Source organism: Lethenteron reissneri, chromosome 4 (genome assembly GCF_015708825.2).
Source record: "Lethenteron reissneri isolate LAM-NWPU_2019-01 chromosome 4, ASM1570882v1, whole genome shotgun sequence".
NCBI classification, from domain to species: Eukaryota; Metazoa; Chordata; class Hyperoartia; order Petromyzontiformes; family Petromyzontidae; genus Lethenteron; species Lethenteron reissneri.
Window position 1 is genome coordinate 5,838,829 of NC_083782.1, and position 141,606 is coordinate 5,980,434.

The 141,606-nt window shown below is 51.1% G+C and overlaps 5 protein-coding genes across 7 annotated transcripts; 4 read left to right on the forward strand and 1 right to left on the reverse strand.

Annotated features, from left to right (window-relative positions):
• Positions 1 to 4,807: 4,807 nt before the first annotated feature.
• LOC133349699 (uncharacterized) lies at positions 4,808 to 18,511 on the forward strand. Its single transcript, XM_061563374.1, has 2 exons — positions 4,808 to 4,865; positions 14,797 to 18,511. Exon 2 carries the CDS (start codon positions 14,807 to 14,809, stop codon positions 16,166 to 16,168), a length of 1,362 nt encoding a protein of 453 aa, XP_061419358.1. The 5' UTR covers positions 4,808 to 4,865; positions 14,797 to 14,806; the 3' UTR covers positions 16,169 to 18,511.
• Positions 18,512 to 30,458: 11,947 nt separating this feature from the next.
• LOC133349761 (AP-1 complex subunit mu-1) lies at positions 30,459 to 66,385 on the forward strand. The gene is made up of 12 exons (XM_061563482.1): positions 30,459 to 31,058; positions 41,496 to 41,652; positions 44,228 to 44,295; positions 46,899 to 47,029; positions 48,894 to 49,041; positions 49,488 to 49,614; positions 52,263 to 52,405; positions 54,169 to 54,240; positions 55,269 to 55,427; positions 57,296 to 57,421; positions 58,469 to 58,544; positions 60,506 to 66,385. The coding sequence occupies exons 1-12, from the start codon at positions 31,017 to 31,019 to the stop codon at positions 60,526 to 60,528; spliced, it is 1,272 nt and encodes a 423-aa protein (XP_061419466.1). The 5' UTR covers positions 30,459 to 31,016; the 3' UTR covers positions 60,529 to 66,385.
• Positions 66,386 to 79,697: 13,312 nt separating this feature from the next.
• On the forward strand, positions 79,698 to 108,647 carry LOC133349478 (serine/threonine-protein kinase PLK3-like). Its single transcript, XM_061562967.1, is given in 17 exon segments — positions 79,698 to 79,929; positions 84,514 to 84,728; positions 86,350 to 86,457; positions 88,925 to 89,041; positions 91,199 to 91,328; positions 92,640 to 92,727; positions 93,760 to 93,855; positions 94,798 to 94,996; positions 96,849 to 97,014; positions 97,547 to 97,617; positions 101,685 to 101,839; positions 101,841 to 102,109; positions 103,300 to 103,383; positions 103,683 to 103,866; positions 104,259 to 104,394; positions 104,759 to 104,875; positions 106,777 to 108,647. Coding segments are annotated over 16 exon segments (2,199 nt in total). The 5' UTR covers positions 79,698 to 79,929; positions 84,514 to 84,632; the 3' UTR covers positions 106,960 to 108,647.
• Positions 108,648 to 113,535: 4,888 nt separating this feature from the next.
• Positions 113,536 to 121,667, reverse strand: DYNLT4 (dynein light chain Tctex-type 4). Of its 3 annotated transcripts, none has more exons than XM_061563722.1 (2): positions 121,554 to 121,667; positions 113,536 to 114,365 (listed from the first exon to the last, which is right to left on the reverse strand). In XM_061563722.1, exon 2 carries the CDS (start codon positions 114,253 to 114,255, stop codon positions 113,536 to 113,538), a length of 720 nt encoding a protein of 239 aa, XP_061419706.1. In that variant the 5' UTR covers positions 114,256 to 114,365; positions 121,554 to 121,667. The 3 variants fall into 3 exon arrangements, with proteins under 3 accessions (XP_061419706.1, XP_061419724.1, XP_061419715.1); XM_061563740.1 differs by lacking the exon at positions 121,554 to 121,667 and adding an exon at positions 116,277 to 116,366; XM_061563731.1 differs by lacking the exon at positions 121,554 to 121,667 and adding an exon at positions 116,056 to 116,089.
• Positions 121,668 to 133,896: 12,229 nt separating this feature from the next.
• LOC133350699 (zinc-regulated GTPase metalloprotein activator 1-like) lies at positions 133,897 to 141,287 on the forward strand. The gene is made up of 4 exons (XM_061565346.1): positions 133,897 to 133,924; positions 138,837 to 139,016; positions 139,793 to 139,879; positions 141,283 to 141,287. Exons 1-4 carry the CDS (start codon positions 133,900 to 133,902, stop codon positions 141,285 to 141,287), a joined length of 297 nt encoding a protein of 98 aa, XP_061421330.1. The 5' UTR covers positions 133,897 to 133,899.
• Positions 141,288 to 141,606: the final 319 nt, after the last annotated feature.

The following is a 141,606-nucleotide window of genomic DNA, read 5'->3' on the forward strand; positions in this document are numbered from 1 at the left end:
CTAGAATGAGCCAAGCATGTCGGTGTGTAACGCGCGTGACGTCACTCCCCATGAACAAGGTGGAGCGGAAACAAAAAATTTGTTGACGCAAATAACCTTTTATTTCCCCTTTCTTTATGCAAAGCGAAGCTAATAAAGACATCAACGCAGCAACTAATATCACGAGCAAAATACAGTAAAGGCTGTGTGTGTGTGTCCCGCGCGTGACGTCACTCGACATGCCTCCCCTCCCTCATTATTATTCACGTGTGCCTGCCGGCTATGACACGTTTTTTTCGCTAATTCGCTTTCGATTTCACGTATCTTTATACAAAGTTTAGGCAATAAATAATTATTCTACGCCGCTTCGCAGTGCATTTGCTGCCTTGTGTCTTCGCCACCTCAAACAAAAAGGAACGTCTACCTTTACACTTCCTACTTAGGCTACATTAAACATTTCCCTGTGACTTTGGGGCCGTCCATAAATGACGTCACGCGATTTTGGACGATTTTGGACCCCCCCCCCTCGTCACACGGCGTCACAAAAAGTCAGACCCCCCCTCAAATATGACGTCACAAAGCTCTGCCCCCTCCCCCTCCAAATAAAACATGCTTCAAATCGCGTTAAACTATTGTCATTGTAGTGCGTATTTAATGTGCCGCTGCACTCTGATGTTGTAGGAGAAAACATTTATTAACAAGTCTATTTAATTAAGTAGAACGTGTTGTCTATCTATATATATATAAAATCGTTCATGTCTGTCTGTCTGTGTGTGTGTGTGTGGACTTTGGCCCATACGCACTTTCATTGGACGGCGGTTGCCCCTGGCAACGGCTAGCCACGCCTTCGCCGCTTTCATTGGACCTGGCAACGGCTAGCCACGCCTTCGCCAAGGGCTGCAGTTTCATTGGACGGCGGTTGCCCCTGCCAACGGCTAGCCACGCCTTCGCCACTTTCATAAGCTCCGTATTTAATTAAATAATAGCCATTACACAGTATTGTTGGAGCGCTAGGGGGGGGGGAAGGAACGCCACCCGTACCCTGCCTCTTCCAAGCCGACAATTTTAGGCGAGGCCGCAGGCTTTGCACGCTACTAGGCCTCGACACCCACCACGCCACTCTGAGGTAAATTCATCAAAGTTTTTCCTACTCTTCACTACACCCCTACCACAATGTGTGCTATTAATATTACTTTTAAACCCAACGCGCCAACAATCGATTACTTTAATGTTCACTGTACAAATACTCATTAAGCTGGGTGAGCGTACTGCCAGTCTATCATGTACACTGTAGCCTGCTTATTAAGCTCGGTGAGCGTACTGCCACTCTATCATGTACACTCTAGCCTGCTTATGAAGCTGAGTGCGTGTACTGGCAGTCTATAATGTGGACTCTTGCCTGGTTATTATAATCGATTCTTTATATGTTCTTTGTACAAACAGTCATTAAGCTGCTTGAGCGACCCCAGTTCGATTCCAACTCACGCCCACCACCGCTGACGATTATTTGAAACGGACCTGGCCCTCCCCTAGGTCCACTCAGCCTCAAAAGCGTAACTGCTGTCGTGTGTGAACATCGTCACTGGGGAGACAAAGGCGGCGGGGCATCGTGGATTCAAGTCCCGGGCGAAGCCGGGTCATGTGTATGTGTGTTTGTGTTTATGTGTATGTCTGTGTGTCTCTATGTATGTGTGTATGTATGTGTATGTATGTGTTTGTGTGTATGTGTGTCTGTATGTATGTGGGTTTTTTTTATGTCTTTATGTGTATGTCTGCGTGTCTCTATGTATGTGTGTATGTACCTGTGTGCATGTGTTTGTGTGTATGTATGTGTGTGTCTATGTATGTGTGTGTCTATGTATGTGTGTATGTGTGTGTATGTATGTGTGTTATGTGTCTGTCTGTGTCTGCATGTATGTGTGTGTGTATTGTGTATGTGTTTGTGTGCATGTATGTGTGTGTTTGTGTGTATGTGTATGTCTGTGTGTATGTGTTTGTGTGTATGTGTGTGTATGTATGTGTGTGTATGTGTTTGTATGTGTTTGTGTGTTTACGCTCGCATTACACAAATGTGTTGCTGGTCTAAGGCGTTCCTCGCACAGCATTGCCGCTTTATTATTTCAGTCGTTTACTGCCTTACGCACCCTGAAAGTCGTGTGTGTCTGCAGCAAGCGCGTGTATGTGTACCTATGGACGCGCGCGCGTGTGTTGTGTAGGGGGAACGGTAGTGTAGTGCTTAGCGTGCTGTCTGTGTCTGTGTGTGTGTGTGTCTGTCTGTGTCTGTCTGTGTGTGTCTGCGTGTGTCTGTGTGTGTGTCTGTGTGTGTGCGTGTGTGGTGTGTGGGGAGCGGTAGTGTAGTGCTTAGCGTGCTGTCTGTGTGTCTGTGTGTGTGTGTGTCTGTCTGTGTCTGTCTGTGTGTGTCTGCGTGTGTCTGTGTGTGTGTCTGTGCGTGTGTGGTGTGTGAGGAGCGGTGGGTGTAGTGCTTAACGCTACGCTGCGCTACCAACCCGGCGAACCCAGTTCCATTCCCGCTCACGGCCACCACCGGTGACGATTATTTGAACCTCCCCTAGGTCCACTCAACCTCAAACGAGTAACTGGTGTGGCGTATTAACATCGGCACTTGGGAGACAAAGGCGGCTGGGCGTGGTAGATCCAAGTCCCGGGCGAAGCCGGGTCATGTGTATGTGTTTATGTGTATGTATGTGTGTCTGTATGCATGTGTGTATGTATGTGTGTGTATGTGTTTGTGTGTATGTCTGTGTGTGTATGTATGTCGGTTTTGCCGCCGTGGTGGATCCAAGTCCCGGGCGAAGCCGGGTCATGTGTATGTGTTTATGTGTATGTCTGTGTGTCTGTATGCATGTGTGTATGTATGTGTGTGTATGTGTTTGTGTGTATGTCTGTGTGTGTATGTATGTCGGTTTTGCCGCCGTGGTGGATCCAAGTCCCGGGCGAAGCCGGGTCATGTGTATGTGTGTATGTGTTTATGTGTATGTCTGTGTGTCTGTATGCATGTGTGTATGTATGTGTGTGCATGTGTTTGTGTGTATGTATGTGTGTGTGTATGTATGTGGGTTTTTTTGTATGTGTTTATGTGTATGTCTGCGTGCCTGTATGTATGTGTGTATGTACGTCTGTGGATGTGTTTGTGTGTATGTATGTGTGTGTCTATGTATGTGTGTGTATGTGTTTCTGTGTTTGTATGTGTGTGTATGTATGTGTGTTATGTGTCTGTCTGTGTGTCTGCATGTATGTGTGTGTGTATTGTGTATGTGTTTGTGTGTGTTTATTATTTCAGTCGTTTACTGCCGTATGCACCCTGAAAGTCGTGTGTGTCTGCAGCAATGGACGCGCGCGCGTGTGTTGTGTAGGGGGAACGGTAGTGTAGTGCTTAGCGTGCTGCCTGTGTCTGTGTGTGTGTGTCTGTGTGTGTGTGTCTGTGTGTGTGTCTGTGTGTGTGTCTGTGTGTGTGCGTGTGTGGTGTGTGGGGAGCGGTAGTGTAGTGGTTAGCGTGCTGTCTGTGTGTGTGTTTCTGTCTGTGTGTGTCTGCGTGTGTCTGTGTGTGTGTCTGTGTGTGTGTCTGTGCGTGTGTGGTGTGTGAGGAGCGGTGGGTGTAGTGCTTAACGCTACGCTGCGCTACCAACCCGGCAAACCCAGTTCGATTCCCGCTCACGGCCACCACCGGTGACGATTATTTGAACCTCCCCTAGGTCGACTCTGCCTCAAACGAGTAACTTAACTACTGTAGCGTATTAACATCGCCACTGGGGAGACAAAGGCGGCCGGCCGTGGTAGATACAAGTCCCGGGCGAAGCCGGGTAGTACAGCTAGTATTTATTTAAAGTTGCGCATTTTGATGTGACGTCACATTTCTCAACTCCCCCCCCCCCCCTCGTCACACATCGTCACAAATGTCTGACCCCCCCCCCCCCCAGGTGCGTGACGTCATTTATGGACGGCCCCTTTGCAGACATATCGAATTCCAATTGTTTTCAACCCCAGCGAGCGAAAGCGGAAGAAATACGAAGCATCAGAGCGGTTAATTAATTTCCATAGTTAAACACAGTGCCACTGTGACATAACGTCACGTGGTTTCGGGCACAGTTCATGCAGTGCAGCGCTCAAATACTCCTCGATATTTACTAACAAAACGCAAATGTACATCTTTAATATTGCAGCGTACGCCCTAGGACGGACAAACAGAGCTAGTGTAGGGCTGTTACAGAGGGGCTGTTGGTGTAGGGCTGTATGCATAGGATCTAACGGATAACAAACACAGTGTGCGGGGGCTCCGTCAGTACACGGGGTGGTGCCCGCAACGACGTCCGCACCGGGCGGCGTGGGGGGGTTGTGATCTTCTGGGGGGGTATAAAAGGGGATGAGCCAGAGAGCTCGGGGTTCAGTCTTAGAGTAAATATGGGAAGACGGAAGACCGACCAGCTAGGCCCTGGACTCCCCTGGGACGCCGCCCTTATCAGGGCCGCGCAGGACCGAGCCAGTGGCGTGGTCCCGTGAACCAGAGTTAGTACTCTGGGACTCCGGGTACCGTAGCCCGACTGACCAGTGTCGGGCCAGATAGCCTCCCCGTTAGTGGAGGACTAGGGATAGGTCAGGGGTAGCTAATAGAATATTCCCAGCTATCCGGGTGAGGGGGCCGATACACCCCTCTAGTATTGTACGACCATTGTATAAATAAATACGTGTGCCTTACAACGGTGTCCAAGCGTCCTCAACGGTACTTCACTAGTAAAAAAATAATAATAAGAAAAAAAACCACCAGTTGCTACATTTCGTTGCGTGCGACTGCCTGCCATGCGACTAAAAGCGCCGCTGTCGAGCAACACGTGCCCGGGTTGCCCTGAGCAACGGCGCAGGTGCGACAGGTGAGAGCCCTTTGTGAGCACGTGGGCGTGGCAGTCGCCATGGCAACGCATTCACCACGCCGGGGAGGGGGGGAGAGGGGGGGTACGGTGGATGGGGGGGTACGAGGGGGGGGGGTACGAGGAGGGGGGGTACGAGGGGGGGGTACGAGGGGGGGGTACGAGGGGGGGGGGTACGAGGGGGGGGGTACGAGGGGGGGTACGAGGGGGGGGGGGTACGAGGGGGGTACGAGGTGGGGGGTACGAGGTGGGGGGTACGAGGTGGGGGGTACGAGGTGGGGGGTACGAGGTGGGGGGTACGAGGTGGGGGGGGATACGAGGTGGGGGGGGGGGATACGAGGTGGGGGGGGGATACGAGGTGGGGGAGGGGATACGAGGTGGGGGAGGGGATACGAGGTGGGGGGGGGGGATACGAGGTGGGGGGGGATACGAGGTGGGGGTGGGGATACGAGGTGGGGGGGGGGGATACGAGGTGGGGGGGGATACGAGGTGGGGGGGGGATACGAGGTGGGGGGGGATACGAGGTGGGGGGGGGGATACGAGGTGGGGGAGGGGATACGAGGTGGGGGAGGGGATACGAGGTGGGGGGGGGATACGAGGTGGGGGGGGATACGAGGTGGGGTGGGGATACGAGGTGGGGGGGATACGAGGTGGGGGGGGGGGGATACGAGGTGGGGGGGTGCGAGGGTGGGGGAATATGAGGGGGGGGCGAATACGAGGCGGGGGGGGGATACGAGGGGGGGGGGGGTACGAGGGGGGGTTTACGAGGGGGGGAGCGACTATACAGTGAGAAGTAAAAAAACTAAAAATAAAAAAATAACTTAATCAGGCTGCAGGGAGATTTAAAAAATCCGGGCTGGATCGACCAAAAGTCCGGAGCCTGGAACGCTAGGGGAACCGTCTGTGTGGATGTTTAGAATAGCGGAGCGGGGGGGGGGGGGTCCTAGTTCGAAGCAAAGTTCGCCGGTGTTTGCGCTGCACGAGTGATGGCTCAAGCGAGACCCACATTGTTGATGATGAGACCCTTGGCTGTCAAAACCCGGTGCACAGTTTTGCTTGTGCCGCTCACATGCTCGTGAAATGATTCGCTCCCAAAAAAATCAGTGGGCCCGATGGGGTTGTGTAAAAGAATGTTTTACTAAATAATTGAAAGTGCAGCGAGACGGATACATCAAAGCGATGCATTGTCCGCTTAGATATTGTGTTATGTAATTTGTCCTCGTCGTATATGAATGAACCAGGTGAGAGAAAGCCCCAGGTGAGTTCCATGTTCCACACACTCCATGCGTGTGAGTCGGGGCAGCTCACGCTCACACCTTCCCCTTACCTGCTCCACCCACCAACACGATCACAATCACCGCTAGCATCAACCCCGCATCCAAAGCCTCCTCCTACTCCGACTGCATTGGAGACAGGGGCCGGCTCGCTCCACTGCCTACATCAGAGACCTTCCACCAACTATCTCGACCAAACGTCTTCGGCATCTGTCGGCGTTCTGGTAAATAGAATTTAAATTCGTGTGTTTTTTTTTTAGTTTTGCCTCCGTTTGGACCTGCGTTGGGTGTATGTATGTATATTTTCTGTGTGTGCGTTACAAGTTGATTTTACGTAACCCGCCTCGATCTTAAAACGATTAATAACCTGTATTAATATTTACTTATCCAAGATAGACACGCTAAGTTCTTCTTGGTTTTTTCGGTAAAGTCACGTAGAAGGGAAGTAATAAAATAATAAAAATAAAATATAATAAAATAATATAATAAAATAATTTCTTATTTTATTACTTCCCTTCTACGTGACTTTACCGAAAAAACCAAGAAGATGAATCCCTGCAGTCACGAAAGCTTTAAATCGAAATTTTACACGCTAAGTTGTCAGACTCTTATTTTTCATAACGATCTTAAATTAGCTGTTCATTTGTTTAATTAAAGATGTTTTCACCCGATGGATGATGATGATGATGATGATAATAATGAGTTGTGTTTATTATGCAAATGCACGATTGAAACCGGGGCACCCGGGCCAATAAATTCCCCGCGTCTTGTGCGATTTTAGACGAATCGTGGCCGCCGGTCTCCCGTGTTCGTTACTGCCACCTCTTATAGATGTTTATACCCTATCATCATCATTATTATCATTAGTAATTGTTCTTTCTCCCAACGTCCTCTTTCGCCGCTGCAATTTTATGTTTTTTTGTGTTACGTGGAAAATCCCCGTTGAGGTCGTGAGTTTTTACAGGAGGTCGTGGATTCGATCACGACCCTTGACGCCTGCTGCTGTATATTTGGAGTTTGCGTGTCTCTCTCATCATCATCACGGTGGCTTGCAGATGTTAACTACCTCGCCTGGTGTACAGGAGGTCGTGGATTCGATCCCGACCCTGACGCCTGCTGTATATTTTGTATATTTGGATTTTGCGTGTCTCTCTCATTATCACGGTGGCTATGAGATGTTAACTACCTCGCCTGGTATACAGGAGGTCGTGGGTTCGATCCCAACCCTGACGCCTGCTGCTGTATATTTGGAGTTTGCGTGTCGCTCTCGCCCCGTGGTCACGTGAAATGTTTTTCCCTCCCGGTCCTCCGGTTTTCCCCGGCACATTTAGAAACATGGCATTGCGATGATTTTGCTGCTATAAATGTCCAAATGATGGGACCACTTTGTTGAGCGGCTATCATTTGTGGCCAGGTCGCTTCTGAAAAAGAAGTGAATGCCTCAGCGGGGTTTTGCCTGATAGGATGTGGTCGGTTTAGTTGTATTTGTATGCGTCTGGGTCATGTGTTTACCTCTCTTGTGCTTTCCACTACCATCGTGTTTGTTGTACTGTTTGTTGTGACGTTCTCACCCCGCGCCCCTTCTGGACATCCGCGAACACGAGCTTAATAGCGCATCGGATTCCTCCAGTATAAATAAAGATTCTGATTCTGCTTCTGCTATGGTGGCAGCCACGGAGCCCAGCCAGCAGCCAGCCGGCCAGCCAGGAGGGAGGGAAACGCCGAGGCTATTAGCTTCTTGTTAATAGGAGTGCGATCGATGATTGACGATTTCACTGACGGCTACTCATTAAGTGAGCGTGTTTGACACTAACAATGGTGGGGGGAGGGAGGGAGGGAGGGGCTCTGCGTCGAGACAGGTAGAGATTGGCATGAAATGAAATATCGGTGACAGGTCGAAATTACATTTGGGATATTCATTTAGTAAATATTTGGTGTGTGTTGGGAGGGGTTGGGGTACCACGTTTAAGGTCACGGCTATCATCACTCCCGATTATTATGATGACGTGGGTCTGCTCCCCGCGCTGACCAGAGTGGTGAAGTATGGTCAGTGCCGGGTGGAGAAGGCCCTTCATCAAGGAATGGATTCGCAAAGGGCTGTCTGTGCATTGAGGTGCGCCTGGTGGGGCACAATGTGGGTAAACTGCACAAATCTGGCTGTCGGCCTGATGAAGCTAGTTGTAATTACTGACGAAACGTCGTACTCAGATTGTAAATGTTGTGGCTTGGCTCTCCAACACACCGGTGTGGCTGTACTAGTGACGACTTGGCCATGTTCTGTTTACGTGACAAACCTTTACTAACTGGCTGTGTCGGGTGGTGGCGGGTTTAACGACACAGTTATATCTGCCCAGTTGGTTGGCGCTCTCACAAGGCGCGGGTGACACGTGCACACACAAGACAAAGATCCCCCGTGTAGCCTTTAACAGACTGTAGGGGCAAGTGCTGTTAGCGAGCACCTCTGAAGGCCGGCACGGCACACGAGGGGGTGGGTGGCCAACACCATTCACGGCCGCCTTTGTCTCCCCAGTGGCGACGTTTACACACCGCACCTGATGGTAACACGATGTAACACTATTTTTGTTCCTGGGTAGTAAGTGTTATTTTTAAATTGCTTATGCCTAAACAGTATAGAAAATGGTTATTATTTCCCACAAACGTTGCTTTTGTGACCAGGACTTTATGTGAAGGAATGACACAAATGCACACCACGTTTTCTCATTGAAAATAGTTACATTTAAAAATATCACTGTCCTGGTCACAAAAGCAAAGTTTGTGGGGAATAATAGCCACTTTCTGTACTTTTGAGGCATAAGAAATTAGGAGATAACACGTATAACATTTTTTTTGTTCCACATTGTAATTATTGGTGAAATTATCTGCTTATAGCGTGCATTATCAATGATAGTACTCCTGTTGCTGATTGAATTCCTGCTGCTGTTGCTGATGATGCTCATGCTACTGCTCATGATGCTGCTGCTGATGAATTGTTGATGATGTTTTGAAGATGATAGATACTATATTCTTGGTTCTTTCGGTAAAGGCACGTAGAAGGGAAGTAATAAAATAATATAAATATAATACAATTACAATTCTCACGACGTTTCGACTGCAACACAAGCAATCATCATCAGGTGTGAAATTCACAGCAAGAAAAAAAAATTATTTACCGAAAGAACCAAGAATATGAATCCCTGCAGTCACGAAAGCTTTACATCAAAATGATAAATACTGCTGATGACGATGATTCTACTGTTGACGATATTGCTACTGCTGCTGATGATGATTCTGAATATTCTTCTGCTCATGATGCGACTGCTCTTGACACTGATGCTACTGCTGATGCTGCTGCTGATGTTACTAATAATGATGCTGATTATCATTATGCTGATGCTGCTGCGCTAGTGATGATGACACTGATGATTCTGCTACTAATGTTGCTGCTGCCACTGCTGCTGATTATGATGCGGATGCTGCTGCTGCCGCTGCTGCTGATGCTGCTGATGATGCTGCTGCCACTGCCGATGCTACTGCCACTACTGCTAATTATGATGATGATGCTGATGATGCTGCTGCCAATGTTACTACGACTGCTGCTGATTATGATGATGCTACTAATGATTATGGTACTGATGATAATGCTGCCGCCGATGCTACTGCCACTGATTATGATGATGCTGCTGATGATAATGCTGATGCTGATGATTTTCATGCTGCTGCTGATGCTGCTGCCAATGCTACTGCCACTGTTGCTAATTATGATGATGCAGCTGATTATGATGATGCTACTGATGATGATGATGATGATGCTGATGATGATGTGGCTGCCACTGCTACTGCTGCTGATTATGATGATGCTACTGATGATGATGATGATGCTGCCGCTGCTACTGTCACTGCTGTTGATTATGATGATGCTGCTGATTATGATGATGCTGCTGCTGATGATGCTGCTGCTGATGATGCTGCTGTTGCTGATGATACTGCTGCTAATGCTGATGCTACTGCTGATGATGCTGCTGATGCTGCTGCTCATGCTGCTGCTGCTGATGCTGCTGCTGCTGATGATGCTGCTGCTGCTGATGATGATGCTGCTGATGTTGCTGCTGCTGATGATGCTACAGATGCTGATGCTGCTGCTGCTGATGATGCTGCTGCTGCTGATGATGCTGCTGTTGATGCTGCTGATGATGCTGCTGCTGATGCTGCTGCTGATGATGATGCTACTGCTCCTGATGCTGCTGCTGGTGCTCATGATGGTGCTGATGATGCTGCTGCTGATGATGCTACTGATGCTGCTGCTGATGCTATTGATGCTGCTGCTGATGATGCTACTGATGCTGATGATGCTGCTGCTGCTGATGATGCTGCTGCTGATGCTGCTGATGATGCTGCTGCTGATGCTGCTGCTGATGATGATGCTACTGATGCTGATGCTGCTGATGCTACTGATACTGATGCTGCTGCTGCTGATGCTACTGATGCTGATGATGATGCTGCTGCTGCTGATGATGCTGCTGCTGATGATGCTGCTGCTGCTGATGATGCTGCTGCTGATGCTGCTGCTGATGATGCTGCTGATGCTGCTACTGCTGATGATCATGCTGCTGCTGCTGCTGCTGCTGCTGATGATGATGATGATGCTGCTGCTGCTGATGATGCTGCTGCTGATGCTGCTGCTGCTGATGCTGCTGCTGATGATGCTGGAGGGAAGTGTCTCCATCCGCTATTTCACAAAAGGAAGTTCCGGCTGTAACTCTCTCCTACTGTGTGTACACAAACCAGAACGTTTACAATGTCGTTTGCAACGTCGATTGGCACATTACTGTCGACTCAAATCTTCCTCTACTTGTTTGTTTAAAAAAAGAAAAGGAAATATATGTTTTATTCAAATCTCAGTCTTACGTGAGTCTGTGTACTCTATGCACATATCCGTGTCTCTATGTGAGTCTATGGATCTCTTTGTAAGTCTACGTATGTATATGGGTCTTTATGTAAGTCTATGTGTCTCTGGGAGTATGTATATGTACGTCTATGGGTCTGTGTGTGTCTATGGGTCTCTGTGCGAGTCTATGGGTCCCTATGTGAGTCTGGGTCTCTGAGTATATGGGTCTCTATGCGAGTCTATGGGTCTCTGTATGATTCTATGGGTATCTGCAAGTCTATGGGTCTCCAAGCGAGTCTATGGGTCTCTATGCGAGTCTATGGGTCTCTATGCGAGTCTATGGGTCTCTATGCGAGTCTGTGGGTCTCTATGCGAGTCTATGGGTCTCTATGCGAGTCTGTGGGTCTCTATGCGAGTCTGTGGGTCTCCATGCGAGTCTATGGGTGTCTATGCGAGTCTATGGGTGTCTATGCGAGTCTATGGGTCTACGTGCGAGTCTATGGGTCTCTATGCGAGTCTATGGGTCTCTATGCGAGTCTATGGGTCTCTATGCGAGTCTATGGGTCTCTATGTGAGTCTATGGGTCTCTATGCGAGTCTATGGGTCTCTATGCAAGTCTATGGGTCTCTATGCGAGTCTATGGGTCTCCATGCAAGCCTATGGGTCTCTATGCGAGTCTATGGGTCTCTATACGAGTCTGTGGGTCTCTATGCGAGTCTATGGGTGTCTATGCGAGTCTATGGGTCTACGTGCGAGTCTATGGGTCTCTATGCGAGTCTATGGGTCTACGTGCGAGTCTATGGGTCTCCATACAAGTCTATGGGTCTCTATGCGAGTCTATGGGTCTACGTGCGAATCTATGGGTCTCTATGCGAGTCTATGGGTCTACGTGCGAGTCTATGGGTCTCCATGCAAGTCTATGGGTCTCTATGCGAGTCTGTGGGTCCCCGTGAAAGACAGATGACGGGGCCGAGGTGCATCGACTCCGCTGGGCTCGAGGAGCGGTTCGAGCACTCGCGCGGCGGACAAAAAAAACTTGGAACCGATTTAATCCCTTGGGGGGGGGTTTGGTTCCTCGACGGGACCGGGCCATCGTGAATAAGCTAACCACTCGCACCCCCCCCCCCTCTCCCGGCACCTCCGTATCTGCCACGGCCACGGCACGCGTTCTCTCGCGTCGAGAGACACGCGCAAGAGAAGAGGAGAGGAGGAAGTCATCTTGCGGCTGCGCGTGCGGCCGTTTCGATGAGGACACAAAAGACACAAGATCCACCCCTCGCCCCCCATTAGGACACCCACCCACAATGTAACACATCCAGACAAAGATCCCCCGTGTAGCCTTTTTACAGTTGGGGCAAGTTGCTGTCACACCTATGAAGGCCGGCACGGCACACGAGGGGGGGGGGGGTGGCCTGCACTGCGCTCGGCCGCCTTTGTCTCCCCACTGCTGATGTTTACACACCGCAACAGGCATGTACTCATCTGAGGCTGAGTCGACCTAGACCAGGGGTCGGCAACCTACGGCTCCGGAGCCGCATGCGGCTCTTTACGGGCTGCTTCTTGACGATATGCACGTATGTACTCAGATGCATTGCGGCTCTTGAAATACTGAATTTTGTACCGAATTGGAAAGAAATGGCTCTTCTTGTTATTTTGGTTGCCGACCCCTGACCTAGGGGAAGCCCAGGATCGAGTCGAGTAATGGTCACCGGTGTTGGGTGGCCGTGGGTGGGAGTCGAACTCGGGTGAACCGGGTTCGTAGCGCAGGGCACGAACCACCGCTGCCCACAGAGCCACACTCCCATGCACTCTCTAGCAAAGTTCCGCGTTGATTCCCAATGTGCTGTATCATCATCATCATCAATATATATGAAAGGCAAATTTGTGAATATGTGTGTCTGTTCAAAATGTTTAGCGTACTTCCCGACATGCAAAAAACTTGAAATTTGCCATGTGGGTACAGTACTTTCCAGACTGTACACCATGCAACAATTATAAAAATTGACTTTTGTATTTTTTGGGGGGGGGAGGGGGGCACAATAATGCATATATCTTAATTCTAGATTTGAAGCTTTCGTGAGTGCAATGATTCATCTTCTTAGGTATTTTCGGTAAAGTCACGTAGGTAAAACATTAAAATTATTTTAAAATTAAAATTATTTTATTTTACTTTTATTAATTTTAATGTTTTACCTACGTGACTTTACCAAAAATACCTAAGAAGATGCATATATTTTGCATGGCAAGTGAGCTGTGATGTCACAGCTGTCAAGTGACCCGTGTGCAGAAGCGTCGCGCAGTGTGCCTGCTGACGTCACGCACCCCCCCCCCCCAACTCTCCGCGAGTAAAGCGCCATACAAATGTGTTGCAGGTCTAAGGCGTTCTTCGCGCAGCATTGCCGCTTTATTATTTCAGTCGTTTACTGCCGTACGCACCCTGAAAGTTGTGTGTGTCTGCAGCAAGCGCGTGTGTGTGTACCTATGGACGCGCGCACGTGTGTGTGAGTGTGGGGGGAGCGGTGGTGTAGTGGTTAGTGCGCTGTCTGTGTGTTTGTATCTTGTCTGTGTGTGTGTCTGTGTGTGTGTCTGTGTCTGTCTGTGTGTGTGTCTGTGTGTGTGGGGGGGAGCGGTAGTGTAGTGGTTAGTGCACTTTCTGTGTGTTTGTCTTGTCTGTGTGTGTGTCTGCGTGTGTGTGTCTGTGTGTGTGGGGAGCGGTGGTGTAGTGGTTAGCGCGCTGCGCTACGAACCTGGCGACCCGAGTTCGTTCCCGCTCACGGCCACCACCGGTGACGATTATTTGAAGTTTTGAACCGCTCCTGGGCCTCCCCTAGGTCGACTCAGCCCCAAACGAGTAACTGGTGTGGTGTGTGAACATCGTCACTGGGGAGTCAAAGTTGAATCCAAGTCCCGGGCGAAGCCGGGTAGTAAAGCTAGTGCAGTATATACATAGACTGTTGTACGGTACGCACGCTGAGACAAAGATCCCCCGTGTAGCCTTCACGGACTGTAGGGGAAAGTGCCGTTAGCGAGCACCTATGAAAGGTTGGAACGGCACACGATGGGATGGGTGGCCAACACCACGCCCGGCCGCCTTTGTCTCCCCAGTGGCCATGTTTACTACACACCGCACCAGGTACTCATTTGAGGCTGAGTCGACCTAGAGGAGGCCCAGGAACGGTTCAGGTAATCGTCACCGGTGTTGGCCGTGAGCGGGTATCGAACTCGGGTCGTCGGGTTTCCGTAGCACAGCGTAGCGCTAAGGGGCTGTCCATAAATGACGTCACGCAATTTTTGACGTCACAGGGCGTCATAAAAATCAGACCCCCCCTCAAATATGACGTCACAAAGCTCTGCCCCCCCCCCCCCAAAATAAAACATGCTTCAAATCGCTTTAAACTATTGTCATTGTAGTGCGTATTTAATGTGCCGCTGCACTCTGATGTTGTAGGGGAAAACATTTATGAAAAAGTCTATTTAATTAAGTAGAACGTGTTGTCTATACTTATTTAAAGTTGCGCATTTTGATGTGACGTCACATTTCTCACCCCACCCCCCCCTCGTCACACATCGTCACAAATGTCTGACCCCACCCCCTCCCCCCAGGTGCGTTACGTCATTTATGGACGGCCCCTAACCGCTACACCACCACCACAAAGATAAATATAAAGATTCCCCATATAGCCTTAACAGACTGTAGGGGCAAGTGCTGTTAGCGAGCACCTCAATCACTCACACACACTTACTCACTCACGCTCCCTTTCCTCCCATCTCTCAGAGTCGAGACCATGTCCCACAACGGCACCCCCCTCCTCCTCCTGCTGCTGCTGCTGCGTCTCTGCGTCTCCTCGTCCTTCTCTCCGCCCAAGACCACCGCCAACAAATCTCCTCCGCGGTGCCGCACGTGCAAGCCCACTGCCTGGAACGCCACCGACCCCGGCTCCTGCTGCCTCAACGTCTCTGGCTCGGGCTGCGCGCGCTCCCTCGAGCAACTCAGGGCGACCTTCAACTTCACGTCGCTCCAAGTCTTCGACCTGTCCCACTGCGGCCTGCGCGTCGTGGACATCCCCGCAGTTCCGGCCCTGCGCACCGTCTACCTCGTCGGGAACGCCTTGACCACGTTGCCCGAGCCGTTCCTCGGCGAGGCTCGTGACCTCGACGAGGTCTACCTGGGCGAGAACGAGTTGACGCACCTGCCGCGGTCCATCGCCCACAGGGGGCTGACCGCTCTGGACGCGAGGGGCAACCCCATCGCGTGCGACTGCGACTTGTACGAGGCGGTGAAAAGGATGGCAGAGGTGCAGTATTCGTCGTCGTCGTCGTCCGGGCCACAGATCTTCGTCGACTGCGCGATTCCGGAGAGTTTGTCGGGACAGTCCTTGACCAATGTGTCACGCGAACACATCTGCAAGGAGTCACACACGGCGGTGTACGCGTGCGTAGGGACCGTCGCGGTGGCTCTGATAATCGCCACGCTCTACCTGGGATGCAAGCGCCACCTCGACCCCGTCATCTCCTCCTGCTGCTCCTCCTCCTCCTGTCGCCGCTGCTGCCCCAGCCACAAGTCGGGCCTCAACTCTCGAATCCGCGGCTCTGATGCCCAGCACGACAGCTACATCTACAGGCCGAGCCCTCGGCGAGAGAGAGAATTCGGCGGAGGAGGTGACCGGGCGAATGCCGGCACGTGTGACCCGAGCCCCTACGAGAATTGGCCCCTCGCAAAGGCGTCGTCGTCCTCGTCGGCCTCGTTGTCCGCAGAAGCATCGGCGGCGACAGCAGCGGCGGCGGCGTCAGGCCCGGGTGGGTCGAGGTCAGACCTCTCGGCCGCGGTGTCGGCGGGGTTCGATCGGCGTGCCGGGTTGCTGCTGCAGCTGGGCACGGAACGCCCCGAGTCTGAGTATCAGAACCTTCCCACGCCGAACAGATCCAAGGAGCATGCGCCGACGATGATGGAGGAGACGGATGTGCACGTGGAAGGTGAAGATGAGCAGGAGGAGCAGGAGCACGAGGAGGAGGTGTCCATATACGTGAATCTACCCGCGCCTGATCATTACTACAGCCTGGTGCCACCCGTGCACGTGTCGGATGATGATGGTGGCGGTGGTGTTGGTGGTGGTGGCAGTGCCGGCGAGCAGGAGGTGAGGAGATAGGGCAAGTTGAGGAAGCCGTGATGGGAGAGCCAAGGACGGTGGTCGCTTCTCCAGATGAATTGAAGATCGGCGGTGCCTGGTGATGAAGAGATTGTTGGGGTACGTGACGGTGGTGATGGTGGTGGTGGACGTCTTTTTCAAAAACATGACCGGGATGGAGCGGTTTTTTTTCGTTTGTATCGATTTATTTTTTTATTGTTAAACTTGTTTACCCAGGAAAGTTTGACATAGCCTCGTGACATTTATTTTATTTTCAGGAGGGTTCTGATCGCTCCCGCGTGTATAATACAATTAACTTCTATTTTTATCAAACTTATCAAATTTGTCACCGTGACGCCGGCACGCAGTGGCCTACTCTTGCCAGTGACGCCACGCGATCTTCAAACGACCACTGTGCTGCAGACGGCCGCGTATTTTGACGGTCAATACACCCGGCGTATTAATCGGGGCCGCGGTTTTTATTTGAACCGCGAAGACTCTCCAACAACGAGCCGCGAACGCACTCCCGCTGGGCCGTGTCACTGCCCATCGATAGTTCTGGATTGTTGTCATCATCATCATCATCGTCAGCATCATTAGCAATAGCAGCGTCGTCATAATCAGCAGCGTCGTCATAATCAGCATCAGCTTACAATCATCACCACCACCATCAATGATCATTCGCATTATCAGCAAGAGCAGCAGAAATCACCGCCACTATCGACGAATCATCAAAATGAGGGTATTAAAGCCACTTCACATCCAGTTCCGGATTATGCTAGTCGCAAAAGTAGCTACATATGCTACGGGCCCCGCACTTTCAAGGGCCCCACGCTAAATGATTTCAAGCTATCAATTCCTGTTCAGTGATTCTGCACTTGCTCTATTACTATAGTACTATACTGCCTTCAACTTTTATGAACGACTGGGTGTTTAAGGTTAGCTATTTGTCGTATTTAACACGTAGGCTTTCGCGACCAATATTAATCGTAAAGGTTTTTAAGTTAGATCGCGTTATTTATAAATGTGTCGTAACCCTCCACCACCCGACACGGCCAGTGAGTAAAAAATGTGTCACTTTGACAAAAGACAAAATAGTTCACTACTTTAGCCCAGTAAGATTTGGTACAGTACACAAAATTCAAAAACTAGTATCTTGCACTAAAGACGAATTACCTGAATTAATAACAGAAAGTGTATATCGGATTAATTGTTTATATGGCAGATGCTGTATTGGACAGACGGGACGTAACATCAGCGTAAGACTAAAAGAACACCAAAGAAATATTAAATTATCTCAAACACAACTGTCGGCAGTGGCAGAACATGCTTGCCAACAAGGACACTCAATTGATTTTGATAACGTTGAAGTGTTGTGTAAAACTAATTATTACTGGCCAAGACTAATTAGAGAATCCATTGAAATTGAGAGAAATACAAATAACTTTAATCGCTCTGACAGCTACAGGCTTAGTGCGGCCTGGAAGCGTATTATTAAATAATACATATTACAATTCCTTATAGGGGAAACACATACTAATTAACCGATTACAAACATAGTATATAATTACAATAACCATCTCCCCCCTTCCGCCCCCTTCTGATCTCTGCGCCTGCTTGGGTATAATGATTGGGTTAAGTTGTTGAATAATACACATTACAACTAATTACTAATCTACAACTGATTGCTAATCATAACAATTGACTGATTACTAATCTATTATATAATTACAATACCCCCCCCTCCGCCTCAAATCACTGCGCCTGAATGGGTTTCATTATTCTGGCTAATTGCCCGATGATGCTGGTTGATATAATGACCAGCGAAACGTCGTACTACTCAAAAATTGTAAATGTTGTGGATTCACTCTTCAACACACCGGTGGGCTAAAGCAGTGAACTATTTGTCTTTTGTCCACGTGACACATTTTTTACTGATTGGCCGTGTCGGGTGGTGGAGGATTGCGACACATTTATAAATAACGCGATTTAACCCAAAAACCTTTATTATGATTTGTCGTATTATCTGTCTGTATAGCAAATAAAAAAAAGACAATTACTTTACTGTGCAAGTAAAACATTTTGTGTTCTAATATTTACGTGTTTTATTTTTTATTTAGGGCCCCTTTAAAACATATGCTACAGGCCTCGCACTAGCTTAATCCGGCACTGCTCCCATCGTCATCATCATCATCGGCTCCAACTCATGATAATGATTAATCAGCTGCACCCAATCATCATCAGCAACTGGTAGCCATTAATCAGCAGCAATGAACAATCAATTATCATCAGCCCCGCCATCGAACCATCATCATCCGCATCACTGTCATCGGGAAATTATCATCATTACCAACAGCCAGTCATCATCATTCTAGATTAGAAGCTTTCGTGACTGCAAGGATTCATATTCTTAGGTTTTTTCGGTAAAGTCACGTAGGTAAAAATTTTAAATTAATAAAAGTTAAATAAAAATAAAATAAAAATCACGACGTTTCGGAGGCAACACAAGCTTCCGTCTTCAGGTGGAACAGTCACAGCCCGATAGCTGTATCACGTGAGAGGAGTTTGTGTTGCGTCCGAAACGTCGTGATTTTTATTTTATTTTTATTTTATTAATTTACATTTTTTACCTACGTGACTTTACCGAAAAAACCTAAGAATAGTCATCATCATCCCTCCGTCGACTCTAAATTGGTTACAAATCGAGGCCTATCCGGACGTTGTGTGGCGAGTGTTCTCACCAGGAGTTGGTGAAACGCTCCCGAAATCTCCCGTCAAAAATAAAAGCGTTAGAGGCGCGGTCTTGAAATCGATCACATGCTCACTGCTCGGGGAGGGTCTCCCACTCGTGGGAGCCTCTGGAGAGAGGCTATTCTTGGCCTACTCTTCCACTCTGGACATATGTCAGGGAAGAACTGTAGTCATTCCACACATCACTAATGAGGAATGTATTCTTTGGTTCTTTCGGTAAAGTCACGTATAAAGATAAAATATTAAATTAAATTAAATACTAGCATACAACGTTTCGATGGCAACACAAGCAATCATCATCAGGTATAAATTAAATGGAAACACAAATCTAGTATACTTAGAAATGTAATGTAATACAACAGAGAGTCGGATAACATAACAGTCAACACCCTATCTGGTTGATTACGTTCTTCCTGAGAATGCTAAATTTGAGAGAGAGATTAAACACAGAACCAGAAACATAGACAGACATATAAGCAGACAGATATCACAGAGATACATATGTATGTTTCTAGTTCTGTGTTTAATCTCTCTCTCAAATTTAGCATTCTCAGGAAGAACGTAATCAACCAGACATTACATTTCTAAGTATACTAGATTTGTGTTTCTATTTAATTTATACCTGAGGATGATTGCTTGTGTTGCAATCGAAACGTCGTATGCTAGTATTTAATTTATTATTTTATCTTTATACGTGACTTTACCGAAAGAACCAAAGAATCATTCCTGCAGTCACGAAAGCTCAAATTTAAGTTTGAATGAGGAATGTGTTTAAAGAAATCCGAGTTTTCCTTCAACTCTACTGGCTCCCCATTCACGACACCGCTGTCTTTTCAAATATGACCGCTAGTTCGTGGGTCCCTTCATGCTCTTGCCACACCTCATATCGCCTCTGTCATCTCCTTCCATGCCCCCTCTCGTCTTGCAATCTCCTCTCTCTCTCTCTGTCCCTCCTCACCGTGCCCAGTCCCCGTGTTTGATCCCTATCCCTCCTTGCACCCCTCCACTGGAATCAACTTCCCCTGTGCATTACGCAGTCCTCCTCCTTAACCTCTTTCCGTTCCTCTCTTAAAGCCTCGCCACGTCCCCATTCCCTTCCTCTTCCCTCCCTTATCCTCTCCACTCCTTCCTGCCCCCCCCCCCCTCATAGCCAGTTCGTGATCCCAAAGTACCCCCCTCTCTCGCTGCTGTCACTCATTCCTCGATCCTTGTTACGCCCCTGGCACCTGCGCCGTTCCATTCCGCGTCACCGTATCGTGAGGCGCGTCGCGAAGCCTTGAGTGGAGGCGCCTTGAGTAGAGGCGATTGCACTGCTGCCCCAAGAGGGACTGTGGTCATCTCAAAGCCGCCCCACTTCCACTGCTCCCCCCCCAACTCACCCCTCCCTACCCCCCGCCCACCCCCACAACCTCCACCTAAAGCAGCCCAACCCACCCACCCCCCCCCCCCTGTGCACAAGGGGGAGTGGTGCGGTGCTGGGCCAACACGAGAGAGGCGAGGGCCTTCAAAAGGGAAAGGTGCCGAAACGTAAGAGGCCGCGGGTGGTGGAGGGTTGGGGTGGAGGATTAGCACAGCGGAGGGTCTTCTCTTGTCTTCAGCCGTCCTCGATCAGAGGGGTTGAACCGCAACCACGGCCAATCCTTCGCCACTGACTCATATCCCCTACCTATCCTCTCGTTGTCTGTTCCCGCGTGAGCCTCGTCCACCACGCTTTGACGTTATCCATCCGCGGAATCCCTCTGTGGTCTTCCTCGCGCACTTGAGCCGGGCATTGTGCCCTTACAATCTCCCTTTTACAAACAAAAGGCCGGACGGCTTAATGGGAGAGAGGCCCCAAAGAGGACGTGGCCAACAGAGGTTTTGGCCTTCCCTACAGAGGTGTGGACCTTCCCTACAGAGGTGTGGACCTTCCCTACAGAGGTGTAGACCTTCCCTACAGAGGTGTGGCGCTTCCCTACAGAGGTTTGGACCTTCATTACAGAAGTTTGGAGCTTCCCTACAGAGGTGTGGACCTTCCCTTTGACTTCAAGTGATACAAGCATAGAATCGGACACCTGTGGCAGGCAGCAGCGTGACTTCAGTGCTGTAGACGTGGCTGCAGGTCAACTTAGTAGTTTACAGTACATTGTATATGTAATGGGTTCAACTGAGTCGTAGACGTAGACTTGGAGGCATCACACACGGGGTAACTTTCCCCTTAACAGAATAACAACCTATGGTGGTGACCACCAGGTTAACTACACTAGTAACTACACGAGTCACAACGTAACTTGTGTAGTTAACCGGGTGGTGGCCACCAGTCTAGCTACACTAGTCACTACGTAACTGGTGTAGTTAACCGGGTGGTGACCACCAGTCTAGCTACACTAGTCACAACGTAACTGGTGTAGCTAACCGGGTGGTGACCACCAGTCTAGCTACACTAGTCACTACGTAACTGGTGTAGTTAACCGGGTGGTGACCACCAGTTTAGCTACACTAGTCACTACATAACTGGTGTAGTTAACCGGGTGGTGACCACCAGTTTAGCTACACTAGTCACAATGTAACGGCTACTACGGACCGGGACCAACAGCTTTGGCCCGGGTCCACGTGTTGGAGACTCGTTGAACGGAGAACGAAGATGAAGGTTTCTTACAGGATGAACAACAACCGGGACCCGGCTGATATTCTCTGCGGCGTGGCCGGCTCTGCCCTTGGCCACGACCACCTTCCAGAACCCTCGGGAAGGATCTGGGTCCCAATCACGTGACCACCTCTAGCCCCCGCTTGGGGCCCCTTTGTAGACTTAACTGGTCACGTGTCCTCCCGGGTCAACCAGAGCGCCATGGCCTCGAGTTACCCCCATCCTTCTGCCTGCACCCACACACCCTGTCCTGTAGGGTCGGCACTGCACGCCAAGCGTGGTGCCATCCAGCGCTATCAATCAGCGCTCACCGGGCCCCTCTCGAGCCGGCACTGCACCCAGCATGTTGACATCCAGCGATGTCACTACATAAATAAGAGTAAAACAATAACCTGTCTGTTATATTAGAGTAATACCGAATAATGGTTAAATACGGCTCTGTCACTCCACTGCTGGATGAAGGCCTTCCCCCACGTCATGTCCGTAACGGACACGTTGTTTGACTATACTTCACCACTTTGATCGGTGCAGATTGTTGATGAATGGATCGGTGTTGCACAGGATCGGTTCAGTTCAGATATCACTTTCCACTGGTTGTTGTTGTTGTTGTTGGCCGTGAGCCGGGAATTAAACTCGGGTAGCTTGAGCTGCCAACAGTTTCCCGAGCTCTGCGGTCCTCTGTATATTCAGTTATTTGCCAAATAATGAGTGCCTACATTTAGCAGGAAATTGAAACTACAAATTATTTAAACACATTTTTTATTTTACCAGGTAAGACCCACTGAGCTATATGGATCTTTTGCAGAAGTGACCTGGTCACAAGTGACAGCTCAGCGAGGTGGCTTGCCATCACGTGGAAATGTAAAGCAGCCAAATTACTCTAAACGCGTGTTCATAAATGTGGAGGGAAAAACCGGAGGACCCGGATAAAAATACACGCGACCACGGGCAGAGAGAGAGACACCGCAAACTCACCAAATATACAGCAGCAGGCGTCAAGGGTCGGGATCGAACCCACGACCTCCTGTATACCAGGCGAGGTAGTTAACATCTCGTGGCGCCCTACGGTGGCGAGATAAACACGCGTGCGAGGGGGAACACTCTATCTCATACAGACGGTGGAGTCCACATTTGTTCTTTGGTTCTTTCGGTTAAGTCACGTCTAAAGATAAAATAATAAAATAAATAATAGCATATTACGACGTTTCGATTGCAACACAAGCAATCATCATCAGGCATAAAAGAAATAGCAACACAAATCTAACTAGAAAACTATAGACAGACATACAAGCAGACAGACATCACAATGACACACAGAGAGAGGACACATATCGGCACAAAAGAGTGTGTGTCCTTGTGATGTCTGTCTGCTTGTATGTCTTGTCTATAGTTTTCTAGTTAGATTTTTGTTGCTATTTCTTTGATGCCTGATGATGATTGCTTGTGTTGCAATCGAAACGTCGTAATATGCTATTATTTAATTTATTATTTTATCTTTAGACGTGACTTAACCGAAAGAACCAAGAATAATTCCTGCAGTCACGAAAGCTCCAAAATTAAGATTGTCCACATTTGTGTTGTACCGCCCTCTTCTGGCGAGCCAGGGTTATGACACCTCGACACCCACGGGAAGAAGGGAGTTCACAACGTGTGTGCGGTCATCCACCAACCAACCCTCGCTGCCTCCAAAGTGCCCTGTTACAAGTCCTCGTGCTAAGCCTGCAGCTCGCTAACCGCTGCGCCACCACTCCCAATCCGCTCTGATTAAGCACGGTTGGCTACGTACGGTGCGAAAGAAGTCCAACGTTAACAGTTACAATGCGCGGAGTTATTAATAATAGGTTTCGTGATTGCGTCATATTTATCCACAATAGTTCAATAAATGTGTTTGGCATTATCTGCGTGACATCTCGTCCGGTCACATTTATTTACAGAGTAATCGTCCAAGGAGGCAATGCCGCCGTGGTGTAAGGCTGGTGACCACGTGGCGACATGCAACCCAGGGTCAATGGGTTCACACTACAGTCCAGTCGATGATCGACGGCAGGTCACGTGTGATGGTGGGGTAAAGTGTGGGTACTCTCACCTCCTCCTAAGGCGGCTGGCGAGCGTGGAAGAGTAGGCCAATACAGTCCGTTCGCCTATAGCGTGTGCTTTTATGAAGCGAATTGGACATTTTTCGATTTAAAGCTTTCGTGACTGCAGGGATTCATCTTCTTGGTTCTTTCGGTAAAGTCACGTAGAAGGGAAATAATAAAATAATAAAAATAAAACATAATAAAATAATTCTCACGACGTTTCGGCCACAACGCAAGCAGCCGTCCTCAGGTGAAGAATGACCCATTCAGACGCTGTCTTTCCGACAGACCTGTTCTTCACCTGAGGACGGCTGCTTGCGTTGTGACCGAAACGTCGTGAGAATTATTTTATTTTATTATGTTTTATTTTTATTATTTTATTATTTCCCTTCTACGTGACTTACCGAAAGAACCAAGATGATGCGATGAACGTACTAGGGAACGCATTCTTCGTTCATAACGTGGATGCGATTTGGACATAACGCGATTGAGTGAGCAGAAACTACGTCACAGCGCGAGTATGAATCAGCGGTTGTACGGCTGCCTCGGTGTAGCATCATCGCGCGAGGCAATTGGGATGCTGTTGGATGCTTCTAGATGCTACCCACGAGCCTCGGTCTTTGCTCAGCCTGCGTCACGCATCTCACGGTGTTCTCGCGGACTGTGCCTTACCCCAATATTATCTACTAGGGGTTTGTACGGGGTTGCCTGGGTCGCCCCTCACAACCACTGATGGCCTACGGCCAGGAAAGTCACGAAAGAAGTTGCACACGAACGACGCATTCACGCAAGCACCCGATGCTCCGTTTTGAAGTTTTAAAATGAAACATCTTTGAATTGTTTTATACTCAATGGGAACCTCATTTGCCAGTAAAAATATGATAATTGGTTTTTTACCTTTCTATCTGGCAACAAAACTGACACCTTTTTACAAGGAGTCATGTTTGCATAGACCGCAATACCTGCAGTCGTAATGCAAACAAAAAACATAACTCTGATAATTTGCACTGTCCTTGAAGTTGATTGGTCCACACCCGAGACAGCTTTCCTCAGAGCAGGGGTCGGCAACCTACGGCTCCGGAGCAGCATGCGGCTCTTTACGGGCTGCTTCTTGACGATATGTACGTATGTACAGTATGTACTCAGATGCATTGCGGCTCTTGAAATACTGAATTTTGTACCGAATTGGAAAGAAATGGCTCTTCTTGTTATTTTGGTTGCCGACCCCTGCCTTAGAGCCTAGTCTCACATGGGTTGGACCAGATGACGCCAAAAGGCGCACAACTCAAAGACAATGCACCATCAGAGTATGAGAGCTTGGTGTAAATGCTTATCCTGCAGAATCCTATAGATTTATACAGAGACCCGTCGACTCACACACAGACCCGGACTCACACAGGGACCCATAGACGACTCACATAGACTTAAAGACTCGCACAGAGACCCATAGACGACTCAAATAGATACCCATAGACGACTCATGCAGACCCACAGACGACTCAAACAGATGACCATAGACGACTCACACATAGACCCATAGTCTCACACATTGACTCACACATAGACGCATATATTCACACACAGACCCATATACTCAACGACCCATGGACTCATACATAGACCCATAGACTCACACATAGACCCATAGTCTCACACAGAGACCCATAACTCACTTAACGACCCATGGACTTACACATAGACCCATAGACTCGCACATAGACGCATAGACTCACACACAGACCCATAGACTCAACGACCCATAGTCTCACACATTGACTCACACATAGACTCACACACAGACCCATAGACTCAACGACCCATGGACTCACACATAGACCCATAGACTCACACATAGACTCACACATAGACCCATAGACTAACACATAGAGATATTCTTAGGTTTTTTCGGTAAAGTCACGTAGGTAAAAAAAATTCAAATTAATAAAAGTAAAATAAAAATAAAATAAAAATCACGACGTTTCGGAGGCAACACAAGCTTCCGTCTTCAGGTGGAACCGTCACAGCACGATATAATTTTTTTTTTTTACCTACGTGACTTTACCGAAAAAACCTAAGAATATGAATCCTTGCAGTCACGAAAGCTTCAAATCTAGACTCCCACATAGAGACTCACAGATCTGCCCTATCCGATCTTTGGGTATTTCCTTCCCCATCGGCCACCGAACTCGTGGAGACCACCAATCACTGCCTGTCTCGCAGACCGGCGCGGCACCACGCTGTGCGAGCCACGACCCCACCCCCTCCCCCACAATCATTGACAAGGTGATCACCACTCGATAATTAATCGATAACAACACCGATCGCCTTCGCACAAAGTGGAACTGGAAGCGGGACCCATCCCGAGAACGTTACGTTTGTGGGCAGTGCAGCAGAATTCAACGGCTGTGCGTTCGCCGCTAGTTGTTGCTGAGGTTGGCGGTTCGAACCGAGCGGCCGCCCTGGCTAATACTACCGGTGTTAATAACCTGTACATAATGCATCGCTGTCAACCCACACGGTTTACCCCGTATTCTTGTACAGGGGAAATTGAGTTTTCAGGTCCATATACGGCGTACAGCCGCTTCAATACGGGCACATTTATTTGTCTATCTGTTTGTGTTTTTCCCTTGTCATGGGACTTTGTAGGATGCACGTTGAGATTTATAAAGGCCACGGGGTGACCAATGAGGTCTGAATTGTTCTGTAACAAGGTAGGCACTGATAAGGGGTTGACAGGTTTGCTAATGGCAATAGAGTACCCCACTCCTGCACGCACCGCCTGTGGACGTTAAAGATCCTGTGGCGTAATGCGCAAGAGCCGCTCATTGTGTGCCGGCGTCAGGGTCCAAATTGGGAACATTTACACCGCAACATAATACCCAACGGCGCTCACGCACTGCACTCACCGCATCCTACTGGCAGACTAAAGCCCCTCTACGTACGGTGCGAACGAAGTCCAACGTACATACAGGCCACTGATTTGCACGTGAGACTCACGCTTGCTCCGTCTCAAGTCATCACCCTCGTTTACTACAAAAACACTTTCCTGCGGAGGGAGCTGGTAGGAACGTTGGGTTGCTCGGTCAATGGCCAGGGTCAACGGCGGCGTGGTGTATTCCGCAAATATGGCCGACTGTGAGGGCGGGCACAAGCCGGCGTGAGTAGGTTAAACGTTGAGTTTTATAAGGGCACCACGGGGTGACCAGCCCCTCCCCTCCCCACCCAGCCCCACCCCCCACCCAGCCCCACCCTCCCCACCCAGCCCCACCCGCCCCACCCTACCCACCCAGCCCCACCCTCCCCACCCAGCCCCACCCGTCCCACCCCCCACCCAGCTCCTCCCACCCCCTACCCAGCCCCTCCCCACCCTCCTCTCCCCACCCAGTCCCTCCCTCCCCACCCAGCCCTTCCCTGCACGACGGACGGACGGACACAATAATCCCCTGTGGGCTGGTGTAACCAGGAGGTTCCTACCAGTATTAACTTGAAACGTGACTCGTGTCTTCACTTAGGGGTCGTCCATAAATGACGTCACGCACCTATAGGGGAGGGGGGGTCAGACATTTGTGACGATGTGTGACGAGGGGGGGAGGGTTTGAGAAATGTGACGTCACATCAAAATGCGCAACTTTAAATAAATATAGACAACACGTTCTACTTAATTAAATATACTTTTTAAATAAATGTTTTCTCCTACAACATCAGAGTGCAGCGCCACATTAAATACGCACTACAATGACAATAGTTTAAAGCGATTTGAAGCATGTTTAATTTTTTTTGGTGTAGGGTGGGGCAGAGCTTTGTGACGTCATATTTGAGGGGGGGGGGTAAACTTTTTGTGACGCCGTGTGACAAAAGGGGGGGGGGGTCAAAAATCGTCCAAAATCGCGTGACGTCATTTATGAACGGCCCCAAAGCCTGCACTGACCAGCGCGGCGGTCAAATAGGGGAGGCTCTCATCCAGCGGAGCATTGAGACGAAGAACTGCACAGTGTACAATGGCCACACGGTATCCCACACGCGGCATCGAGGCAGGTCTCGCGGCTTCCCATCGCAATGCGAAACTCCACGTGTCGCTAGAACCCTAAGAATCGTTACATATTCTTGGTTCTTTCGGTAAAGTCACGTAGAATGGAAATAATAAAATAATAACAATAAAAAATAGAATTATTTTATTCGTTTTATTGTTTTATTTTTATTATTTTATTATTTCCATTCTACGTGACTTTACCGAAAGAACCAAGAAGATGAATCCCTGCAGTCACGAAAGCTTTCAATCGAAATTGAATCGTTACATGTTGTCAAGCCCGCTTGCTTATGCGCGGTGGGAAATATAAACCCACCTGACCGCCCCACGCTCTGTTAACGCGGGCGCCTACCCGCGGCTGCGTTTAGATTTCATAGACCGCTTAGGTAAGGTTGAGGCCCGCGTTCAATTGGCTCTGCCGGTGTCACGTGGTGCGGTGTCCGGTTTAATTTTGCACGAATCACGGCAATTAAACGTTTTCAGAATGTTAAAGTTTAACATTTATTATTGTGATTTACAAAAAAAGGTGAGCTCAATCGCTTTAAAATTACCGTATGTGTGAGGAGTTTGAAAGAATTGATTTTCTTTCGCGAAGGAAATTACCTCAGATTGTAATTAATTACCTCGGATTAACGGTGATTGAGTAATGCGGGCGAATTTTTAAGTATAATTTACGCGAAGTGTTAAAAATGCGTAACTTTGCGTAGTGCGAGCGATCATAATCATAATATTGTGTTTTTTCGGGCAAAGAGTTCATCTTACCACTGACAATAATGTTTTTATGTCGTGTTCGGATCATAAGACGCACCGCAATTCGCGTAAACTTCTCGCGTTTAATATGATTGTGTACACAAACATTTGTGTTGTTTAACTTTAGCACTTATATAATAACAATTATAATAAAGTTGGGGAAAATCTGCCCGTGCGTTTATCGATTACGTGGTGGCGGGAGAACTTTCATCCAGCAGTGGATAACGACTCGCAGTGGTGAAGTTTTGTACTGGTAGCAACCTCCTGGTGACACCAGCCCACAGGGGATTATTGTGTCCGTCCGTCGTGCAGGGTGGGGCTGGGTGGGGAGGGTGGGGAGGGGCTGGGTGGGAAGGGTGGGACTGGGTGGGGGGTGGGAGGGGTGGGGCTGGGTGGGGAGGGGCTGGGTGGGGTTGGGTGGGGAGGGGCTGGGTGGGGTGTGGGAGGGGCTGGGTGGGGAGAGTGGGGCTGGGTGGGGGTGTGGAAGGGGTGGGGCTGGGTGGGGAGGGGCTGGTCAGGGGGAGAAATGTGACGTCACATCAAAATGCGCAACTTTAAATAAATATAGACAACACGTTCTACTTAATTAAATAGACGTTTTAATAAATGTTTTCTCCTACAACATCAGAGTGCAGCGCCACATTGAATACGCACTACAATGACAATAGTTTAAAGCAATTTGAAGCATGTTTTATTTTCAAAATGGAAATATGGTTTTGGCGGGGGGGGGGCAGAGCTTTGTGACGTCATATTTGAGGGGGGCTCTGACTTTTTGTGACGCCGTGTGACGAGGGGGGGGGGGGTCAAAAATCGTCCAAAATTCGCGTGACGTCATTTATGGACGGCCCCTTACATTGGCTATAGCTCCTGTAATGGGCTTTGTAATTGCAATGGTTTAGTTCTGAGTTGTGCTGAACATTAAACTTGTGTCATTGTTTTTGCAATTGTATTGTGATAGCCCATTAACACAATTATGTTTACAATAATTGCGTTTAGTTTTATTGCGTTGCAATTGTGTTATAACTTTAATCAGTATCATTTTGTGTATCAGAATTTTGTTTATGGGATAACTGTGTCTCTATAACTGTCATAGATATACTCTGTCGTAAATGTTCTTTATGGGATTATAATTGTGTTGTTACCATAACTGTAATGAACATAATTATTCGCATCATTGTGTTGACATTTTTGTATTCTAATTCTGTTGTCACTGTGATAAACATAATTATGTATCATAATTGTGTTTATTTTTTACTTAAAACTTTCGTGATTCTAGGAATTCATATTTTTTTCGGTAAAATCGCGTAAAAAGTGAATAAAAATAATAAAGAAAAATAATTAAACCACTGTTGACTGTAGCCTGGGTTTTAATGTAGACTGTACTCCGATAAAAAAAACCAGGCTACAGTCTACATTAGTGTTTTTATTATTCTACTTTTATTCAATGTATCCACTTTTTTTACGTGACTTTGTGAGTGTACCCTGATTAAAAACCAGGCTGCAGTTTACATTCGTGTTTTTAGTTTTTATTATTTTTCATTTTAATATTTTTAATATAATATAACTAAAGTTTGTATTATTATTTTTAATAAAAAATAATAAAAATAAAATCTGAAACCTTTATAACATCCTGCCTCAGCAGCTCTCCCGCTATATTTTTTCACCTGATGACGATTGCTTGTGTTGCGATCGAAACGTCGTCATTTTTTTTCTATCTACGTGGCTTTACCGAAAGACCCAAAGAATATGAATTCCTGCAGTCACGAAAGCTTTAAGTCAAGATCTCAATTATATGTTTTAATCATTAATGGGTGGGGGATTAATATTTTTGGTTCTTTCGGTAAAGTCACGTAGAAGGGAAGCAATAAAATAATAAAAATATAAAACAATAAAATAATCACGACGTTTCGACTGCAACACAAGCAACCATCATCAGATGTTTATGTAATTGAAACGTTTGTGCAGCAGCGTGGCCTGGATCCGGTTCCAAGCCTCGCGAGGCGCGCGTCGGAACCGGTTCCCCGCTTCCCTATTTAGGGAACCGGGTTACCCGGTTCCTTCACACAGTAGACCCAGGCGAGACACGCGTGGTCGTGGAGGCGAACTTAGACTCACTGGAGACTCGAGGGAGACACTAGGGGAGAGACAGGGGAGACACGGAGGGAGACACTAGGGGAGAGACAAGAGACTGGTCACTCGAGACATGAGCCGGAGACACTTAGGGGAAGACGAGACGCATTGAGACGCACGTGGGATCGCAGAGACACGGGGCTGGAGACACGCGGAGACACGCAGACACAACCAGGAGGCGAGCTGGTGGAGGGGAGACACGGGGAGAGAGAGAGACACCGGGAGAGAGACACGGGGAGAGAGACACACGGGGAGAGAGACACGGGGAGAGAGACACGGGGAGAGAGACACGGGGAGAGAGACACGGGGAGAGAGACACGCGGAGAGAGACACGCGGAGAGAGACACACGGGAGAGACACGTGGAGAGAGACACACGTGGAGAGAGACACACGTGGAGAGAGACACACGTGGAGAGAGACACACGTGGAGAGAGACACACGTGGAGAGAGACACGTGGAGAGACACACGGGGAGAGAGACACGGGGGGCGGGAGTCACGACACCGTTATGTCCGCCTCCGCTGTGTTCATCCTGGACCTCAAGGGGAAGGTAGGAACTGCTGTGCCTGGCTGTGTCTCAGCTATGTGTACATGTGCTTGTGTGGTGTGCTGTGTCTGCATGTCATTGTGTGGTGAGTTATACGTGTGCTTTAATGGTGACATATGCATACATGTCATTGTGTGGTAAGCTGTGTCTGCATACAATTGTGTGGTGTACTGTCTGCATACAATTGTGTGGTGAGCTAAGCCTACATGTGCTTGTGTGGTGAGTTATACGTGTGCTTTAGTGGTGAGCTAAGCCCATGTGCTTGTGTGGTGAGGCTAGTGCTTTAATGGTGAGATATGCATACATGTCATTGTGTGGTAAGCTGTGTCTGCATACAATTGTGTGGTGTACTGTCTGCATATTCTTGTGTGGTGAGCTAAGCCTACATATGCTTGTGTGGTGAGTTATACGTGTGCTTTAGTGGTGAGCTAAGCCTACATGTGCTTGTGTGGTGAGTTATATGTGGGCTTTAGTGGTGAGCTAAGCCTACATGTGCTTATGTGGTGAGGCTAGTGCTTTAATGGTGAGATATGCATACATGTCATTGTGTGGTGTGCTGTGTCTGCATAAGATTGTGTGGTGAGCTAAGCCTACATGTGCTTGTGTGGTGAGTTATACGTGTGCTTTAGTGGTGAGCTAAGCCTACATGTGCTTGTGTGGAGAGCCTTGTGCTTTAATGGTGAGATATGCATACATGTCATTGTGTGGTGTGCTGTGTCTGCATATGATTGTGTGGTGAGCTAAGCCTACATGTGCTTGTGTGGTGAGCCTTGTGCTTTAGTGGTGAGATATGCACACATGTCATTGTGTGGTGTGCTGTGTCTGCATATGATTGTGTGGTGAGCTAAGCCTACATATGCTTGTGTGGTGAGTTATACGTGTGCTTTAGTGGTGAGCTAAGCCTACATGTGCTTGTGTGGTGAGCCTTGTGCTTTAATGGTGAGATATGCACACATGTCATTGTGTGGTGTGCTGTGTCTGCATATGATTGTGTGGTGAGCTAAGCCTACATGTGCTTGTGTGGTGAGTTATACGTGTGCTTTAGTGGTGAGCTAAGCCCATGTGCTTGTGTGGTGAGGTTAGTGCTTTAATGGTGAGATATGCATACATGTCATTGTGTGGTGTGCTGTGTCTGCATAAGATTGTGTGGTGAGCTAAGCCTACATGTGTGGTGTGGTGAGCCTTGTGCTTTAATGGTGAGATATGCATACATGTCATTGTGTGGTGTGCTGTGTCTGCATATGATTGTATGGTGAGCTAAGCCTACATGTGCTTGTGTGGTGTGCTGTGCATATCCTTCTGGAATACAGTCTGTTGTTTTGCGATGTATTGAAAGCAGCAATGCTGTGCCATTGAGCTATGTGCCTATGGGTTCTGCCTACCCGAATGACTAAGCCTTGCCATGTGCTGCGTCTGTGTACACTGGTCGTACCTGTACACTCTGTATATAGTAGCTATGCCATTGGCTTTAACCGCACACACATGTACTGTGAGTTGTATCTACACTGGCTGGAGACGATGCTAGCTGCTATTCCTGTGGGCTATGGGTTGGGCTATAGTTCGCATTTGCACAACTGCTGCGAGGTAATATGCCATGGACTGTCTGGACTCTCTTGGCAAGGCACTATGCTGTGGGCTTTGTCTATACACTGCTTCAGTACTGCCCCATGGGCAAATCCACATGTAGTTTAGCGGCTTATCATTCCGTCGGCTATGTTTGTATCCTGTTGATAATTGTTCTGCAATTGAGCAATGCATGGCAAGCACGTCTCATGATTAGATTTTCCTCTTGGCTGGGATTAAGCAGTACTGTTATGAACTATGCCAGTTACACTGCTATGTGCTCTGTGCTGTTAGCTGTGTCTGCACTGAATGTTTGTATGTTCATTGGTGAAGTGATGTGCTATGAGCTATCTGCCTCTACACTATGACTAATCAGGTGTGCTACGGGATATACTTGCATTTTAAGGATAAGTACTAGGATACGTTCAATGAATATACACTGGCTAGACACTGCTGTGGGTTATACTGTAACTATATAGTATATATAGTACTGTGGTTATGTTCTATGCTAGAAGCTATGGCTCTACACACTTGCTGGGTTTTGTGCACTGCTCTCTCCCTGTATTCTATAACGAGGGACTACGCTATTAGCTATGCTTGCACACTGCTTAGTTAATTTCTGTGTGGGCTATGTGTACAAGCGACGGACATCCAGTAAGCGACGGGTTACTACTACATGTCCCCTGTGCACTATGACTAGGCACATTGCCGTGAGCCACTGTATACGCGTGCACTCTGCCTTGGCCTAATCCTGGTGGGGATGTGCTTCAAAGTGTGTCTGCTGTGACCGGCTGAGCACACGGGAGAAAGTGACCGTGGGAGAATGATCTTTGTCCGTCATCGGTGCTGTCAACTTGCAGGCAAGATCCTGGCCGAATTTGCTGCTGGGGTCACAAGGGTGTGGCGTGAATTTGTGGCTGGCTGGCTGGTGTTCATCACCTGTATGTGCACACGCAGTCACGGAGCAAATGCACCGATATGCAGAGTTGTTTTTGTTGTTGTTGTGTGTCGGCGTAAATCGTCGGCCGTGCTATATCCACGGCTGGATTGGAAGGTCATCCATCCCTTGGCCGTCGTCATCTGCGGTGATTTCTCTGGAAGACTTTGCTGGGTTTTGCCCCCAGGATTTTAGTGTTGCGTGTAGTCACTTTAAGATTTTTCGATTTAATGTTAAAGCTTCGTGACTGCAGGGATTCATCTTCTTGGTTCTTTCGGTAAAGGCACGTAGAATGGAAATAATAAAATGATAAAAATAAAACATAATAAAATAATTCTCACGACGTTTTCGGCCACAACGCAAGCAGCCGTCCTCAGGTGAAGACCAGGTCTGTCGAGAAGACAGAGTCTTTTCTGAGAGGATGTCTGTTGAGGATATGGCAGACTCTGTCTTCTCGACAGACCTGTTCTTCACCTGAGGACGGCTGCTTGCGTTGTGGCCGAAACGTCGTGAGAATTATTTTATTATGTTTTATTTTTATTATTTTATGATGTTTTATTTTTATTATTTTATTACTTCCATTCTACGTGACTTTACCGAAAGAACCAAGAAGATCACTTTAAGATGTTTCTTGTTCATGTTTTTGTTTTGTTGCGGTTGCACCCGAGTCAAGAGCCGCATGGCTCACAGGGTTATTATACCTAGTAAATGAAAACTGAAATCTGCCGTGGTCATGCGACTCGCCAAATACCTCGAGCGCCTGCATGCGTACGAGCCGATCTCATTGTTCCGTCGTTTCAATGGGTTTGTTCTGTCCTTTGGCTGTCACTCCGTCGTTAGTCTCTACCCGTGGCTCTCATCACTTCTAGCTATGTGTCATGTCCAAGCCCCGCTACTACTGATTTATTTTAGTATTTTTATTTCAACGGTCAGTAAAAGTTCTCCTACATTGTGATGGCATTTGCGCAACCCGTAAAAAAAATTCACGTAATAAAAAAGTGCTTAATGGGCAAGTGATAGGGGTTCTAGATTTGAAGCTTTCGTGACTGCAAGGATTCATATTCTTAGGTTTTTTCCGGTAAAGTCACGTAGGTAAAACATCAAAATGAATTTTATTTTCATTAATTTTGATGTTTTACCTACGTGACTTTACCGAAAAAACCTAAGAATATAAAGTGATAGGGGTGTAGTGGTGCATATCGTGAATACAGCACTTTAGAGGAAAGGGCTGGTGGATCACACCGAGATTTGTGAAGCTCCCAAACCTTTTGGGTTGTGAGATGGCCAGTAGCTGACTGTAGAGGAAATGGATTTGTAAACATGTCTGGATGTACGAGCATTAGACGTTTGTAGGTGTCGTAGGTTTTCTCCGGGTGTTCTGAATTCATGGCACACAGAGGCAGATATTAATGGAAAATGGCCAAACACCAAAATACACGAGTCTTGAAAACAAAGTCTTGAGACTCGGTCAGGCTTTCCTGGATAAATAAATTGTATTTTTGCTGTGCAAAAGGAAGTGGTGGAATATTCCTCATTCTTACGGCGGAGTGAGGTCATTGTTGAGGTTGCTTGCTTGCTATTACACCGAGAGACAGAACGAGGAACACGACACGTCAGAGAGAGAAAACTCCCACGTTCGAGACATCGTATTGACTGGTTGAAAAAGTGTAAAGTGGGCTTGTGCACGACCCAGGTGCTAGAGAGGATGACTATGGCTCGTGGTCGAGACCAAAGATGGAATGGCAGCCAAAAAAAAAGAGGGAGACTTTTCCGGGAGCATGTCTGTTGAGGATATGGCAGAGGTCGCAAACGGGTTTTGATTCCTTACCCGCACCCGGGTGCACCAGGGTCGCAAACGGGTACCCGTACTCTACCCGATACCCAGCTACCCGTACCCGGCTACCCGGCCGGGTATCGGGTAGGTTATGGGTATCGGATACCCGATTGCGACCTCTGGGATGAAGCCATGTTGCAGGCGCGGGTGGGTTGATTCTAGGAACTTGAATTGTGAGAAGAGACAAGACGTTGGGAAATGAGTGACAAACGGTTACTCACCAGTGACTCACGGCCTACCCGTACCCGGCTGCACCAGGGTCGCAAATGGGTACCCGTACCCGGCCGGGTACGGGTAGCCGGGTATCGGGTAGGGTACGGGTATCGGGTACCCGGTTGCGACCTCTGGGATACGGTAGCGATGAGATCGGCACGTGAGCAGGACGTGGACAAAATGTTTGCGTTGAAGGTCCCCATGCAAGCTGGGGATTTGAGGATGCTTCATCCAGCAGTGAATAGATAATTGGCGTGTTAAGTTGATGGCAGGTGTGAGTATATTCACAGGACAACCTCAGTCCATCCACTCCACCACCCTCCACGACCAGGAGTCGAACTCACAACCTTTAAGATTGTGAGGCGCTCACACCCAAACATTGCGTCAACCAGCCGAATACTAAAACGTTCATTAATAAATGTAATTTGCTTTCTCGATAAGTGAATTAGATCATAACTAACTGCAGCTATCTTAGGATTTACTCAAGATATTGACAGTTCTGATTAATGAAGGTAATGCCCTTGAATTTATTTAAATACTGCTTGCTCTCTATACATCGCACCAGGATATGCTCATGTTTGAAAAGCACCGAGCTCATCGCAACGACACGAGTTTAAAATATATATGCCAAGGTCCACCCAGCCCATCATCAACATGGGCAGCAGGGGGTGCGCGTTGGGAAGACTTGTGGTTCACAGCAAGAAGGGCCTAGGTTCGATTCTCGATTTGGGCATCTTTCTGTGCGGCGTTTTTATGTCCCTCCCCGTGCTGCCTGGCTTTATTCTGGCTGCCCCCCATAGCTAAAACATACTCAATGTAGCTCGTATTGGCCAAACATCCCAATTGGGTTTAACACGTAGGCTTTCGCGACCAATATCATCCATAATAGAGGTTTCTGGGTTTGATCGCGTAAATATATGAATGTGTCGTCAAAACCCGCCACCACTCGGCACAGGAAGGACAAGTAAAAAGGTCTCGCATAATGCACATGCATAATGTACGTTGCCTCAGTAATCCCCCCCCCCCCCCCCCCAAAAGCGCAGAAGGGTGGTCAACACTTCTACGCCTCTATATAAGGAACGAAACAGACTTCTCCACAAATCTGGCTGTTGCCTGGTGAAGCTAGTTGTAATCACTGGCGAAACGTCGTACTCAGATTGTAAATGTTGTGGCTTGGCTCTCCAACACACCGGTTAGTGCTGTACTAGTGACGAATTGACACGTTCTGTTTATGTGACAACCCTTACTAGTTGGCTGTGTTGGGTGGTGGCGGGTTTTAACCACACATTTATATATTTACGCGATCTAACCCAAAAACCTCTTATGGATTGCAATTGGGATTATGCATAGCATCATTGGACCCCACTGCAAAAAATTTGGCAGGACCCTCCTGAAAATAAGTCTTGAGAATCGGTGAGGTTTTCCTGAGTGAATAAGCGGAATAATAATACTAATAGTCTGGCCAAGGTGCGTAACATTAATACCACTTAGTCAGATTCCACCTCTCTGTGGGAATATGCCATCAATAGCTGTATGAGTAAAAGGTTGGGCCTGCCATGAGAATGGAATTTTTATAAGAACATAGGGACAATTTGAATTCCACTATATCACGACGTACCTATTCTATGAGACCTCCTATAGCAGTAGTAGGTTTTTACCCTTTAAACTGGTACAAAGCTGACACCTTTATACATGATGCCTTGTATAAAGGTGTCAGTTTTGTACCAGTTTAAATGGTACAAACCTACTACTATATTTTGCCACTGGTAAAGGAGGTCTCATAGTGTAAATGCTTACCCCGAGCTCTCAATACTCTGATAGTGCGCTGTTTTTGAGTTGTACGCCTTTTGGCGTCATCTGGTCCAACACCAATGGAGACTAGGCTCTAAGGAAAGCTGTCTCGGGTGTGGACCAATCAACTTCAAGGACGGTGCATATTATTATCATTATCAGAGTTGTTTCTTTTTGTTTGCATTTTGACTGCTTGTGTTGTGGTTATTGCAAACATGATGCCTTGTATAAAGGTGTCAGTTTTGTACCAGTTTAAAGGGTAAAAACCTACTACTAAATTTCGATTTAAAGCTTTCGTGACTGCAAGGATTCATCTTCTTGGTTCTTTACCGAAAGAACCTACTACTAGACGTACCTATTGTCAATACACTACTGGATGCGGGCCTCGCCACGCTGTATAGATTGTGGGGATTATTTGATCATACTTCACCATACTGGTCAGTGCCGGTTCGTGAGCATAGGTGTGGTGGCAGCATAGAAGCGCAGTACAGCGATAGATTCTTCAGCACTACGACCGACTTTTATGAGGCCCATACTCTTTGGTTCTTTCGGTAAAGTCACGTAGGTATATAAAAAAAATTACGACATTTCGGAAGCTTGTGTTGCTTCCGAAACGTGATTTATTTTATTTTATATTTTATTTTATACCTACGTGACTTTACCGAAAGAACCAAAGAGTACAACCGCAATTTTCAGGAGCCGCAATTACCTCACCCTGCCTCTTTTAAGGACTGCTGTCACGAAGCAGTCCTGAAAGAGCCGCAGATTGCAGACCCCTGGTTTAGATGGACAGAAAATTACATTATTTTTCTTCTGTAATGCAGTGACTGTGGTTAATGTTTTGCTGATGTCAATCTCTCAAGTTGCGCTTGGCAACCTTTTTCTTTCATCCGAACAATTGTTTTCACTCGCACGAAAACGCAGATCACGCTGTGACTCCTCTTCCACAACATGTTCAATTGTTGGAAGGGTTGGCACAATCATTCGTATTTCCGATGACTGTAAAAAAATATATCACCTGAGTCATCCGGCGGCATTTCTACCTGCCCCGTCGGGTTGAGTTGCCTTGTGCTGCGTCGCTGAGCCCAGTGACCTTTATTTGATCGTCCCCAAGATTCTCGTGGGATTGTAGCTTTGGGAGGCATTGCACACACACACACACACAGTAATCTCTTATCGACCTCTATGCGGTGGTGTAACTGTGGTCAAATCTTCACATTCCTTCCCTGTGGCCCTGTCCTCCCGTGAGCGATGGCAGTGAGCGTATCCCGTGGTCATTCCCCCGCTGGAGACTTGTCCCGTGAGCTACCTTGGTTGTTGGGGAAAGGCGCTGACAGTGATGGGGATGTGCTTGCAGTACTCTTGTCGAGGGTAGACGTGGAAGTAATTCTGTGACTCAACTGTGGAAGCGGGGGGGTGACATTCTGGCCCAGGTAGGCATGCTTTAACTAAACGATCTTTCAATCTTGATTTGAAGCTTTCGTGCCTGCAGGAATCCATACGCTTTGGTTCTTTCGGTAAAGTCACCTAGGTATAAAATGAAATAATTTATTTTATTTTAAAATAAAATAATTTCTTTTATTTTATACCTTCCGCAACTATACGATCTTTCATCTGCACAACAGTTTTTTCAAGAGTGTGCACAGCATAGTACATTTCCCTTCTCCTATATCACCGCAAAAAGGAGTGCACCAATATATCTCTTCTAGGAGAGATACCTTTTCAGTGGTGTTTAACGAGTTCGTCTTCTGGCGCACGGTGTGCTGTGTACACACGCGGGCGATGTTTTATTGCCCACGGTTCTCATGGGAGCGAAGCTTTTTGAGGCACTCCGCTGATATTTTACTGGTAGGAACCCACTGGTTCCACCGGCCCACAGGGGATTATTGTGTCCGTCCGTCGTGCAGGGAGGGGCTGGTTGGGGAGGGAGGGGGAGGGAGGGGGAGGGTGGGGAGGGAGGGGGAGGGTGGGGAGGGAGTTGAGGGTGGGGAGGGAGGGTGGGGAGGGGAGGGTGGGGAGGGGCTGGGTGGGGAGGATGGGGTGGGGCTGGGTGGGGTGGGGCTGGGTGGGGGGTGGGAAAAGCGGGGAGGGTCTGGTCACCCCGTGGTGTCCTTATAAAACTCAACGTTTAACCTACTCACGCCGGCTTGTGCGGGCATATTTGCGGAATACACCACGCCGCCGTTGACCCTGGCCATTGACCGAGCAACCCAACGTTCCTACCAGCTCCCTCCGCAGGAATGTGTTATTGACGTCCACTCGACAATGTCACTGTGGTTCTTCAAATTCCTTCCGCAGGTCTTGTACCACCCATTGAGTGATGTTGTCAGTACGTCTCCTGGTTACTTGCTGCCTTGGACGTGTCTCACGAGCTCCTTGTTGTTTGTAAAAGCATTGACAGTGGTGGCGGGAGGAGACGCTCCAAGCTGTTCCCTTGCCAAGAGTAGACATTCAAATTCTGTTACCTAACTCTGGAATTCGATGAGAGTCTGCATTGGTGAGTGTATAATTTATTCTAAAGGATTAACTTTAATGAAGGTTTTCAACATTTTTATGTTGCAGGCTATCTTTAATAATTTACAACATTTTCTCAAACCATGGCTGAGTGAAAGCACCCCACATTCATATCTCTGAAGAGTCAGTTTTATTGTATTGTTACATGAATTATTGCAATTATCAGTCGGGAATATCAATAATTAAATCCTGACATAAAGCTTTCGTGACTGCAGGAATTAATATTCTTTGGGTCTTTCGGTAAAGCCACGTAGATAGAAAATTTATGATAAAAAAAATGAAAATATCACGACGTTTCGATTGCAACACAAGCAATCGTCATCAGGTGAAAAAATAGAGCTGCTGAGGCAGGAAAAAATATTTTTAAAATAAATTTTTTCCTGCCTCCGCAGCTCTCCCGCTATATTTTTCACCTGATGATGATTGCTTGTGTTGCGATCGAAACGTCGTGATATTGTTATTAGTTTTATTATTTTTCTATCTACTTGGCTCTACCGAAAGACCCAAAGAATATAACATCGATAATTGATTTCCCCTTATGCCCTTGTATGGTGTGTACAATTCGTGGTGGCTGCATAGTGTCCAGAGTTTCTGTTAACCAATCATAAAAAACTTTAGGAAAATTAGAAATTTATTTTATGGGGATTTTTTTTTTTTTACAAACCACATAATTTGCAGAAATCTAAAATAAAAAAAATATATAAAACGTGAATATTGGGATTTGTTTGCTGTACTAATAGTTCAAGTATGCTTGTATTTATCCAATAAAGCCTGAGTCTCAAGACTCGTATTCAAGAGGGTTCTATTTTATTGGGATTTTCAGCCAATTTCATTTTAAGGAATGTTTTGTCTAAAAATCCGTTGTCAATCTCCCGCTGGATGTGGTACCTCCCCATACCTTGCTGGTCATGGGGTTCTTTGACCACACTTCACCACTTTGGTGCATGCTGTTTGGTGAAGGTGAGGAGCAAAGATGTGTGAGCATACAGTACAGGTTTCTCTGGCTTTATGTGGGTTCCGTTTGTGTGATTTCACGTAAATGTGGATATCATATTTCTACCTAAAAATCGCCATATGATGCGGTTTTAATTCACTAAGATGCAGCTATGCGGTAGGAGTGGGACAACATTGTGTTGTGTGTGTGCTGTGTGCGCTTACTCGGCAGACAGCTGTCTCGTGCAGTTTCACTTTGTGCACCTTTTTTTGTAATGCATCTACCGCACGAAGCGAGGGACACCTGCACAGAAATGGACTTTGCTGCACTTTCTACTACTGCCCACCACACAGCCAAGCAGCTCCAGATCTGAACATTATCCAGGCTCAGAACTGCTTGGCTTCAGAGGTAATCTGGTCATAGGCAAGTACATGCATAGGCCTATGTCAATCTGACAGCCTGATGATGAGGGCCTCCCCTACACTGTGGAGTCATGGGCAGTTAATTGAGCATACTTCAAACTCCGCAATGAACCGTTCTTACACGCACCATTCGATGCATGTATTGCGACTCTTTAAGAATCGATTTCCATCTATAAATAGTTACAAATCTGTATCTTCCTGCCGTTACTGACGAACGACTTTTACTGTGCAGGTGCTCATCTGTCGCAACTACCGCGGCGATGTGGAGATGTCGGAGATCGAGCACTTTCTGCCGGCGCTGATGGAGCGCGAGGAGGAGGGGATGGTGTCGCCGGTGCTGGCTCACGGGCCCGTACGCTTCCTGTGGATCAAGCACAACAACCTCTACCGTATCCTTTGCCCGTGTGCAGTGTCGAGGCGAGAGAAGAGAGAGCCAGCCACGTTAGTGCCGGGGGGCGGCCGGGCGACTCGGGATGTAGAGCCGCCTGCCGTTCCAGCGCCTCTGAGAACACATTCCTGCGGAGGGAGCTGGTAGGAACGTTGGGTTGCTCGGTCAATGGCCAGGGTCAACGGCGGCGTGGTGTATTCCGCAAATATGCCCGACTGTGAGGGCGGGCACAAGCCGGCGTGAGTAGGTTAAACGTTGAGTTTTATAAGGGCACCACGGGGTAACCAGCCCCTCCCCACCCAGCCCCTCCCCATCTTCCCAGCCCCACCCTCCCCACCCAGCCCCTCCCCACCCTCCCCTCCCCACCCAGCCCCTCCCCACCCTCCCCTCTCCACCCAGCCCCACTCACATTTTTGGATGCACGACGGACGGACACAATAATCCCCTGTGGGTTGGTGGAACCAGGAGGCTCCTACCAGTATAACCGGATGCAAATCCAAGCAGCAGCCACCGCCTGTGGTTAAAACCGGGTTGTCAAAGTGTCGTGAGTTGATGGTCTTAGCCCATTCACCCACGGATGGAGAGGAAAAAAAAACCCCCATCGCATTAAATTTAGTTCCGCACTTCATTTGTCAAAAATTTTCAGCTCTGAGCTTGAAAGATATTGGTTTGACTGCCATGTGATGAACATTGCTGTCTGTGATGGGGTCGGTGGGTGGAAAAGTGTTGCCCTATGCTATGTGGAATAGAGGTCATTCTAAAGGATCTCAAAGGTGAGGGATCTCAGAGGTAGCTTTGTGATACCCCCGTCTGTGGGCAATTCTCTTAACACGAAAGGTTGCGGTGCTGTGCGAACGATCCGAATGGATTGCTATTCTCTTGACAAGACGCCGTTTGTACAATTGTGGTGACATGTCATAGCAAATATTTGAATATGAAGCAACACAGTTTTTCAGTGCAACACTGATGGTGCATCGACTTATTTTCCCTATGCACATAGCCACATCGACATTCTTGACTGCATTACTGAGAGGTCATCCTAGATTAATACTTCGAGTTAAGGTGAAGTTGACTGTTGGATTGTTGCCATGCTAATGTCTGCTAATCCAAGAGTTATTAAATTTTGCATACCTTTTGTTCGACATGTTGGCAGCTTTGCATCAACATGCTGGCAGTTTTACACGCTGCGATGTAATATAAAATTATCGTCAGCCGTGATCTATCCACTGCGGGATTAAGCCCCTCTGCAGGACGTCGTCATCTCTCATGGTCTTGTGATGCAATAATTCTGCACGTGAGCCGATTTCATGATTCCGTCTCCATGGTGGACCTCTATCTGGGGCTTGTTGCCTCCTTTGGCTGCCCACACCAGCATGAGTCTCTCCCACCGGCCATCGTCCCTTTTTCCGTGTCCTGTTCAAGCCCACTCGCTTGACGGTCATTACGATATTTATGCCACCTTTTTGCCAGTATCAAGTTGTTGAATGGTATAGACAAAATGCTTTACCTTGTCTGACATAAATTCAGGCATAATGCAGGTATTTTGGGTTGGATCGCATAAATATATAAATGTGTTGTTAAACCCGTCACCACCGGACACAGACAATTAGTAAGGGTTGTCACGTAAATAGAACGTGACAATTAATGACTGGTACAGCCCACCGGTGTGTTGGAGAGCCAAGCCACAACATTTACAATCTTGAGTACGACGTTTCGCCAGTAATTACAACCAGCTTCATCAGGCGACAGCCAGAAATACAGGTGCTTAGATGTTCAAACGCCAAATAGACACCTATTACAAAACATCTGCATTAACTACACGTGGTAAAAATGCAAACAATGATGCATTGATAATCACACGTTTGAAACCATCGAGTTTGTCAGCACGCGATGATGGGGTGTTTTCACATTTGTGTATTGTCGGGGGCCCCACGTTAGGGGCCGCACTAAAGGCCTCCAGGGGCTGCCAAGTATGCCGTGAGCCTTGCAATAAAGAACACTCATAGAATGGAAATAATAAAATAATAAAATAAAACATAATAAAATAATTCTCACGACATTTCGGCCACAACACAAGCAGCCGTCCTCAGGTGGAGAGCAGGTCTGTCGAGAAGACAGAGTCTGAATGACACACTCCAGGCTTGGAGCGACTATTTAAGCTGGAGTGTTTCATTCAGACACTGTCTTCCCGACAGACCTGCTCTCCACCTGAGGACGGCTGCTTGCGTTGTGGCCGAAACGTCGTGAGAATTATTTTATTATGTTTTATTGTTATTATTTTATTATTTCCATTCTACGTGACTTTACCGAAAGAACCAAGAAGATGAATCCCTGCAGTCACGAAAGCTTTAAATCAAAATGTAACACTCTCATAGCCGATGAAGATGATAATTCAGTTTTCAGTTTCATTTACTAGGTATAACCCTGTGAGCCATGCGGCTCTTGACTCGTGTGCAACCGCAACGAACAAAAACATGAACAAAATAATAATCATAAGTAGAGGAGAAAAGATGGGCATTGCTGTGTGTTGCCTGTGCATTGGTGTCACCGCTTCCTTAACTTTGGTGGTCTTCCAGTTGTGGCCACCTCCAAGAAGAATGCCAATGTTGCCCTCGTGTTTGCCTTCCTTTACAAGATGGTCCAGGTGAGATTTGGCTGCTCTGCACCCAGCTATCCGTACACTCGTGTGTGTTTGTGTTAAAATCCCTTATCAGATTGTTATTTTCTATTGATGCAACATTTAAGCCGTGCGCTGCAGATAAGGGTTTCAAAATCACAATCTTTATTTTCCTGGAGGAATCTGATGAGCTATGAAGCTTTTTTTCACTGGTTTTGGGGTCTTCTGAGTAATTCAGCCTTCAATGTCGACACGATATGAGTGGAATAGATTTTTAGGGGCTAAAGTGCTCGTGCGCTGCAAGATGTTTGGTGCAAAGTTATGTAACACGTAAAACGTAGGTCTATTCCATTGCCCATTCTCTTCCTCTGCCCTGCCCCTGCCCCTCTGTGCCTTCTTATTACCTCCCTTTTCCTCTCGTGGCCCCCTAAGTAACCCCTCTATCGCGGTCACTCATTCATCAACCCTTGCATATGTCTGCCATCTCAATCATTCTATTGTGTCACCATTTTTTTTACCATGTTAAGCACCTTGAGTGAAGGCGTGCTCGATTAATATAAAATAAGATAACACGATGATTATGTTAATTGCTGGGTGGCAAATCGTTGTTTGGCAAAATTTTCAATCGTGTAATTAGTGGCGGTTGAGCCTCTTGCATATGCAACGGCACACTTTTTTTTGAACGAGATTCAGCGCAATCTCCTGTGCGATTTTGCGTGGCATTGAAATTCGAAAGTCCGTGTTATTTTGGCACGCTTTACCGTGACACAACGTGCACATGCGTAAAAAAACTGTGCCAACTTGCACCACAATCGGCATTACGACTGCTCCGTTCGTTTGAATCCATCCTGACGATGGCACTTCATCTCAATGAATGGTTACTTTTTTAAATATTCATTAAAAAAATCGTTAAACGTTATCATATTACGCGGTATGAAAACGGCAACAGTGTTATTAGAAGACATCTATCGGTAATGACTTTATCTATTGAGGTCATTCATTACATTCTTATAAATTTGACGTGTAAAAGCACGGTTACGGGACGGATACGAGGTGACGTGTGAGTGTGTGGTGTTGGCTCAGATTCCTGACCACCTCATCAGGCAAAGGCCTCTGTTGCCCACTTGGCCACTCCTACCCTGACACACCACCTCTCCCCCCACCCAGTCATACGCTCCACCTGTTTGGGTGGACACATGAAGAGAGGGGTTGCCAGCTTGCCTGGATAAACAACAGCTTACCTGGATAAACAACATTCTTTGGTTCTTTCGGTAAAGTCACGTAGATAGAAAAATAATGGCAAAATATGTAGTGAATAAAAAATAATAAAAATAAAAGAAAAATAATATAAAAAACACTAATGTAGCCACCAGGCTACAGTCCACATTATAGATTGCGGGTACACTCACTCCGATAAAGAACCAGGCTACATACTCTTTGGTATTTTCGGTAAAGTCGCGTAGGTTAAAAGAAAACAAATACATTAAATCACGACGTTTCGGAGGCAACACAAGCTTCCGTGACTATTTTATTTTTTTACGTGGTGGTTTAGTTGCTGCAGCTCCATACTATTAACATTTCTTCTCTTTTATTAATGCTAACTCTACTCCCTCCCTTTGATGCTGCTAATCCTGCATAATGCACGAGCATAATATGACTTTGAAACCCCCCTCTCACCTCCTACGCATTCCACAAGTAATGATTAATCCCATATCTGCATTTCCCATAAATATGCTAAATTCCTCTTGATATGCAAATTCATTTGTCAAGGTGCTCTTCCCCCTCCAACCCAGCTTAAATATACGCTCCAAACCTGGGGTGTTTCATTCAGACGCTGTCTTCCTGACAGACCTGTTCTTCACCTGAGGACGGCTGCTTGCGTTGTGGCCGAAACGTCGTGAGAATTATTTTATTATGTAAAATGTTTTATTATTTTATTATTTCCCTTCTACGTGACTTTAGCGAAAGAACCAAGAAGAGGTTACACAACAGCTTACGAGGTTTAAACGCCTGCTGCTTTCCCCGCACTGCTGTGACCTTGGAATTCCCTCCCTTTGCCACTCTTCTCAAACTCTCATAGCCTCTCTGAATTCAAGAAACGTATTAACTCTTTCAACGGTTACAATTTTGACGTTGCTAAAGTGTAGTTGATTTTTCGAGAAGGCTACATAATCATTGTAAAATTGTCCACGAAAACCTACATAGTTGTCTGTTTCTGGCTGCCTGCCTGATGTTTTGGCTCTTTGGGCTTCTGCTGAGTAACTGTTGGTAGGGGGAAATGTTAACTACCTCGCCTGGTATGCAGGAGGTCGTGTGTTCGATCCCGACACTGACGCCTGCTGTTGTATATTTGGAGTATGCATGTCTCCCCCGTGGTCACGTGCATTTTTCTCCGGGTCCTCTGTTTTTTCCCCTCCACATTTGAAAACGTGCATTTCGAGTATTTGGCCGCGATACATTTCAACGTGATAAGCCGCTTCGTTGAGCTATCATTTGTGACCAGGTTGCTTCTGAAAAAAAAGCTATTCAACCCAGTGGGCTTCACCTGGTAAAATACAAAATAGTTTAGTTTAACGTTGTAAAGTAAAACAAAAACTCTTGTCTCGTGGGGGTCATGTCTCCACGCCCAGGTCTTCTGTGAGTACTTCAAGGAGTTGGAAGAGGAGAGCATCCGGGACAACTTTGTCATCATCTACGAGCTCATGGACGAGGTCATGGACTTTGGTTTCCCCCAGACGACGGACAGCAGGATTCTGCAAGAGTGAGTTTACACGTGGGGAATAAAATAAAAATCACGAATATGATTCCTTGCAGTCACGAAAGCTTCAAATCTAGAATTACACGGGGGGGTCTGCCCTGGCGTGGAACTATTTAACGTGGCTGGCGTTCGAGGCCGGTGCAGAATGTGTTTCTCCCCTCTGGGTTTTCCGTATTTTCCATCCATGTAACGATGCATTGATTCGTCAATTTAAAATCAATTCCACTTACGATTGATGCAGTTTAAGAATACATTTTTTTTTTATTCTCATATGAAATATCAAATTTAATCGGCTTGTACGCGGGTGCTAGATGGCAATGGCATGGGGGGGGGAGGCTTTCATCCAGCAATGGATTGACAAAGTGATGAAAATTATAATTAGCGTGGGCTACTGTTTGTAAGGTTATGTAACATTGTTTTTTGCCAGTGCCCTGCTTGGTGTGTTTGGGCAATTATTTCTAGTTTTTTTGCAAGCATACCAGAGTGCTCTGGGATACCACTCAAACCCTCTCTCTGCTGGTGAACAACAATACATGCTCATGTAATATGAATTTAACTGAAGACACCAAGGGAGACCATTGCAGTACTTTCTATAGCCTCTCTGTTGGTGTATTTGTGTACAAAGTGGACTGGGGTGGTGGTGGTGGTGGTAGTGTAGCAATTAGCACGCTGCGCTACGAACCCAGTGACCCGAGTTCGATTCCCGCTCGCGGCCAACACCGGTGACGTTTATTTGAACCGGTCCTGGGCCTCTCTTAGGTCGACTCGGCCTCAACTGAGTACCCTGGTGCGGTGTGTAAACATCGCCACTAAGGAGACAAGAGCAGATGGGCATGGTGCTGGCCACCCCCTCGTGCGCCGTGCTGGCCTTCATAGATGCGCGCTAACAAGACTTGCCCCAACGGTCTGTTAAGGCTATAAGGGGGATATTTGTCTTATAGTGGACTGCTGCTATTCACCAGCACTTGCGCACAGCACACACACAAGAGACAATGTGTGTTGTATATAAATCTTTGATATTGTGAGTTTCTCCCATATACCTTGTAGTCTAACTCTCATAACAATAACAGTAATCGCCTTTTAGCCATGATTTATCCACTGCTGGATGACGACCTCTCATCTCTTACAGTCCTGAAGAAAGTGAGCTTTTAATACGTAAATAAATAATAGATGTTTGCCGCCCATTTTGGCTCGTAGGTCAATAGCAGCAGCATAGTTTGGCTCAATTTCTTATAAATGAGGCTCAGAAACAGTTGGTTGTAGTTGTGAAAACAGGCAGGCGCGTTAGAAGAAGAAGTTGTGGCTGCCTGGGTTATTGCGTGCGTGCATGTGTGTGGCTGACCTAACTTCCTGAAAAGAATTCCACTTCTATTTAAAGCTTTCATGACTGCAGGGATTCATCTTCTTGGTTCTTTCGGTAAAGTCACGTAGAAGGGAAATAATAAAATAATAAAAATCAAACATGATAAAATAATTCTCACGACGTTTCGGCCACAACGCAAGCAGCCGTCCTCAGGTGAAGAACAGGTCTGTCGGAAAGACTGTCTGAATCTTATTCAATCTCATTCAGACGCTGTCTTTCCGACAGACCTGTTCCTCACCTGAGGACCGGTGCTTGCGTTGTGGCCGAAACGTCGTGAGAATAATTTTATTATGTTTTATTTTTATTATTTTATTATTTCCCTTCTACGTGACTTTACCAAAAGAACCAAGAAGAAGAATTCCACTGTGTCGGGTTCCACTTCGTTTCATGACCACTGCTGATAACACTGCTTTGCCTCCTCGGTCTCTGGGACTCCGCCCCTCTTTGCTGTGATTGGTCCACACCTGGCTCATTGGCACGCCTCCTGTTGCCCGTGATTGACAGGTACATCACTCAGGAGGGGCACAAGCTGGAGGTCGGGGCCCCGCAGCTCCCCGCGACCGTCACTAACGCGGTGTCGTGGCGGTCGGAGGGGATCAAGTACCGCAAGAACGAGGTCTTCCTGGACGTCATCGAGTCCGTTAATCTGCTGGTGAGGCGGCGCCATCGACGACGTTTGGCAAAGTGGGGGATCTCGCTGCAACCGGTTGCGAGTGGTCGTGCAACCATTTGCTTACGGTAGAGACGGTGTGCTTTCGAGCATCTGCTCGGCGGTTTCTAGCGACGTTATTGCATCGCGTGCTGCACGTTGCCAAACATTAATTGATTCTGAATACGTCGATTGCATTTTTTGTTGCACAACTGCTCGCTTGGAAGGAGTGGGGGAGCCGAGGAGTGGAACGGCACAAGAGATCATCTCGTGTGTGCGGTTGCTCGATGGATTGTTACGTCGCCAGATTGCGAGAGATGGCAGCGGTTTCGGGAAGAACCTCATCCGTCATTGGATTGACATGCGACTGCTGCCGATGAGGACGACGACGACGACGACGCAGTGTTATGACGTTAATGACGGGATGGCTCGGTTTTTTGTGCGAGCAGGTGAGCGCCAACGGCAATGTGCTGCGGAGCGAGATCGTGGGCTGCATCAAGATGCGCGTGTTCCTGTCGGGCATGCCCGAGTTGCGTCTGGGACTCAATGACAAAGTCCTCTTTGAAAATACCGGACGTAAGTGGCTTCGTGTGACCCGGCTCAAAGTCAACGGTGGTGGGAGAGAGATGACATTGGTTTTTAGTTTGTGCTGTTCATTGTTAGAAATCGGTGGTTCTTTACCTTTACTGCAGCCTAGCACCGCTTTGGTTCTCAATCAGTAAAACATCTCTGATGTTCATAAATACACAGGTTTGATGAAACCAAGTAGTTGTATTTACTGGCCCGTGCTGAATTTGTGTTTTGATGGTTTACCCTTCTTAAAGAATCTGGCGAGGTCTCGCATCCCCAGAAAGGGCATCTCACACCCCCAGGGTTAAGAACCACCGTTATAAATAATATATTTGTTGAAGGGATGCCAATTAACAATCTGTCGGTATGACACTCTACCGCCCCCCTTCCCTCCACTGACACAGCCAAACAAATTTAATCATCACGAGCGTTTAATGCACCAATTATTATTGTTATGTCTCACTCACCGGTAAGTTGAGAATCTCACAAACAAATTTAGCATTTGGACGCAGCGTTTCGCTTGAAACTATGTCAAGCGTCGTCCAGGAAGTCGGAATAAAATCCGGGAAGTGAAATGTTACTTTATCTTGATTTGAAGCTTTCGTGACTGCAAGGATTCATATTCTTAGGTTTTTTTCGGTAAAGCCACGTAGATAAAAAAATAAAATAAAAAAAAGCAAAATCAAATAAAAAAAGTAAAATTAAAATCACATTTTTTTATTTTTTATTTTATTCTTATCTTACTTTTATTAATTTTAATTTTTTTATCTACGTGACTTTACCGAAAAAACCTAAGAATATGTTACCTTATCCTTTACTTCCTCGATAAGATTCAGAATGTCAGAAGCTGAAACGATAGTGAATTGGCGTATAAAACTCTTGAATGCGCGAGAGTTTCTGTTCCCCGGGAAGCTCCCGGTGCATGGAGCGAAACGTCAATCCAATCGGACTGACTGCACGGACTCATGCATACCAGTGTTCAGCCACCACACTGCAGGCCACAGCAACGCTTCCTCTTCTGCTTCTTCCCTTGCGCCGGGAATTCCTCCCCCACTGCCGCCTTTTCCTAAGCCCCCGTAATAACCTCGCTCGTTTAAAAAAACAAAAAACATCCACGGTTCTTACGCGTCGCACACTTTGATCGTGCCGTTGTTGGCCGCTTGACGGTTTGGGCTTTTGGGCCTGTGCTCAGCGACCGCTTAGAAATATAAATAAAAAAAACATTCGGCTAACACAGCTGTGATGGAATTGGCAATGTTTTTTTAATCGGCATCGCCCGAGTGCTGTGTGTCGCCTCGCCAATATGTTTTATTCAGGAGCAGTGGAATGCTCGCTTGCCTCGTCTTGTCAACGCGACGTTTGCACGCCGCGGTGAATCCCGAGGGGAGCCCCGCTCATCTCTATTAACAAGTTGCGAATGCTCCCCCCCCAAACCCGTGTGAGCGTGCACTGTGTTTCGGGCTTCGGCCCACAGGGATTTCTGTTGCCCCCGCGCTCTCTATGCTGGGTTCTTGTCATAATAAAGAAAACGAACAAAAAAGTTTTGCACGTCGGCTTTCACGACGATATTATCCATTTCGATTTAAAGCTTTCGTGACTGCAGGGATTCATCTTCTTGTTTCTTTCGGTAAAGTCTTGACAAAGGAATTCCTTCCTTCCCTAACCCAGCTTAAATATGCGCTGCCAAGCTTGGTGGTGTTCATTCAGACGCTGTCTTTCCGACAGACCTGTTCTTCACCTGAGGACGGCTGCTCGCGTTGTGGCCGTAACGTCATGAGAATTGTATTTTATTATTCTTAATTTTGGAGCTTTAATTTAGTGTGTTCTTTCTCCCTCTAAGCCTGCGTACTTTACTACGCGTCTCTTCGTACTCATTGACATGTACATTTTTTCTCTAACCCCTCCCTCTCTCTGCCTCCGCCCCCCTCTGTCTATTTAAGGCCACCCCACAGAGACGATCACCCCTCTCTGTACCTGTGTTGCTCTCTCTGTGTATCTTGGTGATATCTGTCTGCTTATATGTCTGTCTGTGGTTTTCTCGTTAGATTTTGTGTCGCTATTTCATTATACCTGATGATGATTGCTTGTGTTGCAATCGAAACGTCGTATGATATTATTTAATTTATTATTTTATCTTTGTACGTGACTTTACCGAAAGAACCAAAGAATGAATGTATTTTATTATGTTTTATTTTTATTATTTTATTATTTCCCTTCTACGTGACTTTACCGAAAGAACCAAGAAGATATTATCCATAATAGAGGTTTTTTTGGGTTAGATCGCGTAACTAAAAATGTGGCGTTAAACCCGCCACCGCCCGACACGACCTATTATCAAGTCTTGTCACGTAAACAAAACGTGGCCATTTCGTTACAAGTTCAGCACACCAGTGAGTTGGAGATTAAACCCACAACATGAACAATTGGAGTACGACCTTTTGCCGGTAATTACAAGCAGCCTCATCAGGCGACAGCCAGAGTTGGTGAGAATAACAAAAAAAAGTTGTGATTGTCACTAGGAATTCGTCAGCATGAGCGGCGTTATCACGTTAACGTCGAATTGCGGATTCGTTTTCGTTCGATGAACCGGTGCTTCATTACCGCACCCCAGTGGGATTAACGGGTGGGGGGGGTCGGTGTCCTTTTTCCCGCAGGGGGAAAGAGCAAGTCGGTGGAGCTGGAAGACGTGAAGTTCCACCAGTGCGTTCGGTTGTCACGCTTTGAGAACGACCGCACCATCTCCTTCATCCCTCCCGACGGCGAGTTTGAGCTCATGAGCTACCGCCTCAACACGCACGTGAGTCCGGAACCTTTATACACACACACACGGAGCAAGCCCTCGTTTAACAAGGGAGATACGTTCCTGAAAAGTGCCGCGTAAAAAAAAAAAGCGCCGAAGCGAAAACGATAAATAATGTAACGATAAAGTTTGGCAAGATGCGATGTACGCAGACGGTGAGATTGCGGGGCAAATAATTGAAGGTATGCCATCGCGTTACCGTATCGTTCCACGTCTTGCATCATGCCACTCGCCCGCACAGCTTAAGAAAGTAATTCGTCAACTGCTCAGAAAACTGTGTTGTAACGGTGCACGTTCAACGTTAAAATAGGCGCGTACGGCTGAGCATGACAAGCGTTGGAAGAACCGCGTTCCACGTAGCATGCCAAGCATTGGAAGAACCGCCTTACAGTGAAAATGTGTTGCGAGGATTTACCGTATATGTATACAGGGTAGCCACAGTCCCTCGGCATGACAAAAAGAGATGACGTACCTTTATTCGAATCGCTCCGTGTGCTGCCCTCCATCCTCGGCGTGCAGTTACTCATCCTTCCCTCTCTTAACACGTTCCTTCGGAGTGGGCAGGTAGGAACTTGGTTGAACAGCGCATTCGTGCGATCCGTGTCACACAGCGCAAGCTGCGTGGGGCGGCGCGTCACGTGGTGCTGAGCCCGCCCGAAGCGCTCTATGAAATACAAATCGAGGGTGTGGCTATGCACGACAGACAGATAAATAATTCCTGGTGGACTGTGTGGAACTGTTGTTCCTACCTGTATAAACTCGTGAATGTCTGCCATGTTGAAACCTCACCTGGAAATACAGTAAATAAAACTAATATTGCATGCAAAGGGACTTTGTGGCCACCCTGTACGCCGAACATGTATACATCATAGTTGCTGAGCAAAGGCCCACATTTCCATGCAGCCATGAACTAACGTCACCATTAAAGTTTTAATCGAGAAAAATAAAATTGACTTACACAGTGCTCTTCATCCATGGATCACAGAACGCTGTACAACATCAGAGTTGATACGTTTGTGGGAATAAGCAAGGTTTTATCGGAACTTGGGCGGGGGTGGGGGGATATAGACGATGAAAGTGAATGCAAAGTGGAGCATTGTGAGAGAAGAAGCGGAGGTGAGTGTGACGTGTATGTATTTTGAACTTCTTTCGCACCGTACGTAGCCAACTGTGTTAATCGGAGGTGCGGTATTTATGTATGTTGAGCTTCTGTCACACCATAACCGTGCTAATCGAAGGTGCGCGGTGGGATGGGGGGGGGGAAGGACAACAAACTAAACACACTAAGCAATTCTAAATAAATAATTTTTTAAAACTCTAGGTTTGAAAATGCATCGCAGAGTGTGGGTGGCTGAACACCGTGTGGAATGACAAGAAACCGTCGGTGTCTGGTCGAGAGCCGAGCCCTCGACACGCATGGCTGGAGGAATCGATGAGTGGACGTTCACAGGAACCGTGGTTGTGGCCGTGAGAGCAGGTGTATGTGTGTGGGGAAAGAAGAGGGAATGTTTTCATTACCAGGGGGCCACAACTGCACTTTGCCGTGCGGCACACCGCCGTGTTGTTGCCGGTAGTAACGCGTGTTGTTGCCGGTAGTAACGTGTGTTGTTGCCGGTAGTAACGTGTGTTGTTGTTTGGCATGTGGACGTCCGATGTTTTGCTCCAGTGTGTGCTGGGAGCATCTGCAGGAATGGAATTCAACAGCCCACTTTCTCTCTCATCTTACTTTTTTTGTTCCATTTTATCAACGTCCGTTTCAGGTAAAACCGCTCATCTGGATAGAGTCCGTGATTGAGAAACACTCGCACAGTCGCGTGGAGATCATGATCAAGGTACGCGAGTGCTACCCACCGTACCCACCCCCCCCCTCCCCCCCATTTTTGCAGGGAGGGATTCCCAAAGCCAGCAGCAGAGAACACTAATAATTCTAATCGTAAGGGTTTTGAAATTACTTGAAATGGCTTGCTTTTCACTACTGCTGGCAGGAGGGCCTCCACTCTCAAGAGAGAGCGGTAGAGAACACGTCGTACACCAAGGGTGCTGATTAAAGGTGGACTCCGATAAAAATGATGAAGTTTAAACGAACCAAGTCGATCGTGAAAGGCATTGTCCCAACGCGCCTCGAGAAAAGTGTTTTGAACCCTTTTCCATTCCGAGACGACTGCAAGGTGCGGGTGGGTCCCGTTCGCCGCCGAATCTTGGAACGCGCGAGCGGTAGCGCAGTTGTTTTTGAATACATCGTACTCACCGCAGAGAACTGCAGCGATACGACTGCACTCTATGATAGCTGGTGCCAAACTGTGCCACATAGCTCCAGTATAAATATTCTGATGCTATCTGATGAGCTATGAAGCTCTTCTTCACAGATGTCCAGTAGGCACCCTCACCGCATGGCCTCACGGGAGCCTCGATACCAATAAAGTATGAGACATCACCTTTACCAGTGGCAAAATATAGTAATAGGTTTTTACCCTTTCAACTGGTACAAAAACTGACACCTTTATACAAGGCATCATGTTTGCAATAACCACAACACAAGCAGTCAAAATGCAAACAAAAAGAAACAACTCTGATAATGATAATGATATGCACTGTCCTTGAAGTTGATTGGTCCACACCCGAGACAGCTTTTCTTAGAGCCTAGTCTCCATTGGTGTTGGACCAGATGATGCCTTGTATTAAGGTGTCAGTTTTTGTACCAGTTGAAAGGGTACAAACCTAATACCAATAAAGTAATTGTTTTCTATGACTTGCCCGTATCTCATCGGAATGGGAAAGGGGGTTAATCAACGCTTTGACCGCTGTGTTAGCGGCAAATTAGTGACGAGGGCTGCCTTGTGCTGGATCTGCTTGCGCGCAGGCCAAGAGCCAGTTCAAGCGGCGCTCGACGGCGAGCAATGTGGAGATCCAGATCCCCGTTCCCAACGACGCAGATTCGCCCAAGTTCAAGACCAGTGTGGGAACCATCAAGTGGGTCCCTGAGACCAGCTCCATCCTCTGGTCCGTCAAGTCCTTCCCGGTACGACGCGAGCCCCGCCTCATTGAGTCGGTACACGTGTATTTGCACACGCGTCTCGTGCGTGCGTCACGAGATGAGCAGTGGTGGATGTTTTAACCGGTCCGGAGGTGGGGGGGGGCCTCTCCGAGGTGGACTCGGCATTAAATGAGTACCTTGTGCGGTGTGTAAGCATCGGCACTGGGAGACAAAGGCGTGGTGTTGGCTACCTGCCCCTCGTGTGCTGTGCCAGCCTTCATAGGTACTCGCTAACAGCACTTGCTATGTGTTTCTTCTGTAAAGAGTGGCATTATATGCCGGATGGATAAAATACAGGAAGTTAGTACAATAGGGGGGCACAGGTGGTGCATATACCAGTCATCTCAGTCAACCCATAGCCCCCGAGTCTGTCCCAAGCCCTCCTGCAAGCGAGTCTTCGACACATCACATGGCCACAAAGTGCATCTTAGCCTGGCATCGGCGCTATGGTAACATCACTGCCACACTGTGGCGAATATCGGCTGTTGTCTGTGTATTGTGTTGGCGTTCCTGGTGTTGTGGTGCTTTGTTGTCAGCAGAGGGCAGTGCAACAAAATCCATTGGAATTTACCAATGCTTCACCGCCCTATGGTTCCTTGCCTTTACCAACCTATACTGACCAGCGTGCTCGAGTTAGATCAAGGGACCTCCATGATCTGCACAGCATGGGAAGGCGACTTTTATTCAGCAGTGGATTGACTATAAAGGCCGTGGATGTTAGTGGCGTGCGAGTGTGAATTATAGTGTTCTCGTGGTTTGTGTGTGTGTGTGAAGAGTGGCGTGTTGGTGTGTGTGTGTGAAGAGTGGTAGTAATATTATAGAGGTGTGTGAGTGTGTGTGTGTGCGGCCGGGCGTGATGTTGGCCACCCACCCCCTCGTGTGCCGTGCCGGCCTTCATAGGTGCTCGCTAACAGCACTTGCCTCTACAGTCTGTTAAGGCCATACGGGGGATCTTTATCTTTGTGAGGAGGGGTGGAATGGGTGTGTGTGTGTGTGTGCGGTAAAATCGACTCGTGGGATGGGGGTTGTGTGGTGAACAGTGGCACATTGCTGTGCGACCAGTGGTTTTGTGTAACCCTGGTGATGTTTGTGTGGGGAGTGGTGACTTGGCCGGGTCACCACCCCTACATGTGCCATGCCTGTCTAAAATAGATTGCAGCAGTGGCAAGATGTTAACTGCCTCGTCTGGTATAGAGAAGGTCGTGCATTCGATCTCGAACCTTAACGCCTGGTATATTTGGAGTTTCCATGTCCTCCCCGTGGTCGCGTGGATATTTCTACGAGTCCTCCGTATTTGGCTGCTTATACATTTCCACGTGATAAGCCACATCATTTAGCTGTCAATTGTGATAGCGAGGTCGCTTCTGAAAAAGAGCTATACAGCTCAGTGGGCCTTACCTTTTGAATTAAATACAAAAAATAGTTTTAAATAGTTTTTGTTTCAGGCACTCGCAAATGGCTTAATTTTGGTGATTTTCGATAAGTTTTTTGATTTGGCCATGTTTGTTTGTTGTAGTACAGAGTTAGACTGATGGCCTTAATCTAAGTTGTCTTGTGGTTGTTGTTGTTTGACTTGCATCCCACTGGGATTTTTGCACATTTTTGTGTACGGTGGTTTTCTGCAATATTTTACTGTCTTTTCTTGGATTTTCTGTTTGTACTCGGTCACATATTCACTTTAAGATGTTTTTTGTTCATGTTTTAGTTTTTTGTTTGTTGCGGTTGCACCCGATTCAAGAGCCGAATGGCTCACAGGGCTATACCTAATAAATTAAACTTGAACTTGAAATGACGCTTTGCGCCGATATCCCACGAGATTTTGCGTGCGTGCGTGCGTGCGTTGCATCTATCAGGGCGGTAAGGAGTTCCTGATGCGTGCTCACTTCGGCCTCCCGAGCGTTGAGAGCGAGGTGCAGGAGGGGAAGCCGCCCATCACGGTCAAGTTCGAGATCCCATACTTCACCACGTCGGGCATACAGGTACAGCCCCTCTCTCCCCTCTGTCCAGCGGGGTTATCCCGCGGTGTTGTACGTCTACCGTAGAACCGTGACGATCGGTCGATTTGGCTGCGTAGGTTTTCAGGCTCGGGCTGTGACAGATCTCGGGAACTCTTCGAGAAGCTCCCAGCGCGTGGAGCAGAAGCGCCTAAACGTATCGGTCGATTAAATCGACTGATGTTTTGTATTCGATTGCTCTATTTTTGTGGTCTGGTACTCGGGGGCCCCTATAAACACGTTCCTTCGGAGTGGGCAGGTAGGAACTTGGTTGGACAGCGCATTCGTGTGATCCGTGTCACGGGGCGCAAGCTGCATGGGGCGGCTCGTCACGTGGTGCTGAGCCCGCCCTGAAGCGCTCTATGAAATACAAATCGAGGGCATGGCCATGCACGACAGACAGACAAATACTCCCTGGTGGGCAGTGTGGAACTGTTGTTCCTACCTGTAAAATTATGGCAATCCCGACATCCCACCTCCTGAAGGTGGGAAGCCCCCTAAAAGCCTACGGTGCGTGATGGAAACGGCTGCACCGTGCAACAGCCCATGGTCTCTTTACTGCTGGATGAATGCCTCCCCCAGCCATCGTGATCTCGCGTGTTTTCCATGACGCAACAATCTGTCAAGCTCCTGCGCAAAAGCTGCTTTCATCTCTCTCCATCTTTCCTCGGTTCACGTTCTCTATGGCCTGTTCTCTCCTTTGGCTGTCAAAGACTTGAACACCGGCCATTGTTCCTTTATAACCATGGCGTGTTCTATCCAAGCCCACTTACTTTTCTTTACATTCAATGTGATGTTCCTCTAATCCATGCCTTCCTGTCTGTTTTTCAGTAAATCCAAGCACACATCCTTCCCTTTACTTCATTATGCAATGTTCTGTTTTTCTTCTGTTTTCTGTGACCCGTGTCCAATATTTCAGATTCCTATTATCCGCTGGCCTCCGTAGTAGGGGTTTCACGAACAGGACTTGCCTCAACAGTCTACTGTGGTGAATAGGTTTCTTGTGTCTTTTGTTGTTTGTGCGCATCCCAGGTGCGATACCTGAAGATCATCGAAAAGAGTGGGTACCAGGCCCTGCCGTGGGTGCGCTACATCACGCAAAACGGAGGTGAGAGACCCGCGTGCCCTGTCGCCGCAGCCCTGTGTGATTATAATTACGTTACAAATTACTCCATAAGTTCAACATACGTACGCACACACACAGCAATTATTGCACTGGCAGGATGAATGACCACTTGCAGGCTGCCACTGGGGAGGGGGGTGGTTAACCCCTTCGAATGTTTGGAGATGAGATGTGACGTGAAGGCGTTTTGATTTGCCGAGGCATTTACACAATGCCCATCATAAATAGAATTATTGTTATCGTCATACAATGTTAGGAAAAGGTTTGCAGGCTGGATTCCTGGCTGGCGTGATTATGACGGCACCCGCATCCCACAGGCGTTGAGCCGGGTTTGTACGTGCTGACGTCACGCTTTTTCTCCCTCCCCCGACCAGCCAGCCTCCACCCCGGTCATGTATCCCATGCAGATGTGTGGGATACACTGTCATACTCTCATGCTACATTAGACAAAAGTTTTGCTGGCTGGCTGGGTAGTTAGCTGGAGGGTGCGTCAGTGGGAGGGAGTAGGACATGCAAGCTGCTAGTTTCCCATTATTAATAAGATACAGGTAAAATCTGTTGCCAATACTGATTTCTTTACTGCGGGTAATCTACGTGACGTCATATATTACGTGAACGGGGACAGCGTTATGTGTCATGAGTTTTGTTGCATCATAACGTTCCTACGTGTGGCCGCCAACCTGTACATCTCGTTTGCAGCTCTCTCTCTCTCTCTCCCTCTCGTGTGTGTTGCTTTCATCCCGCTAATCTTCGGTGGCACCTCCTGACTAATCTGCTTATTTGGGCCGTTGGCTGGCACGCAGCGTGGCACTGCCCCCGCGAGGGATCCGAACGGAGGCCTCGTCTCGCGGCGTGACGTCGATGGCACAGTCGGAATCAAATTGGGCCAAGTGATAAAAATGTTTTACTTTTATTTGCTGCGTTAAGCCCAGCAAAAATAGGGATGTTTCTCAACACCTCTTTCTGACCACGGCATGAATCTGAAAATAAGTGTTTTCCCAAACGGAGCAAGTAAATAAAAATATCCAGTAACGGTTTTAGTTTAATTTTTTGGCGTAACGTACGTGTACACAAGCAGCAGGCTTTTTAGAGTAAGCCAGGGTTTCCCAAAGCACTTGTAACTCACACCACCCTTCAAAGCCCGTTGCCTCTTTGGAGACTCCCCATGCCATGTTATTTTTAATTCGCCGCTCGCTCCGGCTGCAACGCGAGGCCCCCCCGTGACGACCCTTAACGGGCCTCTAAAACACGACCCCTCCGGTATTCATGACACCATGGTTTGGGAAACCCTGCCATAAGCTTGCACAGTAGCTGACTTGCAAATGTCACTTGGTAAACATCACCTCTTCTCACTCTTGTCGGCTCCCTGTGCTCGTTCATCTCTTCCCTGTCACTCTCCTCACCCCTCTCGCTCCACTCCGCGCGCTTTCTCCGCTCCGGCAACCACGGCTTTCTGTTGATGCCTCCGGTCGACCTTTGCTCAGTGGGGAGGTCACTCATTCTCCTCTGCTGTAACTCCTTTCTCCCAACCATCCGTGCTGCTTGACTCTCTGCTCCCAAGTCCAGGTTCAAGAACTCCTTTTTTTCCCTCTGCCTCTGAGTGACTGCCTCTCTCTACGAAATGAATATGCCCACCGTGTCTGTACAACGTCTGGAGATGCGGTTGCATTTATTGACTCTGCACACTGGGATGTTTGCACACAGCGTTGGTGTACGGTGCTTTTTCTGGAAGACTTTGAAGTTTTTGCCTGGATTTTTCTGTTTGTACATAATCACTTTAAGATGCTTTCTTATTCATGTTTTTGTTTTTTGTTTGTTGCGGTTGCACCTAATTCATGAGCCGAATGGCTCACAGGGCTATACCAAATAAATGAAACTGAAAACTGAAACTGAAACATATAATTTGTATTTTTCTGCATCCTTCTGCGTTGTCGCTGTTGCACCAGACTACCAGCTCCGGACCAACTGAGGCACCGGAGTTTCCCGGTTTCGCTGGCTCCCGTTTGCGACGCCGACAACGGAGGGTGCCGCCAGACGCGCCTCTACGTCGGTGGTCGGTCGGTGGCGACGGACACACCGGTCCTTCCACTCCCCCAGCACCAGCTCCTCCCTCCGCCTCACCGCTTTTCCAAACCGCCCGTCCATCCGTCCGTCCGTCCGTCAACTCGTCAGCACCCGCGCCCAGGAGCTGCCGTGACGGTCCCGGTCGCCCGTGCCGCTTGCTTGCCACCGTGTGGCTCCCTGCGGATGCTTCTCGTCTGCCGGGGATGAGCGAGGCAAAGCTGCTCCTGTGCACCCCTCCCCCCCCCCCCCCCCATCAGCCCGTTCCGGTACTGCCACGAGTTCAGGCCCACGTCCCGACGGCGGTCGTCGTAGCTCTGTCCCCGAAGGTCGGAGTCGCCAGACAAACCCGCACCTCTCACTCCATGCCGGGTCTCGTTTAAGGTGCCGTACTTGCCCCCCAAATGTATTGCCGGACGTATTGAGCTACCGTCTCTGTGGGATGCCGGCGACCGTGGTCTTGCGCCGCAGGGCGACGACCGGATTTCGTTGATTGTCACCGGAAATGTGGAATCTTCACGCGACCAGCTAGAGGTGTGAGCGCTGCCCAACAAAATGAATTTCTTTGTCTCTGTTATCATGATGATGACGATGATAATGTTGTGGCTGTGCGAGACAGGTCGGGGTTTATTGACACGAGCACCTGGGCTGGTCGTGCGATCTCGAGTGGCACGGGGTAGCTTCCTAATTCAGGCGGTCAGCGTCTCGCCAAGACCACCTTGACTCCATGGGCCAGGCCAGAGCGGAATTGGGTACCAGTAGAGGTGGAAAATATTCGGTGATATCCAGATCTTTACATGGTTAATAACGACGGATTGTGTAATAACGTCGTACTTGGTACACGGGGCTATTGCATCATTCACTTTTATTGGCCATTTAAAGATGTTGGTCCAACTCTAGCTTAACCATCCACAGACGGCACCATTATTATAATTATCGTTTCGTTTGTTTACCCAGGAAAGCCTCACCGAGTCTCAGGACGCTTTTTTTTTCAAGAGGGTCCTTGACAAGGTTTCAAAGTTGGGGGCGACGTTGCTGCTGCTACTGCGTTGTGTAGCCTCAATTGAGTAATTTATCAGCATTGCGATGTTTGGATCAAATCAGTTACATTGGATGTCTTTTTTTTTCTTAGCTACGGGAGGAAACCAGAGAACATGGAGGGAAACCCCATGCATAACGGGGGGAGTAGACAAAATAACTCCTAAAAACTCCAAACCTGTGTCGGGAATCGAACCCAAGTCTTACCACTGCGCCACCCTACGAATCTTGTACGAACAGGTGAAATATTCGGTTTGGGCCCATGGACTACTTTTGCCCCTCCCCCCATCCCCCACGTCTTGCTGTGAAACTCACCTTGCCAATGAAGTGTGCGTGTGTGTGTAGCAACACAATGGCCACCGATCTGTGTGTGTGTGCGTGTGGGTCTCTGAGCCACGGTCGACCTGTGTGTGCGTGCGAGTTGGTCATCGTCTTCCCCATTTAAGTGTTGTCCTTGTTGCAGTTACTGAGTAAAAAGTGTAAAATGTTGTAGCAGGCAGTTGAAGGGAAACCCCCCGATACCGCCATGGAATCAGTATTGTTGCGTAGAATTCGTTGATCGTTTTCGAGAGACCTGATTGCGGGTTTATCCCGCCCAGGGTTCTTCTGTTTATTTTTATTTTATTTAACTTTGTACGGAAAAACGAAGGCTTAACTTTTTACGCCGAGCTTCGTCCCGTTGTCCGTCGCACGGAGATGATGTTACATTTCATACGGGCCGGTGAAAGTGTTTTTCGATTCGAGCGGCTCGCAACAGCGCGTGGAAGTACGCGCCGTTTTAACGATCCGCCGAAACAACATTGCCAATCAATACCGCAGTAATGAACCTATCGGTTGAGCGCGAGGTGTCGGGCCAAACCTTTGAGCCATGCCGTTACAGCCTCGCGTGCCGGCTGTGGCGTGTACCGTATGCTAAACCATTGCGCGTTGCTCTTGCCGCATTAGAAGGGATGTCTGTCTGCTCGTTTGCACAGCGACGACAAGGGTGGTGGAGGGGTGGTAATTTTCCCCGCGTGGTCCCTATCGATTTAATAATCTCGTGGATTCTGACGCTTGCTGCAACGCGCATCGGTTCGTTCGCGTAAGCATCGATCGTTTACAGTTCGCGCACATCGTTTTTTCTTCTTCTGTCACGGGGCTTAATTTCTTTTGAAATTTTTGCGTGAACCTATCCGCCGCAGCGATGCACATCATGCATGTGGTGTGCTAGGTGCGGGGATATTTCCCGGGTTTCCGACACGCTGGGCAGACCAGGCTAAAATTAAAAGCCTGTATCTGCCACCCATCACTCTTTGAGGGGGGAGAGGTGGGGTGTAGTGAAGAGAGAGCACTGTACAAAAGAAATGCCGACAAACAAACAAAAACCGAGACAAATGCTCATTTCCATCGTTGAAATGCAACGGCGTTGCTCGCGAAACAGTTGCACCATTCGCCAAGGGCTTCGCACAAACATCGCGTGGTTTCACGGCTCCTTTCAAGGGAAACGATCAATAACCAAAACAGCTCCTCTCTTCTTCTTGTTTCTTTCGGTAAAGTCACGTGACTTTACCGAAAGAACCAAGAAGATGAATCCCTGCAGTCACGAAAGCTTTAAATCGAAATCTCCTATCTTGCCGTTACGCAACTTTGGCGGCTTTGTGCCCCTGGGGTGCGCGACACGTGCGTCTTGAAGCAAGAGTGTTGAGAAAGCGTAATTTTACACGGCCTTGGAGGAACGTGTTCCAGGAACGTGTCTACGGCGGCGTATTTAACAAGCGTGGAAATTACGCCGCGCCAAGTCTTCTCTTGCCGGGAATTTGGTGTTTTGCCCGATCTCGTCAGATCTCAGAAGCCGAGCAGGTTTTGAGCCTGGATAGTGCTTTTGGGGGCGATCGCCACGCAAGTTGGGCTTTGCCGGTTTACGTAGCGGCAAGCAGCAAAAGGGCAGTGCAACAAAATCCATTTGCTGTGCTGTACTTCTATGCTCTCACACTTGTACGTTCCGCCTTCACCAACTCCGCTCTGACCAGCGTGATGACGTACGGTCGGACAACAACCCGTCCACCATCCGCGTGGCGTGCGGGCGGAGGAGGCTTTGAACCAACAGTGGGTTGATTTAAAAGAGGTGGGCCTTAAATGTGCGTGGAAGGGAAGGCGCTCCGGTGCCAACAGCATTGGTGACGTACCGACAAGCGCGTGGGGAGCGTTGGTGACGTACCGACAAGCGTGGGGAGCGTTCCGCCATCGTCAGTGTTGCTAACTCTGGCGACGTGAAACAAATATAAACTTTTCTTCTTGGTTCTTTCGGTAAAGTCACGTAGAAGGGAAATAAAAAAATAATAAAAACAAAACATAATAAAATAATTCTCACGACGTTTCGGCCACAACGCAAGCAGCCGTCCTCAGGTTTTGAACAGGTCTATCGGGAAGACAGCGTTATTTTTTTATTATTTTTTTATTTCCCTTCTACGTGACTTTACCGAAAGAACCAAGAAGATGAATCCCTGCAGTCACGAAAGCTTTAAATCGAAATATAAACTCTAGCGAAGTATTTTTTATTCGCCCATTTAACAAAGCTTCAGATTTGCATCAAACAGCCGGACACACTGCCTCTCTCTCTGTGTTTTCATTACGAGATAAGAACAGGTTTTTGTTGTTGTTGTCTTTCGCGACTTAAGTTCAGGGCTGACCACGTGAGGCTGTGGGTGACGTCCTAGCAACGTTCACATGAGGAGAGACACCACAGGGCTCTGAGGTTTCTACACTTTCTGTACAAAAAAAACTTGAGCTATTTACATTCCATTCGCGCGACCAAGGCGAAGAGATTTCCATTCGGAACCCTCATAGAAAGTGGTGTGACGTCACCCCACCCCTTCCCCGCCCTACAGAATGCATTGTGACGTCACCACCAGCTTCCCCGTTGTTAAAGAACGGCCACCGGAAGATGACATCACAGAACTGCTGCCGAGGTCACTTCGATTGCATTTGCGTCTTAAACATATCAAGTTGTGCACCCTCGCATGCCCCTGCTGTGGAAGTGAACCGGACGATATAAAATCCCCGCCTATCTTTACCTACGGGCCAATCGGCGATGATGATGATGTCGTATATGGCTTGACGCCCTGATTCCATCGTTTTTATTATTTACATTTCATCGGTAGGAGACGTCGCAGGAAGTGATGCCGCTTGGCTCGATGCTCTCTGCTCGTCTCACGAGAGATGCTGAAGGACGATGATCGGAGTGGCCCTTCCGTTTGACAACGGGGTGAAGGCCGGGGCTGCGAGTGTGTCGCCGCATTCGTACGAATGGCTTCGTGAACACCGGCTCAAGACAATATCGTTTCCAATTTTTGAATGTCTACATATCTCACTTCTCCCCCCACCTCCGTCTTTTTATGAACGTGCCTGTAGATGAACTTTTTCATTTTGGAGAAGATCTTTTGATGTTACATCGCCGTTTACATGAGAAAATAAGTCGGTTTAAATAACAGAATAAGCCACCTCCATGCAACATTTTGAGAAATAATTATAACCGGGTTTATTTTAACTGGGTTTCTAAATCTACCCCCCCCCCCCCACATCCGTCCATCCTGCAGGATGATTGGGTGGCACCACAGTCGATCGGCAGCAGCAGGTCGTGTGTTGGTGGGAGGTTAAGTGTGGGTACTCCCATCTCTTCAAATGTGTCTGGCCCGCGTGGATGAGTCGACCAGATACCCTCTATGGAAGGGCTTGACTTGAAGGCCCTCTCGTGGTAGGCCCTGACCGCGAGTGGCACAGACGAGCAATGCCAGGGCTGCACCGTTGACGTTACACATCTGGGGTCCTGAACCGTGCCTGCTACGTGCCACGTGTATAGCTTCACTGACGGTGGGACCCCAGGCCTGCACCATTGCTTGTCTCTTACAAACTGAAACGCATATTTTTGTTGTTGTTGTTGTAACTCTGGCCGACGAAAGCATTTTGCCCAACTGGAAAGTCATTGACGCGCGCAGTGCAGTACTGAACAGGAGTACTGAAAATAAATGTCTGTGCTTTGTTTTGGCCGCATTATTCTGTTGTTGTTGCTGTTACAGTTTGTCTCTCGCTTGTTTGTTTTTTGGACATCCCTGTCACTCGGTGACTTTGACTGACTATTTGACGAGGGTGACATTTTCGAGAAGACTCGAGCAGAACTTGAGATTTCGGGGCGATTTGTGACCGCTCTCTCTAGAGACGCGGGGGGGGGGGGGGGGGCGCGTGACGGCGATCGATGCGAGCGGTGACATTGTCCGCTAATTGGATTCCACCTCGAGTGGGTCATCCCGAAAGGTCAACCGTACGCGGCGTTCGTTTCCAACTCCTTGTCGGGAGATTTCTTCGCCTGGCTGTTTTGACCGATTTAACCCGCGGACGACACGACGCGGTACAACGCCGCGCGTCTCTGTGTCACTTGTCCGCCCTCGCCAATTAACCGCCCCTAGCTCAACGCGGTAATTGGATGCAGTGTCACCGTCATTTTCCATAGGCGTTTGCAGATCTGGCATTTTCATGCGCAGTGATATGGATTGTTAATATCGCGTGCATTTGTTGAAACGAATTAAAAGCATTTCCCCCCCTCCTCCCACGTTTTAAAGCGGTTTTTAATTTCATTCCTGTGCAGTCACCTCCCTAGTCCTGGTTTGCCCGTTGCATATTGACGCTCACATATCCGACCATAAATTTCGATTTAAAGCTTTCGTGACTGCAGGGATTAATCTTCTTGGTTCTTTCGGTGAAGTCACGTAGAAGGGAAATAATAAAATAATAAAAATAAAACATTAATTTTCACGACGTTTTGGCCACAACGCAAGCAGCCGTCCTCAGGTGAAGAACAGGTCTGTCGGAAAGACAGCGTCTGAATGGCAGACCTGTTCTTCACCTGAGGACGGCTGCTTGCGTTGTGGCCGAAACGTGAGAATTATTTGATTATGTTTTATTATTTTATTTTTTCCCTTCTACGTGACTTTACCGAAAGAACCAAGAAGAGAAATCCGAGCATGTTCGGACTCCCGCCTACACCCCGACGAGTCGGGATATATCCGCCGAGTTTCTGCGTCTCGACGAGATTAACCGTGCGATGTTGCTCGATGTCAAATTGTCACAATCGCACGCTGCACTCAAAAAAGGGGTCGCTAAAATCGTCGGTTTACTTTAGCACGTACACGTAAAACCGATTGTTTACTCCCGCTCGGCGGAAAGGAAAGATCTCACCGAGTGAAGCTCACTTGGCTGTAGGGATGTTATCGTTGTGTGAAGTGACGGGTCTTGATTGTGCTGTTGGTGCAGTTGAGGCAGCAAGTCATTGCTCGAGTGAACATCTGTGATGAATTTCAGGTCAACTAAAACAACACGGTTTTCACCGTCACCAAGAGGATACGTTACAGCTGACTGGCTGCGATTATGCAAATAGGTTTGAGTAATCAGAAGGATTGTTTGTAAACGTGTTCAGATCAGCCAATTGGAGTATTTAATCTTCTTAACATAGTTTTTTTTTTAATTCACAGCCATTCACGGATCTTCAATTTCTATAAATTTCTCCACTTAATCCTCCATTTCGTGGATTATTCATTCCATGTTTTATTTTCACGAGAGCCACCAACAGGCGTGGGCAAAGCGTCGAGATCCAGTCCCAGGACAACGCGGCATCCATTCCACGTTTTGCTTTGGTTGTGGACCCACTGCTCATGCCATTTTTAAGTATTCCCTGATACATACTCTTAGTTCTTTCGGTAAGTCACGTAGGTAAAAAATGAAATTAAAATTAATAAAAATAAAACAATAAAATCACGACGTTTTGGAGGCAACACAAGTCTCCGTCATCAGGTGGGACTGTCACAGCCAGATTTGCTGCATCAAGTGAGGGAGGGATTCAAGATGCAAGCTCTTAAGCCCCTCCCCTTAACTGGTACTTAAGAGCTTGCATCTTGAATCCCTGCCTCACTTGATGCAGCAAATCTGGCTGTGACGGTCCCACCTGATGACAGAGACTTGTGTTACCTCCGAAACGTCGTGATTTTATTGTTTAATTTTTTATTAATTTTAATTTCATTTTTTACCTACGTGGTGACTTTACCGAAAGAACTAAGAGTATGAATCCTTGCAGTCACGAAAGCTTCAAATCTAGAATTATTCCCTGATACCTCAATGAAAGCTCCCACGACCATGGGTTCTGGTAAAAACGCAGAGCAAATGCTTCCAGCGGAGTAGACTTAGCCTGCACCCGACTCTGGGCTTAGTAATCTACGAACTCTATCCCAGGTATTCATATTCTTGGTTCTTTCGGTAAAGTCACGTAGAAGGGAAATAATGAAATAATACAAATATAAAACAATAAAAATTCTCACGACGTTTCGACTGCAACACAAGCAATCGTCATCAGGTGTGAAATCCACAGCAAGAAAATTTGAAATAAAAAATTTCAATCCATCCCAGGTGTTTTGTTTTCCCGCGTTGCACATGTCGATGTTAAAGGGCACATTATTGGAATTGTAGACACCATGTGTTTTAATTGTACCGTGGTCGTAGAAATATTTCGGCGGTGCTGGTTTCTTGTCGAGATCGGTTGTGGTCGTAACTGCATGGATTTCGATGTTTTAAATTCCACAGCGAGCATCTGCTGGAGGAATGTGTGACGAAGTCGCTTCTGTCAACCTTTCAGTTCGTCACAGCGGAGTCGTTTGGGGTTTAGAGACCGCGTGTTACGCATGGCTTGTTCTTCTTAAGCGTTCAGCCACCACGCACCACCGCGCGCATCTCTGAGTTGGATTGAGGAATCTCACCTGGTCTTTGTGAGCTGGTTTGAGGAATCTCACCTGTTTTTTGTGAGCTGGATTGAGGATCTCTAGATTTGAAGCTTTCGTTACTGCAAGGATTCATACTCTTAGTTCTTTCGGTAAAGTCACGTAGGTAAAAAAATAAATTTAATTTCATTTTTTATCCATACTCTTAGTTCTTTCGGTAAAGTCACGTAGGTAAAAAAATAATTTTAATTTCATTTTTTACCTACGTGACTTTACCGAAAGAACTAAGAGTATGGATTGAGGAACTTCGCCTGATCCTCCATCAAGTGGTGCGTGGCTGCGGAATCTTCCGCGTGGAACCACCGGTTCCGTTAACTCGGCACATTTTACCCGAGATTTGGAAACCCAACGTGGAGTTGATTGCCTTCCTATGCCCCTCGTTCCACTGACACATTCCGAGCCGAGCCAAGGAACCCTCACGGTAGCGGTGGGGGTTTTTGTTTTTTTTCCACAGGCTATTTTCCAAGCGGAGCCAGAACCAAACCGTGATACGATGGTGTCGCGAGACACGTGTGCATCTGGCTCGGAACCAGCAGTGGGCCTAATGACGCGTTAATTGTGTGTGATGTCACTGGTGATCGTTTCGCGTCGCCCCCTCCAGCCTCCAACCCCTCCCGCGTCTCGGCTCGTTCGTTACGTGATTTCGACCAACAGCGCGGCACGGTTGTCGACTGATGAGGCTGGTCGTTATTACCGGTGAAACGTCACAGGACCCGGATTGTAAAATGTTGCGTGGGTTTACTCTCCCAACACGCAACCATCGTGCTGAAATAATAACTAATTGACACGTTTTGTTTTGCGAGAGAAACCGTACTAATTGGCTGCGTCGGGTGGTGGCGGGTTTAACGACACATATTTACGCGATCTAACCCTCTTACGGCACGGTTTTTTCAGTGGAAAAACAAACTGGTGCCCTCCCGAGCCGCGCTGGGGCTGGCTCGGCACGCCCGCCAGCGCGGCTCGGTTGTGCAGTGGATTGCGAGCGACTGTGGAAAAACAGAAACCGAGCGCGTGAAATTCCAGTGCCGGTCGACCAGCGTGTGTGTGCGAGACACACGCGACTAGGAACACCTAAGATCCGGTTCATTGCCTCTTCACACTCACGAGGCCCGATATAGATGCAGCTGTGGCTAGGAGATGTTAACTACCTCGCCTGGTATACAGGAGGTCGTGAAATCGATCCCGACACTGCCGCCTGCTGTATATTTGGAGTTTGCGTGTCTCTCTTTCTCTCTCTCTCATCATCATCACTGTGGCTAGGAGATGTTAACTACCTCGCCTGGTCTACAGGAGGTCGTGGGTTCGATCCCGACACTGACGCCTGCTGCTGTATATTTGGAGTTTGCGTGTCTCTCTCATCATCATCACTGTGGCTGGGAGATGGTAACTACCTCGCCTGGTCTACAGGAGGTCGTGGGTTCGATCCCGACACTGACGCCTGCTGTATATTTGGAGTTTACGTGTCTCTCTCTCTCTCCCTGTGGTCGCGTGGATTTTTCTCCGGGTGCTCCGGTTTTTCACTCCACATTTAGGAAATATGCGTTTAGAGTAATTTGGCTGCTGTACATTTCCACGTTCAGTTCATTTATTTCAGTTCATGTATTAGGTGTAGCCCTGTGAGCCATTCGGCTCTTGAATCGGGTGCAACCGCAACAAACAAAAACATGAATTAGAAACATCTTAAAGTGACTAAATACGCGCAACAGAAAAATCCATGGAAAAAACAGCAAAGTCTTCCAGAAAAAGCACCGCATATCAACGCTGTGTGGACAAACCCCAGTGGGATGCAAGTCAAACAATAACAACCATAAGACAACTTAGATGAAAGTTATCAGGCTAACTCTGTACTACAACAAACAAATATGGCTAAACCAAAACGTTTTAGAAATCACCAAAATAAAGTTATAAAACAATGTAACGGTGATCGTAGGAACTGTGATTCAAATTTAACAATAAACGATATAATAAATAACATGTACGACGAAACTTTGCAGCCATAGCTGGCAGCATAAGTCACGGATGATAAGCCACCTGGCCTAGCTCTCACTTGTGGCCAAGTCACTGCTGACAAAGAGCTTGTACTGGTAGGAACCCACTGGTTCCACCAGCCCACAGGGGATTATTGTGTCTGTCCGTCGTGCAGGGAGGGGCTGGGAGGGGAGGGTGGGGAGGGGCTGGTCACCCCGTGGTGCCCTTATAAAACTCAACGTTTAACCTACTCACGCCGGCTTGTACCCGCCCTCACAGTCGGGCATATTTGCGGAATACACCACGCCGCCGTTGACCCTGGCCATTGACCGAGCAACCCAACGTTCCTACCAGCTCCCTCCGCAGGAATGTGTTATAGCTCAGTGGGCCTTACCTGTTTTAGATGTAGAAGAACTTTCCATTTGTGTGGTTTTTGGCCAGAGCGTACCGATGTAGCCATCAAACTTGTCACGTGCCATTGGTTGGTTCCTTTAAAAATGCGCTCCTACACTCGCGGTTGCATCCTTGGAATCATCTTCTTGGTTCTTTCGGTAAAGTCACGTAGAATGGAAATAATAAAATAATAAAAATAAAACATCATAAAATTATTCTCACGACGTTTCGGCCACAACGCAAGCAGCCGTCCTCAGGTGAAGAACAGGTCTGTCGAGAAGACAGAGTCTCATTCAGACTCTGTCTTCTCGACAGACCTGAGTTTTCCATCTGGATAATTAAAAAGTGCCATAGCTCCCAGCGGCTTCATAATATCGGAAGGAAGAGCGTTCCAGACGGCCGCAGAAGCGCATCCAGCCAGGTGTTGTGGTTCATTTGTGGCAAGAACTTTGTGGGGTGGTGGTGGGGGGGTGTTAATGGTTTCTTTCGCACGACTGGACTTGCAAACCAGAGATCGACGTTTGATTTCTGGGCGGTGGCGGGTTTAACGACACATTTACGTGATCTATCGGTCGCGAAAAGCCCTATACTACGTGTTAGACTGGCTTCTCACACATTGACCATAAATTTCGATTTAAAGCTTTCGTGACTGCAGGGAATTCATCTTCTTGGTTCTTTCGGTAAAGTCACGTAGAATGGAAATAATAAAATAATAAAAAATAAAACGATTCTCATTCAGACTCTGTCTACTCGACAGACCTGCTCTCCACCTGAGGACGGCTACTTGCGTTATGGTCGAAACGTCGTGAGAATTATTTTATTATGTTTTATTTTTATTATTTTATTATTTCCATCCGAAAGAACCAAGAACATTGACCATACTTCACCACGCTGGTCAACGTGGGTTAGTGAAGGAGCAGGGAGCCTCCGACAACCCGGTTGTTGTAATGCGTTGATGGCCTTATCCCCCAAATGCATCAGCGCCGTCAAGGGTTTAACCCCTTTAGCCTCTTGACATACGACACGAACGGGCATATCGCGAGCGATGTTATTGTTTCATATCTCTCGTGTGCATTCATTGGCGACATCAACCTCGCCGTTATCGGCCGCGTTCAGAGAAATTCTCATACCGTCAAGCATCTTCCGCTCGCAATGCGGTGCCACGTGTTCTGCTCTGACGCACACAGCTGAGTGTTGGGGGGGGGGGGTAAATATCCACACACCACGCACAAAACCCCACCACTTTGACCGGTGTTAAGTGTGAGTTGGGTTATAAAAGCGACGTGGTGACTGGCGGCGGTTAAATACTCACGAATTCCCTCGCGGGAAAACCCCGGCCCCTTTATCTTCTTCCCAAACCAAGCAACAAAAAAACACGAACACCAAATCCACGACGAGGCTTCGGCTCTTATCACGCGGCTGGTGGCAATGTGCGCTGTGCCCGATACGCGCTCACTACGCACCAGGGGGTGGCGAATACACAGTGCGGCGTTGTTGGCGTTCTTGTCGTTGATGTTGTTGTGGTTCTGCTTGTTGTTGTTATTCTTGTCGTTGATGTTGTTGTGATTGTGCTTGTTGTTGATGTTGATGTTGTTGTGATTGTGCTTGTTGTTGTTGATGTTGATGTTGTGATTATTCTTGTTGATGTTGTTCTTGTCGTTGATGTTGTTGTGATTGTGCTTGTTGATGTTGTGATTGTTCTTGTTGATGTTGTTGTTGTGATTGTTGTTGATGTTGTTGTTCTTGTCGTTGATGTTGTTGTGATTGTGCTTGTTGTTGTTGTGATTGTTCTTGTTGATGTTGTTGTGATTGTCGTTGATGTTATTGTGGTTGTTGTTGATGTTGTGATTGTGCTTGTTGTCGTTGTTGATGTTGTGATTGTTCTTGTTGATGTTGTTGTTCTTGTCGTTGATGTTGTGATTGTGATTGTTGTTGATGTTGTGATTGTTCTTGTTGATGTTGTTCTTGTTGTTCTTGTCCTTGATGTTATTGTGCTTGTTGTTGATGTTGTGATTGTGCTTGTTGTTGTTGATGTTGTGATTGTTCTTGTTGATGTTGTCGTTCTCGTCGTTGATGTTGTTGTGATTGTGCTTGTTGTTGTTATTGATGTTGTGATTGTTCTTGTTGATGCTGTCGTTCTTTTCGTTGATGTTGTTGTGATTGTGCTTGTTGTTGTTGATGTTGTAATTGTTCTTGTTGATGTTGTCGTTCTTGTCGTTGATGTTGTTGTGATTGTGCTTGTTGTTGTTGTTGTTGATGTTGTGATTGTTCTTGTTGATGTTGTTGTTCTTGTCGTTGATGTTGTTGTGATTGTGCTTGTTGTCGTTGTTGATGTTGTGATTGTTCTTGTTGATGTTGTTGTTCTTGTCGTTGATGTTGTTGTGATTGTGCTTGTTGTTGTTGATGTTGTAATTGTTCTTGTTGATGTTGTTCTTGTCGTTGTTGTCGTTGATGTTGTTGTGATTGTGCTTGTTGTCGTTGATGTTGTGATTGTTCTCTTGTTGATGATGTTGTCGTTCTTGTCGTTGATGTATTGTGGCGAGTGGGGTTCGTGCGGTGGTGCCAATACACCGGGGTGGAGTTCAAGACGTTACATCCACCAACTAGAAACTGAGCGGCCTTACAGCAGAAACAGCAGCGGACCTCTCCCTGTCCTCGTCTCGCTGCCAGCGTCACGGGCAGAGGGCAGCGCCGACATGCGAACAGCACAAGGACAATGCACGTAGCAGAGCTTTTACAGCCTCGGGCTGAGCGGTACGAAGAAGAAAACTGCACATAGAGCAGTTTACGTTCAGCAGAAGTACTGTGTGTGGTTAATGCGGTAATTGATTCCTTGCAAAACAAGGTATCTATTTGGTATTTTAACATCTTAACGCCTGATGTTTTTATTGCCAGAAAGGGTAAAACACCAATCTTGATTTGAACACCAATTCTTATTGTTCATACTTGGACGCTGGCAAAAAGGTTATGTGATGTGTGCGGTAGTGGTTCGCTGACTGTACTTAGAACCACCTCCATAGAGACCCGGGTTCGAGTCCTCTCCCATGTCCAACGTCGGTGGCGAGTTTAATCACGGCCGCGTCTGGGTCTCCCTCTAATTATAGATTTGAAGCTTTCGTGACTGCAAGGATTCATATTCTTAGGTTTTTTCGGTAAAGTCACGTAGGTAAAAAAATTAAAATTAAAAAAGTAAAATAAAAATCACGACATTTCCGAAACGTCGTGATTTTTATTTTATTATTATTTTACTTTTCATTAATTTTAATTATTTTTACCTACGTGACTTTACCAAAAAACCTAAGAATATGTCTCCCTCTAAGTTGACTCGGCCTTGAATAACCACTCAGGCTTGTACCAACACTAAACTATTTATTATTTTACTAGGTAGACCCACTGAGGTATACGGCTCGTTTTTCAGAAGCGACCTGGCCACAAGTGACAGCTCCACGAGATGGCTTATCACGTGGACATTTATAGCAGCCAAAGACTCGAAACGCGTGTTTATAAATGTGGAGGGGAAAAGCGGAGGACCCGGAGAAAAAATTAACTCGACCACGGGAAGAGAGAGAGAGAGAGACGCAAACTCCAAATATACAACAGCAGGAGTCAGGGTCGGGATCGAACCCACGACGACCTCCTGTATACCAGGCGAGGTAGTTAACATCTCGCCACGTGCAAACTCCAAATATACGGCAGGCGTCAGGGTTGAAATCGAACCCACGACCTCCTGTATACCAGGCGAGGTAGTTAACATCTCGCCACCATGCAAACTCCAAATATTCAGCAGGCGTCAGGGTTGAAATCGAACCCACGACGACGTTGTGTATACCAGGAGAGGTAGTTAACATCTCGCCACCATGCAAACTCCAAATATTCAGCAGGCGTCAGGGTTGAAATCGAACCCACGACCTCCTGTATACCAGGCGAGGTAGTTAACATCTCGCCACCATGAAAACTCCAAATATACAGCAGGCGTCAGGGTCGAGATCGAACCCACGACGACCTGTGTACCAGGCGAGGTAGTCAACATCTCGCCACCATGCAAACTCCAAATATACAGCAGGCGCCAGTATCGAGATCGAACCCACGACCACCTGTGTACCAGGCGAGGTAGTTAACATCTGCTAGCCAATGTGTCGCCCACATAAACGGTGCCGGGGGCAGGAACAAACGTGGCTGGGTGTTGTTGATCCGGCCACACCACTGCCATAGTATGCAGTGCTGGCCTTCTTAAGGTGCTCGCTAACCACACTTGCCCCAGCAGTCTGTGAGGCTGAATGAATGAATGGATATCTCGTCAAATGTGTGCATGGACACAGATCAGATATTCCACGAAAGTTTTCGCTACCTACTTCGGGTGACAACACCACTGTATAATAAATGACGCATTATTGGTCGTATAATACTGGTAGGAACCTCTTGGTTACACCAGCCCACAGGGGATTATTGTGTCCGTCGTGCAGGGAGGGGCTGGGTGGGGAGGGGAGGGGCTGGGTGGGGAGGGTGGGGAGGGGCTAGGTAGTGAGGGTGGGGAGGGGCTGGGTGGGGAGGGTGGGGCTGTGTGGGGGATTGGAGGGGTGGGGCTGGGTGAGGAGGGGCTGGTCACCCCGTGGTGTCCTTATAAAACTCAACGTTTAACCTACTCACACCGGCTTGTGCCTGCCCTCACAATCGGGTATATTTGCGGAATATACCACGCCGCCGTTGACCCTGGCCATTGACCGAACAACCCAACGTTCCTACCAGCTCCCTCCGCAGGAATGTGTTTAATCGGTATACCAACACACGTTGCCGTCACGGTTGGAACCGATGTCTGCCCTGACGCATGCAGAGTGTGTGTGTTGTTTTTGTGTGGATGTGTGTGGATGTGTATGGGGAACGGTAGTGTAGCGGTCAGCGCTCCACTCCGCTACGAACCTGGCAGAGACCCGAGTTCGATTCCCGCTCACGTCCAATACCGGTGACGATTATCTGAACCGGTTATGAGTTTCCTCCCGTAGGTCGACTCAGCCTCAAATGAGTACCTGGTGCGGTGTGTAGTAAACATCGCCACTGGGGAGACAAAGGCTTCATACTCTTAGGTTTTTTCGGTAAAGTCACGTAGGTAAAAAAACCTAAGAGTATGAATCCTTGCAGTCACGAAAGCTTCAAATCGAGACAAAGGCTGTTGGGCGTGGTGCTGGCCACCCACCCCCTCGTGTGCCGTGCCGGCCTTCATAGGTGCTGCTCGCTAACAGCACTTGCCCCAACAGTCTGTGAAGGCTACACGGTGAATCTTTGTGCGTGTGAATGTGTGGTGGAGTGGGTGACGTGTGTGTGTGTATTTCCCCCCCAAGCAATTTCAAACCTATTCTTAGGTTTTTTTCGGTAAAGTCAAGTAGGTATACCAACACACGTTGCCGTCACGGTTGGAACCGATGTCTGCCCTGACGCATGCAGAGTGTGTGTGTTGTTTTTGTGTGGATGTGTGTGGATGTGTATGGGGAACGGTAGTGTAGCGGTCAGCGCTCCACTCCGCTACGAACCTGGCAGAGACCCGAGTTCGATTCCCGCTCACGTCCAATACCGGTGACGATTATCTGAACCGGTTATGAGTTTCCTCCCGTAGGTCGACTCAGCCTCAAATGAGTACCTGGTGCGGTGTGTAGTAAACATCGCCACTGGGGAGACAAAGGCTTCATACTCTTAGGTTTTTTCGGTAAAGTCACGTAGGTAAAAAAACCTAAGAGTATGAATCCTTGCAGTCACGAAAGCTTCAAATCGAGACAAAGGCTGTTGGGCGTGGTGCTGGCCACCCACCCCCTCGTGTGCCGTGCCGGCCTTCATAGGTGCTGCTCGCTAACAGCACTTGCCCCAACAGTCTGTGAAGGCTACACGGTGAATCTTGGTGCGTGTGAATGTGTGGTGGAGTGGGTGACGTGTGTGTGTGTATTTCCCCCCCAAGCAATTTCAAACCTATTCTTAGGTTTTTTTCGGTAAAGTCAAGTAGGTAAAAAAATTAAATTAATAAAAGTAAAATAAAACAAAAAAAAACTTCTTTTGTTTTATTTTACTTTTATTAATTAATTTTTTTTACCTACGTGACTTTACCGAAACAACCTAAGAATATGAATCCTTGCAGTCACGAAAGCTTCAAATCTATTTGAAACCTTTCACCCGTTCGCGTGTGGGATAGTTTGAATCACGATATCAGTGCTGATACATCCGTTCGCTTTACGAAATAAAACCGGGGTGTGAATCAACGTGCCCTTCCGTGTGAGTGTATTCTTTTTTTAACATCTCACTTTCCATGTACAGTATATATATAGAAAATCTTGATATTCAATCTGGTTCCTGAACCATATACCCGGTCGTTATCTTAATTTTGTTATTAACTTTCGTGCGCGAAATAATAAAAATTCGCAATGTGCATCGGTGAGGTCCCTCTCCTGCTTAAACACGCCTAACTAATAAAATAATAATGATCCATCGTGCTCTAGGCACTGCTGGACGAAGTCGCCCTCCGGCTTATTTCTGATTGAGAAATTATCAGGTACAACAAACCACACACTCGCACACAAAACGTCTCTAAAGAAATGAGTTTTGAATTTAGATCATCGCTTCTTCACCTGGGGGTGAACGGTGCACTCCCTGGGGGTGTGAGATGCCCTCTCTCTGGGGGTGCGAGACGTGGACATATTGTTGTGTTTAGAAGGTAAATAGTTCAAGCCATGCGGCTCTTAAGTCGGGGGCAACCGCAACAAACAAAATATGAACACTGAACATCTTAAAGCGACGACGCGTAACAGAAACATCCTGGAATAAACCAGCAAATATATTTAAAAAACTTATGTAAACGCTGTGTGCAAAAGTCAACAATAGCTACCATAAGACAATTTAGATTAACCATATGTTTTCGAATCACCGAAATAAAGCTATAAAAACAACGTAACAACAGTAACAATCGACAACGCAAATTAAGTACGGGCACGGAAGTTACAGCTACTTTGTTTGATCAAACCGACGTATTTATTACCATGAAAAAACACACTATTGAGAACCAAAGGGGTGCAAAACTTCGATTTAAAGCTTTCGTGACTGCAGGGATTCATCTTCTTGGTTCTTTCGGTAAAGAACAGGTCTGTCGGGAAGACAGCGTCATTCATTCAGACGCTGTCTTCCCGACAGACCTGTTATTCACCTGAGGACGGCTGCTTGCGTTGTGGCCGAAACGTCGTGAGAATAATTAGATTATGTATTATTTTTATTATTTTATTATTTCCCTTCTACGTGACTTTACCGAAAGAACCTAGAAGAAGGGGTGCAACGCTGCAGTAAAGTTCTAGAAGCACTGCTCTCGATGATTTAAAAGTGCACAGCGCCGGTGGCTTCCGAATAGAGGGGAAGGAAGAGATGGGGGGGAGGGGGAAAGTGAGAGATCAGCAGGCGACGGAACGCACCCAGACCGGAACGTGAACAATCAAGAGAAGCGTGCGCAATTCTTCATCAATTAATGAGTTTTGGTCTTGGTGAGTTGTTACACCTGATCGCAAATTTAATCGCGATCTTCCAAGTCGTGCGTCAGATTATTCATTTAAGGCTGAGTCGACCTAGGGGAGGCCCGGGACCAGTTAAGAGATTATATCTCGCGCCTGCTGATGATAGCCGTGGGCGGGAATGGAACGCGGGTGGCGGTAGGGTTTTTTTTGGTAGTTGAAGCGCGCTAACCATCGCGCCACCGCTCCCCACTCACACAACAACGACGACGACCGCTGCCACTCGCCATGAAGTGACGGCGAAGTCACCGCAGCGCTTGTACCAGGCTAGGTGCATTTCGAGGTCACATACAAACATACCAAAGACAAGGGGGGAAAATCCCCCGTATAGCCTTTAACAGACTGTAGGGGAAAGTGCTGTTTGCGAGGTGTGGCCACGACCACGCCCGGCCGCCTTTGTCTCCCCAGTGGCGATGTTTACTACGCACCGCACCGGGTGCTCATTTGAGGCTGAGTCGACCTAGGGGAGGAGGCCCAGGACCCGTTCAGATAATCGTCACCGGCGTTGGCCGTGAGCGGGAATCGAGACGCCCCCCCACACACGCACGCGAGCTGGTCTCTCTCATCAGTTCCATCTCCACGTTGGTGGCCCGCTGGGAAGTGTTTTCAGTGTAAGTGGTTCCCATGGTGCTGCTGCTGCTGGTGGTGGTGGTAATGACCGCAGGCTGCGCAATGTGCCATGTGGAACTCCCCACCCGCACCCCCATCAACCCCCCCCTTCCACCTCCCCACCCTTTCCACCTCCCCGCAAATGAAGCGAAATCCCCTCTCTCTACCCCCCCTCCTCTACCCCCCCCTCCTCCACCCCCCCTCCTCCACCCCCCCTCCACCCCTCTCCTCCACCCCCCCCCCTCCTCCACCCCCCTCCTCCACCCCCCTCCTCCACCCCCCCACCTCCTCCACCACCCCTCCTCCACCCCCCCTCCTCCACCCCCCCTCATTCCCCCCCCCTCATTCCCCCCCTCATTCCCCCCCCCTCATTCCCCCCCCCTCATTCCCCCCCCTCATTCCCCCCCCTCATTCCCCCCCCTTCCTCCACCCCCCCTCCTCCACCCCCCTCCTCCACCCCCCCCCCTCATTCCCCCCCTCATTCCCCCCCCTTCCTCCACCCACCGCTCCTCCCCCTCCACCCTCCTTCCTCCCCCTCCCCACCCTTTCCACCCCACCCCCCACAAATGAAGCGAACTTCCCTCTCTCTACCCCCCTCTGCCCCCCCACCCCTCTCTCCCCTCCCCCCGCCCCTCTCCCCCCGCCCCCCTCCCCCGCACGTCTAGATGGTGACGTCACACGCACAGAGGCTCGATATAGGCTGTGACGTCAGCAGCCCAGGCGCGAGACGACAGGAGCGGCACGGAGAGAGGCGCAGAGGACGCAGCGAAGCCATCCACTCACTCATTCACTCATTCATTCATTCATTCACTCACTCATTCATTCATTCACTCACTCATTCATTCATTCACTCATTCATTCCGTTGTTTGTTCTCCAGCAGCAGCAGCATTATACCCATCGACAACAGCAAACATCTTCGTCGTCGGCACTACCACCACCACCACCACCGTCATTGGTGTTTGCAGGCAAGCGTTCGGGGCGAATCGCATTGTGTTTTAAAACATTCTGATGAGGCTGTGTGTGTGTGGGGCTGCGCGAGAGAGCGAGAGAGAGAGACGGGGATGATGCGGTTATACATTATTTTATAAAATACATGACCACGATATAATGAGTGTTAATTTTGGTGGTGGTGGTGGTGATGATGGAGTATCACTGTTGTCGTAATTGTAATCCAGAGGAATTGTTGTCGTGTGAATTTCTCGCTGCCGTTTTCTCGCTGAAGTGGGGTTCCAAGGAAGGAGGAGAGGGGCTGGAGGGGGCTAGGGGGGGGGGGGCTGGGGGGGGGGGCTGGGTGGGGGGGCTGGGGGCTGGGAGGGGGCTGGGAGGGGATGTTTGGTTTAAATGTTGCGCCCTAGGACACCACGCAGAATGTGGTGAATTTATATTTTAAAATATCACCACCACCACCATCATCCTCTCGCGTTGTTTAAATAATCGGTCGTGGTGGTTGGACGTAAGGAGGGCAATTATGGATGTCTAAAAAAAAATCTTATGTCGCGATGAATATATTTGCAAAACAGAAAACAGTCGTGCATTCACTTTGTTCATACTGTACATTATTTTAGCTTCCATCGTTGATTATTGTTATCATCATCATCACCAGTCTTCTGTGGTTGGTTGTAAGCTGCGCCTTGTTGCAATGTTATATTTAAACCTCGGACTGGGATATAACTTCGCAAAGAGAATAGAGCCAATTCGTTGTTCTATCCAACATCACCACCGCCATCATCATCATCGTCTTGTATTGTTTCTGCTAATCCGTCTGAGCGATATGAAATCGGATGTCTTTCCTAAAAACAAATCTTCTGCTAAGATATCCGTGCAAGCGAGAATAGTTGATTCCGCTATGCTCACAACATCACCATCGGAGCCGTCCCTCGGCTACGGGACGACCGTCCCGGGCCCTGCACTTTGGGGGGGGGGGGGGGGCACACGGTGGGTGGTTTGCTCCGAGCCCCGCACCTGCCCGCTATAGACTGCCCTCATCACCATCACCACCATCATCATCACCATCACTACCATCATCACCACCATCATCACCATCACCACCATCATCACCACCATCCTCTGCATTGCTGGCATCGTTTCTCACGATTCTGTGTAAAAGCGGTGGTCGAGTTTCAATGAGTGTGTGGGGGTGTGGGGTAGCAGTGCAGGTGGTGTGTGACACGCGTGCCTCTACGCGAAGAAAACCCTGGGGATCGATTCTTGAGTTTGAATGTTCACCACACCACCCCCCACCTCGCCCTGCTCTGCGTGGGATGTCCTCCTTCCATAGCTACATAAAAACAACAACAATAACAACATACAATGTGACACTGGTGTTGGCCAAGCATCCTCAATGTAGCAGGACCCTCCTGAAAAAGAGTTGAGACAGCCTGTGGCTTTCCTGGGTAAATAACGTGTACTATCTCTGAATGATAATTTACTGTTATAAGTGATGTATTACACTGGTCAACATACTTTTTTCTGGCATAAGGTATTCCAACGGTTTTAAGGTAATTTTGGGGTGCCGATTCCAAATTTGGCATCAGTTTTTATCCATCACATCAGGTTTTTGAGCTATCAAATATTGCATTTTCAATAAAAACTGCAAAAGAAAAATATTAAATAAATGTGGATATCTTCATAAAATGATATTATAAACACACTATCCGAAAAATACAGTACCATATTTTAACACTAAAGCAGTCACTGACTCGCAACAACTTGCAATCGTAAGTGACAGAGTTAATTTCGGGTAAAATCAATGAAAATGGGGTATGCCGATAGCATAAAAATGAGATATGATAGGGCAAATCTGAGATCAGATTTTTTTTGTTGACCAGTGTTATTATCTTGGGTTGATGTTCGGCGGGGAGAGGCTATTGCCACTTACATTGAATACACCACCATCATCCTCTTCAATAACTCTATCACTTCTGCTGATTAGGCTAAGTGCTGTGGGGTTCGCGGGGTACATATTTGACGTCGGTGTTTTACACCCTCGGTTGAGATAGGTGAACGAGCGAGTCTTCGGTGTCATTAAGTTATTGTGCAAATGCATCATCATCACCACCACCAACAACCGCCATTCGCCACTAAGTGGCGGTGACGTCACCTACGGACGCTTGTGCCAGGCCTATGTGCACCTTGAGGCCACGTGAAGTGTCGAACGCCCGCTGGCAGGAGGTCACGGGGCAGACCAAGCAGGTGCCACGAATCGACTGACTGAGATGACTGGGCCCATGCACCACCCATGCCCCCTACTGTGTCACCACCATCACAGTCTCTTGAATTCCGATGGTGGTCAAGATTATTATTTGAGCTAAGTGGCCAGTGAAATTAGATGCGTGTGTGTGTGTGATTAGTATCTTGTGCCGAAAGATGTATGCGAGATAATTGGCGTTGATGTCACCGTGGTGATACAATGAATGTGAAAGCGTCATCCGTGTAATCATCCCTCGTGGTGCTTTGCTGAGATTTGTTTCCTGGCAGTTGTTGGGGTCGTGAGTGGTGGCGAGGCACACGCAGCGCGCACAGAAGTGCCGTGTGTTGTAACCTCGCGCTAATTTGTGTGCGTGCGCGCGCAAGAGAGAAATTTATTAAAACTAAATACAAAGCTTTCGTGACTGCAGGAATTAATCTTTGGTTCTTTCGGTAAAGTCACGTAGAAATACATTAAATAATAATAGAATACGACGTTTCGATTGGAACACAAGCAACCATCATCAGGTACAAATGAATGAGAAGACACACATGGTAAACTTGGAAATATAATGCAATACAACACAGATAGTCGTCCAACACCACAGTCAATACCCCACCTGGTTGATTACGTTCTTCCAAAGATTGCTCTGTGTCGATGTTTTGTGTCTCTGTCTCAAATTTAGCAATCTTTGGAAGAACGTTAATCAACCAGGTGGGGTTGTTGACTGTTATGTTAGTCGACTCTGTGTTGTATTACATTGTATTTCAAAGTTTACTAGGTTTGTTTTCTCTTTCATTTGTACCTGATGATGGTTGCTTGTGTTGCGATCGAAACGTCGTAATCTATTATTATTTATTTTAGTTTATTTCTACGTGACTTTACAGAAAGAACTAATGATGAATTATTCACTTTAGTTACGGTTCGTACATCATCACCATCGTCATGAGCAAAGACAAAGACCCCCCCCCCACCCCCGTATAGCCTTACCAGACTGTAGGGGCAAGTGCTGTTAGCGAGCAGCACCTATGAAGGCCGGACACGGTACACGAGGGGGTGGGTGGCCAGCACCACGCCCGGCCTCTACCATCATCAGAATCACGGCCACAATCATCATGATATACTGATCATCATCGTGACCGATCATCATCATCACCACCATCATCACCACCATCCCCTCCATAGTAATCCTCTCGTTGTGGATGCTGATGCTGCTGCCGAGAGCTGAGGTAGCAACGTGGGTGATGGATGCAATGTGTGGAGCGTCAATGCCGGCTTCTATTCAATTTCCTATTCAACGCGCCTAATGCACGCACCCTTGCATAACGCACACAATGCGTGCTCTATTCATGCACGACCCACTGCCCAATACATGCTGTGCCACACGATAATAAATGTTTACATAATACACACACGTAATGTAGTATACAATAACACGGTTATGCACACGCACACACTGCAACAACAATACATTGACAGCGCATTGTGTGTGTCCCACACTAAACACGAGTTCGATTCCCGCTCACGGCCAAGGCCAAGTGACGATTATCTGAACCGGTTCATGGGCCACCCTTAGGTCGACTCGGCCTCAAACGAGTATCCGGTGCGGTGTTTAAAAACATCGACACTGGGGAGACAAAGGCGGCCGGGCGTGGTGCTGGCCACCCCCCCCCCCATGTGCCGTGTCGGCCTTCATAGGTGTCACTCGCCAACGGTACTTGCCCCCAAAAGTCTGAGCCTACACGCGGGACCTTTGTCTTTGGTTTAGAGCAGGAGATCCACATTGACCTTTACCCTCCTGCACATTGCTGCTGCCATCTCGCGCAAAGGTAGACGGCGGTCATTTATATTCCCCCATTCGTGAAAGCGTTGAATTGTGTTGTTGTTATTGTTGTTGTTGTTATGCTTGTGCCCCAACCACCGCCAACGCAGTAACGAGTAGCAGCAGTCGCCGTCGCCAGATAGATGTTTTTCTTTACACGCTTTTATGTAACTCGCTCTGTCTGTTGTTGTCATATCCTCAAATCTTGTAACTCAATTTTAACCCATTTCCTAATGTGGTATCGACTGCAAACTTGGTATACTTATGTCATACTGATGACAATACTATATTCTATCATGAAAAATGAAAATGTGTAAACAATCTTTTATGATATGTTTCGGCTTGGGTCTAATTGTCCACGCTCAACTAACGTTGGCTGTAATTGGCCACGGCCCATTACATTATGGTAAGCTTCGGGGCCACTTCCTGGAGTCTGCCATTACTCTCGTACGGTACATTTCATTAAAGCGTGCTTAAAAAAAAGTGTTTTTAAATATTACTTATTTTAAATTAAATATCCGTGTGTGTCTTTGTGTGCAGGCCTCTGCGATAGAGATTGAGAGCGCGAGTTGTGGTTGAGAGAAGAGAGGAGTTGTTGTGGTTGAGAGAGAGACCGAGCTAAGAGAGGAGGTGGCGAGGTCGCGACCCCGTTGGCCGAGATGAACCCGGCCGACCCGCCCGCCGACTCGCCCCCCGTGCTCATCACGGACGCGGCGGGAGGGCGATCATTCATCCGCGGGCGACTACTCGGCAAGGTGGGTCCATAGCATCACCACCCTCCCCCCCCCCCCCCCCCCTACAGCGTCTCGCCAGTGTTCATATCTGGTTCGTAGCGTGTCCGTATCGGCATCTCGCGTGTACAGGACGGCTGGTCCGTAGCACCTCCGTAGCATGCTATGGAGACGCTATGGAGACGCTATGCACCAGGTATTTCCGCGAGATGCTGTAAACTCCCAACTCCTCTAACCCTGTTGCCAACCGTGAGCTCTGACTGACCCCTGACCCCTAAACCCTCGAACCTTGTCCCCTAGCCCCAATTCTTCTCGCCCCAACTCGTCTAAGCCCAACCTTGTCACATATTAACTTTAAGATGTTTTTTGTTCATGTTTTTGTTTTTTGTTTGTTGCGGTTGCACCCGATTCAAGAGCCGAATGGCTCACAGGGCTATACCTAATAAATGAACTTGAACTTGAGCTCCATCCCCTAGCCGGCGCACCCCAACCGAACCCCGGAAGCCCTGATCCCCTACCGGGGTGGGGGCTTTGGGGTCAAAGGGCAGAGCCGGCACTGCCAAGGTCTGGGTTCGCCGCAAGTGATTGTTGAGAAGGGTCTCAAGTGCAGCGAGTTGGTGGTCCATTACCAGCGACTGGCACAAAGACTCGTGGAGAGACCCCGAGGCTTCTACGAAGTATACTAATAGGGTTTTTCCCCTTTTTTGCTGGCAACAAAAACTGACACCTTTTGCAAGGAATCATGCTTACATTAACCACAATACTTTTTTTTGCATTTGACTGCAAGTATTGTGGTTAATGTAAGCATGATTGTTTGCAAAAGGTGTCAGTTTTTGTTGCCAGAAAAAAGGGGAAAACCCCTATTAGTATAATCTTAATTTTGGAGCGTTCGTGACTGCACGAATTACTCTTTGGTTCTTTCGGTAAAGTCACGTATAAAGATAAAATTAACTTATTATTTTATCCCTATTAGTATATTTTGGTACTGGCAAAGGAGGTCCCACTTCTACGGAGTGTTCTTTAGCGCGCTGCGCTACGAACGCGGCAACCCGAGTTCCATTCCCGCTCGCAACAAACATCGGGCGACGAATATCCGAAGCGGTCCTGGGCCTCCTCCAGGTTGACTGGGCGTCTCTGATGCGGTTTGTGGACATCGGCACCGGGGAGACAAAGGCGGCCTGGCGTGGGTTTTGACCACCCCACCCCCTCGTCGTGCCTTGCCGGGCCCTTCCCAGGTTACTCCTCGCTAGCGGCACCTTGCCCCAGAAGCCTGTTGAGTCTACCCGGGGGATCTTTGTCTTTGTCTATGTGTGGTGTTGCGGTTAAGTGATTAGTAAGGAGAGCGGTGGTGTAGCGGTTAGCGCGCTGCGCTACAAACCTGGCGACCCGGGTTCGATTCTCGCTCGCGGTGAACACCGGTGACGATAATCTGAGCCGGTCCTGGGCCTCCCCTAGGTCGACTCGGCCTCAAGTGAGTATCTGGTGTGATGTGTAAACATCGCCACTGCGGAGACAAAGGCGGCCGTGGGTGGTGCTGGCCACCCCCCACCCTCGTGCCTTCGTAGGCGCTCGCAAACAGCACTTGCTCCAACAGTCTGTTAAGGCTACACGGGGGGGGGGATCCTTTGTCTTTGTGTGTACGCAGGGCGGCTTTGCGCGGTGCTATGAGGCCACGGACACGGCCACGCAGAAGGTTTACGCCATCAAGGTCATCCCACACTCACGCATCGCCAAGCCCTACCAGCGCGAAAAGGTGCGGTGAGCGTCGGCATCGTCATTGTCAGCATAATCGTCATTGTCGTCGTCATAATCGTCGTCATTGTCGTCGCCACTGGTCATAATTGGTGTAATGATCATCGCCATCGTTATATTTGTAATCGATGTATTCATCATCGTCACCATTATTGTGTTCGTAATTATCATCACCACCGTATATTTGTAATCGTTGCATTCGTGAGCATCGCCTCCGTTGTGTATTCATCGTTACCGTTGCATGCTTGATGGTCTCACCACCTTTTGTGTTCATGATCATCGATGATCATCGGTAGCAGGGCGAGAGGTTTACTTCGCGCGTGGAGCCGATTGAGCCAAGACGATTCTCTGTCGAGGGCGACCCGCCCTGTGGACAACGAATCCCGTCTGTGCCTCTTGGGCCAGCAGGCGTGGCGATCGAGAGCTGTTGCAGGGGCTGCGCCTTTACCGCTTTTGCTCGGAGCTGACGGTCGGCTGTCGGGGCCTCCAAGCGCCATGAAGCGTGGGGCCTGCGATAAATAAATAAATAAACACCCCACCCCAAAAAAACTCTACTCGTTAAAACATTTCCCGCTTGCCCGATGTGCTTTGGGCAAGCGGTTTAGGAGAGGGCTCTCTATCTTACTCGCACGATCTAGCTTGATTATAGTTACTCCTTAGCAGAGGTCGCAATCGGGTACCCGATACCCGATACCCGGCTACCCGTACCCGGCCGGGTATCGGGTAGGGTACCCGTTTGCGACCCTGGTGCGGCCGGGTACGGGTAGGCCGTGAGTCACTGGTGAGTAACCGTTTGTCACTCATTTCCCAACGTCTTGTCTCTTCTCACAATTCAAGTTCCTAGAATCAACCCACCCGCGCCTGCAACATGGCTTCATTCCAGAGGTCGCAATCGGGTACTCGATACCCATACCCGGGTATCGGGTAGGGTACGGGTACCTGTTTGCGACCCTGGTGCGGCCGGGTACGGGTAAGGAATCAAAACCGATTTGCGACCTCGGCTCCTTAGACGGGGACGGGGGGGTTACACTGGACAATTATGTAACCCTTGTTAATGACATTTTAAGGACCAGGGGCCGATTACAGATGCACTGGAAAACCACGCAGAGCCATGCCGAAAATAAACCCCCACCCCCACCGTTTCCTTGCCTCCGCCGTCTCCTGCCCCCCCCCCTCTGGCCCCCCCTCCCCCCGTCTCCTGCCCCCCCCTCCTGCCCCCTCCCCCCGTCTCCTGCCCTCCCTCCCCCCATCTCCTGCCCCCCTCCCCCGTCTGCTGCCCCCCCCCTTCTCTCCCAAACTCCTCGCCCTTCCTCGCCCGTTTCCGCATCGCCTGTTGAATTACATTATTACATTCCCTCCCCCCCCCCCCCCCATGCTATAAACTCCCGCGATGCCGCCCCCCCCCCCCCGCCCATCGTTGTGGCAACCGGTTTGGCGGCGACTGTCCACGGAGAGATCCCGGAAGCGCGCGCACGACGAGTGAATGCGAATTCGGGAAGGGAAGGAAGGACGTGGGGGTGGGGGGGATGGAATGTGGACGGCTGGTCCCCTGCGCGTGCGAACCCTCCAGCGGGGTCGTGCGCATGGGGAGCCGAGCAGAGCAGAACGCGGCTTCCGCGCTGCTATGGGGTGCGCGGCGCGTCGGATGGGGGTTGTGGAGGGGGGTGTGGGTCGGGCACTGGCGGGCGGGGGAGGGGGGCATGTGAATGAAATGAATGAGTGGGCCGAAATGAATGTGTGAATTCAATTGATTTGGGGGAACAAAACGTGGCAGTTACTACCACACACGTTTAGAATTTGAGTGCGACGTTTCGCTGGTGATTCCAACCAACTTCATCGTGGGTGGGTGGGTGAGTGGATGGGTGAGTGAGTGAGTGGGTGAGTGAGTGTATGCGTGAGTGGGTGAGTGAGTGTATGCGTGAGTGGGTGGGTGAGTGAGTGTATGCGTGAGTGGGTGGGTGAGTGAGTGTATGCGTGAGTGAGTGGGTGGGTGGGTGAGTGAGTGTATGCGTGAGTGGGTGGGTGGGTGGGTGAGTGAGTGTATGCGTGAGTGGGTGGGTGGGTGGGTGAGTGAGTGTATGCGTGAGTGGGTGGGTGGGTGGGTGAGTGAGTGTATGCGTGAGTGGGTGGGTGGGTGGGTGAGTGAGTGTATGCGTGAGTGGGTGGGTGGGTGGGTGAGTGAGTGTATGCGTGAGTGGGTGGGTGAGGTGAGTGAGTGAGTGGGTGCGTTAGTAGGTGAGGTGAGTGAGTGGGTGTGTGAGTGAATGTATGCGTGAGTGGGTGGGTGAGTGTGGGTGAGTGTGTGCGTGAGTGAGTGTATGCGTGAGTGGGTGGGTGGGCTGAGTGAGTGGGTGCGTTAGTAGGTGAGGTGAGTGAGTGGGTGTGTGAGTGAATGCGTGAGTGGGTGAGTGAATGTATGCGTGAGTGGGTGGGTGACTGACTGACTAACTGACTGTTTGGTGGTCCAGGTGGAGCGCGAGGTGGAGCTGCACGGGACGCTGCGTCACCCCCACGTCGTCCGCTTCCACTACCACTTCCAGGACGCGGAGAACGTCTACCTCCTGCTGGAGCACTGCAGCCGGCGGGTGAGCAGCACTGCCGCAAACCAGCACCAAACCTGCCATAACTCGCACCAAACCTGCCATAACCAGCAGCAAACCTGCCATAACCAGCAGCAAACCTGCCATAACCAGCACCAAACCTGCCATAACCAGCACCAAACCTGCCATAACCAGCAGCAAACCTGCCATAACCAGCACCAAACCTGCCATAACTCGCACCAAACCTGCCATAACCAGCACCAAACCTGCCATAACTCGCACCAAACCTGCCATAACCAGCACCAAATCTGCCATAACTAGCACCAAACCTGCCATACCCAGCACCAAACCTGCCATAACCAGCACCAAACCTGCCATAACCAGCACCAAACCTGCCATAACCAGCACCAAACCTGCCATAACCAGCACCAAACCTGCCATAACGAGCACCAAACCTGCCGTGACGGCACCAAACCTGTCATAACGAGCACCAAACCTGCCATAACCAGCACCAAACCTGCCATAACCAGCACCAAACCTGCCATAACCAGCACCAAACCTGCCATAACGAGCACCAAACCCACCGTGACGGCACCAAACCTGCCATAACTAGCACCAAACCTGCCATAACGAGCACCAAACCCACCGTGACCGGCACCAAACCCGGTGCGTGCAGGGCCTCCGCCGTGCCGATCCCCGTGGCGCTGATCCCCAGGTGGTTCCCAGCTACGAGCAAGCGCCACCCCCGACCCCCCCAAAGCGCCTCCCTCAACCCCCTTGCCGGGAGCCCCCAGGATTCCCCACAATCCTAGGAATGGGGTGCGGTGGCGGTCGGGGGGGAAGGGGGAGGGTGGTGCGAGGGAGGGAGGGGAGCCGGTGGTGTTGTTGAAAAGGGGGGAGGGTGCAGTGTGGGTATTTGGGGGGGGGTGGTGTGAGGGAGAGAGGGAGGGGGGGTGGGGGGGGAGACGGGGGAGGGGGCGGGAGAGGGAACGGGGGAGGGGGGGAAGCTGCCGACACCGTTCTCTGACAAAGACAAAGACCCCCCCCCCCCCCATAGCCTCAACAGACTGTTGGGGCAAGTGCTGTTCGCCAGTTAGCAGCACTTACTGCCAAGGCCGTCACGGCACACGAGGGGGTGGGTGGACCAGCGCCACGCCCGACCGCCTTTGTCTCCCCAGTGGCGATGTTTACACGCCGCACCGTGTAGTCGTATCGCGCTGTGGGATGCAATTGGCATGAATTGCACTCTTATTAAATCTAATAATTATTTGAGGCTGAGTCGACCTCGGGGAGGCCCAGGACCGGTTCAGTTAATCGTCGTCGTCGGTAGCCGTGAGCGGGATTCGATCTCGGGTCGCCGGGTTCGTAGCGGCGGTCCCGCTCGGTCTCCGTCACCGGCGTAAGTTCCCGACGTGCGAACAAAAACCCCAAAACAACGGCGACCATGATCCATCAAGTGCCAGTGCGCAACAGGCCCCGGGGCCCGTGGCGGTAGTTGGTGAATGTCGGTAGCCCCCCCCCCCCGACCACCACCAAGGGGCCGCTTTTCGCTGGGGTTTTCGCTTACGGGGCGGCAAGCCAAGAACGGGCGAGCGATTTGTTGACCTCCTCCTCTACTTTGCACTCCCCTCGTGTTTTTGCGTTGTTGTTGTTGTTGTTGTGACGTTTTGAACCGGTGCCCCGACTAGACATCTGTGGGGGCAAAAGCTTCACAGCTCCATCGGATCGCTCCGGTATAGAAAGATTCTGACTCGTTGTAAAAATTCGCGGTGCGAATCTGGCGGTCCGCCCCGGTTATTACTCTCGTGCATATTGACCGTAGAGAGAGCGAGAGAAAAAAACCCCCACTTCTTCGATTTTTAGCGCTTAAATGCAGAGTTGAGCAGCAGTTCAGCCCCCGCCCCCCCATATCCTCTCCTGCGATCGCGGCCACCCCCGCGGATCACGCAGAGCGACCGCGTGAGAGAAAAACCCCCCTTGGATTGACGTGGCCGGTTCTCACTCCTGGGGCGATTCCGCTGATAAGCGACGCGACTTCGCGCCGAGGTTTCGGCCCTTTGTCGCGTCGTCTCTACGGGAGATGTCGCCGTTGGTACGGAGGGACGCTCTCACCGTGTCGGTGACCAAATGTCCGTCGTGGAATCCCCTGTGTCCTCGTGATTTAAATCCCCTCTCGTCGCTCCCATCCCTCCCCCTGCGTAGTCGCTGGCCCACGTGATCAAGGCGCGGAAGTTCCTCACCGAACCCGAGGTGCGCTACTTCCTGCAGCAGATCGTGGCGGGGCTCAAGTACCTCCACGCATGCGGAGTCGTGCACCGTGACATCAAGCTGGGTACCCAGCCACTCGCACCACCCACCACCTACTCGCACCACCCACTCGCACCACCAACACCCACTCACACCACCCACTCACACTTCGCACCACTCACCACGCACTCGCACCACCCACTCACACTTCGCACCACTCACCACCCACTCACACCACCCACTCACACTTCGCACCACTCACCACCCACTCTCACCATCCACCACCCACTCTCACCACCCACTCGCACCACCCACTCACTCGCACCACCCACCCACTCACTCGCACCACCCACTCACTCGCACCACCCACTCACTCGCACCACCCACTCACTCGCACCACCCACTCACTCGCACCACCCACTCACTCGCACCACCCACTCACTCGCACCACCCACTCACTCGCACCACCCACTCACTCGCACCACCCACTCACTCGCACCACCCACTCACTCGCACCACCCACTCACTCGCACCACCCACTCACTCGCACCACCCACTCACTCGCACCACCCACTCACTCGCACCACCCACTCACTCGCACCACCCACTCACTCGCACCACCCACTCACTCGCACCACCCACTCACTCGCACCACCCACTCACTCGCACCACCCACTCACTCGCACCACCCACTCACTCGCACCACCCACTCACTCGCACCACCCACCCACCCACACCACCCACCCACCCACTCGCACCACCCACCCACTCGCACCACCCACCCACTCGCACCACCCATCCACTCGCACCACCCACCCACTCGCACCACCCACCCACTCGCACCACCCACCCACTCACAGCACCCACCCACTCGCCCACCCACTCACACCACCCACCCACTCACCACACTCTTACCACCCATTTCACAAAAAAACAAAGATTCCCCGTATAGCCTTCACAGATTATTGGGGCAAGTGCTGTTAGCGAGCACCAATGAAGGCCGGAACGGTACACGAGGGGGTGGGTGGCCAGCAACCACGATGTTTACTGCACACCGTACCAGGTATTCATTTGAGGCTGAGTCGACCTAGAGGAGGCCCAGGACCGGTACAGATAATCGTCACCGTTGTTGGCCATGAGCAGGAATCGAACTCGGGTCGCCGGGTTCATAGCGCAGCGTGATAACGACTACACCACCGCTCCCACCCACCCACTCCACCAAACCCATCCCTGTGTTACCCGCGAGGGGGGGGGGGGGTGCAGGCATATTCGCGTGTCTACATATGGGGAGCGGTGGCGCAACGGTTAGCACACTGCGCTACGAACCTGCCCCGTGGCCTGGACGTGTCCGAACACGCACCCGTGTGGACCGTGCGACCGCTGTTTGTCTCGGCAGGGAATTTCTTCATCACGGAGCGAATGCAGCTCAAGATCGGAGACTTTGGCCTCGCGATAAGGCTCGGCGAGGGAGTGGAACAGAAGAGGTGCCAGACCCCCCCCCCCTCCACTTCACTCGCGCCCCGTCCCCCATCACGTGTCTGTGTCTCTCTATGGGTCTCTGTTGATTAGCACAGGTGGCTACGTACGGTGCAAAATAAGTTCTACATGCATGTCTATCTATGGGTCTCTATTTTTGTCGAAGGGTTTCTGTTGGTCTCTGAATATCGATGGGTCTCTGTGGGTCTCTATGTATATCGATGGGTCTCTATGGGTCTCTATGTATTTCGATGGGTCTCTATGAATATCGATGGGTATCTATGAATATCGATGGGTCTCTATGTATATCGATGGGTTTCTATGGGTCTCTATGGGTCTCTATGAATATTGATGGGTCTCTATGGGTCTCTATGAATATCGATGGGTCTCTATGAATATCGATGGTTTCCATCGATATGGAAACCATCGATATTCATAGAGAGACCAACAGAAACGCCTGGTGTACAGGAGGTCGTTTGTTTGATCCCGACCCTGGACGCCTGCTGTTTATATTTGTAGTTTGCATGGATTTTTCTCCGGGTCCTCCGGTTTTTCCCTCCCACATTTTAGAATCAACATCACCACGCGTTTAAGAGCTTATTTGGCTGCTGTTATAGATTTCCACACGATGACGAGGAGCCACTTCCTTGAGCTATCATTTGTGATGGCCTGGTCGCTTGTGAAAGAAGAGCTACATCGCTCGGGGTGGGCCTCACGTGGTACAATAGAGAAGTTTAGTTTTTGACAGTTCATAGTTCACATACGGTTTACACCGGAGCCTGCAAGGTGCAAAAGCGTTTTGTGGCCTCCACGTCTCGGACCCTCGTCGCGCCACGCGGCCTCCTGCGCACCTACGTGGTCGTCGTTGTCGTCATCAATATCGTCATCATCGTTGTTGTCATCATCGTTGTTGTCATCGTTGTCGTCATTGTCGTCGTCGTTATCATCGTTATCATCGTTGTCGTCGTCATCAACATCATCGTCGTCATCTTTGTCGTCGTCGTCGTCGTCATCGTTGTCTTCATCGTCGTCTGTTGCAGGACGATCTGCGGGACTCCCAACTACCTCGCTCCGGAGGTCCTCAACAAGCAGGGCCACGGGCGCGAGGCCGACGTGTGGGCGTTTGGCTGCATTGTGTACGGCACTCACGTGACACGCGCGCACACGTGCCACACGCGCACATGGCACACGCACGTGGCACACGCACGTGGCACACGGGCACGCACGACGAACGCCGTGAGCGGAACCCTCAGCCCTAGCCCTGCTTGCCCCCCCCCCCTCCCAACCCGAGCCAGATTCAGATGTCGCAGCCAGTCGAAAAACCAGCCGTACCGTGCTGGCTCGGCTCGGATGTGCCAGGTGGGGCTGGGGAGTTGTGGCTTGAAGGTGGTATTAAGCCCTCGGTGGGGGGAACACATTTTTCCCATCCCTGCCGTAAATGTGCGCAATCGTCTGTTGTTATAGCGATTGGTCGATTCACATTTACGGTCCGTGGTCTTTGATTGGCTGGGTTTAAAGGGTGGTTGCAAGTCTCGGGCAGCGAGTCCTCCACAGGCGGTGTTGAGTCTCTGCGGTCAGTGGTGGCAAGTGGTGGCGCCGTCCAAATCCCAGCTTAGCCTCGCTTAACACCTCGACAAACATTCGCTCGTGACTTGAACCTTGAACTCCAACGGTTGACCCTTTGCGACCCGCCCACCCCCGCTCTCCGCGGCGAGCGGCCGCGCTCGCGAGGAATTCTGACGGCGGTCGTGCCTCAAATTCCGCGTCAACCACAACCCCGGCGATGGAAAAAATGAATCCGGTCAAACCCTCGCCCCCCCCCCCCCTCAACCATTATATATACGGAGTGGTATCTCCTGTAATCTCTCATTTACTTGATACAGCTGTCGGGCTGTGACGGTTCCACCTGAAGACGGACGCTTGTGTTGCCTCCGAAACGTCGTGATTTTTATTTTATTTTGCTTTTATTAATTTAAATTTTTTACCTACGTGACTTTACCGAAAAAACCTAAGAATACTAATGCCCCCACCCCAATACCCACATTGTGCCCCCGTCCCCCGTTGCCCCGCTCCCACAGCTACACGCTGCTGGTGGGGCGCCCCCCGTTCCACGCGGGCGAGCTGCGCGACACGTACCGGTGCATCCGCGAGGCGCGCTACCCGCTGCCCGCGACGCTGGGACACTCGGCACGCTCGCTGCTCGCGGCGCTGCTGCGGCTGGCGCCCGGCGAGAGGCTGGGCCTCGACGGCGCCCTGCAGCACCCCTTCTTTACACAGGTGGGGCAGGGTACCCCGCTCCACCCACCCACTATCCACCACCCACTACCACCCACCCACCACCACCCACCCCTTCTTTACACAGGTGGTGACGGGTACCCCGCTCCACCCACCCACCACCCACCACCACCTACCACCACCCACCCACCCACCCACCACCACCCACCACCACCACCCCTTCTTTACACAGGTGGTGACGGGTACCCCGCTCCCACCCACCCACCACCCACCACCCACCACCACCACCCACCACCCCTTCTTTACACAGGTGGTCAAGGGTACCCCGCTCCCACCCACCCACCACTACCCGCCCACTCACCACCCACCCCACCCACCACTCACCCACCACCTACACCACCCACCCACCACCCACCCACCACCCCTTCTTTACACAGGTGGCGACGGGTCCCCCGCTCCCGCCCACCCACCACCCACCCGCTCACCACCCACCCACCCACCACTACCCCTAAAGCCTTCAACGGACTGTTAGGGTGCACGTGCTGATGTCGAGCACCCAAACGAGTTCCGGCACTGCGGACGATGGACAGGGAGGGGGGTGGGGTGGTGGGGGGCAAAGATCCCCCGGGTAGCCTTGATAAGCTTTTGGGGCAAGTGCTGCTGGCGAGGTAGCACTTGACGAAGGCCGGCACGGCACACGAGGTGGTCGGGTGGTCACCACCACCACCACGCCCGCCCCCCCCCCCCCCCCCCCCCATGCCGATGTTTGACACGCACCGCGCCGGGCGTGGAATCGACCTCGGGGGGATGCCCAGGAGGACTCGGGTGCTGGTTGCCGTGGGCGACCCGAGGTCCGATTCCCGCCGGGTTCGTGGAGCAGCGCAGCGCCAAACCGCCGCTCCCCGCCGGCGGGCGCACGGACGGGGAGACGCCTCCGCCTGTTTGCTCGTTAGCGCCTCGTCAGTCGCGCCGCTAACAGCGGCCCTCCACGTGCGTCACCCGGTGGGGGTGTGGGGGGGTGGTGGGGAGGGAATTGCCTTTTCTCACCGAGGGTGCAGAGAGGGGTGATCCTGTTTCATCACGCGGGGGTCTCCCCTGTCAAGGGGCGGTGCTGGTTTAGAGGGGGGGGGGGGGGGGGAGTGCCGCCGTCAAATCAAACGCGCCCCCCCCCCCCGTGCCCAGGACATCCCGTGCCAGATCCGGTGACTGCTGCGGATTTTCATAACCCAGGTCGCCTCCCCCCCCCCACCTTCACCCGCGCGTCGCTTCACGCTTCTGTCCTTTTGTGGTCAACCGCGTAGCAGTGGTGGCCTTGCTGTTGTTGCAAGCTGCTGTTGCAAACTGCTGCTGCACACTGCTGCTGCAAGCTGCTGCTGCACGTTGTTGCTGCAAGCTGTTGCTGTAAGCTGCTGCTGCAAGCTGCTGCTGCAAGCTGCTGCTGCAAGCTGCTGCTGCACGCTGTTGCTGCACGCTGTTGCTGCAAGCTGTTGCTGCAAGTGCCGCTGCTAGTGCCACTGCTGCTGCAAGTGCCGCTTCTGCGGCAAAGCTGCAAGCTGCTGCACGCCGCTGCTGCCGCTGCTGCTGCCGCTGCTGCCTGTAGTCCTCCAGCGCTGTGGCGGCAGCAGCGGGGGGGTTGGTGGACCGCCGCGCACTGCTGGGTTGGTGGGGGCGTGCGAGCAGGAGCCAGAACTCCCGGCTCGCCAGCAGAATGCGTCGCAGGGTGAAGAAAAAAAACGTGGAACTCCACCACCTCGTTCCCTCCGCCGCTTTCCTCCCGCTCGTTAGCGTTCGCTAATTGCCCTGAAACTTTGTTATTTTAAAGAGCTACCCCGCCCACGTGGTGACGTTCCCGCGCTCTCTTCTCTTCCTACCACCCCCCCCTCCCCCCCCAAAGGGCTTCACGCCGGAGCGACTGTCCAGCAGCTGCTGCCACTGCCCCCCCGACTTCCCGCAGGAGCTGAGCCCCCCGCGGGCGCTGCTGGTGCGGGCACGGGACCTTATCTTCGGCAGCGGCGGCAGCGGCCGGCGAGACAAAGCGAGCCGCGACGCGGCACCCGCCGGTCGGTGTCACCGCAGAGTGGGGGAGGGGGGGGGCTGGAGGGGGGGGGGGGGCTGGGCGGGGCGGAGCTGGGGGGGGATGAGGTTGGGGGGGGTGGAGGGGGCGCTGGATGAAGTGGGGGGATGGGGCGTGGTGGGCGATGGTTGTGGAGGGTCATAGGTGGTGATGTGCCTTGCAGTAGCATAGTTTTTTTTTGGGGGGGGGGGTAGTGCAAGAGCCCATTATTTGGGGGGGGGGGCGGTTTGTATAACAAGAGAAGTCTTGCTCCAGCCACTGCTGGATGATCGAGGCCTGGCGTGTTCGTGGTGGGGGGGGGGAGATGTGGAGCGGCGTGTGGGCCGGGCCGCGTGAGATGGCCACGTTTTTGCGGTGGGATGGGGCCGGGGGGGTGGTGGGGGAAGATGCCTTTATCCAGCAGTGGGTAGATAACGGCCGATATCGATGCGCGATGTTGTTGCCCCCGAGACGTGAGCACGTGGTCACGCCAGCCCCCATCCGTTGTGTTGCCCCCCCCCTCCCCCGCCACCGTGCAGACGGAAAGCCGGATGAGTCGCTGTCCGAGGAACTGGCGAGGAGAACCGCGCTGCTGCTGCGTGTCAAGGAGGTGAGTGCGGGGTCAGCGGTGGGTGACGACCCCACGCTGCCGGTTAGCTGGGTAGGGGGGGGGGCAGGGAGAGCGAGGAATGGTGGTGTGGGTAGGCCTTGGCAAGGCAAGGTAAACGTTAAAAGGTAATAAGTATAACCCGTAAAAACAAAGTTTTTCACTATAAATCCTTTATATGCGTGGCGGCTAGAGTCCTCTCGTCCTCTGGCTTGAGATGGCTGCCACCTATGGGTCAGATGATTGTCTGCCAGTATTAAGCAATTGGTAATTAAATATTAATTGTTTTCCCTAAACAGTGTAAATTTTTTGACAATTTCTTTCACGAACATTAATTGTATCACACAACGAGTCTGTGTGCAAAATGTCAGCTCGATTGGATCACGGGAAGTGGGTTAAAAAACGACCGAAAGATTTGCACGGTCGTAAGCAACCAAGCAAGCACGCAAGCACGCAAGCAAGCAAGCGAACTTAATATAAAGGATTTAAAAACGAGGCTACCTTTACCCACCTTTTACCTTACCCCTTGCCATGTCGACGCCTTTACCTTTACCCTTTTACCCGGTAAAAAGGGTAAATTACCTTACTTTGCCGAGGCCTAGGTGTGGGTGAGCGAAGGAGGGGGTGGATGGCCGAGGTGAGAACGGGGCTGGGTTGGTGAGTAACACAAGGTGGGTGAGCGGGTTAGGTGAGTGGATGAGTAGGTCGGCTTAAAAAGAACCATGGCCCTATGTGACCTTTTTGCCAGTATCCGAAATGATGAATAATAAGAATAGGTTGTACCCTTTCTAGCTGTAAAACAGCTGTGTTAAGATGTCCAAACACCAAACTGAAACCTTTTTCAAGGAAATCGTGTTTACATTAACTACAATACTTGTGGTCAGAATGCAAAAAAAAAAATACTCTAGCATATGCATTGTCTTTTAAACTGATTGGTCCACACCAGAGACAGCTTTCTTTTGAGCCTCGTCTCAAACGGTGCTCGGGTGCTAGACCAGAGGACGCCAAAAGGCGTACACAGCCCAAAGACAATGCACTATCAGAGTAATGAGAGCTCGGGGTGAGCATCTACATCATGGGACCTCCTTTGCCACTACCAAAATTTGATAATAGGGTTTTCCCTTTTTTTCTGGCAACAAAACCGGTGTTGAGATGTTAAAACACCAAACTGAAACCTTTTACAAGGAATCATGGCTGCATGAACCACAATGCTTGCGGTCAGAATTCAAACAAAAATCATGCTCTGACAATATATGCATTGTCCTTGAAACTGATGGTCCACACCAGAGACAGCTTTCGTTTTAAGCATTGTGGTTAATGCAGACATGATTCCTTGTAAAAGATTTCGGTTTGTTGTGTTTACATCTTAACACAGCTGTTTTGTTGCCAGACAAAAGGGGAAAACCTATTCTCATGTTTTGGTGCTGGCAAAGGAGGTCCCATGATAAAAACGCATGCGTATGTTTCATCAATACAAGAACCATTTTAAAGCATTCATTAACTTGGGTTTCCGCGCTTAATTTGACCGCTGGAAATCCCAACTCTGATGAGCGAAACGTCGAGTTTAACCCGCATCGGCGGCGAACGTGATCGTCACGTGGCCACGCGCGCGCGGTTGGTCTGGTGGTGGTCTCGTGGTGGCCTGGTGGGGGTGGTCTAGTGGTGGTGGCCTGGTGGTGGTGGTCTGGTGGTGGTGGTCTGGTGGTGGTGGTCTGGTGGTGGTGGTCTAGTGGTGGTGGCCTGGTGGTGGTGGCCTGGTGGTGGTGGTCTGGTGGTGGTGGTCTGGTGGTGGTGGTGGTCTGGTGGTGGTGGTGGTCTGGTGGTGGTGGTGGTCTGGTGGTGGTGGTGGTCTGGTGGTGGTGGTGGTCTGGTGGTGGTGGTGGTCTGGTGTGGTGGTGGTCTGGTGGTGGTGGTCGTGGTGGTCTGGTGGTGGGGTGGTCTGGTGGTGGTGGGTGGTCTGGTGGTGGTGGTGGCCTGTTGGTGGTGGTGGTCTGGTGGTGGTGGTCTAGTGGTGGCCTGGTGGTGGTGGTCTGGGTGGTGGTGGTGGTCTGGTGGTGGTGGCCTGGTGGTGGTGGCCTGGTGGTGGTGGCCTGGTGGTGGTGGCCTGGTGGTGGTGGTCTGGTGGTGGTGGTCTGGTGGTGGTGGTGGTCTGGTGGTGGTGGTGGTCTGGTGGTGGTGGTCTGGTGGTGGTGGTCTGGTGGTGGTGGTCTAGTGGTGGTGGTCTAGTGGTGTGGCCTGGTGGTGGTGGCCTGGTGGTGGTGGTCTGGTGGTGTGGTGTGGTGGTGGTGGTCTGGTGGTGGTGGTGGTCTGGTGGTGGTGGTGGTCTGGTGGTGGTGGTGGCCTGGTGGTGGTGGTGGTCTAGTGGTGGCCTGGTGGTGGTGGTCTGGTGGTGGTGGTGGTCTGGTGGTGGTGGTGGTCTGGGTGGTGGTGGTGTGGTGGTGGTGTGGTCTGGTGGTGGTGGTGGTCTGGGTGGTGGTGGCTGGTGGTGGTGGTGGTCTGGTGGTGGGGTGGTCTGGTGGTGGTGGTGGTCTGGTGGTGGTGGTGGTCTGGTGGTGGTCTGGTGGTCTGTGGTGGTGGTGGTCTGGTGTGGTGGTGGCCTGGTGGTGGTGGTGGTCTGGTGGTGGTGGCCTGGTGGTGGTGGCCTGGTGGTGGTGGTGGTCTGGTGGTGGTGGTGGTCGGGTGTGGTGGTGGTCTGGTGGTGGTGGTGGTCTGGTGGGTGGTGGTGGTCTGGTGGTGGTGGTGGTCTGGTGGTGGTGGTGGTCTGGTGGTGGTGGTGGTCTGGTGGTGGTGGTGGTCTGGTGGTGGTGGTGGTCTGGGGTGGTGGTGGTCTGGTGGTGGTGGGTGGTCTGGTGGTGGTGGTGGTCTGTGGTGGTGGTGGTCTGGTGGGGGGTGGTGGTCTGGTGGTGGTGGTGGTCTGGTGGTGGTGGTGGTCTTGGTGGTGGTGGTGGTCTGGTGGTGGTGGTGGTCGGTGGTGGTGGTGGTCTGGTGGTGGTGGTGGTCTGGTGGTGGTGGTGGTCTGGTGGTGGTGGTGGTCTGGTGTGGTGGGTTGTGGTGGTGGTGGCCTGGTGGTGGTGGTGGCCTGGTGGTGGTGGTGGTTGTGGTGGTGGTGGTCTGGTGGTGGTGGTGGTCTGGTGGTGGTGGTGGTCTGTGGTGGTGGTCTGGTGGTGGTGCTGGTCTGGTGGTGGTGGTGGGTGGTGGTGGTGCTGGTCTGGTGGTGGTGGTGGTCTGGTGGTGGTGGTCTGGTGGTGGTGGTCTGGTGGTGGTGGTGGTCTGGTGGTGCTGGTCTGGTGGTGGTGTGGTCTGGTGGTGCTGGTCTGGTGGTAGTCTGGTGGTGGTCTGGTGCTGCCCCCTGCTGTGGGCAGCCTGGATCGTCGCGCTGGAAGAAGGGGATCGATCTCGGCGGGAGCTCTGTGACCTCCGCTCTCGTGGGGGCCGGGGGGGGGGGGCGGCGGGGGTGGGCCGGGGGGGGGGCTGGGCTCCCTCCTCCCACCCCCGATCTTTCTGAGATTTTTCACCCCTTTTCCTCGTCCCGAGAAAGTTGCAAGATGCAGGGTGTGGGGGGGGGGGGGGTGGTTGTTGTGGGGTCTTCCCGTTCACCGCTGGGAATCTCGGAGCGAGTGACTCGGCATGAATTTTATCCGATTTTGTAAAACAAATATATTTATTTGATTTTATTTAGCGCCCCTGTTCTTTTAAAGACGACGTCACGCCCCGCAGAGAACCCGGAGCGGCACAACCGCCCGCACTCTGCGATAGTCGGCGCCAACGCTGTGCCGTGCGCCCTCCAGCCGCGCAAGCCCGTTGCTTCCGTTGCCGCTCGGAATCGATTCCGTTTCCGACGACGTCGAACGTTTGTAATTGGAGCGCAAACGGAAGGGAAAGGTGATGGACGTGCGTGCCCGCACATCGTCAGAACGCGAGGAAGAGTTCATCGATCGCCAGGTCGTTCGTGACGCCGATTTTTAGACCTCTGCGGTGGACGGCGTCGGCGCAGTTTAATTAGCGCGGTTCTAATTGGTGCGGTTACTATTTCCCCCCCCCCCCCCACCGCCCACGGCCCCCGCGGTTAGGACGACACCGGGAGCAAGAAACCGCCGCTGTCGCCGGTCCCCACGTGGCTGCAGTGGAAGTGCCGCGCCCGACGCCGCGACTCCTGGGTGCGCGATGCCCCGGGCTTGCCGCAGCAATCCGGCACGACCGCCACCTCGCCACGATCCGGCATGACCACCACCACCTGCCACCTCGCCACGATCTGGCACCACCGCCACCATCACCGCCACCGTCACCGCCGCCACGACAACAACAGACTCCCCAACCGCCGCCTCTCCGCCACGCGGCGGTGCCACCACCGCTGCCGCCACCAGCACCACGCCGCCCTGGGCAAGCGCGAGCCAAGCGGGCGCCGCCATGCCGCCGACAACGCCGCTGACGCCGCTCCCTGGCGCCGTGAGGATTGTGAGCGCGGCCACGCCGCCCCCCTCCACAGACTCGATAGGTGAGGGGGCGGGGGTAGAGGGGGCTGGGGTCGGGGGGCTGGGGGGGGGTGGGGGTTGGGGGGCTGGGGGGCTGGGGGGGCGGTGTCGGGGGACTGGGGGGGGTCGGGTTCGGGGGGGTCGGGTTCGGGGGGTCGGGTCGGGGGGGTCGAGGGCAGGGTCGGTGGGTTGGGGGATCGGGGGGGGTCGGTGTTTTTACACACGGGGAGGCCCTTGGGCTCGCAAAGACACGGTGGGGGGATAATTTTACATTCTAAAGGCAGCCGGGTCATAGGCGAATTATAAAAGGAAGGCCTCGAGCCTAGACTTACACAGGGGCAGGGGGTCGACAGTATGGACTGTGGAAGGGGGGGGGGGGGTGTAAGGAATGAATTCTAGACAGTGGGGGCAGCACAGGAGGAGGAGTGACCTCCCCACTGAGCTCCGAGGCACTCGAGTCAACTCTGGGATAGATTTTCTTTGTGCGTTGATATTTTGTCCGGTGCGTTGTTCTCTGGGTTTATCTTGCACATGCGTAGAGTTTCTGCGCGCGTGTGTCTGTGTGTGTTGCTCGCTCGGAGCTGGGCCTGGGCCTTCCCTACGTCTGCTCGGCCTCATTTGAGTAGCCGGTGCGGTGTTTAAACACCGTCACTCGGGAGACAAAGGCGGCCGGGCGTGGTGCTGGTCACCCACCCCCTCGTGTGCCGTGCCGGTCTTCATAGGTGCTACTCGCTAACAGCACTTGCCCCAACAGTTTGTCAAGGCTACATGGGGTGGTCTTCGTCTTTGCACACTGGGTGGAAACGTTGGTGCTGAAAAAACGTTACAAACCCGGTGACACGAGTTCAATTTCCAGCCGGTGCTTCTTGTAAAATATATATTTCTATATATATAATGTATTCTAGATTTGAAGCTTTCGTGACTGCAAGGATTCATATTCTTAGGTTTTTTCGGTAAAGTCACTATAAAATAAAAGTAAAATAAAATAAAAAATCACGACGTTTCGGAGGCAACACAAGCTTCCGTCTTCAGGTGGAACCGTCACAGCACGCTTGCTGTATCAAGTAAAAAAAAAAACCTAAGAATATATATAATGTATATATACACACACACGAATAAATAAAAATACGTACGTATTTCTATATAAATATATATTCACGCATACATTTAAAATATTGTAATATTTACGTGGTCGTGCATTTTACATTCCCAGATTTCATGGGAAATGACACTCTGCTGAGCATCACCGACACCTTCCTGGAGCTGCTCAACCAGTGCCTGGAGTCCACACAGATGGGTACGTGCGCCCCCCGGGGGTCCGTGCGCCCACTGGCGGGATTGCTCGTGCCGAAAACGATCGCCGAGTTTGCCCGTCGCGCTTGCTCATTTTGCGTGTCCGCTGCTGGTGCTCACTACCGTTGCTCGTTGCCGGGCACTGCGGCTGCTTTGTCGTGGATGCTCGCGGTCGCTCGTCGTGGTCCGATGGCGTCGTTCACCACGCTTGCTCCGTCGTGGATGCTCGCGGTCGCTCGCTGCCATCGCTCGTCGCGGTCCGATGCCGTCGCTCACCGCGCTTGCACCGTCGCGGTTGTTCAGCGCCGCGCTGGGAGGAGGTGGCGGCACCCGCGTCACCGCCGGGCGCCGAGTCCCCGCCGCTGCTCTGGGCGGTCAAGTGGATCGACTACTCCAACAAGTACGGCTTCGGATACCAGCTGTCGGACCGCAGCGTCGCCGTCCTCTTCAACGACGCCACGCACCTCCGCCAGCTGCACGACCGCAGGTGCAGCACCTCCACCACCAGCAGTATCACCACCACGACCAGCTACAGCACTACCTGCACCACCACCAGCACCACCACCAGCACCTACAGCACCACCACCACCTACAGCTCCACCACCAGCAGCTACAGCACCACCACCTACAGCAGCACCACCACCACCTACAGTACCACCTCCTCCACCAGCAGCTACAGCACCAGCACCATCAATCCGAACAGCACCACCTCCACGACCTCCACAATTCAATTTTGACTGGATTTGCGACCTCTGCTCGCGTGACCCCCGTGACCTCGGCGTGACCCCCCGTGGCCTGCGCGTGACCCCCGTGGCCTGCGCGTGACCCCCGTGACCTCGGCGTGACCCCCGTGACCTCTGCGTGACCCCGTGCTTGCAGGACGATCCACGCGTGCGTGCGGGGGCGGCTCAGTGTGCTGCTGGAACCCCCTGGGCCGGAGGTCGCGGCGCCGCTGTCGACGCACGCCAGCGTCCTGCGCTACCTCGCACGCTACATGCAGGACAACCTGGTGGAGGTGCGAGTGTGTGTGTGCGTCCACCCGTGTGTGTCCACCCGCGTGCGTCCACCCCTGTGGGGAGCGGTGGTGTAGCGGTTAGCGCTACGCTGCGCTACGAACCCGGCGACACGGGTTCGATTCCCGCTCACGGCCAACACCAGTGACAATTATCTGAACTGGTCCTGGGCCTCCCCTAAGTCGACTCGGCCTCAAATGAGTACCTGGTGTGGTGTGTAGTAAACATCGCCACTGGGGAGACAAATGCGGCCGAGCGTGGTGCTTGCCACCTTCGTGTGCACACAGTGCCGGCTTTTACAGGCGCCACTCGCTGCTCACAGCACTGTCCCCCGACGGTCCATCTGAGGCTGTCTCCGCTGTCCAGGGTGCTGACCTCCCGGCTGACCCGAGCGAGCTTTCGGACGGCCCGGAGCCCGTGCTGCTCAAGTGGAAGAAGACCGACTCCGCCATCCTGCTGCTGTTCAGTCACCACGTCCTGCAGGTGGGAGGGTAGCCCCCCCCCCGCCCCCCGCGAACCCTCACACCTGCCCAGCAAGGTGGCAGTACAGCAAGTCGGCTGGCAGGGTCGTCTGGAGTAGCCGATGATTGAGTGCAGGGAGCTTTCTTTCGAGCACCAAGCTAAAACGAAACTATTTATTTTACCAGGCAGGGTTCCACTGAGCCATGTAGCTCTCTTTCGGAAGTGACCTAGCTATGATGCGGCTTATCACCTGGACATTTACAGCAGCCGAAATATTCTAAACGCCACGTTTCTAAATCTGCACTCGAAGTACTCGGAGGTACTCGGAGGTACTCGGAGGTACTCGGAGGTACTCGGAGGTACTCGGAGGTACTCGGAGGTACTCGGAGGTACTCGGAGGTACTCGGAGGTGCTCTCCGGTTTCCCTGCGTGAACAGTGGAGGAGCTCCGTGCCGGATTATCCTCGTAGCAAAAGTATCGATTGCTAGGGGCCCCACACTTTCACAGGCCCCGCGCGAAATGCTTTCAAGATATCAATTCTTGTTCGGTGATTCTGCACTTGCTCTATTACTATAGTACTATACCGCCTTCAACTCTTATGAACGACTGGGTGTTTAAGGTTAGCGATTTGTCATATCTAGCTGTGTAGCAAATGAAAAAATACAATTCCTTTGCTATGCAAGTACAAAATTTGTGTTTTTAATATTTTAGTTTTTTTTAAGGGCCCCTTTATACAATATGCTACAGCCCCCTCCCCCCCCAACCTAAACTAACTCGCTACTCCTACGGAGGTTTACAACAACCAGTACAGTATTCACGATTCATAATTGGTTTCTTTTCAGTTTGGGTGTGTCGTGTATTAATGCCAGATTTAATGTTTTAAATGTATAAGAATCTTTTTTATCGAGGCAATGTTGCGGGGCCCGATTTTACATCACGCACATTGTCAACAAAAGCCAAAACCGGGTTATAAAAAGCATGGGGGGGGGGGAAGATGGGGAACTGGCTCGCTGCCCCCCCAAACCATCTGGGGACCAACCAAAAGGCGAGAGGGTGAGGCATAAAAAAATTAAAGATGACAACCCTCCACCACCACCCAGTGGCCAGAGACGATCTGTGTCGCGTTATCGCGTGAGGAGCGAATGGAGGTGGAGGAAAAATTGAGGAGCCCAAGCCAGGGGGTGGGTGGTGGTGGTGGATGTGGGTGCAATGGTCCTAACTTAATCTTACATGCAACTGGACATCTCTGGAAAAAAAAAAGCTTTGTAGCTCATCGGATTGCTCGGGTATACATATTCTGATTTTTCTACAATAGTTTTTTTTTTGGGTTAGATCGGTAAATATATAAATGTGTCGTTAAAACTCGCCACCACCCGACAACTAGAACGTGCCAATTCGTGACGCACGTTCTGTTCACGTGACAACCCTTACTAGTTGGCTGTGTCGGGTGGTGGCGGGTTTTAACGACACATTGATATATTTACGCCATCTATCCCAAAAAAAAACAACCTTATGGATGGTATTGGTCGCGAAAGTCTACATTTCGATTTAAAGCTTTCGTGACTGCAGGGATTCATCTTCTTGGTTCTTTCGGTAAAGTCACGTAGAAGGGAAGTAATAAAATAATAAAAATAAAATGAAACGGCTGTTTCATTCAGACGCTGTCTCCTCGACAGACCTGGTCTTCACCTGAGGACGGCTGCTTGCATTGTGGCCGAAACGTCGTGAGAATAATTTTATTATGTTTTATTTTTATTATTTTATTACTTCCCTTCTACGTGACTTTACCAAAAGAACCAAGAAGATGAAAGCCTACGTGTTAAGCATTCTGATTTTCTGCGTGCATCTTTTTGTGCTCTTCTCCCACCCCCCACTACCCCCCCCCCCCCCCACTCGCCCCCCGCCCCCCTCCCCTACGACAGGTGAACTTCTTTAGCGACCACACGAAGGTGATGCTGAGCCGGCACGCAGGCGGCCGGTGGCTCCTGACGTTCGTGAGCGAGGAGCGCGCCGTGACGACGCGCCCCCTCGACTCGCTGCACGCGCATGGAGTCTCTCCCGCGCTGCGCAACCGCCTGCAGGTTGCGCGCAAGCTCCTGCGGTAGCCACTTCGCCCGCCCATCTGCCTCGTGCCCTTGAGCGCGCGTCTCGAGGCTGGCTGGCTCGCTCGCCCGATTGATTAATCGGTGGTCACGGATTCGTCGATTCGTTTTGGAGAACGGTGTTCAATTTGGTCGTCGGTTCTTTCGGCCGCCATCGTTCAGCGACCGATGAAGTCGTTATTGATACGTTCATCGGCGGGCTCATTAATTTGTTTTTGTGCCCATATTCGATTTGGTCGATTTACCAAGTTGTGTATTTATCAGTCGATTAATCGTTTGTTTACTTGTTGTCGTCACGACGCTCCAGTAGCCGACTCGGCCATCTGGTTGCCCAATTGATACGTCCCGTGACCGATTCAGTCCATTGAATTTTTTTCCGTTGATTTTAAATTTAGCGATCCGTTCGTTCAGCGCCTTCATTGAGTGACTCGTCAATGTATCCGCTCACCGACTGATTCGTTCGTTCCCTGCACTCGTAGCGACGCGTAGATTTTAAAAAATCGTTTCTTCCGCTCGCCCGCCTATGACCGTTAATCCTGAGATTCGTTTTGTTTACGAGTTATTCAAAGTGATATGCAAACTGAGGGCCAGTCCCCTCGGTGGATGCTGCCGAGGATGGGGGTGGGGGGGTGTGCAAGCCACGTGGTCTGTACCTCCAGCGGAGCACCAGCTACTAGACGCTAGCATAGCAAGTAGGTTGGTAAACTAACTCCGTTTGTGGAGTTTTTCAGTGCAATCCCTGCACCCCCTCTCCCAGAAATGCCCAGCATCCCTCCCACACTTTTTAAAAATAACGCTAAAAAAAATAACTTGCCCAAACATGATCCCCCGTGGCGGGGTGGGGGGGGACATCCTCTTGCAAAGGAGTCTTAAGACTCCCCAAAGGTCCCTCCCTTGCGTAGACACTTTACATTAGTTGGAGTTAACTTAAAAGCCAAAACAAATGCATTATTGTCAACAGTCTTTGTTATCACGTGCGGTATTAGATTATCCGGGCCAGTTTTGTTACAATTATTAAGTTACACCGCAGGATTGCGGGAGGGGGTGGTGGTGGTGGCTTGGGGGGAGGCCTTAATCTAGCAGTGGATTGGCCATGACTAATGCGAAAATAAATTTGAATTATAACTAGCAACCTAAACCCACAGATCAATTGGAAGTCTGGCCGTCCCTCGCTCCAGCCAAGTCAGCCCAGCCAGCCAGCCAAACTTGTAAATAAAATAGTCGTAAAGTCTGCAGATATTTTCATAGTTTCCTGTGATGGCAAAGGCCTGTTGTAGGCCGTGTTCTCACAATGCATTGCGTGTTGTGCGAGGGGTGGGGGTGGGAATCTGCAGCCGTGCGGATGACTGTTGAAGTTGAATCTAATCGATTCGTAGACTTGGGCTACTCACGTTGACAATTCTTTAATCGGAGTTGTTTTAAACTTTGATTTAGAGAAGACGGCCTCCTTTTGTGGCCTAGTCACGGCAAAGTCTGTTTGTTATACCAAACCTAGGGCCAACGCCAATTATTTCACGCAGTAGCCATCAAGTTGAACGCTAAATAGTCTGGGAGGTCGTGTAGGTAACCATTTTCAAGATGTTGCACTTTGTTATAAATCTCCTTTGGGTCTAAACGGGTCTCTTTTTATACTTGATGACGAAAACCCTGTTACTGAGGGAGTTGTAGGCCTCGGGTGAAGCCTGTGTTGGAGGTGGAGGGGGGGGGCGAGTCTCCTCTGACTGCGGGGTGGGGGGGGGGGGCTCTCTTTAGGGGGGTTGCCACCTGTCCCTGGTTTTCCCCGGATAGCCCTCTTGTCGAGGTGATGATCACACTGCTGCCCTCTTTTTTTTTGTAATCTGCTAACTCTTCCCAGGACATTAAAACGGGCCTGGGTTTTTGTCAGTTGTGTGACATCAACAACAACAATCCACCACTCAAGGCAACGCATTCACCTGTAGATCTCTCGCCTCGTTCCAGGTATTCGCACGGCATCCTTCCACGTGCAATGTCCCGGATTGTCGTGACCTCAAGAGGGTGGCAAAAACCAACCCCCTCCTAACCCTAACCCTCCTCCAACTGTCCCAAGCAGCCTCCAGACCCTTAGGCCTGCGTTTTAGGTTTGAATCCTCTCGTCCGTGTGAGTTCCCAACCTCCACCGCGTATCGTTTCGCCCGATCGCTGTACTCCTCCAGAAGAAAGGCCCCTCGGGACCTGTCGCTATTTTAAAATTTTTGGCTGTCTTGTCTTGCAACTCCGCCAGCGCTTGCGTTGACGTGCACCGTCCCCGAACGGCACGACTCGCGCTCGGTAATGTTCCTAGGCCGAGCGTCGTCGACGGCGAAACGAACGTCGCCAGCAACGCAAGAACCCCGTCTGCGACCTGGCAACTTGGGTGGCTGGCAAAGGGGGGGGCAGACAGTTTCCCGGTCCTTTAATTCATTAATTCAATCCTGTATTCTCTCGGTCTTTATTCACCGCTCAGTCACTCGGTCAACGTGATTTGGATTCGATGTAAGCTCTGCTTGTTGGAGAGCAAAGCCTCTCTCTCTCTCTCAGGGCGGCTTCGCCTCTCCACGTGACCTCTGTCCGCGATCTGATTTAGACGTCGGCTCATCCCAAACTCTGTGACCGCCTGGGAGGAGCGTGCAAGATGAGATTTGTCTGGATGTCTCCGGCGCCGACTGTTGCCCCCCATCCGGGAACCTTCGGGGGACCCCGAGTTCCGTCGGTAGATGTTGTGGCGGCTTCGGCAGGCGGCGGGGGGGGGGGGGGGTCCTGTTGTGTGTGTGCCCTGCGTTGTAACGCGACCCACCCCCCTTCGCGTTGGCGATTTGTGCACTAACCACTCCTTTGTGTGCCTTGTGTGGTGGGGGGGGTGGGGGGGGGGGTCCAGTGTCTCCTTCACCCTTTGTGATGACGCGGTTGAAACAGTGGGGGGGGGGGGGGGGGTGCGGGCAGAGAGCGATGCCGCAATAGTTGGGCGCACTTGCGCTACGAACCCGCTGTGACGTCAGGGGCTGTGACGTCAGGGGCTGTGACGTCAGGGGCTGTGACGTCAGGGGCTGTGACGTCAGGGGCTGTGACGTCAGGGGCTGTGACGTCAGGGGCTGTGACGTCAGGGGCTGTGACGTCAGGGGCTGTGACGTCAGGGGCTGTGACGTCAGGGGCTGTGACGTCAGGGGCTGTGACGTCAGGGGCTGTGACGTCAGGGGCTGTGACGTCAGGGGCTGTGACGTCAGGGGCTGTGACGTCAGGGGCTGTATGACGTTATGGGCCTAATGATCCTCAGCCCACCCCACCCCTGTACACCTATTGCATGGCTGTTCAGTGCATATCTTGATGGCCTTGTTTTTTTATAAGAAGGAAGGTCAACCTCGAGTACTGTTTACAGGGGGCTGTGAAGCCTTACATAAGTGGCCCAGCCCGCAGAGTATTTATTTGATAGGTGTGTGTGTGCGTGCGCGTGTCTTTGCGTTAGGGCGGAGCGGTGGCGCAGTGGTTAGCGCACTGCGCTACAAAACCCGGCGACCCAGAGTTCGATTCTTGCTCACGGCCAACACCCGGTGATGGATTATCTGAACCGGCACTGGTCTTCCCCTAGGTCGACTCCACCTCAAATGAGTACCTGGTGCGGTGTGTAAACTTCGCCGCTTGGGGAGACAAAGGCGGTCGGGCGTGGTGCTGGCCACCCACCCGCTCGTGTGCCGTGCCGGCCTTCATAGGTGATGCTCGCTAACAGCACTTGCCCCAACAGTCTGTTAAGGCTACACGGGGGATCTTTGTCGTTTGTGTCTTCCTGGACCACGAATTTCCTATTCCCGCTCTGTTCCGGAGGTCGGCGGTGAAAATATTTGGAACAGATTCTTCCGTCTCCTCCTCCTCCTCTAGGTCCACTCGGCCTTAACCGGAGTTTTACCGCACGGGTGCCGGTGTGTGTGCGCGTGGTAACGGTTAGAACTGGGGGGGGGGGGGGGGAGACAAAGGCGGCCGGGTAGCGTGTGGTGCTGGCCACGCCATCTGCCTCTCGAGTGCCGTGCCGGCTTCTATCGGTGCTCACTGACAACACTTTGCCCACACCCGCACACACCCCCACACCCCCCCAAATCGGCCTGGGGGGGGGGTGTATCTTTTGTCGTTTAAACAATATTATTACGGTTAAGTAGCTTGGTTTACAGATGTGTGATTCTATGGGTCTGGATGAAGCACTTTATTGCAAATGTGTTTATCCACTGGCGTTAAGGCGACCTTTGGCCGACCTTTGGCCGACCTTACCTCGACCTTACCTCGACCTTTGGCCGACCTTTGGCTGACCTTTGGCTGACCTTTGGCCGACCTTACCTCGACCTGTCGCCGACCGTGGATTTCCGGGCAGTCTCCCGTACGATTCTCGTGCGCACGAGCGCCGGTGTCATTTCGACAAAAAAATATTTGGCGACAAAAGTGCGTAGAAATGTTTTTCTCGCGTGCGTGTAATTTATTTGCTTTGCGGGCATTTTATTTAAAGGTGGGGTGGGGTGGGGGGGGGGAGGAGGTGGATTTTTAAACACCAAAATGAAAACTTGCGGTGATTTTTAAGTGGTTGAAATAAAGGTGCGTATTTTCTTTAAATCTCCGCGTGCGCGTCTTCGATTTTATTGCAGCGACACGAAACATTCGCCGTCGAGCAGATCCGACATTGTTCCTGACCACTGCAAAACGAAAAGTAATATAAATTTTTTTTAAACACGCTTTAATGAAATGTATCGTACTAGTAATGGAAGAACTCCACGACTCCAGGACATGGCTCCGAAGCTTGCCATAACGTAAGGGACCGTGGCCAATTACAGCCAACGTTAGTTGAGTGTGGACAATTAGACCCAAGCCGAAACATAACATTAAAAAATTATGTTTAAAAATATTTTTTTACATTTTTCATGATAAAATATAGTATTGTCATCGGTATGACATAAGCATACCAAGTTTGCAGTCGATACCACATTGAGAAGTGGGTAAAAATGTAGTTACAAGATTTGAGGATACAACAACAAACGGTGAAATTTCGATTTAAAGCTTTCGTGACTGCAGGGATTCATCTTCTTGATTCTTTCGGTAAAGTCGCGTAGAATGGAAATAATAAAATAATAAAAATAAAACAATAAAATAATTCTCACGACGTTTCGGCCACAACGCAAGCAGCCGTCCTCAGGTGAAGACTGTCTTCTCAATAGCCTGTTCTTCACCTGAAAACGGCTGCTTGCGTTGTGGCCGAAACGTCGTGAGAATTATATTATTTAATAATGGGGTTTTCATTAATTTATTATTTCCATTCTACGTGACTTTACCGAAAGAACCAAGAAAACAAACGGTGAGTTAATAAAACGCGTGTAACACCCGGACCACGTGTCCACAACCAAACGCCGTTTGTGGGGCCTTCAAAGGTGGGGGGGGGGGGTGAACACCGAATCCGAATCAAAGACAGCGAGTTCCTCGTTTAACGCGGTAGATCCGTTTCGAAAAAGTGCTCCGAGAAGCAAAAATATTATCCCGTGACGAATGTTAACGATAAAGTTTGGCGAGACCCGATGACCTACTGCTACGCTGCACAAAACAACGACGGCGGTGGCGAGACGGTGGGGCGAATCGCTGAGGGTACGCTGCCGCCACGTTGCTGTATCGTTAGCGGACATTGAGTAGTAACTTCTCAGCGTGTCTCCACATCCTCGTACTTAACCTCTGCCACATCTCCTCCACCGCCACCACTAATCACCATCCATCTCATCCACCACCACCAACTACCATTGATCTCCACCACCATCCATCTCATCCACCACCAACCACCATCTCATCCACCTCTCCCGGCCTGCAACTTGGCCTCAACCTCTTACACCCCCCCCCCCACCATCTCCACCTCCATCAATCTCATTCACTCCCCCCCACCTCCCGTCGGTCTCCAACTTGCCCGCAATCTCTCACACTCCACCTCCCTCCATCCCTCCCATCCCCCCATCACCTCCTCCATCCCCTCCCCCTCCCCACCACCATCACCCCTCTACCCCCTCCCCACCACCATCACCTCCTCCATCCCCTCCCCCTCCCCACCACCATCACCCCTCTACCCCCTCCCCACCACCATCACCTCCTCCATCCCCTCCCCCTCCCCACCACCATCACCCCTCTACCCCCTCCCCACCACCATCACCTCCTCCATCCCCTCCCCCTCCCCACCACCATCACCCCTCTACCCCCTCCCCACCACCATCACCTCCTCCATCCCCTCTCCCTCCCCACCACCATCCACCCTCCACCCCTCCCCACCACCATCACCTCCTCCATCCACCATCTCCATCACCCCCCTCCCCACCACCATCACCTCCTCCCTCCCCTCCCCACCACCATCTCCATCACCCCCCTCCCCACCACCATCACCTCCTCCATCCCCTCCCCCTCCCCACCACCATCCACCCTCTACCCCCTCCCCACCACCATCACCTCCTCCATCCACCATCTCCATCACCCCCCTCCCCACCACCATTACCTTCTCTCCCCCCTCCCCACCACCATCACCTCCTCCATCCCCTCCCCACCACCATCACCTCCTCCATCCACCCACCCACCGCCTCACTCGTGGTAGAGGCCGTACACAGACGCCACGGCCACCACGTGGGCGGACACAAAGGTGGCGCTGGCCGCCCCGTCCGTGCCCTCGGCCCAGAGGCACCGGCCGGCCACGCCGAGGCCCTGGCCCGCGGCGTCGGCCATGGCCACGCAGCACACGAGCTTGTGCCTGTCGAAGCCAAGCCCCTTCACGCGCTCTCTGATGGCCTCGGTGAGGGCGCGAGCCGTCGCTGCGTTCCTCGCCTGCTGGTAGCTCACGTGGCGCAGGTGACCGCCGAGGAGCTCCTCCACGACCCGGCGGACTTTGGCGGCCGAGAAGGCCGCTGCCGACGCGGGGCCCAGGCGGTAGGAATTCTCGCACGGGGGGTCCTGGTGCCAGTCGCCCTGAGCCGGGGGCAACGGGAGGCCAGAGAAGCTGACGCGGCTCTGGGGCAGCAGCATCCACGACGCGACGGAGAGGCGGCGTTGGTCCTGCTGATGATGGTGCTGTTGTTGTTGTGGATGTTGTTGAGGATGTTGCTGGTGCTGCTGGAGGAGGAGGTTCATGGAGACCGATTCTCGCCGTGACGGCACCGACAGCTGCAGCGAGCCGCTCATCACCGAGCTGCGACGAGAGGGGCTGAGGCTCGGGGCTCTGGCTGGAACCTGGAGACGGTTGTGCTGCTGTTGCTCCAGCTGATGCTCGACGTTGGTTTGCACATTGAGATGTCCTCTTGCAGCCATGGCCCTGCGCTTGTTGTCCAGAGGACGCGATGTTGTTTCCTTTTAAGCTCACGGCGAACGCGAGCTGACGTTTCGGAGCGGCACCTGCCCCGCGGCTGGACTGGTGACGGCTGCGGCGAAGGAGCAATGAGGCACGAGTTATTGAGTGATAACAACAACAACACGCAGACCAACAATAGCGCTCAGGATTCTATAGAAAAAGTTTCTATAGAAAATAATTTCCGCCCTCTCCGCCCGTTCAAATTGAAGGAACGGGAAAGCGGCCGAAAGAGTCGACACGGGCGACTGACGCTTACCTGGCGGCAGCGGTGACAGGTGGAGAGAGAGAGAGAGTGGAGGATAATGGGGGATTGAAAGGAGGTGGTGGAGGAGAGAGAGAGGGGGGGTAGAGAGAGAGAAGGGGTAAGGAGAGCAGAGCATGAAATCTATTGTGAAATCTTTCATTTAAAAGGGGAGGGTGGAGGGGTTTACATTCAGTAAAGAATAAAAAAACCGAAATGATGAACGAAGCAAAGTGCCGACTACACCGAGCATCTTCGTGTTTCCTCTGATCGTAACAAAAAAAAGAGGAGGTGGAGGAGAGGGCGAGGGGCAGAGGGAGATGGGGAATGAGAGAAAGTGGTGGAGGGGAGAGAGAGGAGGTGGTATAAGAGGAGGTGGAGGAGAGATGAAAGGAGAGAAAAGGTGGTGGTAGAAGAGGCAGAGATGGGGAGGAGAGAAGCGGGAGAATGAGGAGGTGAGAGGAGGAGGGCGATCATGAGAGAAGAGAAGTTCGAGGGTGGAGCAGCGGAGGAGGAGAGTAGAAGAAAGGAGAGAGGTGGTGGTGATCAGGAAGAGAGTGGGGGGGAGGTGATGGGGAGCGGTGGCGCAGTGCTTAGCACCGCGCTGTGCTACGAAACCCGGCGACCCGGATTCGATTCCCGCTCACGACCGATACCAGTGACGATTCTCTGAACCGGTCTCGGGACCTCCCCTAGATCGACTCCGCCTCAAATGAGCACCTGCTGCTGTGTAAAACATCGCCACTGGGGGCCGTGTTTGGATAGCTGAGCCGTGGTTACTGACCACCCACCCACCCCCTCGTGTGCCGTGCCGGCCCTCGTAGGCGCTGCTGCTCGCTAACAGCACTTGCCCCAACAGTCTGTTGAAGCCTACACGGGGGATCTTTGTCTGGTGGTGGTGGTAGAGGTGTCGCGTGGTGTAAGCGGATACTTCGTGTGGGCGGGGGTAGCGGTTCAAGTTCATGTATTAGGTATAGCCCTGTGAGCCATTCGGCTCTTGAATCGGGTGCAAACGCAACAAACAAAAAACATGAACAAGAAAACATCTCAAAGTGACTAATTGACTATGTGCAAGCTGAAAATCCAAGAAAAGACAGCAAAATGATGAGAGAGAGACGCAAACTCCAAATCTACAGCAGCAGCAGGCGTCAGGGTCGGGATCGAACCCACGACCTCCTGTATACCAGGCGAGTTAGTCAACATCTCATAGCCACCGTGATGATGATAAAGTTCAAGTTCATGTATTAGGTATAGTCCTGTGAGCCATTCGGCTCTTGAATCGGGTGCAAACGCAACAGACAAAAAACATGAACAAGAAAACATCTCAAAGTGACTATGTGACTAAGACGCAAACTGAAAATCCAGGAAAAAAAAAACAGCAAAAATTCCAGAAAAAAGCACTGTACACAAAAATGTGCAAAAATCCCAGTGGGATGCAAGTCAAACAACAACAACAAGAGAACTTAGATTAAGGCCATCAGTCTAACTCCGTACTATAACAAACACACATGGCCAATACTTAATTTGAAGCTTTCGTGACTGCAGGAATTACTCTTTGGTTCTTTCGGTAAAGTCACGTATAAGGAGAAAATAATAAATTAAATACTAGCATACGACGTTTCAATTGCAACACAAGCAATCATCATCAGGTATAAATGAAATAGAAACACAAATCTAGTATACTTAGAAATGTAATGTAATACAACAGAGAGTCGGATAACATAACAGTCAATACCCTACCTGGTTGATTACGTTCTTCCTGAGAATGGCCAAACCAAAAAACTTTTCGAAATCACCAAAATAAAGCCATAAAGGCAATGCAACAGTGATCATAGGAACTGACCGAATTTTCACAATAAACGACATAAACAACATGTACCACCAGATAAAAGGGTAAAAAAACTATTATCATATTTTGCTACTGGCAAAGGAGGTTCCAATGGAGTATAAACCTAGTAAACTTAGAAATGTAATGCAATACAGCACAGAGAGTCGGCTAACACAACAGTCAACACCCTACCTGGTTGAATAACATTATTCCAAAGAGTGCTAAATTTGAGAGAGAGACAACACACAGACACGGAGACACACAGACAGACACACAAGCAGACAGAGACCACACAGAGACACACAGAGAGACACACACAGAGAAACAACGCCTCTCTCTCTGTGTCTCTGTGTTGTCTCTCTCTGTGTGTGTCTGTCTGTGTGTCTATGTTGTGTCTCTCTGTGTTGTCTCTGTGCTTATGTGTCTGTCTGTGTCTGTGTTGTCTCTGTGTGTCTCTGTATTGTCTCTCTCTGCTTATGTGTCTCTGTGTTGTCTCTCTCTGCTTGTGTGTCTGTCTGTGTGTCTATGTTGTGTCTCTCTCTGTGTTGTCTCTGTCTGCTTATGTGTCTGTCTGTGTGTCTGTGTTGTGTCTGTCTGTGTGTCTGTGTTGTCTCTCTCTGTGTGTCTCTGTGTTGTCTCTCTCTGCTTATGTGTCTGTCTGTCTGTGTGTGTCCGTGTCTGTGTTTTGTCTCTCTCTCAAATTTTGGAAGAACGTAATCAACCAGGTAGGGTGTTGACTGTTATGTTAGCCGACTCTCTGTGTTGTATTTCATTACATTTCTAAGTTTACTAGTTTTGTTTTCTCTTTAATTTGTACCTGATGACGATTGCTTGTGTTGCAATCGAAACGTCGTGTGCTATTACTGAATTTATTTTCTTTCTCCGCGACTTTGCCGAAAGACCCACGGAGTACTGATCGGGTCGTTTTAGCAGCCGGGGCAGCCAAAGGCGCGGCCGCTCCGTCCAATCTCCGCTTCCAGTGACACAGGCGAGTGGGGGCGAGTTCACACGCACAGGTCCACGGATCGAGTGACACTTTAACAAAGACCCTAACCCCCCCCCCCCCCCACGTGTAGCCACACACTCTCTCAGGCGGTTGGGGCAAATGCCGTCGGCAAGCAACAATTTGCTCCTGCTGCTGCTGCGAACTGGGTGGTGTGGTCTGGGCAAAACAACAACAACAATATCCCACGCCCGGCCGTCTTTGAACACACCCGTGCCGGGCAGTCATTTGAGGCCGAGTCGACCTAGGGGAGGCACCCTGGGTGTTGGTGGCCGTGAGCGCGCTGACCACCACGTCAGCGTATTTGCATGCAAAGACAAAGCTCCCCCATGTAGTCTTTAACAGACGGTAGGGGCAAGTGCTGTTCGCGAGCACAATTACATGCACACGCAGACACGTGACACACAAAGACAGACACATGACACATACACAAACGACAAAGATCCCCCGTATAGACTTAGCAGATTGCTGGGGCAAGTGCTGTTAGCGAGCACCTATGAAGGCCGGCACAACACACGAGGGGGTGGGTGGCCAGAACCACGCCCGGCCGCCTTTGTCTCCCTCGTGGCGATGTTTGCACACCGCACCAGGTACTCATTTGAGGCTGAGTCGACCTAGGGGATACCCAGGACCGGTGTTGGCCGTGAGCGGGAATCGAACTCGGGTCGCCGGGTTCGTAGCACAGCGCGCTAACCACTACACTACCGCTCCCCACACGCACACACACACACACTCTCACCCCACACACACTCACCTCACACACACTCACCCCACACACACTCACCCCGCATACACACCTCACACACACACCCCCCCCCCACACACCCCACACACCCCCCCCCCCACACGCACTCACTCCCACAGCCACTCACCCCACACACACTCACCCCCACACACACACTCACCCCCACACACACACTCACCCCCACACACACTCACCCCACACACACTCACCCCCACACACACTCACCCCCACACACACTCACCCCACACATACTCACCCCCACACACACACTCACTCCCACACACACTCACCCCACACACACTCACCCTCACACACACCCTCACTCCCACACACACTCACCCTACACACACTCACCCCCACACACACACTCACCCCCACACACACTCACTCCACACACACTCACCCCACACACACTCACCCCCACACACACACTCACCCCCACACACACTCACCCCACACACACTCACCACACACACACTCACCACACACACACTCACCCCCACACACTCACAGGAGGTAGTGGGTTCAATCCCGACCCTAACGCCTGCTGCTGCTCTATATATTTGGAGTCTGCGTGTCTCTTTCTCCCGTGGTCGCGTGGATTTGTCTCCAGGTCCTCCTGGTTTAATCATCATCATCGTCGTCGAACTTCCCGATTATTGGAAACGGACAGCGGTCTGTCCGTTTTACTGTCGACCACCGTGCACCACCTACTCCACCACCTCGGGTCATCCTCGCAGCAGCAGCAGCTGTAGCAGTGGCAGCTGTAGCAGTGGCAGCTGCAGCAGTGGCAGCTGCAGCAGTGGCAGCTGCAGTGGCAGCAGCTGCAGCAGCTGCAGCAGTGGCAGCTGTAGCAGCAGTGGCAGCTGCAGCAGCTGTAGCAGCAGTGGCAGCTGTAGCAGTAGCAGCAGTGGCAGCTGTAGCAGTAGCAGCTGCAGCAGTAGCAGCAGCAGTAGCGGCAGCTGTAGCAGCAGCAGGAGCGGCAGCTGTAGCAGCAGTAGTAGCAGTGGCAGCAGCAGCTGCAGCAGTAGCAGCTGCAGCAGTAGCAGCTGCAGCAGTAGCAGCAGCTGTAGCAGCAGCGGTAGCAGCAGTGGCAGCTGCAGCAGTAGCTGTAGCTGCTGTGGCAGCTGCAGCAGTAGCAGCAGCGGCAGCTGTAGCAGCAGCAGTAGTAGCAGCGGCAGCTGCAGTGGTAGCAGTGGCAGCTGCAGTGGCAGCAGCAGCTGCAGCAGTAGCTGTAGCAGCAGCTGCAGCAGTAGCTGTAGCAGCAGCAGCTGTAGCAGCAGCTGCAGCAGTAGCTGTAGCAGCAGCAGCTGTAGCAGCAGCAGCTGTAGCAGCAGCAGCTGTAGCAGCAGCAGCTGTAGCAGCAGCAGCAGCTGCAGCAGCTGCGGCGGCTTTCCGCTAAAGTCGTCGCACGAGGACGGCGGTGGTGGCCGCATTGTCGCGACGCGCCCGCCCTGCCACGGCCGTCTGGAAAGCTCTCCCGATATTCGGAAGCCGCGGTGGAGCTGCGCAGCGCTTTTAAGTCATCGTCGACATTTAAAAAAAAAATTAACCCGTAAAAACAAAGTTTTTCACTATAAATCTTTTATATGCGTGTTCAATGGGCCACAACCCAGCCCACATTGGTCTTTGAAATGGGCGGCTAGAGTCCTCTCGTCCTCTGGCTTGAGATGGCTGCCACCTATGGGTCAGATGATTGTCTGCCACCATTAAGCAATTGGTAATTAAATATAAAAAAAAAAATCCTAAAAGGTGTAAAATTTTGGAATTTTTTTTCACGAAAAGAAATTGTCACGCACAACGAGTCTGTGTGCAAAATGTCAGCTCGATTGGATCACGGGAAGGGGGTTAAAAACGACCGAAAGATTTGCACGGTCGTAAGCAAGCCAGCAAGTGAACTTAATATAAAGGATTTAAAAACTCATTTCTTTAGAACTCCTTTTTGGTGTTTTAGTTTGTTGTCGTTCCCCCCGCAACTCGGATCAGCGCGGTCGGCTACGTGCGGTGCAAAAGAAGTTCCACATACTCGTATCGACCGTCACGTTTCGTGTCCTGTTTGTTATTGTAGCGTGCTTACCCGTCCCGGCTGGACACCTGTAAAAAAACACACACAAAGCGCTTCATAGCTCATCGGATTCCTGCATTACACTGGTGAACAAAAACAAAAATCTGGCCTGGACTTTTGCAGCTGTTTTAAACTAATTTCAGGGTGCTGATTCCAAATCTGATCTCAGATTTGCTCTATCACATCTCATTTTTATGCTATCGGCATACCCCATTTTCATTGATTTTACGCGAAATTAACTCTGTCACTTATGATTGCAAGTTGTTGCGAGTCAGTGACTGCTTTAGTGTTAAAATATGGTGCTGTATTTTTAGGATAGTGTGTTTATAATATAATTTTATGTAGATATCCACATTTATTTAATATTTTTCTTCTGCATTTTTTCTTGAAAATGCAATATTTGATATCTCAAAAACCTGATGTGATAGACAAAAACTCATGCCAGATTTGGAATCAGCACCCCAAAATTACCTTAAAACCGTTGGAATATCTTATTTCAGAAAAAGTGTGTTGACCAGTGTAATCAATAAATCTTCTCTACTCTTTGGTTCTTTTGGTAAAGTCACGTAGGTATAAAATAAAACAATATAAATAATATAAATTAAATTAAATCACGACGTCATGTCTTGCTGTGGTTGTTCCCGCCTGATGACGGACGCTTGCGTTGCATTCGAAACGTCGTGATTTAATTAATTTATATTAGTTAATTTTTCACCTCCGTGACTTTACCGAAAGAACCAAAGAGTATATGGATCCCTGCATTCACGAAAACTTCACATCTAGAATAAACATTCTGCTGATTCTGATGCAAACATCTCGCGAAAGGAGTGAGAGAGTTCAAGTTCATGTATTAGGTATAGCCCTGTGAGCCATTCGGCTCTTGAATCGGGTGCAACCGCAACAAACAGAAAACAAAAACATGAACAAGAAAACATCTTAAAGTGACTATGTGACTGAGTGCAAACAGAAAATCCAAGAAAAGACAGAAAAATATTGCAGAAAAACCACCGTACACCAACATTGTGTGCAAAAATCCCAGTGGGATGCAAGTCTAACAACAACAACCACAAGACAACTTAGATTAAGGCCATCAGTCTAACTCTGTACTACAACAAATAAACATGGCCAAACCAAAAAACTTTCTAAAATCACCAAAATAAAGCCATAAAAACAATGAAACAGTGATCATAGGAACTGTGACCGAATTTTCACACTAAACTACGTAAACAACATGTACTACCAAACTGGCTGCATGAGTCACTCAACAACAGCAGGAGCATCAGTCGGAGTGTCAACATCACGACGTAGTTTCTTGAGAGAGGGGGAGGGAGGGAGGAAGACACGTGCCACGACAATGAGCAACCATCACCTCCTACCAGGAGTCGTCTGGAGATGCAAGGCGCTGCCAGTCGATGCTTGGGCCCCAGGCTGCAGCTGTGGCGGTGAAGTATGGACCACTCGCGTGTCACCGGCAGAATGGTGTTGGTCTTGGCAAGCCCTCGGTATTTGTCTGCTGGCGGAATGCGTTCCCTAGGCTGCGCCCGTCACCGTCAATGATTAACCTCCGAATCCTCGCATGAGCGCGGTGCGGCTACGTACGGCGCGAAAGAAGTTCAACACGCATGACGCCCTCGCCGATTCCACGGTTATGGATGGACGAGTCTTCTACCCGCCCCTACGGCGAATGCTGCTGCAGATACAACGGCTCGAGTTTTACATCTAGGATTCTAGGTGGTTGGGCCAGATGATTGCACACGAGGAGCGGAACGGTGAATCTCTGCTGGGACGTCTCCTTCTTCGTACGGGTCTCTGTGCGAGTCTGTGGGTCTCTGTGCGAGTCTGTGGGTCTCTGTGCGAGTCTGTGGGTCTCTGTGCGTGTCTCTGTGCGAGTCTCTGGGTCTCTGTGCGAGTCTGTGGGTCTCTGTGCGAGTCTATGGCTCTCTGTGCGAGTCTATGGGTCTCTGTGCGAGTCTATGGCTCTCTGTGCGAGTCTATGGGTCTCTGCGAGTCTGTGGGTCTCTGTGCGAGTCTATGGGTCTCCGTGCGAGTCTAAGGCTCGCGAAGGACGCGGAGGGCAGAGGAGCGACGCTCACAACAACGAGCGGAGCGCCAGGCGGCTAAAACACAACAAGGGGGCAGAGTTGGTGCATCTACCGTAGGTCATCTCAGTCGGTCAACCCCTGGCCCCTGGGTCTGTCCCGTGACCTCCTGCCATCAGCGAGCCCTCGACACTTCACGTGGCCTCGGAGTGCACCGGCTACTGTGGCGAGTGACGCCTGTTGTTGTTGGTGGTGGTGGGTGGTGAGTGGTTGGTGGTTGGTGGTGGTTGGTGGTGAGTGGTGGTGGTGGTGGTGGGTGGTGGTGGGTGGTGGTGAGTGGTAGGTGGTGAATGGTGGTTGGTGGGTGGGTGGTGGTGGTTGGTGGTGGGTGGTGGTGGGTGGTGAGTGGTGGTGGGTGGTGAGTGGTGGTGGGTGGGGGGTGGCGGGTGGTGGGTAGTGGTGGGTGGTGATGGGTGGGGAATGGTGGTGGTTGGGGGTCGTGAGTGGTGGGTGGTGGTGAGTGGTGGTAGTGGGTGGTGAGTGGTGGTGGGTGGTGAGTGGTGGTGGGTGGTGGAGAGTGGTGAGTGGTGGTAGTGGGTGGTGGGTGGTGGTGGGTGGTGAGTGGGTGGTGAGTGGTGGGTGGTGGGTGGTGAGTGGAGGGTAGTGGGTGGTGAGTGGTGGTGGGTGGTGAGTGGTGGCGGTGGGTGGTGAGTGGTGGGTGGAGGGTAGTGGGTGGTGAGTGGTGGTGGGTGGGTGGAGAGTGGTGAGTGGTGGTAGTGGGTGGTGAATGGTTGTGGGTGTGAGTGGTGGGTGGTGGGTGGTGGTTGTAGTGGGTGGTGTTGTAACTCGAGTGCCGTAACTCGAGTGCCGGAGGCGTTAATTCTCCCTCGGGGTGGGGGGGTTTGAGGGGGTGTGGGGGGGGGGGCTGTATGGGGGGGGGGTGTGGGGGTGGGGGGCTGAGTGGGGCCGGCGTTGTCTCGACATTACGGGGCACCGCGCGCGGTGTTTTCCCAGCCAAATTCTCGAGTCATAATCTCGCTCCCCGTGTGTCTGAGTAAAACAAAAAAAAGATATAAAACACCATACACACACACTTTCATTATTTGTTTTAGCGGGCAAGGCCCACTGAGCTATGTAAAAAAAATTCACAAATGGATAGCTCATGTGGAAATGTACAGGTTGCCCAAATATTCTGAACCGTGTGGTTCTAAATAAGGATGGAAAAACACCGCAGGAGCCGGAGAAGAATCCACGCGACCACGAGGAGAGTGACACGCAAACTCCAACTACGCCACAGGCTTCCAGGGTCGGGATCGAACCCACGCACTGCTGTATACCAGGCGAGGTAGTTAACATCTCCTAGCCACCGTGATGATGATGATGAGAGAGAGACGCAAACTCCAAATATACAACAGGCATCGTCAGGATCGGGATCGAACCCACGACACCTTGACTGATTTGGAGAGATTCATCTCCTCTGCCAAACCACGAACGGCATTGCCTAGATACGAGGACACCTCCACCAACTTGGCAACGCCACTGCTACCAACCCTAACCCGTGTCTCACTAAACCCATGTCTAACTAAACCCGTGTCTAACTAAACCCGTGTCTCACTAAACCCGTGTCTAACTAAACCCATGTCTAACTAAACCCGTGTCTCACTAAACCCATGTCTAACTAAACCCGTGTCTAACTAAACCCGTGTCTAACTAAACCCATGTCTAACTAAACCCGTGTCTAACTAAACCCATGTCTAACTAAACCCGTGTCTCACTAAACCCATGTCTAACTAAACCCGTGTCTAACTAAACCCATGTCTAACTAAACCCGTGTCTCACTAAACCCGTGTCTAACTAAACCCGTGTCTAACTAAACCCGTGTCTAACTAAACCCATGTCTAACTAAACCCGTGTCTCACTAAACCCGTGTCTCACTAAACCCGTGTCTAACTAAACCCGTGTCTCACTAAACCCATGTCTAACTAAACCCGTGTCTCACTAAACCCGTGTCTCACTAAACCCATGTCTAACTAAACCCGTGTCTCACTAAACCCGTGTCTCACTAAACCCGTGTCTAACTAAACCCGTGTCTCACTAAACCCATGTCTAACTAAACCCGTGTCTCACTAAACCCGTGTCTCACTAAACCCGTGTCTAACTAAACCCATGTCTAACTAAACCCGTGTCTCACTAAACCCGTGTCTAACTAAACCCGTGTCTAACTAAACCCATGTCTAACTAAACCCGTGTCTAACTAAACCCATGTCTAACTAAACCCGTGTCTCACTAAACCCGTGTCTCACTAAACCCGTGTCTAACTAAACCCATGTCTAACTAAACCCGTGTCTCACTAAACCCGTGTCTAACTAAACCCGTGTCTAACTAAACCCATGTCTAACTAAACCCGTGTCTCACTAAACCCGTGTCTCACTAAACCCGTGTCTAACTAAACCCGTGTCTAACTAAACCCGTGTCTCACTAAACCCGTGTCTCACTAAACCCATGTCTAACTAAACCCATGTCTAACTAAACCCGTGTCTAACTAAACCCATGTCTAACTAAACCCGTGTCTCACTAAACCCGTGTCTCACTAAACAATCGAGCGGAGCATAAATACTATGCCTCAGGCGTGCCGCCTAGACAACATCACACACAGTCCTATATATATACATTTAAAGACGAAAAAAACTAAATTTCGATTTAAAGCTTTCGTGACTGCAGGGATTCATCTTCTTGGTTCTTTCGGTAAAGTCACGTAGAAGGGAAGTAATAAAATAATAAATACCAGGTCCGTCGACGGACCTGGTTTTCACTTGAGGACGGCTGCTTGCGTTGTGGCCGAAACGTCGTGAGAATTATTTTATTATGTTTTATTTTTATTATTTTATTACTTCCCTTCTACGTGACTTTACCGAAAGAACCAAGAAGACGAAAAAAACTACTTTATCAAATTCTGGGGGCAAGTGCTGTTATCGAGTATAACGGGCGAGGGGTGGTTGGCCAGCAGAACGCCCGACCGCCTTTGTCTCCCCCAGTGGCGATGTTTACACACCGCACTGGGTACTCATTTGAGGATGAGTTGACCTAGAAGAGGTCCAAGACTGGTTCAGATAATCATACACCAACACCTGCCATTCGCCACGAAGTGACGGTGATGTCACCACGGCGCCTGTGCCAGGCTAGGTGCACCTTGAGGCTACCACGTGAAGTGTCGAAGGCTCGCTGCTGACAGGTCTCGGGACTGACCCAACAGGTGCCATGGGTTGGCCGAATGAGATGAACGGCAGATGCACCACCAGCTGTACCCCCCTACTCTGCCAGGCTAGGTGCAGGAGATCTTGGGACAGACCCTGCAGGTGCCATGGGTTGGCTGACTGAGATGACCAGTAGATGCACCACCAGCTGTACCCCCCACTGTGCCAGGCTAGGTGCAGGAGATCTTGGGACAGACCCTGCAGGTGCCATGGGTTGGCTGACTGAGATGACCGGTAGATGCACCACCAGCTGTACCCTCCTACTGTGCCAGGCTAGGTGCAGGAGATCTTGGGACAGACCCAGCAGGTGCCATGGGTTGGCCGAATGAGATGACCGGTAGATGCACCACCAGCTGTACTGCCTACTGTGCCAGGCTAGGTGCAGGAGATCTTGGGACAGACCCTGCAGGTGCCATGGGTTGGCCGAATGAGATGACCGGTAGATGCACCACCAGCTGTACCCCCCTACTGTGCCAGGCTAGGTGCAGGAGATCTTGGGACAGACCCTGCAGGTGCCATGGGTTGGCTGACTGAGATGGCCGGTAGATGCACCACCAGCTGTACCCCCTACTGTGCCAACTTGCTGCATTTTATCCGCCCGGCGCTCCGTTCGTTGTTGTGAGCGTCGCTCCTCTGCCCTCCGTTATTGCTGGAGGGCGACTGCCTCCAACTGCCCAGCAGCAGCAGCGTCTTTCACGAGCCTCCTCCTCCACAGAGACACACATACACACACGCAGTGCCTGCCTGTGTGTGTGTGCGTTACGCAGTGAGTGTTTGAGTGAGCGAGTCGTCATTGCCGCTGTAACCAGGCAATCATCACGCTCCTCTAGCTCTGCCCCCCCCCACGTCTCGCCTCTCCCCCCCCCTTCGTCTCGTCTCCCTTTGTCTCACCCCCCCCCCCCCACCATCACCCCCCCCCATCACCCCTCCCATCACCCCCATCCCATCACCACCCACCCCATCACCCCGAGATACGTGTCCAGGCACGCCACCAGAGCGCGTCCTGTGCGATGCCGCACCACGGCATTACTAAAACGGTCCCGCCATAGGAACGTGGAATTCCTCACCGCTGGCACGGGGGGCGGGGGGGGCAGCCAATTTAGCAACGATGTCAAATCCCCACCACGGGGTCTCTAGAGCGGGGAGAGGCTCTGAGCACGTTCTGCTGCCGCCTCGCCATGGTGACCTCCTGAGAAGCCGGCTCCTGCCATAGAGAACCCTCATCCCATACAGAACCGCGTCCCATCCCATAGAGAACCCCACTATCATCCCATACAGAACCCTCGTCCCATCCCATAGAGAACCTCGTCTCATCCCATACAGAACCCTCATCCCATAGAGAACCCCACTATCATCCCATACAGAACCCTCGTCTCATCCCATACAGAACCCTCATCCCATATAGAACCCCACTATCATCCCATACAGAACCCCTCGTCTCATCCCATAGAGAACCTCGTCTCATCCCATACAGAACCCTCGTCTCATCCCATACAGAACCCTCATCCCATACAGAACCCTCGTCCCATCCCATAAAGAACCCCACTATCGTCCCATACAGAACCCCACTATCATCCCATAGAGAACCCTCGTCCCATCCCATACAGAATTCGCGTCTCATCCCATAGATAACCCTCATTTCATACAGAACCCTCTTCCCATACAGAACCCTCATCCCATACAGAACCCTCGTCTCATCCCATACAGACCCCCCCCCTCGTGTGTCGTGCTGGCCTTCATAGGTGCTCGCTACCAGCACTTGCCCCAACAGTCTGCTAAGGCTATGCGGGGGGGATCTTTGTCTTTGTGCGCGTGTGTGTGTGCGGGGGGGATATCAGCTTGTCGCGTACCGCGCCGCTGTCGAGGAGGGCGTCTGCCCCCGCGTTGAATCGCTGACCTACGCGCACACACTCCCAGTCGCTCACCACAAGCTCGACGGACATTCAGAATCGGCCGTCTGACCCTTGCAGGCGTCGTGTCAAAGTGTTCAAACGCCAGAATCGGCCTCATAGCTCTTACTCTTTGGTTCTTTCGGTAAAGTCACGGGGATGGATGGGAGGGGATGTGTGGGGGGGATGGGTGGGGGGGTGGATGTGTGGGGGGGGATGGTTGGGGGGGGGGTGTGGGGGGGGGGATGTGTGGGGGGGAGATGGTTGGGGGGGGGGGGGTGTGGGGGGGGATGTGTGGGGGTGATGGGTGGGGGGAGGGATGTGTTGACGTTGTCAAACATAATAAATTGAATAATTTTTTATTTTCTCTTCATACGTGACTTTACCGAAAGAATCAAAGAGAATTTCCTGCAGTCACGAAAGCTCCAAATAAAAACTCATAGCTCTTGTTGTTGCGAGTAATCGAGTGCTGCATGAAACACACACGGCGCACCTGTGCAGTGACATCGCGGATGTCGCCATGAAATATCGGCCCGAGAAGGGCTCGGTGAGCACTACCTGGCAGTGCTGGATGGCCCCACGCTCTGCGTGCAGTGCCGACCCCTACAGGATAGGGCGTGAGAGTGCCGGCCACGGCGATGGGGTTACTAAGGGCCGTGGCACTTTGATTGACTCGAGATTTGAAGCTTTCGTGACTGCAACGATTCATACTCTTAGTTTTTTCGGTAAAGTCACGTAGGGGGAGATGTGGGGGGGGGGGGGGGGATGTGGGGGGGGGGGAGATGTGTGGGGGGATTATTTCAATTCGCTTGCACGTGGAATCCAAAACTCTGGCGGCTGCTGACGTTGTCAAACATTCCGAGGTGGTGGCAGAGACCCCCCCCACACACCCCCCCACACCCCCCCCACACCCCCCACACCCCCCCACACCCCCCACACCCCCCCACACCCCCCACACCCCCCCACACCCTCCAGCGACGTTGCCGTTTGTCGCACAGCGTGGGAGATGTCGGCGTGGGGGGAGGGGTGGATGCGTGGGTTGTAATTGTGGTGGTAATTGTGGTGGTAATTGTGGTGGTAATTGTGGTGGTTGAGATGGTGGCGTCGCGTTACAGGCACTCGCTGACGGCTCATGGAATTCAACAACTCAGGAGTTGACCTCAGTTGACCTCCCGGCGACGTTCCATCATCCATCGGCCAATCCATCTCCGAGAACGAATCGTCATCAACATCACCATCATTTCCCACCTGCCATTAACCATCATTGTAATCCACCTGGTCACACTCAACAACATCAACTTCACCATCATCCTCCACCTGCCATTAACCATCAATATAATCCACCTGCTATTATTCAACAACATCAACAACATCAACTTCATCATCATCCTCCACCTGCCATAAACCATCATTGTAATCCACCTGCTCACATTCAACATCATCTTCATCATATCAATCATAATCACCTACAAGCCATTTATCATCATCACGCCATCGCACATCACCAGAATCCTACCACACACACCATCATCCATTTGACAAACACCGCGATGCGTGTATCACGAAGGAGGGCCATTGCCCGAAACGTCGCCTATTATATATTATCCTTTTAAATACACGCCTCAATACGGCAAAGCCCTGCGCCACAGGTGCAGAGTGGTCACGCCACGCTTCTCCGCGCATGATGGTATTTGACACGTGATGGATTTAATTCACGAAGGCGAAATGCCTGCTCGCTGCGTAAGAGACTCTCTCTCGCCTGCATTAAAACAACACCACACGACACACGAACACCTCGGAATAAAGCTGCCGCTAGGGAGTCCCCTAGGCTAAACCGATTCTAAACCGAAACTCAACCATATTTTTTACTTTTTTATTTTACCAGGTCAAGCTCTTTTTTAGAAGCGACCTGGCCACAAATGACATCTCGACGAAGTGGCTCATCACGTGGACATTTACAGCAGCCACAGACTCTGAACGCGCGACGTTGATTCTGAATGTGAAGGGGAAAAGCGGAGGACCCGGAGAAAAATCCACGCTACCACGGGGAGAGAGAGAGAAAGACACGCAAACTTCAAATATACAGCAGACGTCGTCAGGGTCGGGATCGCACCCACGACCTCCTGTAGATGAGGAGAGGCAGTTAACATCTCCTAGCCACCGTGATGATGGTGATGAGAGATAGACACAAACTCCAAATATACAGCAGGCGTCAGGGTCGCGATCGAACCCACGACCTCCCGTAGACCAGGCGAGACAGTGAACATCTCCTAGCCACCGTGATGATGATGATAGAGACGCAAACTCCAAATATACAGCAGCAGGCGTCGTCAGGGTCTGGATCGAACCCACGACCTCCTGTACACCAGGCGAGGCAGTTAACATCTACTAGCCACCGTGATGATGAGAGAGACACGCAAACTCCAAATATACAGCAGACATCGTCAGGGTCGGGATCGAACCCACGACCTTCCGTATGCCAGGCGAGGAAGTGAACATCTCCTAGCCACCGTGATGATGATGATGAGAGAGACGCAAACTCCAAATATAAAGCAGACGTCGTCAGGGTTGAGATCGAACCCACGACCTCCTGTAGACCAGGCGAGGCAGTTAACATCTCCTAGCCACGGTGATGATGATGATGAGAGAGACACGCAAACTCCAAATATACAGCAGACGCCGTCAGGGTCGGGATCGAACTCACGACCTCCTGTAGACCAGGCGAGGCAGTTAACATCTCCTAGCCACCGTGATGATGATGAGAGAGACACGCAAACTCCAAATATACAGCAGCAGGCGTCAGGGTCGCGATCGAACCCACGACATCCCGTAGACCAGGCGAGGGAGTTAACATCTAGCCACCGTGTGCCAGACGAGGGATGGACTGTGACACCGATGGATTGTAAGACACGTGTGCGTTTGTTCGCTGAACTCATTCTCGCACCGTACGTAGCCGACCGCGCTAATCGGAGTTGCGGTTGTCGAGAAATGAGTTTGCGATCTCGCATTGACGGTGCGTAGCTCCCAGCGACTTCCGACTACACAAGTATTCAGATCAGACGTCCCAAAGTGCTCTTCCACTCACGTCCACCCTCTGCACGCGATCACCTCGTGTCAACAATGCGAGTATCTTTCGATTTAAAGCTTTCGTGACTGCAGGGATTCATCTTCTTGGTTCTTTCGGTAAAGTCACGTAGAATGGAAATAATAAAATAATTACAAATACAAATAAAAACGTAATAAAATAATTCTCACGACGTTTCGGCCACAACGCAAGCAGCCGTCCTCAGGTGGAGAACAGGTCTGTCGAGAAGACAGAGTCAGACTCTGTCGTGAGAATTATTTTATTACGTTTTTATTAGTATTTTTAATTATTTTATTATTTCCATTCTACGTGACTTTACCGAAAGAACCAAGAAAATGCGAGTATCGTCGTAAATACATTCAATTTCTACCTACGTCTCCACCCTGCCCTGCCCCCCCCGTCTCCATCATGCCATACTTCCCCTAAATCTGCAAGCGCCGGGCCGTGAAGGGAGACGCGCGCGGAGCAGCGGCCAAAGCCAAACTTATCGGAGTGTGAAATGGATGGAGCATTTAATCCGAGGCGCTGTCCACTCGCATTGTTTACCGACTCGTCCCATCGGCGCGCGCGCCACGGACACGGAGCCAGCGACAATGTTGTTGGGGAGAGGGGGAGGAGAGGGGGGTGGGTGGGTGGGTGGGGGGGGAGGGTGGGTGGGGGGGGATGGCGGGTGGGGGGGGAGGGTGGGTGGGGGGGGATGGTGGGTGGGGGGGGGATGGAGGGTGGGTGGGGGGGGGGGTGGGTGGGTGGGGGGAGGGTGGGGGGGGAGGGTGGGTGGGTGGGGGGAGGGTGGGTGGGGGGAGGGTGGGGGGGGAGGGTGGGTGGGTGGGGGGAGGGTGGGTGGGTGGGGGGAGGGTGGGTGGGGGGGAGGGTGGGTGGGTGGGGGGGAGGGTGGGTTATGGGGAGGGTGGGTGGGTGGGGGGGAGGGTGGGTGGGTGGGGGGGAGGGTGGGGGGGAGGGTGGGTGGGTGGGGGGAGGGTGGGGGGGAGGGTGGGTGGGTGGGGGGAGGGTGGGGGGGAGGGTGGGTGGGTGGGGGGGAGGGTGGGTGGGGGATGAGTGGGGAGGTAGGTGGGTGGGTGGTTGGTTGGGGGGGGGGGGTGAGTGGGGAGGAGGGTGGGTGGTTGGGTGGGTGGGGGGATGAGTGGGGAGGTAGGTGGGTGGTTGGGGGGGGGTGAGTGGGGAGGAGGGTGGGTGGGTGGTTGGGGGATGAGTGGGGAGGTAGATGAGTGGTTGGTTGGGGGGGGTAGGTGGGTGGTTGGGGGGGGGGGGTGAGTGGGGAGGAGGGTGGGTGGGTGGTTGGGGGATGAGTGGGGAGGTAGGTGGGTGGGTGGTTGGTTGGGGGGTGAGTAGGGATTTAGGTGGGTGGGTGGGTGGTTGGGGGGATGAGTGGGGAGGTGGGTGGGTGGTTGGTTGGGGGGGTGAGTGCGGAGGTAGGTGGGTGGGTGGTTGGTTGGAGGGTGATTTGGGAGGTAGGTGGGTGGGTGGTTGGTTAGGGGGTGAGTGGGGATCTAGGTGGGTGGTTTGTTAGGGGGCGTGAGTGAGGAGGAGGGTCGGTGGGTGGGTGGTTGGTTGGGGGGTGAGTGGAGAGGTAGGTGGGTTCGTTGGTTGGGGTATTGGTTCGTGCGTGGGTAGACAGTTGTGGTGGGTTAGGGATAGGATTTACATCAGTAGGTCTGCGTGGTGGGTAGGTGAGTGAGTAGGTGTGTGTGTAGGTAGGTAGGTGAGTGAGTAGGTATGTGGAGAGGCATGTAAGAGGCGGAGTGGAGAGGTAGGTGGGTGGTTGGGTAGCGAGGTAGCTGTGTGGGGAGATGGTTGAGTAGGTGGTTGAGTAGGTGGTTGAGTCGGTGGGTGGAGAGGGACGTAGGGTTACGAGTGAGTTGGTAGGTGGAATGGCGACGCTTGAACGCCATCCTCACCACAACCCTCACCGCCCCTCCCTCGAGCACCACCGCTGCACAACCAACACGAGACGGAGTCATTGCCATTACTTGGTCGTCAGCGGGCTATCAGAGATCATTATCCACTTTGTTCAATGCCCAATGCCCCCATAGCCCCCTCCCCTGCCCCCTGCCCCCCCACACGTCTCACGCATTACATTGGGTGGGGGGTATGAAGGAGAAGGGGGAGACAGGGATAATGTCGAACACGACAGCTTTAGATTTGAGATGTCCGCTTCAATTAGGGTCTATGCGGAGGGGGGTGCGGTAGGGGGTGGGCAGGGGGGAAGGGCAGGGGGAGGGGGGAAGGGCAGGGGGGAGGGGGACTTGAAGAGAGGGGAGGGGATTTGGAGTGGGAAGCAGCAGGCGGGTCACGGTTGACTGCTGCTGAGACAATGAACGTCGGAACGGGGCCAGAGTCGTCGATTGCGTTTAGCCGATGATCCCAGCGCACTCCATGTTGATATGATCTCCCGTTCATACACCCTCCCCATTGTTCACCCTCCCGTTCATCCACCCTCCCGTTCATCCACCCTCCCCATTGTTCACCCTCCCGTTCATCCACCCTCCTGCTCACCCAGCCACCCGTTCATCCACCCTCCCGTTCATCCACCCTCCCCATTGTTCACCCTCCCGTTCATCCACCCTCCCGTTCACCCAGCCACCCGTTCATCCACCCTCCCGTTCATCCACCCTCCCGTTCATCCACCCTCCCGTTTGTTCACCCTCCTGTTCATTCACGCTCCCGTTTGTTCACCCTCCTGTTCATCCGGCCTTCAGTTAAATTATCTCCTGCCACACCACCCCACCCCATGATACCCACGTTGTACCCCACCCCACCCACCCACCCCACCCACGCTGTACCCCACCCCACCCACCCACCCCACCCCACGCTGTACCCCACCCCACCCACGCTGTACCCACCCCACCCACCCACCCCACCCAGCCCCCCACGCTGTACCCCACCCCCCCCACGCTGTACCCCACCCCACCCACCCACCCCACCCACGCTGTACCCCACCCCCACCCACCCACCCCACCCACGCTGTACCCCACCCCACCCACCCACCCCCCACGCTGCACCCCACCCCCCCCACGCTGTACCCCACCCCACCCACCCCCCCACGCTGTACACCCCCCACCCCCCCATGCTGCACCCCACCCCACCCACCCCCCACGCTGTACCCCCACCCACCCCCCCACGCTGCACCCCACCCCACCCACCCCCCCACGCTGTACCCCACCCCCCACCACCCCCCCCACGCTGTACACCCCCCACCCCCCCATGCTGCACCCCACCCCACCCACCCCCCCACGCTGTACCCCCACCCACCCCCCCACGCTGCACCCCACCCCACCCACCCCCCCACGCTGTACCCCCACCCACCCCCCACGCTGCACCCCACCCCACCCACCCCCCCACGCTGTACCCCCACCCACCCCCCACGCTGCACCCCACCCACACCCCCACGCTGTACCCAACTCTACCACGTGGTGTCGCTGCGCGTCACTCTCCGCATGGACGCGGGGTCGCTGCTGCCTGGTACAGTGCGTATCCACACACACACAGACACAGGCAGACAGACCCATCATCACACAGGGGGAGTGTAAACCTGAGCAGTACGTGGCTTGTGAGGGTGACAGCGGTGTTGCTGGCTGCTGCTGCTGTTGTTGTTGTTGTGTCTCCTCAACGTGAGTTGAATCTTTAACGTGCAAGACCCAGCTTGGGTTACAGTACAGTAACAGCTGATACACACACACGTGTCTGTGTGTATAGGTCGACTCGGCCTCAAATGAGTACCTGGTGCGATGTGTAAACATCGCCACTGGGGAGACAAAGGCGGTCGGGCGTGGTGCTGGCCACCCACCCTCTCGTGTGCCGTGCCGGCCTTCATAGGTGCTGCTCGCTAACAGCACTTGCTCCTACAGTCTGTTAAGGCTACATGGGGGATATTTGTCTTTGTGTCTGTGTGTGTATGTCTGTGTGTGTCTCTGTGTGTGTGTCTCTGTGTGTGTGTCTGTGTGTCTTTGTCTGTGTGTATGTGTGTGTGTGTCTATGTGTGTATGTCTGTGTGTCTGTGAGTGTGTGTGTCTATGTGTGTATGTCTGTGTGTTGTCTGTGAGTGTGTGTGTCTGTCTGTGTGTGTCTGTGTGTGTGTATGTGTGTGTGTCTGTGTGTCTTTGTCTGTGTGTGTCTGTGTGTATGTATGTGTGTGTGTCTATGTGTGTATGTCTGTGTGTGTCTGTGAGTGTGTGTGTCTATGTGTGTCTGTGAGTGTGTGTGTCTGTCTGTGTGTGTCTGTGTGTGTGTCTGTGTGTGTCTATCTGTCTATGTGTGTCTATGTGTGTGTCTATCTGTCTTTGTGTGTGTGTATATATGGGGAGCGGTGGTATAGCGGTTAGCGCTACGCTGCTACTACGAACCCGGCGACCCGAGTTCGATTCCCGCTCACGGCCAACACCGGTTGCGATTATCTGAACCGGTCCTGGGCCTCCCCTAGGTCGACTCGGCCTCAAATGAGTCTCTGGTGCGGTGTGCAGTAAGCATCGCCAACTAGGGAGACAAAGGCGGCCGGGCGTGGTGCTGGCCACCCACCCACCGACCCCCTCGTGTGCCGTGCCGACCTTCATATGTGCTGCTCGCTAACAGCACTTGCCCCTACAGTCTGTTACAGGCTATACGGGGGATCTTTGTCTTTGTGTGTATACTGGGTATCTCCTAGGTCGACTCGACCTTAAAGCTGAATAGGTACCTGGGGAGACAAAGGCGGCCGGGGGTGGAGCTAGTCACACCAGCCCCTCGTGTTGGGGCTTACTAGGTGGCCGCGGCAGTCAGGTTACGTAACTACAGCTGACGTCTATGTCTGTGTGTGTGTGACTTGTCTGTGTGTGTGTCTGTGTGTGTGTGTGTCTCTGTGTGTGTGTGACTTGTCTGTGTGTGTGTCTGTGTGTGTGTGTGTCTCTGTGTGTGTGTGACTTGTTTGTGTGTGTCTGTGTGTGTGTGACTTGTCTGTGTGTGTGTCTGTGTGTGTGTGTCTCTGTGTGTGTGACTTGTGTGTGTCTGTGTGTGTGTGTCTCTGTGTGTGTGTCTCTGTGTGTGTGTGACTTGTCCGTGTGTGTGTGTCTGTGTGTGTGACTTGTCTCTGTGTGTGTGACTTGTCTGTGTGTGTGTGTGTGTCTCTGTGTGTGTGTGACTTGTTTGTCTGTGTGTGTGACTTGTCTGTGTGTGTGTCTGTCTCTGTGTGTGTGTGTCCTGTCTGTGTATGTCTCTGTGTGTGTGAATTGTTTGTCTGGGCGTGTGACTTGTCTGTGTGTGTGTGTGACTTGTCTGTGTGTGTCTGTGTGTGTGTGTGTGTCTCTGTGTGTGTGTGACTTGTTTGTCTGTGTGTGTGACTTGTCTGTGTGTGTCTGTCTCTGTGTGTGTGTGTCCTGTCTGTGTGTGTCTCTGTGTGTGTGACTTGTTGGTCTGTGCGTGTGACTTGTCTGTGTGTGTGTGTGATATGTCTGTGTGTGTGTCTGTGTGTGTGTGACTTGTCTATGTGTGTGTGTGTGACATGTCTGTGTGTGTCTGTGTGTGTGTCTGTCTCTGTGTGTGTGTGTCCTGTCTGTGTGTGTCTCTGTGTGTGTGACTTGTTTGTCTGTGCGTGTGACTTTTCTGTGTGTGTGTGACTAGTCTGTGTGTGTGTCTGTGTGTGTGTGTGTGACTTGTCTATGTGTGTGTGTGTGACATGTCTGTGTGTGTCTGTGTGTGTGTGTCTGTCTCTGTGTGTGTGTGTCCTGTCTGTGTGTGTCTCTGTGTGTGTGACTTGTTTGTCTGTGTGTGTGACTTGTCTGTGTGTGTGTGTGACATGTCTGTGTGTTTGTCTATGTGTGACTTGTCTGTGTGTGTGTGTGACATGTCTGTGTGTGTGTCTGTGTGTGACTTGTTTGTGTGTGGGTGTGTTGTCTGTCTGTGCGTGTCTATGTGTGTCCTGTCTGTGTGTGTGTATCTTATCTATGTGTGTGTGAGTGCACCATTATGTCTATCTAGTTGGGTGTACATGACTGAGTGTGTCCGTCAGCGTGTGTTTGTCTATCTGCTCATCTGTCAGTGTCTGTCAATCATTGAAGGATCTGGCAAGACTGCGTTGGCTGGGTCATGTAGCCCGCGTGCCCGGCCACCACGTGACCAAGCAGTTTCTGTTGGGCCGCATGGAGGGGGCTTAACGGGCCCGACACGGGCTGGAGAGGAGATGGAGCTGATGCGGTAGGGGAGGATGTGGAGCTGAGTGGACTTGCCGATGACCGGTACCAGCGGTGTCAAGATCGGCCTCTGTGGAGGCTGATAAGCGACGTCACAACAACGATCGGAGCGCTGGGTGGATAAAATGCATAATAAAGTTTTTTGGTTAGATCGCGTTATTTATAAATGTGTCGTAACCCTCCACCACCCGACACGGCCAATCAGCAAAAAAGTGTCACGTTGACAAAAGACAAATAGTTCACTACTTTAGCCCACCGGTGTGTTGTGGTTTCTCTTCAACACACCGGTGGGCTAAAGTAGTGAACTATTTGTCTTTTGTCAACGTGACACTTTTATTGCTGATTTGCCGTGTCGGTGGTGGAGGGTTACGACACATTTATAAATAACGCGATCTAACCCAAAAACGTTTATTATGAATAATATTGGCCGCGAAAGCCTACGTGTTAAACCTGATAAAATGCACCTAGCCTGGCACGGTAGGGGTACAGCTGGTGGTGCATCTACCGGTCATCTCAGTCAGCCAACCCATGGCACCTGCTGGGTCTGTCCCAAGATCTCCTGCACCTAGCCTGGCACGGTAGACAGTACAGCTGGTGATGCATCTACCGGTCATCTCAGCCAACCCATGGCACCTGCTGGGTCTGTCCCAATATCTCCTGCACCTAGCCTGGCACAGTAGGGGGGTACAGCTGGTGGTGCATCTACCGGTCATCTCAGTCAGCCAACCCATGGCACTTGCTGGGTCTGTCCCAAGATCTCCTGCACCTAGCCTGGCACAGTAGGGGTACAGCTGGTGGTGCATCTACTGGCCATCTCAGTCAGCCAGCCCATGGCACCTGCAGGGTCTGTCCCGAGCCTTCGACACTTCACGTGGTGGCCTCAAGGTGCACCTGGCCTGGCACAGGCGCCGTGGTGACGTCACTAAGTGGGGAATGGCGGGTGTATTGGTGTTTGTCTCTACCCGTGTATGCTTGTCCGTATTTCTGTCTGTCTGCAGTATGTCTGTGCGTGTGTGCGTCTCTGAAGACGTCTGTCAGTGCATGTGTCTGCCTGCCACAATGCGTGTCTGTCCACGTGTCTGTCTACGTGTCTTCTTAGCACATGAAGGTCCATAGCCCCGAAACGTCGCCTGTTGTATATATTTGTCTCGCTGTGTGTTGTAATCACCCCTAGAGGGCGCTAGAGTCGCATGTATAAGTCAATTGCACAGTGAGACCTCATCCCTTACCACGGTTGGGCCTAATATCGGACGTTTCGCCCCCACCGCGCGGGGGCCTTCTTCAGGAAGTGAACCGACAGTATCAAAATCAACATTTTTGGGTTTAGACCGCGTTATTTATAAATGTGTCGTAACCCTCCACCACCCGACACGGCCAATCAGTAAAAAAGTGTCACGTTGACAAAAGACAAATAGTTCACTGCTTTAGCCCACCGGTGTGTTGAAGCGTGAAACCACAACATTTACAATTTGAGTACGACGTTTCGCTGGTAATTGCATCCAGCATCATCGGGCAATTCGCCAAACGTGTTAAACTGATAGTATTCAAGTTGATCTTTGAGTTGGAACTGAATTCAGTTCAACGCCGGAGTCCGACGTTTTCCGACCCACGTCCCAACGTCGGGCCAACGTTCGTCCGACGTTTTCCGACCCCACGTCCCAACGTCGGGCCAACGTTCGTTCCGACGTTTTCCGACCCACGTCCCGACGTCGGGCCAACGTTCGTCCGACGTTTTCCGACCCACGTCCCGACTTCGGGCCAACGTTCGTCCGACGTTTTCCGACCCACGTGGGTCATAGGTCACGTGAGGCGACGGTGACGGCGTGGGGAGGCCGTCATCATCCAGCAATGGTGATGCGATGTGGACGATGATAACCTTCCGTTATTATTATTATTATTTTTGCTACAATAATGACAGATATGCTTGTGTGCACGGTTGAACTTCTTTCGCGCCGTACGTAACCAACGGTGCCGATCGGAGGTGCGGGGGAAGGACACCGATAAAGCCTTGGTGAGGTGCGCTGGTTTGCCTCGCGCGTGCCGGTATTGCCGTGGCGACGTTCGAGTTGCCGGTGAGCCTGGCAATCGCTGGCAAACGATGCGTGCCACCTCCGGAGATGGTCCTCCGTGAAATGCGTTTCAAACGAATAAGTCGTTTGAACGACCCGCGCGTGATTAACTAATCGATCAATCTCCGCGTCTTCCCCTTGCAGAGATGACCGGGATGGAGGAGGAGAGATGGAGGAGACGGGTACCTGCTGGTGGTGACGGTGACGGTGGCGGTGACGGTGGTGACGGTGATGACGACGACGACGACGATGAGTGCCCGGAGTTGGTGGCCACTCTCCTTCCCCACGAGCGCATTCCCATCACCATCATCTCGGGCTACCTGGGTTCGTGCTTTCACAACGACAAAGATCTCCTCTCGCCCCCCCACCGTGCTGCCTAGCGAGTAGAGCCTGTGTAGGTAGGCCGGGACAAGGCGCGCGGGGCGGGTGGGTTGTGGCCAGAACCATGCACGCCCGGCCGCCTTTGTCTCCCCGATGTTTATGATGCACCGCACCGGGTACTCGTTTGAGGCTGAGTCGACCCTAGGGGAGGCCCAGGATGGGTTCAAATATTCGCCGCTGTTTTGGCCGTGAGCGGGAATCGAATGCGGTAACCGCTGTGCCACCGCTGCCCCGTTCAAAGACAAAGATCCCCCATGTAGCCTTAACAGACTGTAGGGGCAAGTGCTGTTAGCGAGCACCCATGAAGGCCGGCATGGCACACGAGGGGTTGGTTGGCCAGCACCACGCCCGGCCGTCTTTGTCTCCCCAGTGGCGATGTTTACACACCGCACCAGGTACTCATTTGAGGCTGAGTCGACCTAGGGGAGGCTCAGGTCGGGTTCAAATATTCGACGCTGTTTTGGCCGTGAGCAGGAATCGAACCCGGGTCGCCAGGGCCGTGGCTTGGCACACTGACCGCTGTGCCACCGCTCTCCATTCACGCACACGCACACACACACACACTAACACACACAAAACACACACACACACTAACACACACACACAAACACACACACAAACACACAACACACACACAAGAGGCCTTCACCCAGCAGTGGCTAGATCACGGGCTGCGGCGGTGGCGACGACAATGACGACCCGCGGCTGTGTCCTCGCAGGAGCCGGCAAGACGACGCTGCTGAACTACATCCTCACGGAGCAGCACAGCAAGCGGGTCGCCGTGATCCTCAACGAGTTCGGGGAGGGTGAGTCTCGCAGAGCGGCGCGGAGAACTCGGCACAGACACTCGGCACAGACACTCGGCACAGACACTCGGCACAGACACTCGACACAGACACTCGGCACAGACACTCAGCACAAGCGAGCCGAGTTCCATTCCCGCTCACGGCCACCGACGCTGCTGACCGGCGCCGGATTATCCTAGTAGCAAAAGTAGCTGCATGTGTAGTAGCTACTACATGTGTACACAAACCCTGAAGCGCATCCGCCGGACAAGTAGCGGGCAGCGCCAGCAGACACTCGACGATGTGGCAGCGGCGTAGCGTATGAAGCAGCGGGGATGGGGCACGGGCTGAGCAGGGATGTAGCGGGGAAGAAGCAGGAATTGGCAAGCAGGGAAGAAGCAGGAATAAAGCAAAAGTTGAATAAGAGATCGAGCAAGCGAAGCAGGGATGAAGCAGCGAAGAAGCAGTAAGTAAGCAGTGATGAAGCAAGCGAGAAGCAGGGAAGAAGCAGGTACCAAGCAGAAATGAATACGAGAGGAGCAAGAGAAGCAGGGCCGAGCGAGGAAGCGAGGGGGTGTGGGAGAGGGAGCGGAGAGGGAGCGGGGAGGGAGCGAGGGGAGCGGGGAGGGAGCAAAGAGGGAGCGGAGAGGGAACGGAGAGGGAGCGAGGGGGGGAGCGGAGAGGGAGCGGGGAGGGAGCGAGGGTAGGGGGGGGAGCGGGGGAGGGAGCGGGGAGGGAGCGAGGGGAGCGGGGAGGGAGCGGGAGAGGGAGCGGGGAGGGAGCGGAGAGGGAGCGGAGAGGGAGCGGGGAGGGAGCGGGGAGAGAGCGGGGAGGGAGCGAGGGATAGCGGAGAGGGAGCGGGAGCGGCGAGAGGGAGCGGGGAGGGGAGCGGGGAGGGAGCGGGGAGGGAGCGGAGAGGAGCGGGGAGGGAGCGGGGAGGGAGGCGGGGAGGGGAGTCGGAGAGGGAGGCGGGAGGGGAGCGGAGAGGGAGCGGGGGGGGAGCGGGGAGGAGGCGGGGAGGGGAGCGGGGAGGGAGCGGGGAGGGAGCTGAGAGGGAGCTGAGAGGGAGCGAGGGGGGGAGCGGAGAGGGAGCGAAGGAGGGGGAGCGGAGAGGGAGCGGAGGGGGGGAGCGGAAGAGGGAGCGGCGAGAGGGAGCGAGAGGGAGCGAGGGGGGGAGCGGAGAGGGAGCGGAGAGGGGAGCGGAGAGGGAGCGGAGAGGGGCGCGAGGGGGGAGCAGAGAGGGAGCGAGGGGGGAGCGATGGGGGGAGCGGGGAGGGAGCGGTGAGGGAGCGGTGAGGGAGCGGGAAGGGAGCGAGGGGAGCAAAGAGGGAGCGGGGGGGGGATGCGAGGGGGGAGCGGGGAGGGGGTGGGGGGGAGCGAATGGAGATAAAGCGGACGTGGGGTCCCGCTCGCCACGCCGTGAGGTTGAGCGGCTGAGGGCCGCACCAATCAATGGAGTCCTAATCGAGCCGCGGCGCGCGGCCCGGTAATTGATTTAGAGACGAGGAGCCGGAGCTGCTGATGAGGAGGTGGTGGTGGTGGTGGGGGGGGGGTGTTGGTGGGGGTGTGGGGGGGGGGGTGTTGGGGGGGGCCGCGTGGCCGCGTTGCTGCGCCGTCTGCCTTAATACCGATCCTGCCGGCCGCGGGACGACGCCATTCCGTGGCATTCAATTAGCAGCCGCAACTCGCAGTTAACCTTTCGCATGCGGGCGGGAGGGCGGGCGGGGCGGAGAGACGGGAAGAGAGAG

Excerpts from the sequence above, each read along its gene's own strand:
- DYNLT4 (XM_061563722.1), bottom strand. The coding sequence starts at position 114,255 with ATGGCTGCAAGAGGACATCTCAATGTGCAAACCAACGTCGAGCATCAG.
- LOC133349761 (XM_061563482.1), top strand. The coding sequence starts at position 31,017 with ATGTCCGCCTCCGCTGTGTTCATCCTGGACCTCAAGGGGAAG. Across the intron at positions 49,042-49,487 it reads TCGAGTCCGTTAATCTGCTG|GTGAGCGCCAACGGCAATGT; the intron begins GTGAGGCGGCGC and ends TTGTGCGAGCAG. Across the intron at positions 57,422-58,468 it reads TCACCACGTCGGGCATACAG|GTGCGATACCTGAAGATCAT; the intron begins GTACAGCCCCTC and ends TGCGCATCCCAG.
- LOC133349699 (XM_061563374.1), top strand. The coding sequence starts at position 14,807 with ATGTCCCACAACGGCACCCCCCTCCTCCTCCTGCTGCTGCTGCTGCGT.
- LOC133350699 (XM_061565346.1), top strand. The coding sequence starts at position 133,900 with ATGGACGCGGGGTCGCTGCTGCCTG. Across the intron at positions 133,925-138,836 it reads CGCGGGGTCGCTGCTGCCTG|AGATGACCGGGATGGAGGAG; the intron begins GTACAGTGCGTA and ends TTCCCCTTGCAG. Across the intron at positions 139,017-139,792 it reads CATCATCTCGGGCTACCTGG|GAGCCGGCAAGACGACGCTG; the intron begins GTTCGTGCTTTC and ends GTGTCCTCGCAG.